The following is a 144,179-nucleotide window of genomic DNA, read 5'->3' as shown; positions in this document are numbered from 1 at the left end:
CGACAAGTTGACTTGATGTAAATGGTCAATTCTGTCCTTCAACTTGTTATCAACAGTGAAAAACTTTCCAGATGTATGAGTAGAAGTGAAGCTGGAGAGTTTACTTCCTGTAAGAATCTTGTATTTTAATTTGAAAATCATTTTATTCGCATAATCGTGTATTTAAACTGCTATATAAAAACATCCACCACACATTAGGGGAGAAGAGCAGAAACTGAATTCTAGGTTAATGCAGCACATTGACATGAATCCAGAAACTCACACAAAGCTGGTGGAGAACTTCATCGAGTGATGCATTTGTATATATACAACCTTAAAAAAAAAAAAAGATCAACTCAGCACTTCATCTAGTCTGGAGACTTGTGTTTAGAAACTGCAGCTTGTTTGTGAATTGCTGTTTTGATTATACAGAGTTCCTGATTCCCAGTGGAAAAGACTTGAGGCACTTGATGTGCATCTCTGCCCTGAGAGCAGGGGAGGCAAGGGTTGTCAACTTGAGGTTTCTCTTCACAGGAAAGAGAGTTGCCACCAGGGCCCCTTCAGAATGTTAGAGTAAATAAGTGAAATCAAGCGTGAATGATCAGGGCCAGTTTGTAAGACTCAAGGCTAAGTTATTCTAAGTTTGAGAATATTCAAAAGAGGAAAGGTAGAACCTTTTGGCTGAGATGTTAGTTGAGCAACTGTTTCTGGAATTTGCTAATCATGACACAGAATGCCAGCCCAAATTTATTGTCCAGACAGGTTCCTCTGCTGACAAAGGCAGGTGACGCCTTTTATTCTATTTTAGGTTGATCGAAGAAGAGAAGGAGAACACAGAGCAGTGGGCCGAGGAGACTGAGAGCAGGGAGGGCAGGGGGAGCTTAGGCAGCCTCCGTCGTTTTAAATCAGTGAGCTCCCTCAACCTGCTTCCCACCTCCTTGCATACTGGCTCCTGCCCGCCCCTGCCCAAGCCCAGAAGGAGGCAGCACAGCCTGGCACAGGAGGGAGACCAGCTGGGCATCATGACTCTGGTATGTGTCTGCCTCCTCCCTGCCGCATCCCTCCCCCAGCATGCTGTTTTTTGTTTGTTTTTTTGTTTTTTTCTCTTTATACCCAGAAGAAAATCAGGTACATTTGCTACGCTCAGAGGTCTAAAAGTTTTTAAACTGCCTCGTCTTTAATCATTCCACAATGGCACAGCGACAAATTAGTCTTGATATTTGGACCACCACTTAGCACGTCATCATGAACTCAGCCAGAGCCTGCCTCTGTAACGTTGGGCCTGGCCTTGTGCTGGGCACAGCAGCTGCAGGGAAGTTTCTGTTCTCAGGGAGCAGACAGCTTCGTGAAAGTAACCATAGGCAGCTCTCATGGCATGGGAAAGCCATGCAGCAGATTTTCCACTGGGGATGCCTGGCTACAGGGTGCAGGGCATGCGGTGGGAACAAAACCAAGAATCTACACTGGTCTGCTTGCTGATGAACCTGGCCACGCACTCCGGCCAGCTCTGCATGTGAAACCAGGTTAAAAGCCCAGGGCCCCAGGGCCCCAGGGCCCCAGGGAAGACGTCGGGCTGCCTCACTTTTCCGAGTCTAAAACTGGGATGACAACCTAGGGCTTTTGGTGACAAAGTGTGCAGCCCTAAAGCACATATTCCAGCTTTCTTGCGTGTTTAGCTTAGGTGTTGTGAGTGCATTGCTGTTTACCCCATGAAATCACGTGTACAACACTCTGCTTTGTAACTGGACTTGTATTGTCTCTTTTTTCTGTTACCACCCATTGCATGTTAGCTGCATTGTTAGTCAGCTTATAATTAAATTAACCGTGAATCATTTTAGAGGCCTGTGAAGTGGTAACTAGTCCATTTTGTGGTCTTTTGACACTGTTTTTATAATTTGCATCATTGGCTAATTAGTTGATATTTAAAATTCTTTGACGATTTCTCTGTGGTTTCATGCTTGATTTCTTTCCGAATATTTATGAAAAGAACAGTTCTGTATGTTTTCCTTGCTGTTGGAGTTCTCTGACAGTGTGTCTGCTTTCATCATTGGTTTTGATTTCCTGTCTCATCCTGTTGTCTGCTTAGTCGTCGTCAATCCAGACCCCCCCCCCAGCCCCCGAGGCTGTAGTTTACCCATCCATCTCCCCTCCCCCGTCCCCCCACTTCCTCTGGTCATAGCAGTGCTCTGGTCCACAGCGTGAGTCCCCTTAGTCGGGTTTGTGCTTTGTCCTCATGTCTCATTAAATGGTGTTTTTCCCCCATAGCAGTAATTTGAATTGGTGTATCACTATGCAGTTACAGGAGAAGGCAATGGCAACCCACTCCAGTACTCTTGCCTGGAAAATCCCATGGACGGAGGAACCTGGTAGGCTGCAGTCCATGGGGTCGCACAGAGTCGGACAGGACTGAAGGGACTTAGCAGCAGCAGCACGCAGGTATAAGCATAATGTATGTAGATGGATCCTAAACTACATATCATGTATAATTCATAAATGAGATTGTGCTTACATAAAGAAATGATCCTCTTAAGTGTAGAATTAATGGACTTTTAGATATGCAAATGACACCACCCTTATGGCAGAAAGTGAAGAGGAACTAGAAAGCCTCTTGATGAAAGTGAAAAAGGAGAATGAAACAGTTGGCTTAAAGCTCACCATTCAGAAAACTAAGATCATGGCATCTGGTCCCATCACTTCATGGGAAATAGATGGGGAAACAGTGTCAGACTTTATTTTTGCGGGCTCCAAAATCACGGCACATGGTGATTGCAGCCATGAAATTAAAAAGACGCTTACTCCTTGGAAGGAAAGTTAATGACCAACCAAGATAGGGTATTAAAAAGCAGAGACATTACTTTGCCAACAAAGGTCCATCTAGTCAAGGCTATGGTTTTTCCAGTGGTCATGTATGGATATGAAAGTTGGGATGTGAAGAAAGCCGAGTGCCGAAGAATTGATGCTTTTGAGCTGTGGTGTTGCAGAAGACTCTTGAGAGTGAGTCCCTTGGACTGCAGGGAGATGCAACCAGTCCATTCTAAAGGAGAACAGTCCTGGGTGTTGATTGGAAGGACTGATGCTAAAGCTGAAACTCCAGCACTTTGGCCACCTCAAGTGAAGAGTTGACTCATTGGAAAAGACTCTGATGCTGGGAGGGATTGGGGGAAGGAGGAGAAGGGGACGACAGAGGATGAGATGGCTGGATGGCATCACCGACTCGATGGACATGAGTTTGGTTGAACTCCGAGAGTTGGTGATGGACAGGGGGGCCTGGTGTGCTGCGATTCATGGGGTCACAAAGAGTTGGACACGACTGAGCGACTCAACTGAACTGAACTGACACAATATCCTTTCTGTGTTGGTGCTTGTATTTAAGACTGTAAATCTCATCAGCTTTTGCACAGTTAATGTCTCTATTAGACTCGTTAAAAAAGTATCTTCTATGGTTAATAAAATGTAAAGACTGCACCTGCTATTATGCTAGCTTTCATTCTTACGTATTTTCACAGGGAACTTGCTTTAATGAATTTATTGTGAGAAGTTTTAAATCAAATTCTATGTCAGGATTTTACATTAATGTCCAAGAGGTGGTTAGATTTGTTCAACGTTAAACTAGGTATTATGGTAACTTCCTCATCAGTTAAATTACTAATTTAAAGTATAACATGTTTTTGATTAAGAGAAACTAACTTATAGAGAGATTTGGCTGAGAATAGACACCTGTTAAGGCCCTTTGTTGTACAGAATGCTGTGCTTTAATAAATCATGATGTTGTAATAGAATGGTATCTTCCTGAGTAATAATTTATAGTGTTTCTCTAGTAAATCTTGAATAGCTTATTTAACTTCTGTGGTCAAAAAAAATGTTCTGCTTCCAGTCATATGTTCTGTAAATCTTCATGTCACTTACATGTTTGCCATCATTTTTGCTTTACTGTATTTGCCTCTATGGATTCTTGAAATTTTAGCTTCCAAGTCGCAATGAATCCGGTTTCTCTTCATTTCTTTGCATGCATCTGTCAGCCTAGTGATTTAAGGAAGCAGCGTCGAAAGGTAAACTATTGAGTAATTTAGCAGGCCTTTGTTTCTCTGTGAAGTATTGAAGAGTCCTTATCGTTTAACGTGAATGAACACTGTGTGGTTATGTCCTGGTGAATAATTGACGGTTTAATGGAAGTGATGAAACTCACCCACCACTTAAAATGTGCTGATGGTTCTGTTGGAAATTGGTCATTCGTTGGGACAATTGTAACAGTGTGCCTTTCTCCCACTTGTTGGCCTTCTGGTCATCTCATGCTTGTTTATAATAGACATAGTATTATTTATTATTTTTAAAATGTTCTTTACTTATGTTTTTGGCCATGCTGCACAGCTTATGGGATCTTAGTTCCCCAACCAGGGATCAGACCAGTGTCCTGGCAGTGAAAGTGCCAAGTCTTAACCTCTGGACCACCATGGAATTTCCGCTTAGTGTTTTCATATAAGAAATGACTGAATCAGAGCCATAGATGTTAGATTTGCGGGAAGCCAATTTAATGATGGTGGGTAGCAGTGTGCAGGAGACTCTGTGTGCCGGGCACGTGCTTTCCGAGTCTGTCATCTCATCCCCAGGTGAGGTCCAGTCTACTGCTATCCCCATTCAGCAGACATAGACACTGAGGCTTAGGGAGGCCGGGCACCCTGCCCAGGCTCTCACACCCAGCAGCGTGGTGCAGACTGGTCTGATCAGAGCCTGGACACTTAACCGTGGTGCTGTCCAGCCCGCTTTCCTCCAGAGGCTCTCGTGTCCATCACGGCATCCCTGATGGAGGGAGCATCAGGAGGGAGCTCTCTGCCTCTCCCCTCGGGTCACTTGGATGAGCCCCTGTTGTTGGAGTCCAGTGCCCCAAGGGCTGGCCTTCCTTGTCCCTCTCCTGCTCCCAGCCTGCTGACCGAGCACTCCTGGGCCTTCCCGCAGGACTAGGGTGGCTGTGCTCCAGTTCAGGCAGCTCAGTGCCGGGGAGCCCTTCTGCTGGGCACATCAGACCAGCACCGTCCCCCTGGGGTTGGTGACCTGGGTGTGCCGCTCGCCTGCTCTGTGGCCTGCTTTGCCCTCCTGTTAAGTGGACACGGTGCTGCCCATCCTGGCCACGTGGGCACCAGTGGTGTGGCTCCCATCCTGGGGGAGGGCAGCCAGGCTGTGGACCCAGAGGCCTTCCTCAGGAGGAGGCCCGGGGGAAGGGGCTGGCCAAAGTCCCTGACTTTGAGGCAGGTGTTTGTCTCCACTGAGTCCATAGTCAACCCAGGTGTGTCACTTCCCTGCTCTGTTCGTTGCTGTTTTCTGATTTTTATAAATGCTTATTTTAACTTGAATTTGAGATTGATCCCTGTTCAGTTCCATGTGGAAAGTTTCTAGCCTTTGTAGCCTTCTGTTGTCTGAGGGTTCTTGTTAGAGCTCAGGGGAGGGAGCCCAGTTTATCCAGCTGCTGTTAAACGAGTTCAGCTGCATTTTGCACTGTCACTTTGTTGTCACCAAGCTCCCGTGGGACTGCACAGGATCAGTATTCTTTACAGAATCCCACTAAAAAGGCACAGGTTAGTTGGTTAAAACAGCACACTCATTGTTTATAAAAATACATGCCATGCATGTCTCCTAAAACCTCCGCTGGCTTAACCACACACCCAGATGTATGAGTGAGACCTGTCTGGACCCTGAGGGGTTAATCTGTCCCCACACTCTTGCCACCACTGTCTTTCCTGTCCTCACACCCAGGACCAGCAGAAAAGCTGGGAGTCCAGGAGAGATCATCTCTCTTTTTGTTTTTTTAATTCGTTTATTTTTTAGCTGAAAGATAATTGCTTTACAGAATTTTCTTTTCTGTCAAACCTCAACATGAATCAGCCATAGGTACCCATATATCTCCTCCCTTTTGAACCTCCCACCCCTCGAGGGTGATACAAGATCATCTCTTAGTGAAGACCAGGGGGTGCTTTATGGAAACCACTGTGAGCGAATGACACTCGAACTGCCTGTAAGTACTTCAGTGGGGAGCCCCGAGTCTGTATGTTACCGAGAAATATGATCCAGGCACATGGTGTTGGCATGGAGGGGTTAGGTACCTTTTCTGTGTTTCTCTTGTTGTCATGGGTTCCAGTAACCTGCATCATCACTACAAATGATCTTGGATGGTGGCACAAGCTGTGTCTTTTTCTCCTTCAAACAGAAAGGTCTGGACGGCTTTGCTGAGGGGTTTCGTACTCTAGCTGTGGTGCTTCTGAGCAGCATCTGGCGATGAGCACAGTCCTGTCATCAGGGCAGTTCATGCCATGCAGGGTCCACGCGCCCAGGATCGCTCTGCTGTCCTGCCCGGCAGGGCCATCTGGTCGCTGGATTCCAGAGAGGGCCAAGCCCGGCTGCAGGGAGGCTCCCATCCAGGGTCTCTGCACTCAGTCGGATGCTCTCACTGCCCCATAGCCCTGCTTCTCTTGAACAAGACAGTCCTTTAAGATGGCATTAAGCTAGAACAAGGGGCTTTTTTGTACTTGGGGGAAAGCATAGCTAATAGATTTTCAAATAAGTTTCTGGTTATAATGTAACACCTGTGTGATTGCCATTTTCAAAACAGTCTATTGTTAGCCAATTTGACACTTACCTCACTCCCTCAGCTGCCAGCTTTACGGGAAGAGGTAGGAGATGACAAGACCGCCATCAAATGTGAAACCTCGACCCCCGCCTCGCCGCAGTCCCTTCGGCTGAGCCGCCTGCACACGGGGGCGCTGCGCACAGCCACCCACGAGGACCTCAGGGACGCCCACAAGTAAGCGGCCTGTGTGCGCGTCGTCAGTTTCAGGAGCCCTGCGCCTCTTGTCTTGAAGGAGTTGCAAGGATGATTTTAAAGGAATACCATTGGGTTCAGTGCCTGTATTTAGTGGTGAATTTCAGGTGCTGGGGAAGAAGAGCTCAGTGACCTCAGTGATTTTAGAAAACGTCCTTCTCTACAGATTGACTCCTGTGGGAGCTTTCTTCCTGATCTTGGTAGAGGTCTGCCCGGCCCGGGGCATGTTCCTGACAGTGACGGCCCTGTGCCTCTCAGGTTCGCTCTTGAGGGTCCCTCCTGTTTCCTCAGGGGTCTCCTCTCAGGAGACTCCGTCCCTTCCTGTGACTGACACTGTCCTCATTGGGACCACCACCTAAGCTCCCATCCTGAGCCAGGCAGCACTCGATGGGCGACACATGTGGTCACTTGGCCAGCTGACCTGCATGGTGACCGTCGCTCTCCTGCCATGGCCAGGGACAGTCACCCTGCAGGAGGTGGGGGGAACTGCCCAGAGCAGGGGAGCTTGCCTTCTGCTGGAGCGTTTACACCTGCTGAGCAGTGACCCTGATGGAGGGTCGGAGTGCCCTCTGCACCAGCTGGCCTGGAGTCAAGCCCTCCTCAGGGGAGAGCTCAAGGCAGAGAATCTCAACTTCCTGGGGTGGTTCTCTGTGTCTCGGAGCCTGCATTGCTCGTGTGGAGTGTGTTTGGTGAAGGAGACTCCACTGTCTGCTGCGAGGTTGAGGCGCGAGTGTTGCTGGGTGCCTGTTTCTATCAGTAGCTCTTGTGGAGGGCTGTGTGTTTGCACGAGGGTGCCAGTTAAAGGTCCTTTTCTCTCCCTAAAGCTCGACAGGCTCTCAGGACAACCCCGGGAACAACCCCAGCAGCAGCACCAGCAGGCAGGACTTGCTGCACAAAGCCCCAAAGAAAAAGGGCATCAATCAAGTCCTCCATCAGCTGCTTGTTTCGCAAGAAGGAAAAGGGCCGGCTGAACACCCCAACAAGGAGGCATTAGGACCAGGTGGGTGCTTCACCGTTCAGAGGGAGGAGGGCCTGCAGGCATCTCCCTTCTGTGTCTCCCCTGTTGTCCCCACGAGGCTCCAGTCACTCACGCTGGGAGTCCTCCTGGGAGCAGGAGCGGAAGAGGGGTCTGTCTTCTCAATGAGTCTGAGATGATCAGATGAGTTAACGAGTGGATGGATGGATTGATTAGTGAGTGGTGGATGGATGAACAGATGGCTGGCTGGCTGGGTGGATGGACGGAGCATGGAATGAATAAAGCAGATGATTGTACTCCAATGCTAAAAACATATTGTACGAAATTGATTGAATAGGAGCTGGGCAATAATTGTTTCCTCCTAACAGTGACACGTGTTTGGAAACTGCCTAAGTGCACATCAGTGAGGGGTGAAGTACAATCTGTGGACACCCCAAAAGGAATAGCCCGCCCTCCTTCCTGCCACCTTCCCCATCCCAGGAGCTCATCAGGGGTTCTGCCCATGCCCCCACCCCACCCCACAGCCACACAGGTCCTCCTGGGGTCCCCTCATCACACAGGGTTATCACTAGGCCCTCATCTCACTTGGCTTCATCTTCTTGAAGACAGGATATGTTCCTGCCTCTTCAGCCACAAATTTGTTGAGTCTTATTTGTGCTGGGTGTGGGATTTACAGGGGTAAGTAAAGCAGATGTGATCTGGAGCACAGTTAAGTGACAAGAGAGAAAAAGGAGCAGGTTATTAAATGCGATCCCTATTATTAATATATACAACGCTGCGATGGATGGTGCATTGATTATATACCAGATGCTGTGTGTGCCCCTTCCCAAGCAGGTGTTGCCCCCTCACAATTTACAGAGGGGGACACGGTGAACGGTCACACGGTCAGGGAGTGGTGAGGGCAGGTTCACACCCACGCAGCGGGACCAGGCATTTTGCCAAACCACAGCCACCTCTCTGGTGGATGCCACCGGAATGAGATGGTTCTATGGCATGATGATTCAATGGACGTAAGTTGGAGCAAATTCCAGGAGATAGTGAAGGACAGGAAAGCCTGGAGTGCTGCAGTCCACAGAGTGGCAAAGAGGGGGACACACCTGAGTGGCTGAACTAAAACCTGAGTGTGTGCTAACTTGCTTCAGTCGTGACTGACTCTGAGACCCCAGGGACTGTAGAACACTAGCTCCTCTGTCCATGGGATTCTCCAGGCGAGAATACTGGAGTGGGTTGCCATTTCCTTCTCCAGGGGATCTTCCCGACCCAGGGATCAAACCCGAGTCTCCTGAGGGCAGATGCCTTGCCATCTGAACCAGCACATTGCGAATTCCCTAGGCAAAATACAAAGAAAAGAGCTCGTGTGCTACTAAGTGGAAAGATGATTGAAGAAACAGAAGGTGTCCTTTGTTGGTATCTTGGAATCTTTCTTTAGTTTTCGTTGATTTTTACTCTTAAGGCTACTTGAACAAGGCAAGAGAGAAACCCCAGAATTGAAAAGCAATTGACTTTTTTGAAAGAAACCTGTGCAGGTTAAGCACTCTTCGTTTTTGAGAGATGGTGAAATGCAAAATCTTGATTCAACACATATGACTTTGGTGAACTTTATTTCAAATCTCCATGATGAACCCCTAAGGCGTCCAGGAAGAAAGGAGTAGAGCGGGAGACAAAAAGAGCAACCTTTCCCCTTGGCGCCATCCCAACCAGCTGCTTAGTTCCTTCATCTCATGGACTACCATCTGGGCTTATCTGGTTTGTCTGATTCTTGTTTCGGGGCCCGTTTCTAGTCACAAGGCTGTCAAGAGTGGGGTGGATGTTTGGGAGGGGGGGAAGCCCTTCTTTCCATTCCACATGAGACCCAGTGGACAATCCAGGACCTGGCCACTGCATAGAGCGTGCAGCAGCAATATCAACGGTGATGCTGGTTAACAACGCATATTCCTGGAATCCACTCCGTTGGCTACTGAGTGTGTGTGGTGGTGGTCTGGAACCTATACCTGGAAGCTTTCTTGATGATTGCAAATGACACCGAAGTCCGAGGACGATGGAAGATCTTCACGTTTCTGCAAGAGCCACACACCTCCAGAAGGAACCACAAGACTTGCCTGACATGGTCAAGGTCTAAGTATTGGACTACACGTTGGAAGGTCTCCACCTTTGCTATGGAAGTCAAACGATCTTTCTTGGAAATGAAAATGGATCATACTGAACGTTCACATTCTTCTAGAGCATTTGAAAAGCCCTAAATTGTAGAAATCTGCTGTACGAGTTCCTTGAAAGCAAGAACCCATACTGATGGATATGTCTTAATGCCTTAGATTGTGCCTTGAATATAGCGTACACATGAACCCAGGAAAGGAAAGAATTGAATCGCCAAATATACAAAGAAATCAAAAGTGCCGAGCCAAGTGACACCTTGAGGCTTCCAAGAACTTTTCTGTCTTTCACACACTAAGTAAATCCTGAGCACCTACGATGAGCTGGGAGGCATGTAATAAGTTTCTGGAACTAGAAGGTGGAGAGAAGAAGACACAGAGTTCCTGCTTTCACTGAGACGAATCTAATGATATATCACAGGCAGATCCTTTGAGAACTTGTCGAGGGGCCTCTACCCTCACCAAAACCTGGGTGTCAGGGAAGGCTTTTCAGAGTAACCATTGCGTTGAGGTCCATAGGTTGAACCTACGTAAACCAGGGTTGAGATGCAGGAAGAATTTCAGGCAGGGAAAACAGCATCCTGGAAGTCTACGTGACCAGGGAAACTTAGGACGTTCAAGAAATGAAAATGCCCTATGGGATGGAAGCCAAAGAGTGCAGAGGGCATTCCAGGGAAAAGACATCCGAGAAGAACGTGAGGAGCAAGCATGAAGGGAATTGGTCGTATCTTCAATATGATGGGAAAATACAAGAGCCGTTGGAGCAGGATGGTGACAGAATTGCATCTGCATTTCCAAACGGTCATCTTGCTCCACATCACTAATGATTGGAGAGACTCAACTCCAAACGCCAAGGAGGGACCACTTCACATGAGTCCGATTGGGCCTCATTGCAATGTCTGTCCATAGCAGATGCTGGAGAAGCTGTGGAGCAAAGGGAACTCTCCTCCACGCTGAGTAGGAATGGGAGTTGGTACAGCCGGGATGGAAAAGAGTATGGAGGTTCGCGAAGGAACTAAAAGTAGAAGTAGCCTATGGTTCAGCAGTCCCACTCCCAGGCATAGATCCACCCCCAGTACAAGCCAACAAACTAGATGCCCCGTTTGGGCACATCGATCTGTGCGCGCGCTCGCATGCGCATGCGCGATCGCCTGCGAGGCTGGGGGTGGGGCGGGGGCTGGGGCTCTGGCTGGAGTCGGTGCAAGCCCCGGGATTGCCTGAGGCAAGCCAAAGGAGCCGCAGATGGAGACGGGACGGCCGGTCGTCTGGTTTCCTGAAAGCCGAATGCGAATGCGGAGGGGCTCACGGGCCGTGGGGAGGCAACCCAGGTCTGCAGCGGGAGTCGGGGCCCGGCCACCCACTCACTCCCCCCTCCGCGGTAGGGGCTGGGGCTGCGGGGGGTGGCGGGGGGGTGTGGGTCCAAGAATTGGGACGCGGGGCGGGGGCTAAAGGACCTCTTCTGGTAGGCAAAAAAGCCTCCAGCACCCGGGATTCCCAGGTGGTCTCCCATCCAAGATACTAAACAGGCCCGACCCTGCTTAGCTTCTGAGATTAGACGAGATCGGGCGCCTTCAGGCGGATACGGCCAGAGACAGACGCGGCTGCCGCGGGGCGCCCTAAGAGCCTTGCGCTTCGCCTCCCTTTCGCTCTGACCTGCAGGTCGGGCCAACGGGCCGCACCTCTCCTCGGGGGCCGTGTTGTACTTGAGCCGCACGACCCGCGACCGCACTCCAGCCTGCTGACGCCGGCCCGGCCCCCGAACACCGCCAACACCAGACCAGCAACCGCCTGGCCGGGCCCGGGGGCCCGATGGGCTTCCAGGACCCCCCAGTGACCGGGAGGGCGTGCGTGCGTGCGTGCGCGCGGGGCCTGGGGGGTGGGCTGAGGGGTGCGGAGGTCTCGGCGCCCTCCCACCCCCGGCCACTCCAGACTCGGCCGCGCTGGCTGAGCGGGGCCTCCCCCCCATCCCGTTCGCTGCTCAGGGCCTCGCGATCCCGGAGGTGTCGGTCTTTGGGGCCCGCCGCCTCCTGACCCCGGCGGCCCGGGGGCCTCTGGACCTCCTGCGGGCCTAGGCGCAGCGAATCTTGAGCGCCCAACTTGCCCGGCACCTGCCCGCTGCCCAAACCCACCGGGAGCCACGGAGGCCCGGTCGACCGGAGCGCCTCAGCCCCGCCCCTTTGCCCTACCGAGGCCCCCCACCCTTGTCCCCACGCGGCCCGCCAAGCACCGGACCTTCCTGAGAGAGCAGACGAACCACAGGCAGGCACACAGACACACACACACACACACACACACACACACACACACTTGAGTGTGGTCTTTGGAAATACTTCTGTTCGTAGTTGCTGGGTTGAGCCCAACTCTTATAGGACCCATGGAGTGCGGCCCATCAGGCTCCTCTGTCCGTGGCATTTCCCAGGCGAGAATACTGGAGTGGGTTGCCATTTCCTTCTCCAGGGGATCTTCCCGACCCAGGGATCAAACCCGAGTCTCCTGAGGGCAGATGCCTTGCCATCTGAACCAGCACATTGCGAATTCCCTAGGCAAAATACAAAGAAAAGAGCTCGTGTGCTACTAAGTGGAAAGATGATTGAAGAAACAGAAGGTGTCCTTTGTTGGTATCTTGGAATCTTTCTTTAGTTTTCGTTGATTTTTACTCTTAAGGCTACTTGAACAAGGCAAGAGAGAAACCCCAGAATTGAAAAGCAATTGACTTTTTTGAAAGAAACCTGTGCAGGTTAAGCACTCTTCGTTTTTGAGAGATGGTGAAATGCAAAATCTTGATTCAACACATATGACTTTGGTGAACTTTATTTCAAATCTCCATGATGAACCCCTAAGGCGTCCAGGAAGAAAGGAGTAGAGCGGGAGACAAAAAGAGCAACCTTTCCCCTTGGCGCCATCCCAACCAGCTGCTTAGTTCCTTCATCTCATGGACTACCATCTGGGCTTATCTGGTTTGTCTGATTCTTGTTTCGGGGCCCGTTTCTAGTCACAAGGCTGTCAAGAGTGGGGTGGATGTTTGGGAGGGGGGGAAGCCCTTCTTTCCATTCCACATGAGACCCAGTGGACAATCCAGGACCTGGCCACTGCATAGAGCGTGCAGCAACAATATCAACGGTGATGCTGGTTAACAACGCATATTCCTGGAATCCACTCCGTTGGCTACTGAGTGTGTGTGGTGGTGGTCTGGAACCTATACCTGGAAGCTTTCTTGATGATTGCAAATGACACCGAAGTCCGAGGACGATGGAAGATCTTCACGTTTCTGCAAGAGCCACACACCTCCAGAAGGAACCACAAGACTTGCCTGACATGGTCAAGGTCTAAGTATTGGACTACACGTTGGAAGGTCTCCACCTTTGCTATGGAAGTCAAACGATCTTTCTTGGAAATGAAAATGGATCATACTGAACGTTCACATTCTTCTAGAGCATTTGAAAAGCCCTAAATTGTAGAAATCTGCTGTACGAGTTCCTTGAAAGCAAGAACCCATACTGATGGATATGTCTTAATGCCTTAGATTGTGCCTTGAATATAGCGTACACATGAACCCAGGAAAGGAAAGAATTGAATCGCCAAATATACAAAGAAATCAAAAGTGCCGAGCCAAGTGACACCTTGAGGCTTCCAAGAACTTTTCTGTCTTTCACACACTAAGTAAATCCTGAGCACCTACGATGAGCTGGGAGGCATGTAATAAGTTTCTGGAACTAGAAGGTGGAGAGAAGAAGACACAGAGTTCCTGCTTTCACTGAGACGAATCTAATGATATATCACAGGCAGATCCTTTGAGAACTTGTCGAGGGGCCTCTACCCTCACCAAAACCTGGGTGTCAGGGAAGGCTTTTCAGAGTAACCATTGCGTTGAGGTCCATAGGTTGAACCTACGTAAACCAGGGTTGAGATGCAGGAAGAATTTCAGGCAGGGAAAACAGCATCCTGGAAGTCTACGTGACCAGGGAAACTTAGGACGTTCAAGAAATGAAAATGCCCTATGGGATGGAAGCCAAAGAGTGCAGAGGGCATTCCAGGGAAAAGACATCCGAGAAGAACGTGAGGAGCAAGCATGAAGGGAATTGGTCGTATCTTCAATATGATGGGAAAATACAAGAGCCGTTGGAGCAGGATGGTGACAGAATTGCATCTGCATTTCCAAACGGTCATCTTGCTCCACATCACTAATGATTGGAGAGACTCAACTCCAAACGCCAAGGAGGGACCACTTCACATGAGTCCGATTGGGCCTCATTGCAATGTCTGTCCATAGCAGATGCTGGAGAAGCTGTGGAGCAAAGGGAACTCTCCTCCACGCTGAGTAGGAATGGGAGTTGGTACAGCCGGGATGGAAAAGAGTATGGAGGTTCGCGAAGGAACTAAAAGTAGAAGTAGCCTATGGTTCAGCAGTCCCACTCCCAGGCATAGATCCACCCCCAGTACAAGCCAACAAACTAGATGCCCCGTTTGGGCACATCGATCTGTGCGCGCGCTCGCATGCGCATGCGCGATCGCCTGCGAGGCTGGGGGTGGGGCGGGGGCTGGGGCTCTGGCTGGAGTCGGTGCAAGCCCCGGGATTGCCTGAGGCAAGCCAAAGGAGCCGCAGATGGAGACGGGACGGCCGGTCGTCTGGTTTCCTGAAAGCCGAATGCGAATGCGGAGGGGCTCACGGGCCGTGGGGAGGCAACCCAGGTCTGCAGCGGGAGTCGGGGCCCGGCCACCCACTCACTCCCCCCTCCGCGGTAGGGGCTGGGGCTGCGGGGGGTGGCGGGGGGGTGTGGGTCCAAGAATTGGGACGCGGGGCGGGGGCTAAAGGACCTCTTCTGGTAGGCAAAAAAGCCTCCAGCACCCGGGATTCCCAGGTGGTCTCCCATCCAAGATACTAAACAGGCCCGACCCTGCTTAGCTTCTGAGATTAGACGAGATCGGGCGCCTTCAGGCGGATACGGCCAGAGACAGACGCGGCTGCCGCGGGGCGCCCTAAGAGCCTTGCGCTTCGCCTCCCTTTCGCTCTGACCTGCAGGTCGGGCCAACGGGCCGCACCTCTCCTCGGGGGCCGTGTTGTACTTGAGCCGCACGACCCGCGACCGCACTCCAGCCTGCTGACGCCGGCCCGGCCCCCGAACACCGCCAACACCAGACCAGCAACCGCCTGGCCGGGCCCGGGGGCCCGATGGGCTTCCAGGACCCCCCAGTGACCGGGAGGGCGTGCGTGCGTGCGTGCGCGCGGGGCCTGGGGGGTGGGCTGAGGGGTGCGGAGGTCTCGGCGCCCTCCCACCCCCGGCCACTCCAGACTCGGCCGCGCTGGCTGAGCGGGGCCTCCCCCCCATCCCGTTCGCTGCTCAGGGCCTCGCGATCCCGGAGGTGTCGGTCTTTGGGGCCCGCCGCCTCCTGACCCCGGCGGCCCGGGGGCCTCTGGACCTCCTGCGGGCCTAGGCGCAGCGAATCTTGAGCGCCCAACTTGCCCGGCACCTGCCCGCTGCCCAAACCCACCGGGAGCCACGGAGGCCCGGTCGACCGGAGCGCCTCAGCCCCGCCCCTTTGCCCTACCGAGGCCCCCCACCCTTGTCCCCACGCGGCCCGCCAAGCACCGGACCTTCCTGAGAGAGCAGACGAACCACAGGCAGGCACACAGACACACACACACACACACACACACACACACACACACTTGAGTGTGGTCTTTGGAAATACTTCTGTTCGTAGTTGCTGGGTTGAGCCCAACTCTTATAGGACCCATGGAGTGCGGCCCATCAGGCTCCTCTGTCCGTGGCATTTCCCAGGCGAGAATACTGGAGTGGGTTGCCATTTCCTTCTCCAGGGGATCTTCCCGACCCAGGGATCAAACCCGAGTCTCCTGAGGGCAGATGCCTTGCCATCTGAACCAGCACATTGCGAATTCCCTAGGCAAAATACAAAGAAAAGAGCTCGTGTGCTACTAAGTGGAAAGATGATTGAAGAAACAGAAGGTGTCCTTTGTTGGTATCTTGGAATCTTTCTTTAGTTTTCGTTGATTTTTACTCTTAAGGCTACTTGAACAAGGCAAGAGAGAAACCCCAGAATTGAAAAGCAATTGACTTTTTTGAAAGAAACCTGTGCAGGTTAAGCACTCTTCGTTTTTGAGAGATGGTGAAATGCAAAATCTTGATTCAACACATATGACTTTGGTGAACTTTATTTCAAATCTCCATGATGAACCCCTAAGGCGTCCAGGAAGAAAGGAGTAGAGCGGGAGACAAAAAGAGCAACCTTTCCCCTTGGCGCCATCCCAACCAGCTGCTTAGTTCCTTCATCTCATGGACTACCATCTGGGCTTATCTGGTTTGTCTGATTCTTGTTTCGGGGCCCGTTTCTAGTCACAAGGCTGTCAAGAGTGGGGTGGATGTTTGGGAGGGGGGGAAGCCCTTCTTTCCATTCCACATGAGACCCAGTGGACAATCCAGGACCTGGCCACTGCATAGAGCGTGCAGCAACAATATCAACGGTGATGCTGGTTAACAACGCATATTCCTGGAATCCACTCCGTTGGCTACTGAGTGTGTGTGGTGGTGGTCTGGAACCTATACCTGGAAGCTTTCTTGATGATTGCAAATGACACCGAAGTCCGAGGACGATGGAAGATCTTCACGTTTCTGCAAGAGCCACACACCTCCAGAAGGAACCACAAGACTTGCCTGACATGGTCAAGGTCTAAGTATTGGACTACACGTTGGAAGGTCTCCACCTTTGCTATGGAAGTCAAACGATCTTTCTTGGAAATGAAAATGGATCATACTGAACGTTCACATTCTTCTAGAGCATTTGAAAAGCCCTAAATTGTAGAAATCTGCTGTACGAGTTCCTTGAAAGCAAGAACCCATACTGATGGATATGTCTTAATGCCTTAGATTGTGCCTTGAATATAGCGTACACATGAACCCAGGAAAGGAAAGAATTGAATCGCCAAATATACAAAGAAATCAAAAGTGCCGAGCCAAGTGACACCTTGAGGCTTCCAAGAACTTTTCTGTCTTTCACACACTAAGTAAATCCTGAGCACCTACGATGAGCTGGGAGGCATGTAATAAGTTTCTGGAACTAGAAGGTGGAGAGAAGAAGACACAGAGTTCCTGCTTTCACTGAGACGAATCTAATGATATATCACAGGCAGATCCTTTGAGAACTTGTCGAGGGGCCTCTACCCTCACCAAAACCTGGGTGTCAGGGAAGGCTTTTCAGAGTAACCATTGCGTTGAGGTCCATAGGTTGAACCTACGTAAACCAGGGTTGAGATGCAGGAAGAATTTCAGGCAGGGAAAACAGCATCCTGGAAGTCTACGTGACCAGGGAAACTTAGGACGTTCAAGAAATGAAAATGCCCTATGGGATGGAAGCCAAAGAGTGCAGAGGGCATTCCAGGGAAAAGACATCCGAGAAGAACGTGAGGAGCAAGCATGAAGGGAATTGGTCGTATCTTCAATATGATGGGAAAATACAAGAGCCGTTGGAGCAGGATGGTGACAGAATTGCATCTGCATTTCCAAACGGTCATCTTGCTCCACATCACTAATGATTGGAGAGACTCAACTCCAAACGCCAAGGAGGGACCACTTCACATGAGTCCGATTGGGCCTCATTGCAATGTCTGTCCATAGCAGATGCTGGAGAAGCTGTGGAGCAAAGGGAACTCTCCTCCACGCTGAGTAGGAATGGGAGTTGGTACAGCCGGGATGGAAAAGAGTATGGAGGTTCGCGAAGGAACTAAAAGTAGAAGTAGCCTATGGTTCAGCAGTCCCACTCCCAGGCATAGATCCACCCCCAGTACAAGCCAACAAACTAGATGCCCCGTTTGGGCACATCGATCTGTGCGCGCGCTCGCATGCGCATGCGCGATCGCCTGCGAGGCTGGGGGTGGGGCGGGGGCTGGGGCTCTGGCTGGAGTCGGTGCAAGCCCCGGGATTGCCTGAGGCAAGCCAAAGGAGCCGCAGATGGAGACGGGACGGCCGGTCGTCTGGTTTCCTGAAAGCCGAATGCGAATGCGGAGGGGCTCACGGGCCGTGGGGAGGCAACCCAGGTCTGCAGCGGGAGTCGGGGCCCGGCCACCCACTCACTCCCCCCTCCGCGGTAGGGGCTGGGGCTGCGGGGGGTGGCGGGGGGGTGTGGGTCCAAGAATTGGGACGCGGGGCGGGGGCTAAAGGACCTCTTCTGGTAGGCAAAAAAGCCTCCAGCACCCGGGATTCCCAGGTGGTCTCCCATCCAAGATACTAAACAGGCCCGACCCTGCTTAGCTTCTGAGATTAGACGAGATCGGGCGCCTTCAGGCGGATACGGCCAGAGACAGACGCGGCTGCCGCGGGGCGCCCTAAGAGCCTTGCGCTTCGCCTCCCTTTCGCTCTGACCTGCAGGTCGGGCCAACGGGCCGCACCTCTCCTCGGGGGCCGTGTTGTACTTGAGCCGCACGACCCGCGACCGCACTCCAGCCTGCTGACGCCGGCCCGGCCCCCGAACACCGCCAACACCAGACCAGCAACCGCCTGGCCGGGCCCGGGGGCCCGATGGGCTTCCAGGACCCCCCAGTGACCGGGAGGGCGTGCGTGCGTGCGTGCGCGCGGGGCCTGGGGGGTGGGCTGAGGGGTGCGGAGGTCTCGGCGCCCTCCCACCCCCGGCCACTCCAGACTCGGCCGCGCTGGCTGAGCGGGGCCTCCCCCCCATCCCGTTCGCTGCTCAGGGCCTCGCGATCCCGGAGGTGTCGGTCTTTGGGGCCCGCCGCCTCCTGACCCCGGCGGCCCGGGGGCCTCTGGACCTCCTGCGGGCCTAGGCGCAGCGAATCTTGAGCGCCCAACTTGCCCGGCACCTGCCCGCTGCCCAAACCCACCGGGAGCCACGGAGGCCCGGTCGACCGGAGCGCCTCAGCCCCGCCCCTTTGCCCTACCGAGGCCCCCCACCCTTGTCCCCACGCGGCCCGCCAAGCACCGGACCTTCCTGAGAGAGCAGACGAACCACAGGCAGGCACACAGACACACACACACACACACACACACACACACACACACACTTGAGTGTGGTCTTTGGAAATACTTCTGTTCGTAGTTGCTGGGTTGAGCCCAACTCTTATAGGACCCATGGAGTGCGGCCCATCAGGCTCCTCTGTCCGTGGCATTTCCCAGGCGAGAATACTGGAGTGGGTTGCCATTTCCTTCTCCAGGGGATCTTCCCGACCCAGGGATCAAACCCGAGTCTCCTGAGGGCAGATGCCTTGCCATCTGAACCAGCACATTGCGAATTCCCTAGGCAAAATACAAAGAAAAGAGCTCGTGTGCTACTAAGTGGAAAGATGATTGAAGAAACAGAAGGTGTCCTTTGTTGGTATCTTGGAATCTTTCTTTAGTTTTCGTTGATTTTTACTCTTAAGGCTACTTGAACAAGGCAAGAGAGAAACCCCAGAATTGAAAAGCAATTGACTTTTTTGAAAGAAACCTGTGCAGGTTAAGCACTCTTCGTTTTTGAGAGATGGTGAAATGCAAAATCTTGATTCAACACATATGACTTTGGTGAACTTTATTTCAAATCTCCATGATGAACCCCTAAGGCGTCCAGGAAGAAAGGAGTAGAGCGGGAGACAAAAAGAGCAACCTTTCCCCTTGGCGCCATCCCAACCAGCTGCTTAGTTCCTTCATCTCATGGACTACCATCTGGGCTTATCTGGTTTGTCTGATTCTTGTTTCGGGGCCCGTTTCTAGTCACAAGGCTGTCAAGAGTGGGGTGGATGTTTGGGAGGGGGGGAAGCCCTTCTTTCCATTCCACATGAGACCCAGTGGACAATCCAGGACCTGGCCACTGCATAGAGCGTGCAGCAACAATATCAACGGTGATGCTGGTTAACAACGCATATTCCTGGAATCCACTCCGTTGGCTACTGAGTGTGTGTGGTGGTGGTCTGGAACCTATACCTGGAAGCTTTCTTGATGATTGCAAATGACACCGAAGTCCGAGGACGATGGAAGATCTTCACGTTTCTGCAAGAGCCACACACCTCCAGAAGGAACCACAAGACTTGCCTGACATGGTCAAGGTCTAAGTATTGGACTACACGTTGGAAGGTCTCCACCTTTGCTATGGAAGTCAAACGATCTTTCTTGGAAATGAAAATGGATCATACTGAACGTTCACATTCTTCTAGAGCATTTGAAAAGCCCTAAATTGTAGAAATCTGCTGTACGAGTTCCTTGAAAGCAAGAACCCATACTGATGGATATGTCTTAATGCCTTAGATTGTGCCTTGAATATAGCGTACACATGAACCCAGGAAAGGAAAGAATTGAATCGCCAAATATACAAAGAAATCAAAAGTGCCGAGCCAAGTGACACCTTGAGGCTTCCAAGAACTTTTCTGTCTTTCACACACTAAGTAAATCCTGAGCACCTACGATGAGCTGGGAGGCATGTAATAAGTTTCTGGAACTAGAAGGTGGAGAGAAGAAGACACAGAGTTCCTGCTTTCACTGAGACGAATCTAATGATATATCACAGGCAGATCCTTTGAGAACTTGTCGAGGGGCCTCTACCCTCACCAAAACCTGGGTGTCAGGGAAGGCTTTTCAGAGTAACCATTGCGTTGAGGTCCATAGGTTGAACCTACGTAAACCAGGGTTGAGATGCAGGAAGAATTTCAGGCAGGGAAAACAGCATCCTGGAAGTCTACGTGACCAGGGAAACTTAGGACGTTCAAGAAATGAAAATGCCCTATGGGATGGAAGCCAAAGAGTGCAGAGGGCATTCCAGGGAAAAGACATCCGAGAAGAACGTGAGGAGCAAGCATGAAGGGAATTGGTCGTATCTTCAATATGATGGGAAAATACAAGAGCCGTTGGAGCAGGATGGTGACAGAATTGCATCTGCATTTCCAAACGGTCATCTTGCTCCACATCACTAATGATTGGAGAGACTCAACTCCAAACGCCAAGGAGGGACCACTTCACATGAGTCCGATTGGGCCTCATTGCAATGTCTGTCCATAGCAGATGCTGGAGAAGCTGTGGAGCAAAGGGAACTCTCCTCCACGCTGAGTAGGAATGGGAGTTGGTACAGCCGGGATGGAAAAGAGTATGGAGGTTCGCGAAGGAACTAAAAGTAGAAGTAGCCTATGGTTCAGCAGTCCCACTCCCAGGCATAGATCCACCCCCAGTACAAGCCAACAAACTAGATGCCCCGTTTGGGCACATCGATCTGTGCGCGCGCTCGCATGCGCATGCGCGATCGCCTGCGAGGCTGGGGGTGGGGCGGGGGCTGAGGCTCTGGCTGGAGTCGGTGCAAGCCCCGGGATTGCCTGAGGCAAGCCAAAGGAGCCCCAGATGGAGACGGGACGGCCGGTCGTCTGGTTTCCTGAAAGCCGAATGCGAATGCGGAGGGGCTCACGGGCCGTGGGGAGGCAACCCAGGTCTGCAGCGGGAGTCGGGGCCCGGCCACCCACTCACTCCCCCCTCCGCGGTAGGGGCTGGGGCTGCGGGGGGTGGCGGGGGGGTGTGGGTCCAAGAATTGGGACGCGGGGCGGGGGCTAAAGGACCTCTTCTGGTAGGCAAAAAAGCCTCCAGCACCCGGGATTCCCAGGTGGTCTCCCATCCAAGATACTAAACAGGCCCGACCCTGCTTAGCTTCTGAGATTAGACGAGATCGGGCGCCTTCAGGCGGATACGGCCAGAGACAGACGCGGCTGCCGCGGGGCGCCCTAAGAGCCTTGCGCTTCGCCTCCCTTTCGCTCTGACCTGCAGGTCGGGCCAACGGGCCGCACCTCTCCTCGGGGGCCGTGTTGTACTTGAGCCGCACGACCCGCGACCGCACTCCAGCCTGCTGACGCCGGCCCGGCCCCCGAACACCGCCAACACCAGACCAGCAACCGCCTGGCCGGGCCCGGGGGCCCGATGGGCTTCCAGGACCCCCCAGTGACCGGGAGGGCGTGCGTGCGTGCGTGCGCGCGGGGCCTGGGGGGTGGGCTGAGGGGTGCGGAGGTCTCGGCGCCCTCCCACCCCCGGCCACTCCAGACTCGGCCGCGCTGGCTGAGCGGGGCCTCCCCCCCATCCCGTTCGCTGCTCAGGGCCTCGCGATCCCGGAGGTGTCGGTCTTTGGGGCCCGCCGCCTCCTGACCCCGGCGGCCCGGGGGCCTCTGGACCTCCTGCGGGCCTAGGCGCAGCGAATCTTGAGCGCCCAACTTGCCCGGCACCTGCCCGCTGCCCAAACCCACCGGGAGCCACGGAGGCCCGGTCGACCGGAGCGCCTCAGCCCCGCCCCTTTGCCCTACCGAGGCCCCCCACCCTTGTCCCCACGCGGCCCGCCAAGCACCGGACCTTCCTGAGAGAGCAGACGAACCACAGGCAGGCACACAGACACACAGACACACACACACACACACACACACACTTGAGTGTGGTCTTTGGAAATACTTCTGTTCGTAGTTGCTGGGTTGAGCCCAACTCTTATAGGACCCATGGAGTGCGGCCCATCAGGCTCCTCTGTCCGTGGCATTTCCCAGGCGAGAATACTGGAGTGGGTTGCCATTTCCTTCTCCAGGGGATCTTCCCGACCCAGGGATCAAACCCGAGTCTCCTGAGGGCAGATGCCTTGCCATCTGAACCAGCACATTGCGAATTCCCTAGGCAAAATACAAAGAAAAGAGCTCGTGTGCTACTAAGTGGAAAGATGATTGAAGAAACAGAAGGTGTCCTTTGTTGGTATCTTGGAATCTTTCTTTAGTTTTCGTTGATTTTTACTCTTAAGGCTACTTGAACAAGGCAAGAGAGAAACCCCAGAATTGAAAAGCAATTGACTTTTTTGAAAGAAACCTGTGCAGGTTAAGCACTCTTCGTTTTTGAGAGATGGTGAAATGCAAAATCTTGATTCAACACATATGACTTTGGTGAACTTTATTTCAAATCTCCATGATGAACCCCTAAGGCGTCCAGGAAGAAAGGAGTAGAGCGGGAGACAAAAAGAGCAACCTTTCCCCTTGGCGCCATCCCAACCAGCTGCTTAGTTCCTTCATCTCATGGACTACCATCTGGGCTTATCTGGTTTGTCTGATTCTTGTTTCGGGGCCCGTTTCTAGTCACAAGGCTGTCAAGAGTGGGGTGGATGTTTGGGAGGGGGGGAAGCCCTTCTTTCCATTCCACATGAGACCCAGTGGACAATCCAGGACCTGGCCACTGCATAGAGCGTGCAGCAGCAATATCAACGGTGATGCTGGTTAACAACGCATATTCCTGGAATCCACTCCGTTGGCTACTGAGTGTGTGTGGTGGTGGTCTGGAACCTATACCTGGAAGCTTTCTTGATGATTGCAAATGACACCGAAGTCCGAGGACGATGGAAGATCTTCACGTTTCTGCAAGAGCCACACACCTCCAGAAGGAACCACAAGACTTGCCTGACATGGTCAAGGTCTAAGTATTGGACTACACGTTGGAAGGTCTCCACCTTTGCTATGGAAGTCAAACGATCTTTCTTGGAAATGAAAATGGATCATACTGAACGTTCACATTCTTCTAGAGCATTTGAAAAGCCCTAAATTGTAGAAATCTGCTGTACGAGTTCCTTGAAAGCAAGAACCCATACTGATGGATATGTCTTAATGCCTTAGATTGTGCCTTGAATATAGCGTACACATGAACCCAGGAAAGGAAAGAATTGAATCGCCAAATATACAAAGAAATCAAAAGTGCCGAGCCAAGTGACACCTTGAGGCTTCCAAGAACTTTTCTGTCTTTCACACACTAAGTAAATCCTGAGCACCTACGATGAGCTGGGAGGCATGTAATAAGTTTCTGGAACTAGAAGGTGGAGAGAAGAAGACACAGAGTTCCTGCTTTCACTGAGACGAATCTAATGATATATCACAGGCAGATCCTTTGAGAACTTGTCGAGGGGCCTCTACCCTCACCAAAACCTGGGTGTCAGGGAAGGCTTTTCAGAGTAACCATTGCGTTGAGGTCCATAGGTTGAACCTACGTAAACCAGGGTTGAGATGCAGGAAGAATTTCAGGCAGGGAAAACAGCATCCTGGAAGTCTACGTGACCAGGGAAACTTAGGACGTTCAAGAAATGAAAATGCCCTATGGGATGGAAGCCAAAGAGTGCAGAGGGCATTCCAGGGAAAAGACATCCGAGAAGAACGTGAGGAGCAAGCATGAAGGGAATTGGTCGTATCTTCAATATGATGGGAAAATACAAGAGCCGTTGGAGCAGGATGGTGACAGAATTGCATCTGCATTTCCAAACGGTCATCTTGCTCCACATCACTAATGATTGGAGAGACTCAACTCCAAACGCCAAGGAGGGACCACTTCACATGAGTCCGATTGGGCCTCATTGCAATGTCTGTCCATAGCAGATGCTGGAGAAGCTGTGGAGCAAAGGGAACTCTCCTCCACGCTGAGTAGGAATGGGAGTTGGTACAGCCGGGATGGAAAAGAGTATGGAGGTTCGCGAAGGAACTAAAAGTAGAAGTAGCCTATGGTTCAGCAGTCCCACTCCCAGGCATAGATCCACCCCCAGTACAAGCCAACAAACTAGATGCCCCGTTTGGGCACATCGATCTGTGCGCGCGCTCGCATGCGCATGCGCGATCGCCTGCGAGGCTGGGGGTGGGGCGGGGGCTGAGGCTCTGGCTGGAGTCGGTGCAAGCCCCGGGATTGCCTGAGGCAAGCCAAAGGAGCCCCAGATGGAGACGGGACGGCCGGTCGTCTGGTTTCCTGAAAGCCGAATGCGAATGCGGAGGGGCTCACGGGCCGTGGGGAGGCAACCCAGGTCTGCAGCGGGAGTCGGGGCCCGGCCACCCACTCACTCCCCCCTCCACGGTAGGGGCTGGGGCTGCGGGGGGTGGCGGGGGGGTGTGGGTCCAAGAATTGGGACGCGGGGCGGGGGCTAAAGGACCTCTTCTGGTAGGCAAAAAAGCCTCCAGCACCCGGGATTCCCAGGTGGTCTCCCATCCAAGATACTAAACAGGCCCGACCCTGCTTAGCTTCTGAGATTAGACGAGATCGGGCGCCTTCAGGCGGATACGGCCAGAGACAGACGCGGCTGCCGCGGGGCGCCCTAAGAGCCTTGCGCTTCGCCTCCCTTTCGCTCTGACCTGCAGGTCGGGCCAACGGGCCGCACCTCTCCTCGGGGGCCGTGTTGTACTTGAGCCGCACGACCCGCGACCGCACTCCAGCCTGCTGACGCCGGCCCGGCCCCCGAACACCGCCAACACCAGACCAGCAACCGCCTGGCCGGGCCCGGGGGCCCGATGGGCTTCCAGGACCCCCCAGTGACCGGGAGGGCGTGCGTGCGTGCGTGCCCGCGGGGCCTGGGGGGTGGGCTGAGGGGTGCGGAGGTCTCGGCGCCCTCCCACCCCCGGCCACTCCAGACTCGGCCGCGCTGGCTGAGCGGGGCCTCCCCCCCATCCCGTTCGCTGCTCAGGGCCTCGCGATCCCGGAGGTGTCGGTCTTTGGGGCCCGCCGCCTCCTGACCCCGGCGGCCCGGGGGCCTCTGGACCTCCTGCGGGCCTAGGCGCAGCGAATCTTGAGCGCCCAACTTGCCCGGCACCTGCCCGCTGCCCAAACCCACCGGGAGCCACGGAGGCCCGGTCGACCGGAGCGCCTCAGCCCCGCCCCTTTGCCCTACCGAGGCCCCCCACCCTTGTCCCCACGCGGCCCGCCAAGCACCGGACCTTCCTGAGAGAGCAGACGAACCACAGGCAGGCACACAGACACACACACACACACACACACACACACACACACTTGAGTGTGGTCTTTGGAAATACTTCTGTTCGTAGTTGCTGGGTTGAGCCCAACTCTTATAGGACCCATGGAGTGCGGCCCATCAGGCTCCTCTGTCCGTGGCATTTCCCAGGCGAGAATACTGGAGTGGGTTGCCATTTCCTTCTCCAGGGGATCTTCCCGACCCAGGGATCAAACCCGAGTCTCCTGAGGGCAGATGCCTTGCCATCTGAACCAGCACATTGCGAATTCCCTAGGCAAAATACAAAGAAAAGAGCTCGTGTGCTACTAAGTGGAAAGATGATTGAAGAAACAGAAGGTGTCCTTTGTTGGTATCTTGGAATCTTTCTTTAGTTTTCGTTGATTTTTACTCTTAAGGCTACTTGAACAAGGCAAGAGAGAAACCCCAGAATTGAAAAGCAATTGACTTTTTTGAAAGAAACCTGTGCAGGTTAAGCACTCTTCGTTTTTGAGAGATGGTGAAATGCAAAATCTTGATTCAACACATATGACTTTGGTGAACTTTATTTCAAATCTCCATGATGAACCCCTAAGGCGTCCAGGAAGAAAGGAGTAGAGCGGGAGACAAAAAGAGCAACCTTTCCCCTTGGCGCCATCCCAACCAGCTGCTTAGTTCCTTCATCTCATGGACTACCATCTGGGCTTATCTGGTTTGTCTGATTCTTGTTTCGGGGCCCGTTTCTAGTCACAAGGCTGTCAAGAGTGGGGTGGATGTTTGGGAGGGGGGGAAGCCCTTCTTTCCATTCCACATGAGACCCAGTGGACAATCCAGGCCCTGGCTACTGCATTGAGTGTGCAGCAGCAATATCAACGGTGATGCTGTTTAACAACGCATATTCCTGGAATCCACTCCTTTGGCTACTGAGTGTGTGTGGTGGTGGTCTGGAACCTATATCTGGAAGCTTTCCTTATGATTGCAAATGACACCAAAGTCTGAGGACGATGGAAGATCTTCACATTTCTGCAAGAGCCACACACCTCCAGAAGGAACCACAAGACTTGCTTGAAATGGTCATGGTATAAGTATTGGACTAAACGTTGGAAGGTCTCCACCTTTGCTATGGAAATCAAAATATCTTTCTTTGAAGTGAAAATGGATCATACTCAACGTTCACGGTCTTGTAGAGCTTTTGAGAAGCCCTAAATTGTAGAAATCTGCTGTACGAGTTCCTTGAAAGCAAGAACCTATATTTATGGATATGTCTTAGTGCCTTAGATTGTGCCTTGATTATAGTGTACACATCAACCCAGGAAATAAAGAATTGAATCGCCAAATATACAAAGAGATCAAAAGTGCCAAGCCAAGTGACACCTTGAGGCTTCCAAGAACTTTTCTATCTTTCACACACTAAGTAAATCCTGAGCACCTACGATGAGCTGGGAGGCATGTCATAAGTTTCTGGAACTAGAAGGCGGAGAGAAGAAGACACAGAGTTCCTGCTTTCACTGAGACGAATCTAATGATACATCACAGGCAGATCCTTTGAGAACTTATCGAGGGGCCTCTTGTCTCACCAAAACCTGGGTGTCAGGGAAGGCTTTTCAGAGTAACAATTGAGTTGAGGTCCATAGGTTGAACCTACGTAAACCAGGGTTAAGATGCAGGACGAATTTCAGGCAGGGAAAATAGCATCTTGGAAGGCTATGTGACCAGGGAAACTTAGAACGTTAAAGAAATGAAAAATGCCTTATGGGATGGAAGCCAAAGAGTACAGAGGGCATTCCAGTTAAAAGACATCAGAGTCTAACGTGGGGAACAAGCATGAAGGGATGTGATCATATATTCAATATGATGGGAAAATACAAGAGCAGTTGGGGCAGGGAGATGATAGAATTTCTCTGCATTTCCAAAATGTCATCTTGCTCCATAACACTAATGTTTGGAGCGACTCAACTCCAAGTTACAAGGAGGGACTGCTTCCACGAGTTCGAATAGTCCTCATTGCAAAGTCTGTCAATAACGAATGCTAGAGAAGATGTGGACCAAAGGGAACTCGACTCCACATGCAGATTGTGTGGGTGAATTCTCTAAGAAATTAAGGGAAGGAGTGCTACATCTTGTTTATTGTATTGTGTTTGGGGGTACTATTTTGGAATTAGAGGAGCCCATTTCTCAGTATATGATTTCCAAACTAGGCAAGTATAATTACAGTCTGATAAGATGTAACTCAAATAACTTCTGAATGTTAATTGATTTTGAAAGAGGAAATAATCTTGCAAGAGAAATATAGACAAACAGGAAAAGCATAGTTGTCAATATATTAACCTAGAGATGGTACAAATATTGTTTAAGAAATATGAAAGTTTCATGGAGTATTTCACATGAAGGAATTATTTCCTCTTAAAAGTCAAAAGGGCTTCCCTGGTGGCTCAGAGGTTAAAGCATCTGCCTGCAATGCAGAAGACCTGGGTTTGATCCCTGAGTCAGAAAGATCCCCTGGAGAAGGAAATGGCAACCCACTCCAGTATTCTTGCCTGGAGAATCCCATGGATGGAGGAGCCTGGTGGGCTACAGTCCACTGGGTCGCGAAGAGTCAGATACTACTGAGCAACTTAACTAACTTAACAGTCAAAAAGGATCATGAGTCCACTCATAAAAATGATTTGTTCTTCAGTTTTATCATGAATTACCTGACTAAAGGATGATTATGTATTGTATTATTCCTTCAAAATTATAGCACATTGTTCACTTTCCAGATTTTTATTTAATTGATATTTATTTAACATTGACTCTGTGCCAGCACTGCAAAGCCCACCCACACACCCTACACCAATTTTGTGACTTCATTAGAAACCACTTAATCAAGCAAATTCTATAGTTACCTCTATTTTACATCCTAAATTGGCACATTATATGTCGCCCTACTTAACACTATTAAGATTATCTCTTTTTTAAAAATTCCTGATAAATATAATTCCTGGCTTCCTCACAAAATAATTTAAATTATATAAAAACTGGAACTTTGTCTAATTTATCACTGTATTCTTAGCTCTTCGAGGAATATTAGTACTAGATATTCAAAAGACTCGTATTAAATGAAAATGATTTCAGTGGGTCTCAAAATAACTTGTCTTTAAAAGGCATTGGTGCGGGGAGCTGCCCGTCAGAACGGGGTCCTTTGTCCGAAGGACACAGCTCTGGGAGCTGCCTCAGTCCTTGAGGGTTTGCTTGCAAACATAGCTCTCTGTCCCGCCACCCCAGAGATTAGGCGCTTATTTACTGCAGGCACCTGGAGTTCTGTGCAAACTTCTCACGCACAGAGAAATATTATCTGGTGTAAGAAATAATAACAGGGTGCCATTCCCATGCTCTCAAGATTTCTTGTGACTGTTTGTAAGATGTGTAGGTCAAACAAAGAAAATGTTAACTGTCTTGTCTTTCTCACTCTCTTCTGTATAAATACGAGATGCTGAATAAAGTTGGTGTCAGACTGCGTCCCTTCGTGGAGACGTGTCTGAACCTCTCGACCCCATCTTTGTTGGAGATTTCTCTTGCTTTAGTTTCTTTTCTCAGCCCCGCCGTGCACATTCTCGGGACCTGATCGACTTTGCCGTCTAGCACCGGCACATTGGTGCCATTTAAAGTAGATATTAGGTTTCCATTTTCTCATCAATGATTCGTTTCATTGGTTTTGTCATTTCAGATAACTTTCTTGAACATCAGATCATGGAAGATAGAAATAATGTTACTGAATTTATCCTCTTAGAACTTTCTATGGACAAGAAAGTCCAGATCCTCTGCTTTTTATTTTTCTTATTCTGTTACCTGGCTATTTGGTTGGGGAATTTGATCATTGTGATTTCCATTACATGCAGTCAGCTAATCACCCAGCCCATGTACTTCTTCCTTAACTGCCTTGCACTCTCAGATCTCTTCTACACCTCCACTGTGACACCCAAACTCATGACTGACTTACTGATGGAGAAAAAGGCCATTTCCTATAAAAACTGCATGACACAGCTTTTCACCACCCACTTCTTTGGGGAGGGGGGAATGAGGTCTTCACCCTCACAGGGATGGCCTGTGACTGCTATGTGGTCATCAGCAAACCTCTCCACGACGCCATCACCACGAACAGGCAAAAACGTCACTCAATTCTCATATCGTCGTGTGCAGGGGGACGTCTTCATTCTCTTGGTCTCTTTCTTCTTGCGATTGTTTTACCTTTCTGTGGCCCCAGTGAAATAGACCACTATTTCTGTGATGCATATCTTTTGTTGAAACTAGCCTGCACTGATACACACAAAATTGGCTTTTTTGTCATTGCCAATTCTGGCTTGATGGGACTGGTGCTCTTTGTGGTTTTGATGGCCTCCTACATTTTGATTCTGTATAATGTGTGCACATATTCTGCAGAAAGCCGCCATAAAGCACTTTCCACCTGTAGTTCCCACATCACAGTCCGTGATCCTCTTTTTCACACCTGTCATCTTTGTTTACATTAGACCTGCCACAATATTACCAGAGGATAAAGTGTTTATGCTCTTCTACACAATTATTGTCCCCATGCTCAACCCACTTATCTACACACTTAGAAACATGGAGATGAAAAATTCCATAAGAAGAGTTTGGTGCAATAAAAGGTTCTGGGAAGGGAGCTTAATGATCTGAAGGTCATTCATCTCTGACGCCAGTGACTGTCTTCTCATCACTCCCTCTGTTGCTGAGTCTCTCCTGCTAATGGGAAAATCAGGCAGAATGTGTAAAAGCCAAGCCTCCAACAACAGCTTGCCTTCAGTGGTTCCTTCTTTATTTTCCTCTCAATGCGTTTTCCTTGATTTCACTTTTCACTAATAATCCCCTTTGTTTAAAAAAAAAGAAAAGGAAACTTTTTACAGAGTAAAAACACACTGAAAAATCTGGAGGGAGAGTGATCCTGCCTGTATTGAAGGCTAAACCTGGGGGAGACTTCGCTCTCAAAATACTTGGCCTCAAGGTATAAAAGGTAATAATATGTTACAAGGTAAAAGACAGTTAAAGAATCCACCTGCTAATGCAGGAGACACATGTTCAATCCTTGGGCCAGGAAGATCCTCTGGAGAAGGAAATGGCTACCCACTCCAGTGTTTTTGCCCGGGAAATCCCATGGAGAGAGGAATCTGGTGGGCTACAGCCCATGGGGATGCAAAACAGCTGGACATGATTCAGCGACTAAACAAAAACAAAAAGGCAGTTATAGGAAAATAAGAACAATCACATACTGCAAACTCCTTTCAGAACTATATACCTAGCCTCGTATCCTACAACTCTAGATTTCTTTTAATCAAGTACCTAGAGATTTTTTTGTGTGTATTTGTCAACTGCTATTATTTTACTTACGTGAAAAGAATATATAGATCTAAATACAACATAGTGTAAAGTCCAGCCTTATAGTCGACATGGCAAGTCTTACAGTCTGAAAAGCAAGTCACTGTGTGATCTGTTTGTGAAGTAACATTGTACGTATTGAGGGAAATATATGTGTATGTGTGTATGTATATATATATATACACAAACTCATGCTATTTGAACTGGGTTTGACATTAAGTATACATGATCAAGGAATAAATAAACTACAACTGACTTTGCTACAAAAAAGAAGAAAATATAAATCCTTTAGTTCCTCAAAACAGATGATTTATCTCAAAGTAAAAGACTTTCACTTACTATCTAAATTCAAGTGTAGAATAATCCTAAAATAATATTTGACAAAATATAGATCAGACTCAGTGATGGGAATATATATATATATATATTCTGCTGCTGTGCTTAGGTGTTTCTGACTCTGTGGCCACATGGACTGTAGCCCACCAGGCTTCTCTGTCCATGGGGATTCTCCAGGCACAAATATCGGAGTGGGTTGCCATGTTCTCCTCCAGGGGATCTTCCCAAGCCAGGGACTGAACCCAGGTCTCCCACATTGCAGGCAGACTCTTTACCAACTGAGCCATCAGGGAAGCCCAAGTATACTGGAGTGGGTAGCCTATCTCTTCCCCAGGGGATTTTCCCGACCCAGGAATCAACCAGGGGTCTCCTGCATTGCAGGTGGATTCTTTACCAGTTGAGCTACCAGGGAAGTCTAATGTGTATACATCCATACCTATAGGATTTTCATGATTTTCTAGGGCAAAGTATACATTTTGTTTGAAATACATTTTTAAGATTGCTGCATTTTCTTATGAAAATGTGCATAGTTTTGGATATAAAATGTAACTATTAATAGTATAGATTTGTATTCTATATAATGAGTTAAACTATATTTAATACTATAGATTTATTTTAGGTAATAGGATATTTTCTAATGTTTCTCTCTCAAATAATGTAATATTTTGTAGAATTAATAGGACAGATGATGGATTTTAAAGAATCATATTATTACTATGTCATAAAAATGTTGTTAACTGTTCTCCACACAAAGATAGGCCATATTAATATTTGGCTATATTATGTGTGTGTCTCCTTCAGAATTTTCCACAGTTTATTGTGACCCACACAGTCAAAGGCTATGGCATAGTCAATAAAGCAGAAATAGACGTTTTTCTGGAACTCTCTTGCTTTTTCGATGATCCAGCAGGTGTTGGCAATTTGATCTCTGGTTCCTCTGCCTTTTCTAAAACCAGCTTGAACATCTGGAAGTTCATGGTGCACGTATTGCTGAAGCCTGGCTTGGAGAATTTTGAGCATTACTTTACGAGCAACAAAGATCTGTCTAGTCAAAGCTATAGTTTTTCCAGCAGTCATGTATGGATGTGAGAGTTGGACTATAAAGAAAGCTGAGGGCCGAAGGATTGATGCTTTTGAACTGTGGTGTTGGAGAAGACTCTTGAGAGTCCCTTGGACTGCAAGGAGATCCAACCAGTCCATCCTAAAGGAGATCAGTCCTGGGTGTCCATTGGAAGGACTGATGTTGAAGCTAAAACTCCAACACTTTGGCCACCTGATGAGAAGAGCTGACGCATTTGAAAAGACCCTGATGCTTGGAAAGTTTGAGGGGAGGAGGAGAAGGGGACAACAGAGGATGAGATGGCTGGATGGCATCACTGACTCAATGGACATGGGTTTGGGTGGACTCCGGGAGTTGGTGACGGCACGGGGAGGCCTGGTGTGCTGCAGTACATGGGGTCTCAAAGAGTCAGACACGACTGAGGGCCTGAACTGAACTGAATATGTATGTGTCTTATTTTTGTACTTGCAAGATACTTTGCAAATATTATTTTGCATATTTTGCTGAATATTTAAATGTCAAAAAAGAATGGTGTTTCAGAATTGTAAATAATAATCTTAAGGAGGCAGAAGTTATCAAAGTAACTGAATGAATATGTTGTAAATAATGTAAATCAACCAAATCTTACTTAATTTCCCAATTGAATTATCTCCTCAAGTGGATCAGTTGTTTGGAGTTACATTTTCATAAAGATCATCCATTCGTCTTCCCAGATAGTTGCGAATATCTGGTAATAACTGATATTTTTCAATATCCTCATCTCTGTGTTTGCTTATAGTGTTTAACAGCCTTCCATAGAGACCTCAGCTCTGCCTTCATGTGTAAATTAAGCAGAAACCATAATCCATGACCTTCAGCCATGAACTACAGAGTTTAATACCAGATATTTTGGGTGAGGAATTTTTTAAAAAGATGCTTACAATATATGCCATTCTTATCTCTCCTGTTAATAAATACAAGTACTAGGAAATAAAGAGGCCGGAATATATTGCTTCATTTCACAGAGACATCATTCATACAAATCTCTCTCGGAATGAGGCTTAAAATGAGACATTATTCTGCCTGCCTCATTCAGTCTGGATTCATGAGCAGTTCAGGTTGTGGGGTGGTGGTTGCTTTTCGCTACTAAATCACACTGTATGAGAAAACTCATATATTGAGTTTAATTCCTATTATGTGGGGATTTCTTATGTTATGTCAGTTCAGTTCAGTTCAGTCGCTCAGTCGTGTCCGACTCTTCGTGACCCCATAAATCGCAGCACGCCAGGCCTCCCTCTCCATCACCAACTCCTGGACTTCACTCAGACTCACGTCCATCGAGTCAGTGATGCCATCCAGCCATCTCATCCTCTGTCATCCCCTTCTCCTCTTGCCCCCAATCCCTCCCAGCATCAGGGTCTTTTCCAAAGAGTCAACTCTTTGCATGAGGTGGCCAAAGTACTGGAGTTTCAGCTTCAGCATCATTCCTTCCAAAGAAATCCCAGGGCTGATCTCCTTCAGAATGGACTGGTTGCATCTCCTTGCCGTCCAAGGGACTCTCAGGAGTCTTCTCCAACACCACAGTTCAAAAGCATCAGTTCTTCGGTGCTCAGCCTTCTTCATGGTCCAACTCTCACATCCATACATGACTACAGGAAAAACCATAGCCTAGACGGACCTTTGTTGGCAAAGTAATGTCTCTGCTTTTGAATATGCTATCTAGGTTGTTCATAACTTTTCTTCCAAGGAGTAAGCGTCTTTTAATTTCATGGCTGCAGTCACCATCTGCAGTGATTTTGGAGCCCCCCAAAATAAAGTCTGATACTGTTTCCACTATTTCCCCATCTAGTTCCCATGAAGCGATGGGACCAGATGCCGTGATCTTCGTTTTCTGCGTGTCGAGCTTTAAGCCAAGTTTTTCACTCTCCACTTTCACTTTCATCAAGAGGCTTTTGAGTTCCTCTTCACTTTCTGCCATAAGGGTGGTGTCATCTGCATATCTGAGGTTATTGATATTATCCCGGCAATCTTGATTCCAGCTTGTGTTTCTTCCAGTCCAGCGTTTCTCATGATGTATTCTGCATAGAAATTAAATAAGCAGGGTGACAATATACAGCCTTGACGAACTCCTTTTCCTATTTGGACCCAGTCTGTTTTCCCATGTCCAGTTCTAACTGTTGCTTCCTGACCTGCATACAGATTTCTCAAGAGGCAGGTCAGGTGTTCTGGTATTCCCATCTCTTTCAGAATTTTATACAGTTTATTGTGATCCATGCAGTCAAAGGCTTTGGCATCGTCAATAAAGCAGAAATAGATGTTTTTCTGGAACTCTCTTGCTTTTTCCATGATCCAGCAGATGCTGGCAATTTGATCTCTGGTTCCTCTGCCTTTTCTAAAACCAGCTTGAGCATCTGGAAGTTCACAGTTCGTGTATCGCTGAAGCCTGGCTTGGAGAATTTTGAGCATTACTTTACTAGCATGTGAGATGAGTGCAATTGTGCGGTAGTCTGAGCATTCTTTGGCATTGCTTTCTTTGGGATTGGAATGAAAACTGACCTTTTCCAGTCCTGTGGCCACTGCTGAGTTTTCCAAATTTGCTGGCATATTGAGTGCAGCACTTTCACAGCATCATCTTTCAGGATTTGAAACAGCTCCTCTGGAATTCCATCACCTCCACTAGCTTTGTTCGTAGTGATACTTTCTAAGGCCCACTTGACTTCACATTCCAGCATGTCTGGCTCTAGGTCAGTGATCACACCGTCGTGATTATCTGGGTCGTGAAGATCTTTTCTGCACAGTTCTTCTGTGTATTCTTGCCCCTCTTCTTAATATCTGCTGCTTCTGTTAGGTCCATACCATTTCTGTCCTTTATCGAGCCCATCTTTGCATGAAATGTCCCCTTGGTATCTCTAATTTTCTTGAAGAGATCTCTAGTCTTTCCCATTCTGTTGTTTTCCTCTATTTCTTTGCATTGATCGCTGAGGAAGGCTTGCTTATCTCCTTGCTGTTCTTTGGAACTCTGCATTCAGAGGCTTATATCTTTCCTTATCTCCTTTGCTTTTCACTTCTCTTCTTTTTCCAGCTAAGTCATACAGTGACTCACTTAGTGGCTCAGTCACACACTTGATAATGTAAGGAACAACACTTCTTGAAACAGGCAATATAGAAAATGATAGCAGTAATAGTAGAATCATAAGTAAGAAGTTAAGTCAAGAACTTCTAGTAGGTGTAGCCCAGTGACATCTCCATGTCATCTGACTTAGTTTGCTAAATGACTATAGCTTGCTGTTGATATCCTGGTTGTAGATCCTGAGCATCTGATCTTGATTCAAAGACTGGTTATTGAGATAAGCTTTAGAAACAAACTCAGAATGTCCTTTTTAACAACTTAATTAAACCTCTTAGCAATGTAACATAACCACAAGGAACTATCTCAGGAGTGCATCTTAGTAAATACAGACCTTAACTTAAAAAACTGGAACTTAATATTCAGTGAAACATAATAGATGCCATAGGCCTGACATCAGTTAGGTGGATTTTTCTTTTAGAGCTCCCCAGTATACGTTGAGATTTCTGTATATGTCGGGAGACAGTCTTTTTATTTACCTGATAAGGCTGTTCAGAACCCAAGTGTCTCCAGCTTCTGGAGGGATGAGGCAGAGAGAAAAAAGGTATAATTTTACCCGTAGGAGTAAATCACTAGATTGTTTTAAATGACCAGTAACTCGAGGAGAAGTGCTTCTTTATATCTGAAAACACAGAGTAAAAATCAACAATATGTCAGACAAAAAGTCGTGAAAATTGTGGTCATATTTAGCAGTCTACTCCATCCCATGCAATTGATCCCTTTGTTCTGCTGTCCTTGCCCAATGGCCAAGGACATCAGTGAAAGCAGTAGTCTCGAAGAAACTCATGAAGCTTTTGTGAATGTCTGTATGACCTGTCCAGCAAAGTGGGTGCCCTGATCACTGGAGATTGTGGAAAGCACCTTTTAACCATTTTTTCTATTCTGAGATATTAATTCTGAAGCCAGGAAAGGCATTATCAAATAAAAATGAGGTTTGTCAGGGAGCCAGGAAAAGCCAAGTGGCCACGTTGGACCTCTCATAGCCCCAACTCTTTGGTTTATGGCCATTTTTAATCCATTTTAAATTCCCTGAAGAGGCGTTAACTTTTGTAGAAGCAGAATGAGCTTTGTTCATATGTGCTGTAGTCTGTTATCAAAAGCCACATTCCAAGAAAACTTTGTTCTTTTAATCAGTGAGAGAAAACCAAATTCCAGTTTGGTAACAGCTTATATTCACTGTGAAACAATAGTTATTCACTTAGTCATAGTCACAATAAGACTTCAAAGGCAGTTTAATGTCTTAACAAACTTGTAGCATGCACAAAACTCTTCTTTCACTTGCAACACACCTTTTTGCACTTTCTGTATTCGTCACTTCATTTGTCCACTTAGAGGACAGCCACCTGTACGTTTAGACTTACTTTGCTTTTCCTTAATAGAATGTAATTCCATTCCTTATTACTTTTTATTAAAAACATACATCTTACTTTTCTTCAGAAACCATGACTTGTACTTTACATCATCATTCTGTCGATTGGTAAGGATAAATCACCCAAAGTTATATCATTTATAAAAGTATCTGCACAATGTCTCTGTTAATTAGATCAATAAACAAACATCAGTATCATGTATCAATACAATAATGATTATTTCCCAGTTCACACAAGCCTCAAATTCATTTACTTTAATTTCCTTGAATTTAGAATTGTTTGATTTGTAAGCACTTACTTCTCTTTAGGCCAATTAATTAGAGCTCATTGAACCACATAGCCTTTAGCAATTTTTTCCAAGGATGGAGACATACACCGAGACACACACAAATCTGGACAGACAGAAACCTCACAGTTTTCCACCTGAAATTTAAATTGTCTCTTTGTCCCTTTTATTTTCTTGGCTTGAGTTCCAGCTCATGGCTGGAGTCCCGGATCGAGTGGGCTGTGTATCTCAAGGACATGATAAGAGTTAACTCAGGTTTTTCCCCAGGCATGTTTCTGTTTCTCAGGCAGGATCAGAGCTCCCCAAAAGAGTATTTTCACAAGTCAAACTTTTAGTAATTACATGTGCAAAAGGAACCAGTTTTGCAATTTCAAAAAGATTCCATTTTACCTAGTTTTCTCCGGAGTCTAAAGAATACATATGGCCATTCAGGGTTCAAAATGTCATTTCTCCTTCATGTAGTCATAGCTTCATAGCTAAAATTTAAACCAGAGAGTGCTCAAATTGGCTCTGATGACAGGGGTAGACCGATCGAGAAGATGTCCCAGCAGGGATTATCTCTCTGGGCAGGTGAGGTCGTCTCTTAAAGCAAAGAAACCCCATATATAAGGGATTTTTAGGCCTTGAGGATCAAAATTATCCCAGTTTTTCAAGATATTATTCAAGGGGGGGGGTGGTTCTGGACTGTTAGGCCCCATCTGTAAGAGAGAAAAAAGCAGTGCCCAGTGCCATGGCTTTTTTCTACCAGAGGTGTCTGCCCCTGCTCTAGACGGGGTTGGAGACTGATTTTCCACCTAAGCTTCCTTCCCTGGCCAGAGCTAACCTGTCTCTTACAGGTGAAGGTGTCCTACTCCCACCCCCCCTCGTTCTACCACCCAGGCATGGTGGAGATGCACCAGGGTTAGACCTGATGGCATCCCAGATTGATGTCCAGGTCCTCACCATTAAAACCTTGGTTTGATTTCCCTTTTATTCCGGCACCACCTGGGGTGGAACAGAGTAGTTTTCCGGATGCTCGCCGAGCCAAGACCACTAGGGGAAGCACCCAACTTCTGTGTACCTGCGCACATTCCTCATAACAGTATAAGTGGCAAGTCATAAAGGGATGAACAGAAAACCCAAGACATCCTCCTGAGAGTGGCCACACGAGTCTATTTAATAACAAAGGAGGCGATGGAGGGCCCGCCTGCGAGGAAAAACTAATCCTTCATATGCATGGAGTGCCAACATCATCCTTTTGATTCCTGTCCCTCAGACTGTACAAAAAGAATACCTAAGGAGTTGAGACAAGAGCCACTGGAGGGCTTCGTCTGCTCTGCTAAGAGCTAGCGCTACTAAGGGAAGAAGCCCAATGCACTTTCAATCTGCCCAAATCTGGGGTGTCCCAATCTGTGTCCTCAGGAATCTCATGCTCACCAGCAATGCCTCAATCCATATAGTCCAGAGGCATAGCCACGACAAGAACTTGCCTGTGTGTCTGTGGGGTCAGGATGGTGCTTTCCAGTCTGAGAGATGTCCCTGGAGCTAGAGCTCCAGCTCGCTCCCTAAAGTGCTCCTGTCTGCAGTGTCCTGTAAAACTTGGAATGGGGGCCTTGCTAGAAAAGCACAATAACAGCATGGATTGCAAGTCCCTTGAAAGTCTACAATCCGGCACACGAGGTTAATAACTTTAATTCCCCAAGCAGATATGAAATGGTCAGAGGGACCAGGAAAAGCTGACTGGGGAAAAGAAGTTCAGTCCACATGCTTCTGATTTAGTAAAGTAGCTGCTGCTGCTGCTGCTGCTGCTAAGTTGCTTCAGTCATGTCCGACTCTGTGAGACCCCAGAGTTGGCAGCCCACCAGGCTCCCCCGCCCCTGGGATTCTCCAGGCAAGAGTACTGTAGTGGATTGCCCTTTCCTTCTCCAATGCAGGAAAGTGAAAAGGGAAAGTGAAGTCACTCAGTCGTGTCCAACTCTTAGCGACCCCATGGACTGCAGCCTACCAGGCTCCTCCGCCCATGGGATTTTCCAGGCAAGAGTACTGGAGTGGGGTGCCATTGCCTTCTCTGTAGTAAAGTAGAGACCACAGTAAACGAGCAAAAGAATCTCAACTCCGAGTGTTCTTACCTTGTCTTGAAGATCTTGGACAAGCCCCCAAGATGATAACCTAGCAGTCAACGGTGACCGATGCCACTGGATTCATGGTGTCTGAAGAAGAAGATATTACTCTGGGGCCAAAGACAGTCTCAGTCACTCAGAGCTTTGTGTATATTTTATTTAAAGTGAAGGTGACAGAAAAAGCTTCTGACACAGACATCAGAAGGGGCTCACTAATTTAAGTGGGGCCATATATATGTCTCAAGTAGCCTCTGAGAATAGACAAAAAACATCTCAAGGATGTGAGCGTTTTGCCCAGACCCTTTCCTATAGCATACATCCAAAGCTCAAAAAGAGGAATGTCCTTGAACCTGAGATACTGCTCCCTACAATGCCTACTTGTCTTAGGCCAAAGAATGTGAAAAAGCAAGCAAGCTTGCCTCCTCCTTAAAGGGGCTTTAGGCTTGGACTCTTTATCAACCTGCTGGGACAGGTAAGTATACAGTTAAAATCAGAAAACTCTAATGTTGTAATGGTGGTGAGTAAAGCATTTGTATAACATACCACTGATAACTCATATAAGTATATCACTTATAAATTCAGTATGAAGGTCAAAAGATAAAATATCAAAGTAATGATAACTACAAAATGAAATAATGGAACCATGTTTGAAGAATTAGATGACAGTATGATACTAAGTCAACAAACAGAGAGACCCAATGAAGAGCTACAAATTATTTTTTTTTTAAGGAAACTAACATAAATTCTGGATTTGAAAACGAAAATAATTGAAATGAAAAATTGATAGGTTCAATAGCACATATGAGATGCTGGCAGAAATAATCCATAAACTTGAAGATGAATTCATAGAAATCAATGTAAAAATAAAGAGAAAAAAATGTTGAGGGAAAATGATCTAAGTCATCCATTCATTACACCATCGAGTATGGAAGGAGAGAGACTCTCAGAAAGCAGGGAGAGAAAGGGGAGGGAGTAAAATTACTTGTAGACGGAATGGCTGACCGGCAGGTCAGAGCGAAAGGGAGGCACAGCGCAGGGCTCTTAGGGCGCCCCGCGGCAGCCGTATCGGCCTGAAGGGGCCAGATCTTGTCTGATCTCGGAAGCTAAGCAGGGTCGGGCCTGGTTCTTACTTGGATGGGAGACCGCCTGGGAATACCGGGTGCTGTAGGCTCTTTGCCTTCCCTCTCCTTTAGCCCCCGCCCCCACGTCCCAACTCTTGGGCTCCCGCACCCCAACCCCTCCTGGGGGTGGGTGGCCAGGGCACCGACTCCCGCTGCAGACCTGGGGTGCCTCCGCGCGGCCCGCGAGCCCCTCCGCATTTGGCTTCCAGGAAACCAGACGACCGTCCTGCGGGTCTCCGTCTGGGGCTCCCTTGGCATGCCTCAGGCAATCCCCGGGGGGCTGCACCAGCTCCAGCCCCAGCCCCAGACCCAGCCCTACCCCCAGCCCCACCCCCACCCCCCATCCTCGCAGGCGAACGCCCGAGCTAGCGCGCATCTGCGTGCACACACAGATATATGTGCACAGACGGTGCATGTATCTTGTTCAGTTATACTTTTGGTGGATATGTGCCTGGGAGTGGGACTGCTGAATCATATGGTACTTCTAGGTTTAAATCCTTCAGGAACCTCCATACTCTTTTCCATAGTGGCTCTACCAACTCACATTCCTACTAACGGTGGAGGCGAGTTCCCTTTTCTCCACATCCTCTCCAGCATTTGTTATCTACAGACTTTTCCATGAGGACCATTCTGACTAATGTGACGTGGTACCTCGTTGCAGTTTGGAGTTGAGTCTGTCCAATCATGAGTGATGTGGAGCAAGATGACCTTTTTAAAATGCAGATGCAATTCTATCACCTCCCTGCTCCAACTGCTCTTGTATTTTCCCATCATAGTGAAGATATGACCAAATCCCTTCATTGCTTGGTCCCCGCTTTCTTCTCTGATTTCTTTTCACTGGAATGCCCTCTGCACTCTTTTGGTTCCATCCCATAGGGCATTTTTTCATTTCTTTCCCTTGTCACGTAGCCTTCCAAGATGCTATTTTACCTGCCTGAAATTCTTCCTGCATCTCAACCCTGGTTTATGTTGGTTCAACCTATGGATCTCAACTCAATTATTAGTCTGAAAAGCCTTCTCTGACACCCAGTTTTTGGTGAGGGAAGAGGCCCCTATAGAAGTTCTCAAAGGATCTGCCTGTTATTTATCATTAGATTAGTCGCAGGGAAAGAAGGAACTGTGTGTCTTCTTCTCTCAGGATTCTATTTCCAGAAACATATTGCATGCCTACTAGCTCATAGTAGGTGCTCAATATTTATTTAGTGTGTGAAAGACAGAAAAGTTCTGTGAGGCCTCAACTTTTCACTTGGCTCAGCACTTTTGATCTCTTTGTATCTTTGTCCATCCAGTTCTTTTCTTTCTTCTGTTGATGTGCACACTATATTCAAGGCACGATCTAAGGCATGAAGACATATCAATAAATACAGGTTCTTGCTTTCCAGGAACTCGTATATCATATTTCTATACTTCAGGGTTTTTTTCTTTAATGCTCTAGAACAATGTGAACTTTTAGTATTATCCATTTTCATTTTAAAGAAAGATCATTTTACTTACATAGCAAAGGTGGAGACCTTCCAACTTTCAGTCCAATACTTATACTTTTACCATTTCAGGCAAGTCTTGTGGTTCCTTCTGGAGGTGTGTGGCTCTTCCAGAAATGTGAAGATCTTCCATAGTCCTCAGACTTTGGTGTGATTTGAAATCATCAAGAAAGTTTCCAGGTATAGGTTCCAGACCACCACCTCAAAGAGTCAGTAGCGAATGGAGTGGATTCCAGGAATATGCATTGTTAACCAGCATCACTGGTGATTCTGTTGCTACAGACTCAATGCAGTGGGCAGGGCCTGGACTGCCCACTGGGTCTGATGTGGAATGGAAAGAAGGGCTTACCCCCTCCATTGTTTCTAGCCTTGTGACTAGAAACGGTCCCCAAACAAAAATCAGACAAACAAGATAATCCCAGATGGTAGTCCATGAGATGAAGGAACTAAGCAGCTGGTTGAGATGGAGCCAAGGGGAAAGGTTGCTCTTTTTTTCTCCACCTCTACTCCTTTCTTCCTTGATGCCTTAGTGATTCATCGTGGAGATTTGAAATAAAGTTCACAAGAGTCATATTTGTCGAATAAAGATTTTGCATTGAACCAACTCTAAAAAATGAAGAAAGTTTCACCTGCCACATGTTTCTTTTAAAAAGTCAATTGCTTTTCAACTCTGGGGTTTCTCCATTGCCTTGTTCAAGTAGCCTTAATCGGAAAAATAAAATATAACTAAATAAAGATTTAAATATACCAACAAAGAAAGCTTCCGTTTCTTAAATCATCTTTCCACTTAGTAGAACACTAGCTCTTTTCTTTGTGTTTTGACTAGGCAATTAGTTGTATCGTGGCTCAGATGGGAAGGCATCCACCTGCAGGAGACTCAGGTTTGATCCCTGGGTCGGGAAGATGCCCTGGAGAAAGAAATGGCAACCCACTCCAGTATTCTTGACTGGGAAATGCCACGGACAGAGGAGCCTGACGGGCCACAGTCCATGGGTAGCATAAAAGTTGGGCACAACTGAGCAACTAAGAGCAGAAGTATTTCCAAGGGCCACATTCAAGAGATTTGGAACTCTTGCTTGACTCCCTCATGTTGACCATGTTGACTAGGCAGCAGATAGCAGCTGATTCATCTGTACAATTAAAAAAGAATGTGTCATTCTGTTCTATACTTTTCTGTACTTTAGGAAGAGACTGTACAGAGCAGATGTCTGGACTTGTACAGGACTTTTGGTCCTTTAGAGGATTACAGTGGCACCATCAATGCTTGCCAGAGGTGGCAGGAAGGCGGCCCTGGAAGTTTGAGTCCAGACATGTCCAGTGTTTTAGACTCATATATCAGATGAGTCAGAGTGCATTTACCCTTCACTATGTCTCCATAGAAAGTTGCTTTGGGTTTGGAGGTACACACACACACACACACACACCCTGCCGCCGAGACAGGTCAAGAGCTAGAAACCACAGGTAAGGGAGACGGAGAAAGAGGGAGAGAGAGACAGCAAGAGGACACGCAAGCTTCCCAACCCCCGGCCTGCACACCCTCCCCCTCCACTCTGGGTATCCACCCGGCCCCAAGTCGACCCGACCCCACCCTCACCCACCGACACACTCACACACACTCTCACACACTCACCCTCTGGCCTGGGGGTGGGGGCTGGGTCTCGCCTTAGGTAGCCAGGCCGAAGGGGACCTTTGAGACCTCGGCTTCGAGGAAGTCTTGGGGTCCCCACGGGTGACCGCCAGCCCCAGGGCACCGCGTCCAGCCGGGGCCCGGCCCAAGGCTGACGCCCCCTCCCTTGGGGAAGCTGCTTCTTCCGCGTGGCCTTCCTCTGAGGTGCGTCACGGGCTGTGCCAGTGTGTCTGTCTCAGATCCGATGCCATCCTCTCTCCCCTGTCTGTCTCCTGTTTGCTGTCTCTCTGTCACTCGCTCTGTGTCTCCATCTGTCTCTGCCTCCCTGTGTGTGTCTGTGTGTGTGTGCACGCGCACACGCGCGTGCGCATGCGTCTGTCTGTCTGTCTGTCTGTATCTCCCTCTCGCAGTCTTGGAGTCTGTCTCTGAACTTTCATCTCTTTCTGCCTCTGTCTCTCCTGACACCCGGCGGCCCGTCCGTTCCTCTGGCCCCAGCCTCTCACAGGTGCTATGGCTCTGGCTGACGAGCTTGCGACGGCGGGCTGTCGACTGTCTGTGTGTCTGTCCGTGTGACTGCCTGTCGCTAGTTTGCTCTCTCAGGAAGGTTGTGTGCTTGTCCGGCGGCGTGGGGGAAAGGGCGGGGGGCCTCGGTAGGGCGAAGGGGCGGGACCGAGGCGCTCGGGAGGACTGCGCCTCCGTGGCTCCCGGTGGGTTTGGGCACCGGGCAGGTGTCCGGCAGGATGGGCGCTCAGGGCCCTGGCTGGGCTGCGCCTAGGCCCACAGGAGGCTCAGAGGCCCGCGGGCCGCGGGGGAGCGGGTGGCGGCGGGTCCGAAAGCCAGACACCTCTGGGCCGCACGGCCCTGAGCAGCGAACGGGATCCGGGGAGGCCCGGTTCGCCGAGCGCAGCCGGGCCTGGAGAGGCCCGGGGTGGGAGGGCACCGAGACCTCCGCGCCCCTCAGCCCACCCCCCAGGCCCCGCACGCACGCACGCACGCCCGGCATGCCGCTGGGGGTCCTGGAAGCCCTCCGGGCTGCCGAACCTGGCCAGGCGTTTGCTGGCCACGGGGCGGCGGTGTTCGGGGGCGTGGCGGCATTGGCCGGCCGGAGTCTGGTCGCGGGTCCTTCGGCTCAAGTACAGCGCGCGCCCCCGTGGAGAGGTGCGGCCGGCTGGCCCGACCGGCAGGTCAGAGCGAAAGGGAGGCGCAGCGCAGGGCTCTTAGGGCGCCCGGCGGCAGCCGCCTCCGTCTACGGCCATACCACCCTGAACGCGCCTGATCTCGTCTGATCTCGAGGGCTCACATTTGATGGTGGTCTTGTCATCTCGTACCTCTTTCTCGTAAAGCTGGCAGCTGAGGGAATGAGGGAAGTGTAAAATTGAATAACAATAGACTATGTGGAATCTGTGAATCTGGAGCTCTGTGAATCCGTAGGTCTAAGGAGAGACTGGCAGCTGCCGATGTGGAGTATCTGTCCCCATGACCACGTTTACGTTATCAAATGTGCCATTGACCGCCCTCCCCCCACCCCGGGGGGCAGGGACCCCCACGTGGCAGCCTCCAGGCTCGCTCTCTCGAGCTCATCCACCCTCTACAAGTTTCCCCAGACCCTCAGTAGGAGTGGGCACTGCTGCGGGTGTGCGTTGTGTGTCCTCGTGCCCCATGTGACGTTGCACGACTAACCGCACTCTGTGTTTGCACCCTTCCTCCCGCGCTCATGGGACCAGGCAGCGTGGCGGGAACGCAGGGGCTGGATTCTGCTACAGTCAGGACTTGCTCCTGATGTGCTTCGGGGTGAGTACAGGCCGGCCTGGTCCTGCGGGGGCACGGAGCCCACGCCCCAGGGAGTGGAGGGTCAGCGGGTCTCCGGAGGTTAGCCTGGGAGAACCCTCACAGCAGAGAACGTGACCTTGGCGCCCCACTGCCGCCGGAGTGGTCAGAGCATGGCCAAGGCCCCTCGCATAGGGACGCGTGGGTACCCCTCCCACAGCGGCAGTGCTGCCGGCCACGCCCTGCGTGCACGTTTTCGGAGGGAACAGGGCCCAGACCGTCAGGGTTCACGAGGCTGCCCTGCCCTGGACCTCTCCGTGCAGAGGCCAGCATTTCACACGGAGGTGCACCGGCATCTGGGGCTCGGCGGCCACTAAGGGGCCACCCTCCCTTGCAGGTGCTGCTCTGGGTGGTCCTCTGGTGGGTCCGGCCCTGGGGCCCAGCCCTGCTCGAGCAACTCTGAGGGCAGGAGGCTGTCTGCTCTGTCCTGTTCACATCTCAGCTAGAAAGCTGGATTGGGCTTTTGAGGGTTTTTTTTTTACCAGCAGCTTTTAGCTATATGTCAGAATCAAGTCAGCCACCGAGTTCTCTCCTTGATCTGCTTGGTCCTCCATGTTTCTCTGAATTCTCAAAGCAGCTGAAGCCCCCAATGGGGTAGGGGGTGGGGGTGTCAGGAGGGGCAGGGGCTGGGGCACCAGCTGCCAACCCAGGACTGACTTTTCTGTGTGTTTGTTTCCAGTTTACCTGCACGAATTCTCCAGATGTTTATACAGCATCCAGTATACAACAAAGACTACATTTTGAACTCGATGTCATCTTTACTCTGTTAATACTTGTTACATGGATCCGAAGATATTACAGGGTTTTTAATTAGTGAAAAATTCATGAAGACCATAGAGAAAAAATATTTTAGAATTTAATGTTTCTGATATTTATGTAAACTTATGACTTCATTTATAGAATTACTTCCTTTTTCTTGTATATTCAGGCTATGAATATCCTTTCAGATCCATTCATGTTCTGATACCTGATTTCAGTCTTTCAAATGAATGTACTGTAGTGCTTGTCTGTATAAATCCTATGAACAAACACAGGGCTTTTGTAAATGATGCATTTATTGTCATTATTCTTGTTTAATTTTTCAATGTTAAACCATGAGAGAAGGGGTTTTCCTGCGATGGTAAAATCATCATGACACGGTGTGCATTATTATCCTTCCAGAATGTAACCAAGCTCTCCAACAATCACTCTGAAATAAGCAAACTTAATTTCAACCAATTGTTGTTGGATGTTAACGACTGGCCTAAACTGTACTTTTTCTAGCAAGAAATGCTTTTTGGCCGCAGCGTGAAGTGATTTAAAAGTACTGGGTGTTAAATGTGAGCTTCTAATGAAATTTGGGCTGAAAGGATGCCTAGAAGACGACTATGAAGATCTCTCCTGTAACCTAGTCTCTGTGGACCCGGATCCCTCCTCTCCCGTGAGACTCTTTGGGGACCAATTGCGATGCCCTGCACCTGCTGCAGAGCCATCGAGCTGGACAGTGAAGGTGCCACTTCCCAGACAGACAGGGTAGTGCAGCTCTGACAAAGGCCTTATTTTTATGTAAATCATCTTTTTACATGTTTGTAAACGTGTAAAGAATGGACCTAGGCGTACATTTTTAGATTGTGATGACACAGCCATTCTGGATTGTATAAATAGCAAATGTAATCTTTACTTTTTCACAGCAGCACATTAAAAAAGCCAGCAAGAGATGCGTTCAGGTCACAGTGTGATATTTATTATGCAGCTGGTATCTTGGTAGACAGAGACAGCATGTCTCTTTACATGTGGGTTCCGCCTTTAATTTACTTGTACAATTCATTGTTATCATTCTATTTTCCTATTAATCTTTTGTGAACTTCCCGAATATGTGACAAAGTATGTACAGTCTACTTTTGAACTATTTTTATCACAGTATTATTTATTGCTTTCTTTCAATCAAGTACTGAAGCAAAATTTCCCAGGGCCAATAAAGAGTGCCGAGGGTAAGCTGTACTCTCACTGAGAACAGACCAGAGCTGGTAACGGGAGCCCGTGTCATCCCACGGACATTCTCTTAAGAGAAACGGACGGATGTAATGGAAAGGCCAGAAGGCGGAAGCATAGGTGTCCCTAGAGGGCGCCCGACGGTGTGTTCATTCCCTTGGCTCCGGAGACAAGAGGCTCCATCACTTCAGCATCTGCGGGGACAGGGCCCCTCTGCTGCTGAGGCGTGGGCAGCGGGCCGAGGGTGGGAACAAAGTGCAGGTGTCGAGGCTCGCCATCGGTCACAGGGCGGGGTGTCCGAGGGCAACCTTGACGGGGACCCGAATGATGCACCCTAGTCCAGCATCAGGTCCTCCCTCAGCATCAGACCCTAGTCCAGCATCAGACCCCAGTCCAGCATCAGATCCCAGTCCAGCGTCACGGCCCTAGTCCAGCATCAGGCCCTCCCCCACCCTCAGACCCTCCCCCCACCTCCGACCCTTCCCCAGTATCAGGCCCCCCACCTCCAGTATGAGGTGTGGCAGCCCTAACTTGTCTGGTACTCCTGAGCACACTCAGGCAGCCCCAGAGCAGCAGGACAATAGCTCTGGCAGGAGGTGCATCTTTAGGAATCACCTGCAGAGCAGCAGCAGCTGGCGTTTGTTTCAGGTCAAGGAGAGACAAAGAAAAGGCACTTGTGCAGGAGGCAGTGGACGTTGTGTGCACGTTCCCCAGCTCTGCTTCCTCCCCGTAGGGGCTTTGCTCTCCTGCTCTCTCACAGGCCCCAGGGTGGTGTCCTTCCAGATTCACGGTCTCCTTGATATCTCAAGCCCAAGTCCTGAGTTGCGTCCCAGTCTGGTGTGGCAGAGGGCTGGGAATACCCAAGCTCAAGGGCTGAAAGGATCCCAGGGGGACAGCCGGGCCCCAGCAAGTGGCAGGGCAGGGCATGAGGGTGGCCGCCCACAGAGGGCCCCGGAGCAGCACTGGAAGGAGAGCGGTGATGCCTGAGCTCACTCGGGGACGCTGCCCGGCCTGGCACTCAGAGATGTTACTGCCAGCAGCTCTGGGGATGCAGGAAGCCCGGTGAGTGACACCACGCCACCCAGGCCGTGTGGTGGGCACTGCTGACCATGGCCTCGGTTTTCATTCTGGTTCCAGCTGTCCCTCCAAGGGCTGACGGGCTCCTCTTCCGAATGGCACAGATATTTCCTCTATGTGGGTGAACACATCCCTTGTTTCTGTTGGCGCTGTTGTCGCTCATCGTGTGTTTTCCTCTTTACAACCTGTGCTTGCTGCTCTTCCAGTTTAACTTAGGAGCGGCCCTTATGTTCTGCGTTTCTAGTTGTCAGCATTCACTGGGGCTTTCCAGGTGGCGCTAGGGGTAAAGATCCTGCCTGCCAATGCAATAGATAACGAGAGATGTGGGTTCGATCCCTGGGTTGAGAAGATGCCCTGGAAGAGAGCATGGCAACCCACTCCAGTCTTCTTGCCTGGAGAATCCCATGGACAGAGGAGCTGGCGGGCTACAGTCCCTGGGGTCGCAGAGTCAGACACGACTGAAGCAGGTTAGCACACACTCAGGTTTTAGTTCAGTCGCTCAGTTGTGTCCGACTCTTGCCACTCCTTGGATTGCAGCACTCCAGGCTTTCCTGTCCTTCACTATCTCCTGGAGTTTGCTCCAACTCATGTCCATTGAACCATCATGCCATAGAGCCATCTCATTCCTGTTTCATCCACGAGAGAGGTGGCTGGGGCTCGGCAAAGTGCCTGGTCCCACTGGGTGGGTGTGAACCTGCCCTCACCGCTCCCTAACCACGTGACTGTCACTGTGTCCTCCTCTGTGAATCGGGAGGGGGCAGCACCTGCTTGCTAAGGCGCACACAGCATCTGGTACATAATCAATGCACCATCCATCTCAGCATTGTATTTACTAATAATAGGGATAGCATTTAATAATCTGCTCCTTTTTCTCTTTTGTCACTTAGCTGTGCTCCAGACCACATCTGCTTTACTTACCCCTGTACATCCCACACCCAGCACAAACAAGACTCAACAAATTTGTGGCTGAAGAGGCAGGAACATACGCTGTCTGTCCTCAAGGAGAGGAAGCTGAGTGATATGGGGGCCTGATGATAACCCTGTGTGATGAGGGGACCCCAGGAGGACCTGTGTGGCTGTGGGGTGGGGTGGGGGCATGGGCGGAACCCCTGATGAGCTCCTGGGGATGGGGAAGGTGGCAGGAAGGAGGGCGGGCTGTTCCTTGTGGGGTGTCCACAGATTGTACCTCACCCCTCACTGAGGACCACTTAGGCCGTTTCCAAACACATGTCACTGTTAGGATGAAACAATCATTGCCCAGCTCCTACTCAATCAATTGCGTAGAATATGTTTCTAGCACTGGAGTACAATCATCTGCTTTATTCATTCCATGCTCCATTCATCCACCCATCCAGCCAGCCATCTGTTCATCCATCCACCACTCACTAATCCATCCATCCATCCACCCAACCATCCACTCATTAACTCAGCCGATCATCTCAGACCCATTGAGAAGACAGACGCCTCCTCCACTCCTGCTCCCAGGAGGACCCCCAGCGTGATTGACAGGAGCCTCGTGGGGACGACGGGGGAGACACAGAAGGGAGATGCCTGCAGGCCCTCCTCCCTCTGAACGGTGAAGCACCCACCTGGTCCTAACGCCTCCTTGCTGGGGTGTTCAGGCCGGCCCTTTTCCTTCTTGCGAAACAAGCGGCTGATGGAGGACTTGATGCCCTTCTTCTTTGGGGCTTTGTGCAGCGAGCCCTGGCTGCTGGTGCTGCTGCTGGGGTTGTTCCCGGGGCTGTCCTGAGAGCCTGTGGAGCTTCGGGGAGAGAAAACGACCTTTAACTGGCACCCTTGTGCAAACACACACCCCTCCACAAGAGCTACTGATAGAAACGGGCACCCAGCAACACCCGCGCCTCAACCTCGCAGCTGACAGTTGGAGTCTCCTTCACCAACCACACTCCACACAAGCAATGCAGGCTCCCGGTGTCAGACAACCGCACTGGGAAGCTGAGATTCTCTGCCTCGAGCTCTCCCGCGAGGAGGGCTTGACTCCAGGCCAGCTGGTGCAGAGGGCGCTCTGACCCTCCCTTAGGGTCGCTGCTCAGCAGGTGACGACGCTCCAGGAGAAGACGAGCTCCCCTGCTCTGGGTAGATCCCCCCGCCTCCCACAGGGTAACCATCCCTGGCCGTGGCAGGAGAGCGACGGTTACCGTGCAGGGCCGCTGGTCAGGTGACCACATGTGCCCTCCATCGAGTGCTGCCTGGCTCAGGACGGGAGCTCAGCAAGTGGTGGTCTGAATGAGGACAGTGTCAGTCACAGGAGGGGACAGGGTCTCCTGAGAGGAGACCCCTGCAGGAAAGGGAGGGACCCTCAAGAGCGAACCCGAGAGGCACGGGGCCGTCACCGTCAGGAACGTGCCCCAGGCCGGGCAGACCTCTACCAAGAGCAGGAAGAAAGCTCCCACAGGAGTCAATCTGTAGAGATGGACGTTTTCTAAAATCACTGAGGTCACTGAGCTCTTCTTCCCCAGCACCTGAAGTTCACCACTAAACACAGGCACCGAACTCAGTGGTATTCGTTTAAAATCATCCTTGCAACTCTTTCAAGACAAGAGGCGCAGGGCTCCTGAAACTGACGACGCACACACAGGCCGCTTACTTGTGGGCGTCCCTGAGGTCCTCGTGGGTGGCTGTGCACAGCGCCCCCGTGTGCAGGCGGCCCAGCCGAAGGGACCGCGGCCAGGCGAGGGTCGAGGGTTCACATCTGATGGCGGTCTTGTCATCTTCTACCTCTTCCCGTAAAGCTGGCAGCTGAGGGAGTGAGCTAAGTGTCAAATTGGCTAACAATAGACTGTTCTGAAAAAGGCAATCACACAGGCTTTACATTATAACCAGAAACTTATTTGAAAATCTATTAGCTATGCTTTCCCCCAAGTACAAAAAAACCCTTGTTATAGCTTAATGCCATCTTAAAGGACTGTCTTGTTCAAAAAAAAGTGGGCCTATGGGGCAGCGAGAGCATCTGACTGAGTGCAGAGACCCCGGACGGGAGCCTCCCTGCAGCCGGCCTCGGCCCTCCCTGGAATCCAGCGACCAGATGGCCCTACAGGGCAGGACAGCAGAGCGATGCTGGCACCGTGGATCCTGCACGGCATGAACTGCCCTGATGACAGGACTGTGCTCATCGCCAGATGCTGCTCAGAAGCACCACAGCTAGAGTACAAAACCTCTCAGCAAAGCCGTCCAGACCTTTCTGTTTGAAGGAGAAAAAGACACAGCTTGTGCCACCATCCAAGATCATTTGTAGTGATGATGCAGGTTACTGGAACCCATGACAACAAGAGAAAACACAGAAAAGGTACCTAACCCCTCCACGCGAACACCATGTGCCTGGATCGTATTTCTCGGTAACATACAGACTGGGGACTACCCACTGAAGTACTTACACGCCGTTCGAGTGTCATTTGCTCACAGTGGTTTCCATAAGGCACCCCCAGGTCTTCACTAACAGATGATCTTGTATCACCCTAGAGCGGTGGGAGGTTCAAAAGGGAGGAGATATATGGATACCTATGGCTGATTCATGTTGAGGTTTGACAGAAAAGAAAATTCTGTAAAGCAATTATCTTTGAATTAAAAAATAAACTAATTAAAAAAAAAAAAAGAAGATGATCTCTCTTGGACTCCCAGCGTTTCCGCTGGTCGTGGGTGTGAGGAAAGGAAGACAGTGTGGGAACAGATTAACCCTGCAGGGTCCAAACAGGTCTCACTGATACATTTTGGTGTGTGGCTAAACCTGGGGAGGTTTTAGGAAACATGCATGGCATGTATTGTTATAAACAATGAGTGCGTTGTTTTAACCAACTAACCTGTGCCTTTTTGGTGGGATTCTGTAAAGAATACTGATCCCGTGCAGCCCCAGAGGAGCTTGGTGACAACAAAGTAACTTAGTGCAAAATACAGCTGAACTCATTTAACAGCAGCTGGATAAACTGGGCTCCCTCCCCTGAGCTCTGACAAGAACCCTCAGACAACAGAAGGCGACAAAGGCTAGAAATTTTCCACATGGAACTGAACAGGGATCAATCTCAAATTCAAGTTAAAATAAGCATTTATAAAAATCAGAAAACAACAACCAACAGAGCAGGGAAGTGACACACCTGGGTTGACTATGGACTCAGTGGAGACAAACACCTGCCTCGGAGTCAGGGCCCAGGCCAGCCCCTTCCCCCGGGCCTCCTCCTGAGGAAGGCCTCTGGGTCTGCAGCCTGGCTGCCCTCCCCCAGGATGGGAGCTGCCCCACTGGTGCCACATGTGGCTAGGAAGGGCAGTGCCGTGTCCTCGCTGAACAGGAGGGCAAAGCAGGCCACAGAGCGGGCGAGTGGCACGCCCAGGTCACCAACCCCAGGGGGACGGCGCTGCTCTGCTGTGCCCAGCAGAAGGGCTCCCGGGCACTGAGCCGCCTGAACTGGAGCACGGCCACCCCAGTCCTGCGGGAAGGCCCAGGAGTGCTCGGCCAGCGGGCTGGGAGCAAGAGAGGGACAAGGAAGGCCAGCCCTTGGGGCACTGGACTCCAACAACAGGGGCTCATCCAAGTGACCCGAGGGGAGAGGCAGAGAGCTCCCTCCTGATGCTCCCTCCATCAGGGATGCCGTGATGGACACGAGAGCCTCTGGAGGAAAGCGGGCTGGACAGCACCACGGTTAAGTGTCCAGGCTCTGATCAGACCAGTCCACACCACGCTGCTGGGTGTGAGAGCCTGGGCAGGGTGCCCGGCCTCCCTAAGCCTCAGTGTCTATGTCTGCTGAACGGGGATAGCAGTAGACTGGACCTCACCTGGGGATGAGATGACAGACTCGGAAAGCACGTGCCCGGCACACAGAATCTTCTGCACACTGCTACCCACCATCATTAAATTGGCTTCCCGCAAATCTAACATCTATGGCTCTGATTCAGTCATTTCTTATATGAAAACACTAAGCGGAAATTCCATGGTGGTCCAGAGGTTAAGACTTGGCACTTTCACTGCCGGGACACTGGTCTGATCCCTGGTTGGGGAACTAAGATCCCATAAGCTGTGCAGCACGGCCAAAAACATAAGTACAGAAATTTTTAAAAATAATAAATAATACTATGTCTATTATAAACAAGCGTGAGATGACCAGAAGGCCAACAAGTGGGAGAAAGGCACACTGTTACAATTGTCCCAATGAATGACCAATTTCCAACAGAACCATCAGCACATTTTAAGTGGTGGGTGAGTTTCATCACTTCCATTAAACCGTCAATTATTCACCAGGACATAACCACACAGTGTTCATTCACGTTAAACGATAAGGACTCTTCAATACTTCACAGAGAAACAAAGGCCTGCTAAATTACTCAATAGTTTACCTTTCGACGCTGCTTCCTTAAATCACTAGGCTGATAGATGCATGCAAAGAAATGAAGAGAAACCAGATTTATTGCGACTTGGAAGCTAAAATTTCAAGAATCCGTAGAGGCAAATACAGTAAAGCAAAAATGATGGCAAACATGTAAATGACATGAAGATTTAGAGAAATGTGACTGGAAACAGAACATTTTTTTGACCACAGAAGTTAAATAAGCTATTCGAGATTTACTAGAGAAACACTATAAATTATTACACAGGAAGATACCATTCTATTACAACATCATGATTTATTAAAGCACAGCATTCTGTACAACAAAGGGCCTTAACAGGTGTCTATTCTCAGCCAAATCTCTCTATAAGTTAGCTTCTCTTAATCAAAAACATGTTACACTTTAAATTAGTCATTTAACTGATGAGGAAGTTACCATAATACCTAGTTTAACATTGAACAAATCTAACCACCTCTTGGACATTCATGTAAAATCCTGACATAGAATTTGATTTAAAACTTCTCAAAATAAATTCATTAAAGCAAGTTCCCTGTGAAAATATGTAAGAATGAAAGCTAGCACAATAGCAGGTGCAGTCTTTACATTTTATTAACCATAGAAGATACTTTTTTAACGAGTCTAATAGAGACATTAACTGTGCAAAAGCTGATGAGATTTACAGTCTTAAATACAAGCACCAACACAGAAAGGATATTGTGTCAGTTCAGTTCAGTTCAGTCGCTCAGTCGTGTCCGACTCTTTGTGAGCCCATGAATCGCAGCATGCCAGGACCCCTGTCCATCACCAACTCTTGGCGTTCACCCAAACTCATGTCCATTGAGTTGGTGATGCCATCCAGCCATCTCATCCTCTGTCGTCCCCTTCTCCTCCTGCCCCCAATTCCTCCCAGCATCAGAGTCTTTTCCAATAAGTCAACTCTTCACTTGAGGTGGCCAAAGTGCTGGAGTTTCAGCTTTAGCATCGGTCCTTCCAATCAACACCCAGGACTGATCTCCTTTAGAATGGACTGGTTGCATCTCCTTGCAGTCCAAGGGACTCACTCTCAAGAGTCTTCTCCAACACCACAGCTCAAAAGCATCAATCCTTTGATGCTCAGCTTTCTTCACAGTCCAACTTTCATATCCATACATGACAACTGGAAGAACCATAGCCTTGACTAGATGGACCTTTGTTGGCAAAGTAATGTCTCTGCTTTTGAATACGCTATCTACATTGGTCATAACTTTGCTTCCAAGGAGTAAGCGCCTTTTAATTTCATGGCTGCAGTCACCATCTGCAGTGATTTTGGAGCCCCCCAAAATAAAGTCTGACACTGTTTCCCCATCTACTTCCTATGAAGTGATGGGACCAGATACCATGATCTTAGTTTTCTGAATGGTGAGCTTTCAGCCAACTTTTTCACTCTCCTCTTTCACTTTCATCAAGAGGCTTTCTAGTTCCTCTCCCTTTCTGCCTTAAGGGTGATGTTATCTGCATATCTAAAACTCTACTAAGTCTACACTTAAGAGGATCATTTCTTTATGTAAGCACAATCTCATTTATGAATTATACATGATATGTAGTTTAGGATCCATCTACATACATTATGCTTATAACTGCGTGCTGCTGCTGCTAAGTTGCTTCAGTCGTGTCCGACTCTGTGCGACCCCATGGACTGCAGCCTACCAGGTTCCTCCGTCCATGGGATTTCCCAGGCAAGAGTACTGGAGTGGGTTGCCATTGCCTTCTCCTGTAACTGCATAGTGATACACCAATTCAACTTACTGCTATGGGGGAAAAACACCATTTAATGAGACATGAAGACAAAGCACAAACCTGACTAAGGGGACACACGCTGTGGACCACAGCACGGCTATGACCAGAGCAAGTGAGGGGACGGGGGAGGGGAGATGGTTGGGTAAACTACAGCCTCGGGGGCTGGGGGGGGATCTGGATTCATGACGACTAAGCAGACAACAGGATGAGAGAGGGAATCAAAACCAATGATGAAAGCAGACACACTGTCAGAGAACTCCAACAGCAAGGAAAACATGCAGAACTGTTCTTTTCCAAATATTCGGAAAGAAATCAAGCATGAAACCACAGAGAAATCGTCAAAGAATTTTAAATATCAACTAATTAGCCAATGATGCAAATTATAAAAACAGTGTGTCAAAAGACCACAAAATGGACTAGTTACCACTTCACAGGCCTCTAAAATGATTCACGGTTAATTTAATTATAAGCTGACTAACAATGCAGCTAACATGCAATGGGTGGTAACAGAAAAAAGAGACAATACAAGTCCAGTTACAAAGCAGAATGTTGTACACGTGATTTCATGGGGTGAACAGCAATGCACTCACAACACCTAAGCTAAACACGCAAGAAAGCTGGAACATGTGCTTTAGAGCCACACACTCTGTCACCAAAAGCCTTAGGTCGTCATCCCAGTTTTAGACTCGGAAAAGTGAGGCAGCCCGACGTCTTCCCTGGGGCCCTGGGCCCTGGGCTTTTAACCTGGTTTCACACGCAGAGCTGGCCTGAGCGCGTGGCCAGGTCCATCAGTAAGCAGACCAATGTAGATTCTTGGTTTTGTTCCCACCGCATGCCCTGCACCCTGTAGCCAGGCATCCCCAGTGGAAAATGTGCTGTACGGCTTTCCCATGCCATGAGAGCTGCCTATGGTTACTTTCACGAAGCTGTCTGCTCCCTGAGAACAGAAACTTCCCTGCAGCTGCTGTGCCCTGCACAAGGCCAGGCCCAACGTTACAGAGGCAGGCTCTGGCTGAGTTCATGATGACGTGCTAAGTGGTGGTCCAAATATCAAGACTAATTTGTCGCTGTGCCATTGTGGAATGATTAAAGACGAGGCAGTTTAAAAACTTTTAGACCTCTGAGCGTAGCAAATGTACCTGATTTTCTTCTGGGTATAAAGAGAAAAAACAAAAAACAAACAAAAAACAGCATGCTGGGGGAGGGATGCGGCAGGGAGGAGGCAGTCACATACCAGAGTCATGATGCCCAGCTGGTCTCCCTCCTGCGCCAGGCTCTGCTGCCTCCTTCTGGGCTTGGGCAGGGGCGGGCAGGAGCCAGCATGCGAGGAGGTGGGAAGCAGGTTGAGGGAGCTCACTGATTTAAAACGACGGAGGCTGCCTAAGCTCCTCCTGCCCTCCCTGCTCTCAGTCTCCTCGGCCCGCTGCTCCGTGTTCTCCTTCTCTTCTTCGATCAACCTAAAATAGAATAAAAGGCGTCACCTGCCTTTGTCAGCAGAGGAACCTGTCTGGACAATAAATTTGTGTCATGATTAGCAAATTCCAGAAACAGTTGCTCAATTAACATCTCAGCCAAAAGGTTCTACCTTTCCTCTTTTGAATATTCTCAAACTTAGAATAACTTAGCCTTGAGTCTTACAAACTGGCCCTGACCATCCACGCTTGATTTCACTTATTTACTCTAACATTCTGAAGGGGCCCTGGTGGCAACTCTCTTTCCTGTGAAGAGATACCTCAAGTTGACAACCCTTGCCTCCCCTGCTCTCAGGGCAGAGATGCACGTCAAGTGCCTCAAGTCTTTTCCGCTGGGAATCAGGAACTCTGTATAATCAAAACAGCAATTCACAAACAAGCTGCAGTTTCTAAACACAAGTCTCCAGACTAGATGAAGTGCTGAGTTGATCATTTTTTTTTTTTTTTAAGGTTGTATACATACAAACGCATCACTTGATGAAGTTCTCCACCAGCTTTGTGTGAGTTTCTGGATTCATGTCAATGTGCTGCATTAACCTAGAATTCACAGTTTCTGCTCTTCTCCCCTAATGTGTGGTGGATGTTTTTATATAGCAGTTTAAATATATGATTATGCAAATACAATGATTTTCAAATTAAAATACAAGATTCTTACAGGAAGTAAACTCCAGCTTCACTTCAACTCATACATCTGGAAAGTTTTTCACTGTTGATAACAAGTTGATGGACAGAATTGACCGTTTACATCAAGTCAACTTGTCGCATAAGGAAAAATCACTTTTACCTGAAAACTTGCTGTAAAAATAAAAATATTAATCTATAACTGTTCCATATTTCCTGCAGGGACACAGAAAGACCATCTTTCTGAGCTCGTCTGTGCTCAAACACGGCCCACAAAGCTGTCTGTCTTGGCGTGAAATGGGCAGGTGACACCACCTGCGTTTGCTGGTTGTCCCGTTCACCCCCTGCCTCTCCCCCGGAGCCCCGCGCTCGGCCGACAGGAACGGGCACCTCGGCCTGGGCTGACGTGATGAGACCAGTCTGAGCAGCAGCTCTGCCTGGTCCTGTGCAGGGTCACCGGCCTGCGGCCACTCTGAACGTGGACTCGGGACACGGGCATAGCTGGGCAGGTGTGGCACCAGGCAGGCCTCGGGGCCCCCAGCCACCTGGCTGCACCCAGACCCAAGGCCCCCTGCTCACCACGAGGCAGGCCTTTGGATTCTATCCTGTTTTGAAAATTGTTATACCTGCCAAGATGGTGTCTAAAGAAAACATCTTAAATATACTGAGGAGATGAGAAAAACTCAAACACATGTCCTTGGACCACTGTCTTACAACAAGCCAATCTTCATACTACATTAAGTTAAAAAGGAAAAGGCAGATCTGAGTGGGAATTTGCCAACCCCAAAACCCCAGCTTTCACCAGGTGGCTTTTCACCAGAACGTGGGGGGCTCTGAGGGACACAGGAGGGTCCACGGGCCGCAGGGGACACCGCCTCGGCACCTCACCCACCTTGGGGCTCAGAGCTGAGGGGGGACACCCCACAACGCCGCCCCCCCCACCCCCACAGAGCGCTGACACCACACCGTGGACAGAACGCCCCGGCTGCCCGAGCTCTGTAATCAAGGGCCATCTCAAAACTGAAAATTCTTGAAGCAGACCTGAGGTCAGGTTTCTTACTATGGAACACTCAGACGTCCCTAGGAGAAGACAGCTCCTCAGAGAAACCGAGTTTCTGGGGACCTGAGTTCAGGATCACCCACCGGATCTCTTCATTGATGGCGTCCAGCTGCTCCTGCATCATCACGGTCAGAGTCTTGGCGTTGGCCTGCCTGCTGGGCGACAGCTGAGTGGCCGAGCTGAAGAGGGTGACCCTGTCGCCCTCGTCGTCAGACATGCCCTCGTCACTCTCAAACGCCTGGGCCACATCGGCCAGCATGCTGGCTTGCTGCGTGCGCTCCCAGTCCTGCTCCTTCAGGGTCTGCACCTGGGCACGAGAGGACCACGTCTCGTCAGCGACATTCAGGGCAGCTCAAGTCTATCAGGAACTGAACCCAATTTTACATGGAAGCCCTGACTGTGGATAAATGGGCCATGCTCATGAGACACTGCCATCTCTTAAGCGAACAGGACTCAAGAAACAGGCAGGGGGAGAATCCAGTTCCTAGATGGCCTGGTGACACCCAGGTCTCAGCGTGGACGGCAGGCAATCCTATGAGGTTATTCACAGGGTGGGCTGATGGAGTCAGAGACAGAAACCGAAAATTACAAAAATACATCCATGCCTCCATCAGCCAGGCTGGAAGAAAATAAGAAAAAAGAACCCTTCAGCTCGGCAGCCGCTGGGTCCCTATCAGCGGTCATCACTGGTACCAGTTCACCAGAGTGTGCCGTCCTCGCAGGCTCCCAGTCCTCTGTTTCCCAGGCTGGTCTGAACACCCACAGAGAGGCGCGAGCAGGGGCAGCCAGGAGACGGGAGGGCCAGCCCCTCCGCGGCTCTCCTCTCGGGACACAGGCCCTCGGGCTGTTCTGGGGGATGGCTCCTCGCACCGCAAGGCTGGCTCTGTCATCAGAGACACATGGGATTGTGCCTGTGGTGCCCCGTGCCACCCTCCCGCTCTCACACCTCACACCCTTGTCTCTGCAAACGTCCCCCCTGCCACACTGTCACCCAGGTCCTGCCTTCTTTCCCAGACATGACCTCAAAGGAACTGAGGGGCAGCCTCGAGGTGCTGGCTTGCTGGCTCCCTGTCCCCTGTGGCCAGTGCCCTCGCCTCCTGTCTTCGTCACGACCCCGCCCCAGGGCTGGGCTACCCCATTCGCTGGCTCCAGGACCACCTGCCATCATTCCTGCTCTGCTCCAGCGAACCAGCTGCCTATGGGTTCACCCCCATCAGCCCGGTCGGCATGTCCTCTCCCTTCTCTCGCCTTCCAATCGCACAAGGGGAACCAGCAGATTCCTCCTCCAGGGCTCCCTGCAGCGCCCACTGCGGGTCTCTGAAAGCTCCTTGGGAGTGGCCTCTACGGTCCCCCTCCCCGCCCGGTCTCCACTTCTCTGCCAGCAGGCGGTGAGCCCCGCCCTGCAGGGCAACTCCCCGGGGGCTCGAGGAACCCATGTTACCAAGCCCCCTCCCTTCCTTGCCCTCCCCCACGCCACCCCCCCCCCAGCATGTCTCTCCCTGGGCTCCAGGCCCTGCCCTCCCTGTGGTTATTCCTCAGTCCCTTGCGCCCCTTCTCAACCTTGGAATGCAGGATGCCCCACAGCTCTACCCTTGCACCCCATCTCTCTCCACCGGCACCTGCCTGGTGACTTTACCATGCTCGTGCCTTTAAATGCCATCTGTATGCCCATGACCCCAAGTCCACCCTGAGCTGAATGAGTCCTCTCCCGGATGCAGGCCGGAACACTCAGCTGTTCTCCTGACACGTCCCCGGGACACCCCATGGGCTCGTCCACCTCAACAGGGCTGAGGCCCGGCTCTTAGCTCCCCGCCCCGGCAGCCCTCCTCACCTCAGGAAACAGGCTCTGGCCTCGAGCTGCTCAGGCCTGAGCCCAGGCTCCTCCCTGATGCGGCCCGCTCTCTCCCTTGTCCCTGCTGGTTGACATGACCCTTTTTCTATCTCCGAGTGGCTACTTCTCTTCCTGCCTCCGGGTCTCTGGTTCAAGGTCACCCTCCTGGTGTCACCTCACTGGCCACCCTGTTTACACACGATCGTCCCCTCCTCCTTGGACAACTCAGGCACTCTGGTCTCCTTTCCCTGCTCATTACTGTTCAACAGGCTGCGCGGGTTTAAAAAGGGGCCCACAAATTCTTCCATCCTCCTCCCTTCAAGAGACAGAAGGGGCAACTCCTGCTCAGCCCCTGAGCGAGGCAGGACTTAGCAGCTCACTCTCGCAAACATAAGTGAAGGTGTGCGGCCTCCAGACCAGGGCGTGAAGGGCCCCGGGCTAAACCCCGCACTCTCGCTCTCAGAGGGTGTTCCGAGGAAAGCCAGGCCATGGGAAAGCCACACGGCAGGGACCTCGGCCTGTCCCCAGCAGCCAGGTGAGTCTGAAAGCCTGCCATCCAGCCCTGGGGTGCCTTCCCGCGTCTGTGCCCTCAGGAGGCCCTGAACCAGGCCCGCTTGCTACAATGCACAGGCACTGAGGACTGTGAGCTGCTCCCTGGGAAGTCACTAAGCTTTGCAATGATTCGTTACGTAGCAGTGGATAAAGAACACACACGGTTTTTAATTCACTGCTGGAGTCCTACTTCTGACCATGTCTGGCCCAAACTAACTGCTCACTGAATGTGGAAGCTCAAAACAGAGACATGTATGAACAAATACATGGCATGAATGAGGTGAAAACATAAAGGCACTTAAACTTCCAATGAGAATTCCTCTCACTATAAGCTGATGGATATGTGTATCCATTTACTCGTAGGACGATTTCAAAACTGTGCTAATTAGTACCATGCTGGGCCTCACAATAGGCCACAAATTATTAAAATTGGTTAAGGAAAAAAAGCATGCCTTAAAAGTAAACTCTTAGCCAGAAAAAGGAAAACGGGAAGACGTAAAGCGACCTATCAGCGCTTTGTTCCAAACCCACCTCAGGACCACAGTGTGAGGGGGCAGGTGCCTCACAAGGTGCCCACCAGGGATGGGAAGGGGGCGGCGGGGTCCTTGCCTCGGATGGCTCATCGTGCAACGCTGCCAGCCGGCCTTTCTGGGGGCACCACAGCACCGCCCCGTTGCCCAAGGAGTCTGCCGGCCGGTCCGCCACAGGGAACCTGAGGTCCGGGGCGCTGCCCAAGTGGGGTCGGCTGAAACACACGGCAAAGAGCAGCACTGTTAGAAGAAAAGAGAGCTCACTCTGTCAGACGGGCCAAAGCCTGTCCATTTGGAAGATCGGCAATTTCACAGCAAAAGGGCCCCCGGGAGGGCACTGCCCTCCTGGCTCCAATAGCAACAGGCCGCCCGCTGCTCCGCAGACACTCAGGGCTCATCCCCAGCAGCTGGAAAACTCCTGTATGTGGGGAAGGCAGTGCTGACGCGAGGGTGTGGAGCTGACTAGGACAGGATCGGCTGTCTGGGGTTGGGGCGTCCAGGGTCCCCCTGGAGCCCGCTCTCAGGTCCCAGGGCAGGGCCTGCACCTGCTCTGCTTTCCCCTTGGCACCCCACCTCCCCTTCGGCCCACGCCTGCTCTGACCTCCCTCTCCCACGGGAAGTCCGTGGATCACAATCACCGGTCTGCCTGGAACACTGTCTGCACGGCTCTCAGTGTTTTTAAAGGCGCCTCAGACAACCCGCAGCAGAAAAGCCTCAGACCCACAGCTCGGAGCTGAGCACCATTGGTGTCTCCCATTAAAGCAGAGGTGAGCGTGTCACCGGACTCTGGGCTGAACAAGGCCCAGCACAGATGCTCAGGCCCTGAGCACTAAGGCCTGGGCCTGCAGGTGCCAGGAGCTCACTCAGCAGGGGCCTGTTGGGAGGCAGGGCGGCCCCGCCTTGACTGTGAGCCGCCTGCACTGCAGGACCGCCCGGGCTCTGCTCAGTCTTCTCTCTGGGAAGAGGGGGGTGCCTTCACGTGCAGGAGTCCCTAAACCCAGGAGACAGGGCCTTCCTCCGAGGACAGGACACCCCATACGCTGCAGAGTGGCTAGGGCCGACCACCAGCTCAGCCTGCTCGGGGTCACACGCTGCTCTGCTCGACGGTTTTGCAAGGAACACTGTGCTGCACAGGAGATGGAAGTCTGGAATCTCCCGGAGCCACACCTGTCTTCCCTCCCGTCTCCCCTCCCTCCTGACAGAACTGTTCCCTTCTCTGCTCCACTTCCACCCAAGGGCCTGGGGCTAGAGCACACTTGGGAACTGGGTGGGGGGTACGACACAGTCCCGCTGTGGACTGCGGGCCCTCGAGGGTCCTCTGAGGGCCACAGAGGTCTCCGGGTTGGGTCGCCCCCCAACCATCGCCTCCCAGTCCCCTCGCGGGGTGCAGCCTTCATCTCTCTCCCCCTCCTCACCCGAAGCTCTTTCCTCAGGGAGAAGGTCTCAGAGACAAGGTGACCAATTCCTCTGGGAGGTCCCACCAAATACGCCGTGCCTGCCCTGCCTGGGAGCCAGTTTTCAGTCCCCACTCCCTCCCTCCTGAGGCAGCACAGTGCCCCCCACCCAGCCCACACTGCCCACAAGCCCCACTCCGAGGCCCCACCTGTGCTGCTAAGTCACTGCTGTGACCCCTCCAGAGCTGCCTCCTGGAGACACCCCTCCCTCGCACCAGCCGCTGTGGCCCACTGTCTTCAGAGCACAGCGGCTCCTCCTGCCCCGCGGCTGCTTCCTCTTCTCGTCTCTCACTCTCACTGACACACACGGGACTGGTGACCAGGACCCAGGCTTCTCCATCTGAAGCCCCCAATTGTGTCAGGCCTCGGGTCTTGGCACCAGGTCCCTCCTCGTTACCCAAAAACCCCCAAGAGGAGGAGGCCGTGTCCACCTCCTCTTCCTCCACTGTCTACGCAGTCCTCCTCACACTCACCTCGTCCACCCCGGGAGCAGGGGTTCCCCACCTCTGACAGCCCCAGCCCCTCACCCTGGAGGAGCTCTGCCACCAAGTCCGGCCACGTCCCCTCCTGTTCTACAGGGCACGTGCTCTCCTTGAACTCCACCCGCCGTGGTTTCAGACACAGGACCAGTTTCTGGCTCTGCCTTTGTCTCAAATGACATCTCCTTTTCTCTAGAAGAAGGCTGGGTGGGGGCTCTGGACTGCGAGGATCCCCTAAGCACACAAACACAGAAATATGCGTATGGGCTCCCAACTGTCTCCTAAGTCAGGCTGCAAGCAGTAGTCGATTTCCTACAGATGAATGAATGTCACCAGTAAGCACTTAATCACCTTTGCTAGAGTTTCTCTCTCACTTGTGACCGTTTTCCGTGAAGAAGCCAAAGAAACATTTAAATACTCAATAAGAATTACCGCCCCTCTAACAACGAGGAAGAAAAAAGCAGGATGCTCAGTAATCTGCTCGCCTCATTCACAAGCCAGGTGATTCCTCCCACCGCAGTCAAAAGACTACAGGTCATTAACCTTCTGCGACTCTTCAGAAACATCGGTGTCACAGTCTGTCAGGCCCCTCAAATGAATACGCCCAAATATCAACTGGTCGGCCCCCTACTTCCAAACCTCTGCCTGTGGTTTTGAGTGTTGTCAATCCTGTGACTACCACTCCGTGGTACCAAGTTTGACACTAAGGAACGATGCTTGTCTCTTCCCTCTCGCTGGCCACGAAGCTACAGGCTCCTTGAGGTGCGACCATGAGCAACACCCAGTCATACTGTCCACACACCAGACAGGCCCTTGTCACACTCGACAGCGCTGAGGGGAGCTGCCCGGGGGAGCAGCCTACCTGTGGTGGAAGGGAGCCCCTCGCAGTCTCGTCTGGTCCACTTCGGCTCTCAGGGTTTCCAGGTTTAGAATCAGCTGGTCCTACGAAACAGCCAATGACACAGCCTGCACCGCTTGCTTTCTGGATGTCAAGTGACTTGCACCAAAATGTGCAGAACAGGTTACGTGAGTAGGTATCAACTCCCAACATTTTAATTCTGAGAAAATGTTCTCTAAGAGTCCCTAGCAAATGGAAACACTCAGAACAATATTAACCCTTATAAACCATAATGAGGAGGAAGTTCCATCTCAGGTGTAGAAAAGGTTTCTCTGGAGGAAACATGGCAAGCCATTAACAACGATGAAGTCTGTAGAGAGAAGCTGGACTTCAGGCGGGGGGTTCGGGTCAGGGGGACACGACTCACTCTATTGCCCTCCCTCCTCTCACTGCTTTCAATTGTCTCCATGGAGCTCACCTGCATTCCTCACATTCATTCCTCTACAGCCCACTTCACTTGCTCATGGGGTAAAACAAGTCAAACGGGCCAAGTCTGTGAGTCACTCAACTCAACCTGGAAGCTCTGTGCTGTCGGCCACGGCAGTCACTCGCCTCGTGCAGCCCCTGAGCACGTGAGACAGGCTGCTGCAAAGCCCGATGTGGAAATCACACAGAGGATTTCAAGACTCGTGGTGAAAGAAGGACGTCGAGTAGCCCGTTGGTTTTTAGGAAATTTTAGATTGTGTAGGTGGCTCGTATTATCTTTCTGACGCACAGCACAGCCCACGTGAATGGCTCACGCTTTGTCTCAGCTCTTGGGTGAATCCAGAAAGGACTACTCAGAATTCTGAACCACACACAACAGCCACACACTCTAAATCCATCTATAATGCAAATACATTCAGTGTTCAAAACCAGAAGTGCTATACGTGTTACAGCAGTGGATTCGCCATAAGGAGAACGTAACTCGACTTCTGCTAAGCATCTGCTCAAACTCATGTCCATTGAGTTGGTGATGCCATCCAACCGTCTCATCCTCTGTCATCCACTCTCTTCCTGACTTCAATCTTTCCCAGCATCAGGGTCTTTTCCAATATGAAAATTCATATTAAAAAACTGGAAATAATTACCTCAAACAATTTTTAAATGCAATGACAAAGTTGCCAAGTCTGTGTTTTATAAAATGAGCATCAATTTCAAGGTTTATAAAGCTGTTTCAGAACATACTGTATTAAAAAAAAATGGAGAGAAGACAAAAGAATGATCTATTTGAGATTGGCTCTGTATGAGAAATTGCTGAGATGAACTGACGGGACGGGTCATGGGTATTTATTATACTACTCCATCCACTTTTGTGCATGTTTGCAATTTTCCATCGTAATACATTTTAAAAGTTTATTTTCTGTTAAAGCAGAGTCTTCTCCAGCAACACAATTCGAAAGCATCAATTCTTCAGTGCTCAGCCTTCTTTATGGTCCAACTCTCACACCCATACGTTACTACCGGAAAAATCATAGTTTTGAGTATATGGTTTGAGTATATGGTTTGTCGGCAAAGTGATGTCCCTACTTTTCAATATGCTGTCTATGTTTGTCATAGCTTTCCAAGGAGCAAGCATTTTTTAATCTCATGGCTGCAGTCACCGTCTGCAGTGATTTTTGAGCCCAAGGAAACAAAACCTGTCACAGCTTCCACAATAAGGCATCGGCATTCAAAGATTTTTAAAGCAAAACAAAAGTTGACTTTGAATTGGCTTAGTCTAGTCATAAACAGCATCCCGATCTCAACAGCCTCTGAGCAGCAGTTATGAAAGTAAGAAGTGCACCCCTGATTGGGAGATATTGAGCTCTCCGCCTAAGCGGGGAGGGCGCCTCACTGCGGGTCGCATGATTGGAGTCAGAACCACTGCCCCCTGGAAGCCCACCTGTGAGGCTCTGCAGTCCAAGCCCAAGAACACAGGTATGGTGGGGACAGTACTGACACGTGAGGCTGGACCCGGGATCCCCACTCCATTTCCTGGATGGTCTGTATTGCCGTGTGGCCAACCTTTCCGGGAAACCTCTCTCAGGACTCGGTGACGCGAGCCTCCACCATCACCCTTTCCTGTCGTGATGCGCCTTCTGTCGCAGCGCAACTGCGCTTCTCCTGTCTAGAGGCAGCCATCCTACACACACACCGTGTCTGGACCAGCGGTTTGGCATGTGGGACTCCAGCGCCACGATCGAGGCAAGCAGGCTCCACACCTGGGCGCCATGCCTTCAGTTTCATGGGCCCCGGGCTGGCACCCCAGGTTTGTCTGAGGGGCAGTCGTGAGGTCCACCTGTATCCCAAGCAGCTCCCCGGACTGGCTGGTCAGAGCAACAAGCAGCCTCTTTGAATGTGGGGAGGCCCTGGCTCCTGCCCACTGCCTATGGGCGACCACTTCTGGCCCTGCTCCCGAGGAGGTGGGTGCCCGGATCAGCAGATGGGGCCACACAGGCACACACTCGATGCCAGAGACGGGAGTGGTGGAGAAAGGCAGTGCTGGCCCCCGCCCAAGCCACGTCTCCTGCCCAGACGCCGCCTCCCCGTCAGCACAGGCACCCGCTGCAGCTCCTTGTTCTTTTCCTCCAGTTGGGCCTCCATCTGGCGCAGCCTATCCTCCATGCTGCTGTGTCTCTCTCTCCTGCCTGTCGGCCAAGAACAGCGTCAGCTCCGCTCACAACAACCCTGTCCTGACGGCACGCGGGCTGTGATCACAGGGGCGGCAAGCGGGCCATGCTCTGTGCGAACCACGGGCCCTGGGTTCGCGGGGGGCACGCCCGCATGCCTGCTCACACAGCCTGTGCGGCTTCGTGTGTGACACATGGCTCACGGAGGGTGCTGGTGACCAGCTCGTGAGAGGACACGTGCTCCCCGTGCCCCGGGCCCCACACCCACGGCCGCTGCGCTCCCTCCTCGGACTGCCTGTGGCGAGCCCGCGCGGGCAGCAGACAGCGGCAAACGCGAGGCACACGTTCTACCTTCCTAAGCTGGGAAGGAAGTTCGAACCGTTTAGCCTCCTGAGTGGTAGAGCTTCCGGAAGACAAAAGGTCGGACTACAAGGCCGACTGGGGATGGACAGCAGAGATGCCAGGGGAGAGGAGAAACCAAGCCTGGAGAGGAAGATCACAGCAGAAGGGTGCCCCCTGGCGGCTGTTAGTGACCCTGCTCTGGGAGGGTCAGCGAGCACGGGACACCGGCTGCCTCCCGCGATGTGATGGCCCCTCGGGCGCTCACTGAGCTCCTGGCAAGGCTTCCGACAGCCGCGTCAGCACAGACCCGGCCCGACTCTCTATGTTCAGCCAGTGCCCACTGGCAGCGCAGGGCAACACCTTTCCCGCCACAAGGACAGGGTGGCTGGCTGGCTGGCAATGGGGTCGATGCCCCCAGCAGCGCCACATCCCACGGACATGGCCTCTCACCCGCGGGCTCCTGGGGACGGCGAGTGGGGAGTGGGGCCTCGGGTCTGCACGTGCCCTGCTGGGACTTCTTTAACAAGTGTATGGATAATGACTTAAAACTGTGTTCATTACAGAGCTATTTTGGCCATCTCTTAAACGAGAATGGGATTTTTCTAGGTCTCTATCCTGCTAGGCTTTGAGTGGCTGACTGAACTCTGAGCAGCAGTGACTCGGAGCTGAAGCGTCCTAGGGACACACACAACTCGGGACAAAACTGGAGGGAAATTAACGTAGGGATGACGCAGAAGTGGGGCCTGCCTGACACTCAGGGAGCGCTCCCATCTCAGACGGGCAGCACGACCCCCGCGTCTGCGCTCCTGTGTGGACTGAGCAGCACGGGCAGGGGCGCGGTGGGAGAGCAGGGGAACAGGCCCTCCCTGCGCCCACCTGCCAGGGACCCAGAGCAGCACCTTGGAGAGCGAGGCCACCCTCTGCGCCTGCTCCGCCTCCACCTCGGGCAGCGTCTCTGCCCTCCGCAGTCTCTGCTGCAGCTTCTCTACCAGCTCCAGGCGCTCCTGCAACTGGCGGTTCTTATCCTCTGTCTACAAAGGGAGAGCAGAGGATCAAAACAGGCCGAGAGGTGTAGCCACTGTCGCTTTAAGCAAGCTGAGACAAAACCTAAATGCACGTGTCTAGTGGATTCATTCTGTTTCGGAAGCTCCGTCAGGGTAAATTTTCTCTCAGTGTTCCTGGGCTTGGTCTCAGTGAGCAGAACACCTCCTGCCAGAGTATTTGCTTTTCCTAAACGTTCCCCAAGGACGTCTTAAAAAAAAAAAAAAACAAATTCTTATATATTAAAGAAGATCTGTAGAAGCTTATTCATTCTTATTGACAAGTTAAGGGAAGAAGGGTTCACTACGGACCCTTCTTAAAACATCACCAGAATCATCACTTAGAGGGAACCCTACCGACCGCAGATGGCTACGGGCGTGTAAGCCAAAATATGGCTTTCATCTCCTCTGAAATACAGACCTGATAAGAGCGTGCCTGGTGAAATGCCAGTCAACTAGTATTTGTAAATGCACGATTATTCTTTTAACAGATCTTCTTACTCTGAAAAACTTTCAATGTAGAACAGACAGATTCTTTTTTAAAAAAGAAAAAAATTAAAGTATCTATAAGCTCAGGTTCCTGAGAGGTTAGCATTTGTTTCTAAGCAGCTTTCTTACTTTTTCTGTGTGCGTATTCCTCTATGTACGTACACAAACAATATGCTGTGCTTTAAAACCCTCAGAAAACAATAGCATATGGTACACAGTATTTTCTGATCTGCCTTTTACAGCCATTATTTTGTATATCGTAATGCTTTTAGTTAGCATTCCCCATCATACATTTCAATGGCTTTCTAGTATTTAATTTTTGTGGTGGGGACAATGATACACTTTGGCACACACCAGACTGACTCACTTTGTTTTGGAGAAGCCAGATTTGGTTTTCCTGGTTAAATCCTGATTATCTGAGACCACTCGGGAACAGGAGCGAGTAAGGCTCACCAAACCACAGGAAGTAGAAACCCTAATCAGACCGGAGCTCTAACCCTGCCTTTTGTCACAGTGACCCCAGTTCCCAACAGGCAGCCAGCTGCCGTGAAGTTCCCTGCTGCTCTCTACTCTTTCGGTAAAAACTCTAACAAGCCAACAGATTCACGTTCAAGTAAAACAAACGAGTCAGGAATGGAATTCCACAAAATGGTTAAACCAAGTCCCAAATAATGCAAACCTGTAAGTTGCAGTCACCCGCAATTTTTTAAAAATGTATTTCCTTCCAGTACAGCTGATTTACCATGATGTACATCCACACTTTTGAACACAGTATTTTAGGGTCATAAGAACTTTACACTGGGACTTGATTTCCAATGTGGGAGTCACATGAAAAGATCTTTACCTTCCTTCCTCAGGAATTCACTACTATAAAAGTCAGACACAGTTCAGAAAGGCCATTACCTGTCGATGCCTAGAATCCTTATTTGCAATTTCATTTTCAAGTTTATCATTGATGTCGTCCTAAGTTTCAAATCAAACATAAAGTTAACGTCCTCAAAATAAAAGTCCTAGACACGGCAGTTTTCTCGGACGTGAGCAAAAATGCGCCTATCCCAAAGGTCACATTTGCCACGATTGGCACCCATCTGTCTTAACGTTCTGTCCAGCCACTTGGTTGACCAAGCTTCTTTTCTACATAACAAACCCAAACAGCAAACGAAAAGTATAGTAAACTACCCTGTTATTGCAACAATTCCAGGAGGGAAGGTATCTGGCATGAAGTCAGGACCTCTGTCTGCTACACCATACAGGCGGGCTTGACCCAGAACAGGGAGGGACCTTCAACAGATCCAACGGGGAGCTCTGAGGCTCGTTTCCTCGAGTAAAAGTTGGAAAAGTCTCATGCAATTTCCTCAGAATTAAAGTAGCATATTAACGAGTGGAAACAGAAGTCAAATTGTACACAACTGGGAGCAGCCTTCTCAAGCCTAGTTCTTCAAAAGCAGACTTACACCACATGGATGAAACGCTCAAACCAGGACCAGAACTTGCTGCTGGTGCAACTCCTGTCCGCCACCTCAAAATCCACTTCAGGTCCCTCCCTGGTCACTAAGTAACCAATGTGGGCAAAGTCCTAACTTTAAAAGTGTAAGGTCTTGTAAACGCTTTTTCTAGAGATCTATACGTATTAAACTCTGACACCTAATCTCCTGTTGTCAAAGAGTAGTGTGAATAGCTTATACAAACCTGTGCAAATATTTCTGTTTTGAGTTCTCACACAGAATTACTCACACCAAGCTACTAAACAAGTACACCTGCTATACCACATGTTGGAGGGGTTCTCTCTGAGACAGTCTCACAGGGGAGGGTGTAGGCAGGGTGGGTGCTGTCTGTCTGTGCACAGAGGAGAGGCGAGGCTCACAGGAAGAGAGGCCTGAGTCCCCAGCACTCTTCTGTTTTCACAGTGACCGCTAGGGAGCTTCTCATAAATCATGACACCCGCAGACACGACCGCCAGAGACATCACGATTCCACATGGTTACACAGCTCGGGCCTGAGGATCTGAGCGTGAGCAAACACCACTCGACTTGTCTGACCGCCGGTATCACTGTCACACATCCCTTCACGGAGCGGAACCTCAGAAAACTCGAGAAGATGGCCAGGCAAGCTCCTTCAGCAGAGCCCACACAGCATGCTCCCATCTCTCCGAGAGAACGGGCTCCACAGGTGTCACCAGACTCGCCTGAGTGAATCAGAAGCAAATTTCAGCATCATCAGGAACATATTCGACAGGCAGTTGCGGGAGAGGGCGGGGGGGAGATGAACCGGGAGACTCGGGTTGACATATATACAGCACTGATACTACACAGGAAGTCAACGAGTGAGGACCTAGTGTACAGCACAGGGAAGTCTACTCAGTGCTCTGTGGTGAAGTAAATGGGCAGGAAATCTAAAAGAGAGACAGATACGTAAATAGATAGGTAGATGGATAGATGACTGATTCACTTTGCTGTACAGCAGAAATTGACACAGCAGTGTAAAGCAACTATACGCCAATAAATGAATGAATGGATGAATGAATTTTTAGAAAAGGAGCACAGTGGGCCCCCTAGAACTTGTGGAAAGGAGGAGTCCACACCCAGGGTGCAGCACAGCGTCAGGGCTGCCCTCATGTTGGTCCACTGCCAACGGACTGCCTGGACCAGGCCTCTTCTACTCCAGAGACCTCGACGCAGAGGCAGGGAGGCAGCCAGTTGCGGTCTCTCCAGTGCTCTGCTCTTACTCACGCAGCCATCCCAAGGCTGAGATCCCCGGGAGAACAAGAAACCCACATTCCACCTCAGGACAACAGACACAGCTGCAGTCACTCACTTCGCGGACGTCCCGCTCAAGTTTTCTCTTCCTGTCCTTGGACTGGAGGAGGTCCTTCCTGGCCGTGTCCAGGTCCTCCTCCAGATGTTTCATGTGGGCAGAGAGGGCTGCCAGGCGCTCCTCCATCTGCCTCTGCTCCCGCAACTGCCTCTCTATGATTTCCTGGAGCTCTGTCTCCCTCGCCACGTCTTCCTCCTTGCTTAGATGGCTGTCGGAGGGTCTCTAAGGGGGAAAGGAAGCCTTATACAGCCTGGTTTTGGGAGGGAGGGAACACAGTACTTCCGGGCAATCTGTGAGGTCAAAACTGCCTTCTGCGCTCTGGGAGCTCACAGGACCCTCACGGCCGCTCAGACCTACATGGTGCATTGGTGAGAGGTCCCAACAGCCCCGCACAGACTGGATGGTAAGACGAAAACCAGACAGACAGCGAGACCAAGGACTTGCCTTTCCATTGGCGCTTGGCATGTTTTCTTGCTCATGATGTACATAAAGCACCCTGTCCGTTAGTATCTTTTCCTGGTTATTCTCCTCTGAAAGAATCATCTGCTAAAAACCAAACATTGAATCAGAGTAAAGAAATAAGTAAAGACAACAAAACTCCACCTGGAAAACTCAACTCTAAACTGAAAACACAACATAAAAAGAAAATACATGGTGATGCTCTCCATCCCGAACACCACCAGGTGATTCGAGTCAGAATTTGTCTTCTACTGGACAAAGGGGTACTTAAGAGATCCTGCAACTCTGAGCCACAAGTCTAGTTTACTAGTCATTCAAGTAACCCTGGTGGGCGGGTCCTCAATCAGAAAGATAAATAACATCTGATGCCCACCACTACAGCCTTCATTCTTTTTTAAAATGAAAGGATTCAAATGACAAACCCTTCACGGAAATTACACAAAGACTGATCAAACTTACCTCTTTATGTGTGGCACCTAATTCTTCTTCTAACAAACTACACCTTTCGAGTGCTACTCGTAATCACGCTCTCAACTCAAATAAAAGGGGCCGAGTCACCGTGTGTTGATGTGTGTATATATGTTAGTACATTTCTTAGTGTATACTCACCCTAATACATAGATACTGTCACAGAATACCTTTAATGTCTCTCATTGATCTTAACGTCAAGAGAATCTGCTTGTTAACAGCTTTAAATTCTAAGTTTAACAGCTTTAAATTCTAAGTTTGAGAGAACAAAATGTTATCCTAAATTAATTATTACCCAGTTTTTAACTGCAAGTTGATATACAGAATATAATAAATCTTGAGACATTCATGCCAATGAATACTTTTTAACTGGGGGCTTCCCAGGTGGTTCAGTGGTAAAGAATCCGCCTGCCAATGCAAGAGGGCAGGTTCGATCCCTGGGTCAGGAAGATTCCCTGGAGTAGAAGATGGCCACCCACTCCAGTATTCATGACTGGGAAGCCCCATGAAGAGAGGAGCGTGGTGGGCTACAGCCCACAGGGTTGCAAAGATTCGGACATGACTGAGCATGTACGCAGGCAACGCTTTTTAACCATGACTCTGACTTCTTACAGAAAAAAAATGTATATACAAGAATTCAAGACGCTCAAAACTCAACTAGTTACATAAATATGTGCATCATCCACCTAACAAGGCAGCAAGTGTACAAATCCAGGACGGCCGGATGGCTGGTACCTTCTCGTCCAGGGCCTTGTGGTGTTCAAAGAGCAATTTCAGCGCCCTGAGCACCTCCACCTCACTCGTCATGCCGGCTGGGGACTGCGCCTGCCGCTTGCGTGCTGTCATCCCGACGGGTGGCCTACATCGGGAAACCAGGCGCTCCAGGAGCTCCAGCAGCAGCTGCAGGGCAAGGCCAAAGGAACACCTTCAACCTCATGCTCGAATTCCGGGCCGATAACTCCTCTCAGCCTCACGCTATACCCGGAAACATGCTAAGGCACGTCGGAATCCCGCCAGTGCAGTCGAAAGTTAGAGTGGACTTCCCCAGGGGTCCAGTAGTTAAGACTCCACACTTCTTCAAGGATCATGGGTTTTAACCCCTGGTCGGGGAACTAAGATCCCACACAAAGTGTAGCGTGGACAAAAATGTAAGTTAAGAGAACTCCCCCCTCATATGTACTAAAATTACATTAGCTCTCATCAGAAATTTGAAGCAAGGTTATGAGAACCCCGAACTGATCCACCCTGGTCTGCTCAGTGGGAAGATGTGAAAAATGACTTGAAAATCAGACAAAGTTTAAAGACAGCACACGGAGGCCAGCGGTGACCCCCACGGGGCAAATGTCAACACGTGAGAATCCCCCTACTGACCCTGGTGTTGTTTCTTTCAGCTTTTAGCTGAGCGATCTCCTCTTGTCTTTCACGCAGCTGCTGCCTCCATGTGTGTGGTTCTTCAGGAGTTGGAAACTCCTAGAAAACAGTTCAATGAGAAACTAAATGCAAACATAAATTAAAAAGAGAGCGAGACTGTGAAGACTGACCCTGTCGAGTCTCTCCAGGCTCCACACAAAGGATCTCCATGCCCCTCCAGAGAAGAGGGGTCCACTGACCCCAAGACAACACAGGCCACCACAACTCAGACCGGCCTTCGGCCTCCACCTCGACCTGGCAGGCACGTGGCAGGAGAGAACCTGGAATCCAAGCCTGCCTTCTCAAGACCCAGGGACATTTGAGAAACTTTCCAAAACGTAAACCTAACAACAAAGTGGATAAAGAGATTCTTAAATGACACACAGACCAGTGACCTAGAGCCACTGGGGAGAGTGAAGAAAAAAAGGAAGGTCTACAAGGCCACGAGGCTTTGGAGTGTTCCTCTGGGAAAAAGGCGGATGGCACCTCAAAGCCATCTGTTAGCCTGACTCCACGGAAGCCACCCAGTCATTCACTCAACCGGTTAACGTTAAATTTATGTTAGATGTACTTTACCACAATTTGCGTGCATGCGGGGCCGTCCACGTGGTGAACTTGCTCAAACTGAACCACACGGAGTCTTTCATTCTTCTCTTTTTCTTTGCAGAAATTAAAAAATCCTGGGCTACTATCCCCTACTACATACTGAGTGTTCAGCACCCAGAACAGTGCCCAGCACTTGTAAGAGGCATGTAGTAGACATGTGTAGCTATGAGGGTGTATGTCATACACGTAAGCAGCAGGTACCTGTCATTAAAATACTGGACACACTGGTCTGTGCTTTGTAAGATGGGAGACATTAACGGGCTTAGCCTTTCTGCTTCATGGACTGACTCTCTAGCTCGATCCTCATGCCCCCGAGATTCCTCCAGCCCGTATATCCTTTCTTTGCAAGAAGGGAGACATTAAGGGGCTTAGCCTTTCTGCTTCAAGGACTGACTCTATAGCTCAGTCCACGTGCCCCAGTGACTTCTCCAGCCAGTGTTTCCCTTCTTGTGGGGCCCCCGCCCATCCTCCACGCAGCAACTGCACAACCTCTTACAAGGTAAACCTGCTGGGGTCGATCCTGCCCGCTACGGCCAGAACGCCCTGGCCGGCAGGGCCCACAACCATGCTAACAAAATGAAACACAACCCCAATGCTTCGCCGGGTGAGGGCCAATCTGATGGGCCCAGCCCCTGGCTGCTCTCACCTCAGGCCGCTCTGCTTCCAGGACGTGGGCTGAGGCCAAGTCCTTCCTAGTCTTCGCCTTTGCCTTGGGGTTGCAGCGCTGGAATAACGCCCACAGGCGGGCCCTTCTGCGACCCATCCTCGCGGATGGGGGAAGCCCCCCACTCGGGGGCAACCGCTGTTTCACGGTAGGATACCTCGGCTACCACCACCAATCTCACACTACAACCACCGCTCTCACACACACACTGCTCTCACACACCACTCTCACACACACCGTTCTCACACTATGACCACTGCTCTCACACTATGACCACCAAATGGCATGAAGGCTCTGCCTCCGGCAAGTCTCCCAGGAGCCCAGAACTGGAACCCACTCAGTCACAAGGGGCTCCGTGGCAACAGGGGGGCTGGGCTCAGGCCCACTGTCAAGGGTGCAGAGAGGGGGGAGGGGCTGCCAAAAAGACAACACTTGAGCGTGGAGTGCAGGAGAAGGCAGGCTGTGCCCACGGCTCAGGCCCCCTGTCAAACATGACCCTGCAAGGTACTGGGTCACAGTCGAACCGACCAGTATAAACTCCTTCAGAAACCACCACCCCTGGGAATGAGCATGTCTTCTAAGTGGGCTTCTGCCCCCCTTTAAGCCCCAAACAAGCCTCCAGTGGGGCTACTGAAAGGGCAGCCCTGAACTCAAGGGCGTCCCCAGAACCCACCCGGCTGAGGAGGACTCACCATGCTAGCTGCCCCTCACTCCCACCCTGAGCTCGGTCCTCCCTGACTGACTCCCTCACTCGAGCTCAGCAAGGGCTTGACCCACCTCGCTCCAGGCACTTAAAATGAACCCACAGTGGGTACAGGGGTTCATTCAACCTGCTGCGAACTTGCCCTCTTAACTTCGACCCTTGGCTGCCAGACGACTCTGCCCTGTGGGGGCTGCATAGTGGAGGTTCAGGGGTGTCCCTGCCTTGAGCGGCGACAGCCAGCGCCTCCCAGACCCCGCCTGAGTCTCCCACCCCTCTCCTGGCTCCACTCCCACCCTCGCGGCTCTCCACTCGCCAGGGCACAGGCCACTTGCTCCTGGCTCAGCCCGGACCTCTGCTGTCATTTGAGGACCTCGGTCCCCAGGGTGCTTGGGGTCCTACATCCACCCATCTCAGCAATTACACACTCTGGGAGAGACAGAGTACAGTTTGGGGTCCCGCCCGCAGTTCACCCTGAACACGTTCTCTTTTTTTTAGCTTTATCTACTGGAGTTCTCTGAGATGTGTTCTTAAAGCATCAACTGTTGCTTTCAAAAAGACTGTAAGGTCACTGTGCTCAACTTTATGAATAAAGTCTTCATTTTCCACCTTAAAGTGAAACTGGAGGGAAGACTAAAAGCAGTCATTTTTTCAAACTGAAAAAGAAAACCCACATGTGACCATGTCACAGAATACAGGTCACGTAATCCCTCCCTCCTCAGCCTTGGCCTCCACCACCAGCAGCCCGTCATCGCAAGGCCTGCCCTGGGCCGCCAGGGGCAAGGGCAGAGGGGAGACCGGCTCCTCTGTCTCCAGGCCGCGTGGGCCGCCTGCTCCACCTCCTTCCCAAGTTCACGTGGCACTGAAACAGCCCGGGCAAGCTGGGTATTCTGACCAGAAACACAACCGTGGGTACCAAGCAAGGACCCCTGGTTCTTGTTTTCCCTGGTATCAAATAAACTTGATCAAGACAATTACTGTGACTGTTACATGTGGCTTCAGATGACAGAAGACCCCCCAGGGTGTCTCCACTTCCAGTGACAGACGCAAGCATCTTGTAGGTCAGCCTACCAAGAGCAAGAAAAGCTAAATAAGGTTTAAAAGAGGTCCTTAGGCAGCCACAATCCAAGATTTCAAACAAAAGCGAAGCCCAGTGAGGGAGCTGGAGACTGAGAGGGCCGCTCCTTCCCTCGGGGCATCTGAGCAAAGCCGACTCTGTGAAGAAAAGGAAGGGAAAAAGTCAAGCAGAGGGGGCTGGCTAACACAGCTCTGGAGGGTTCCTTGGGCTGTGGAGACAAAAAGTCGAGCGCAGGCCTGACGAGTCAGTCCGGATGTCAGAAAACGTACCCAACACTCTGCCCAAACCGGCTGAGGGCTGACTATCAGTCACCTCGTGGTGCTCAGGAGAGACGGTGGGCTTCAGGACCTGCCGAGAAGGGGGGGCCCTGGGAGCCACCCCAGGCTTCCAGACACTGGAGACGCTGGAAAGCTCCTCCCTGGGGTCGGGGTGGGGGGGGGAGGTGGGTGAAGGCTGCTGAGACTGAGCTTACAAGGACCCCCAAGCCTCAAGTCCCTCAGGCCCTGAGTGAACAGACAGCTCTGTCCCCACTGGAGGTCTGCGTCAGAGGAAACTCTGGAGAAGGCGGCATCACTCAGAACCTCTAGGGTTTTCCAAACATAATGTCCAACATGCAACCAAAAAAGCAAAAGAGGGTGTAACAACAAACAGGACCAAGAGGAAAAGAACTGAACCAGATCCAGAGGTATGAGATATGTATCAGCATATCAGAGGTATGCTAGAGGTATCAGATGCAAATGTCACCTGTTCAAAAATATACTTGACAAAAGGGGAAATTTCTGAGAATCAAAACCAATCTAGAACTTTACAAGAACAGTGACTGAATTTAAGAACTCAGTCTCTGGGCTTAACATCAGATTGGACGTAGCTGAAGAGAGGATCAGTGAACTGAAGGACGGATCGGTTACAATATATATATATACGAGGGAAAAAGGATAGAATGTATTGAAGGAGTCTGTTGTTAAACTATGTTGTTAAAAACTATAAATGGGGACCCTCATGGTGGACAAAAGACAGAAAGGGGAATAAGACATGCCTCCAGGGGTTGAAACTAAAGAGCCTCTTAATGAAAGTGAAAGGGGAGAGTGAAAAAGCTGGCATAAAACTCAACATTCAAAAACTGAAGATCATAGCATCCGGCCCCATCACTTCATGGCAAATAAATGGGGAAACAGTGGAAACAGTGACACACACTTTATCTTCTTGGGCTCCGAAATTACTGCAGATGGTGAAATTAAAAGATGCTTGCTCCTCGGAAGGAAACCTATGGCAAACCTAGACAGCATATTAAAAAGCAGAGACATTACTCTGCCAACAAAGGTTCATTTAGTCAAAGCTATGGTTTTTCCAGTAGTCATGTATGGATGTGAGAGTTGGCCCATGAAGAAGGCTGAACGCCAAAGAATCAATGCTTCTGAACTGGGGAGTTGGAGAAGACTCTTGAGAGCCCCATGGGCTACTAGGAGATCCAATCAGTCAGTCAATCCTAATGCAAATCAATCCTGAATATTCATTGGAAAGACTGATGCTGAAGCTCCAATACTTTGGCCACCTGATGCAAAGAACTGACTCATTGGAAAAGAACCTGATGATGGGGAAGACTGAAGGCAGGAGGAGAAGGGGACGACAGAGGGTGAGCTGGTTGGATGGCATCACCGACTCGATGGACATGAGCTTGAGCAAGCTCCAGGAGTTGGTGATGGACAGGGAAGCCTGGCGTGCTGCAGTCCGTGGGGTTGCAACAGGTCAGACACGGAGCGACTGAACTGACTGACAGGGACAGTGGCAAGAGTTGGTTCAAGAATCAGACCATTGAGTCAAAAATGAAAACCACACATTGGTTTCAGCAGCTCTGCAGGTGCCTAAGGCAAGAAGAAAATGTTCAAGCGCTCAGAGGAAAAAGGGTGTGGCTTTTAACGGCACAACAACACTGAGAGCTGACTTTCCAAGAGCAAGGGAGTCAGAAGATAATGGACTGGCATCTGTAAAATGCTGAAAAACAAATAACCACCAACCTGGAATTCTATATCCAACAAAAACTCTCTTCGAAAGTGAAAGCAAAATAGAGACTTTTAGGGCAAATGGAAATGAGACAACTCATCACCCACACACAGGAACTAAAAAAAAATATTCAGGCAGTGCTTTGGGAAAAAGAAAAGTAGTCTCTGACGGAAATATAAAAAACAAGTAAAGACCAACAATGAGGTAACTGTGAGGGTAAATACTAACTCTACAAAACAATGATGTTAACGCCAAAAATATATCTAACAGTTTAAAGTGTGACAGTGACAAGGAGGAAACAGTCGTGTCAGGGAGGCAGTAAGAGTACTAAGCTAGACTTGAATGTAAAACACACGCTGTGTCTGCGAATGTACACCCAACAACCTGGCAGAGGAGCACAGAACTACAGAAAACACTTCATACTTCTAAAAGAAGGCAAGAGCAAAGAACACAGACTAGGTGGGACAAACAGAAAACACACAGCAACATGGTGTCTACACACTGAATATCAACATTATAAACAGAGCCAATACTCAAACTGATTCCAGTGAAAACTATACACTATTCAGAGGTACATGTTAAGATGGAGGGTCTTTTAGACAGGTGAAAGTAAAAGATACCCAGGCTAACACGGATAGAAAACTGACGTGGCAATATCACTGTCAAATAGTGTCTAAAGAAAGAAGCATTACTAGCGATAAAAAAGAACATCTCATACTGATACAAGTTCAGTCTAGCAAGAAGATGAGGATTCTAAACTTGAATGTACCTAATAACATAACCTCAAAATATCAATACATAAAAACTGACAGAAATAGAAAAGGAGTAACAGTCGAGTTCATAATCCCAGTGGGAGATGTTAAAGACACATCTCTCGTGGAACTGGGCTCCCTGGTACGTAGTCACCTGCAGCCATGAAGTACCTGAAATGTGGCTGCTCTACAGTGAGATGCGCTGCAAGCCTGAAACACACACTGGATTTTAAAGACTTAGCATGAAAAAAAGAACGTGAACTATTTCATTAGGTTTTATCATGTTGATTACACACTGAAATGATAATATTTGGGGTGTGTTAAAATAAAATATATTACAGGTAATTTCACCTACTTCTGCTTTTATTCAAGGTGGCTACTGGAATCTGAATTACATGAGTGACAAACCTGATGTAACTGATACACACGGAACACTGCATTCCCACTGATACATATTATTTTCAAGAGCCCAACGAACATAACACAAAAAGAACATGTATTGGGCTATTAGGAAAGCTCGAATTATTTCAAAAGACGGAAGTAATGCAGAGTATACTTAGGGACTGCAATGGGCTGACAGTTTATGGGCCCTCAAACTTCACCCCGCACGTGGTGATGATCCTAGGAGGCAGGCACTCTGGGAGGGGTCAGGCCAGGAAGGAATGGGCTCCCGTGCTGCGAGGACAGGGAGAAGCAGCAGGCAGTCTAGGAACCAGGAAACATGACTCACCAGACGTGGCACCTGCTGGTGATCTTGGGACTCCCCAGCCTCCAGGACTACAAGAAACAACTTTCTGTTGTTTATCAGCTAGTCTACGGGATTTACAACAGTAGCCCAAAAAGACGAAGACAGGGCTCTTTGATGGTGAAGGACAGGGAAGCCTGGCGTGCTGTAGTTCATGGGTCACAAAGAGTCGGACACGACTTAACGAATGACCACCACCACCACCACCACCACCACCGGTTGATCTGAATTAAGACTAAAACGGAACTCATGGCTTAGGCTATTTAGTCTGTTTCACACAGGCCAAAATGACTCGTATATTTTAAAGTATTTATCCAAAAGTGCCCCTTGATAGCATTTTACAGCCTGTACATAAGAGGATGAATACTTTTAAAATACATTTAATAGTCTATACTTCTAAAATATAATATTTCAAAATATTTTCCTATAAGAGACTTTGAATATTTTTTCAGTAACTCTCCCTCTTTCCCTCTATTACAGGCACTGAACAATTTCGAGGAAAAATCAGTTTGGTGCTAGGAAGTCACAGGCAGGATACTTCCCAACTTTAAAGATTAGTAGCAGGAAAAAAAAAGATTAGTAGTATATACTATCTATTTATAGAGAATTACTTGCTGTCATTAATGTTGCAAGAGCAAAACATACCCATTTCCTTATGGTCCTTTCATAAACAATGCTTCTCTAGTTTGTCTTTTAAACACATAAACAGTGTTTCTCTAGTTCTGTGCTCCTCTGTCAGGTCCTTCTGTTATTGTCTGGTGAAGGGGAAACACTGTTATCAGAAGATGAAACTAAAATTATGAGTTAGATATGATGTTATTGTTCTATTTTTGTATGTTTCTGAATCAAGATTAGATAAACAACAGATGGGCTGCATTCTGTGGCTGAAAATAGAAATAATGGGTTGGCTGTTTTCTACACAAATAATTTTTTTTTTAAATTCTACAAATGGCTCTAAGGTGAACTTGACAGTCTTGGCTAAGCTGCTTCTATTACGGTAACACATTTCTATTATTGAAACACAGGTTCTAGTATCAAAATTCCTTGGGACATAGATAACTGGATTAGATGGATGAAAGAGAAAAAAATGAAGGGGGAAACTTTAGGAAAGGAAACATGTTCTTTTGAAATTCAATGTTTAAAAGACAAAATGATGATTCTAATACAGAATATAAGAACAATTCTTTTTTAAACCTCAGGAATTATGTACTTGCCACAACAGAATAATGAAATGTTTCTTTGTGTATGGCATTCAAGTAAGAGGCTTAACTTGATTTTCTCATTTAATCTTCACAGCCACCTATGAGGTAGATATTACTGTATTTAACATATTATTCCCTATATTTACATGAGGAAACTGAGACTCAAAGTGTTACAGATGGGACTGTAAACCCCATGTTTTTAATGAATATGTTACATGTGAATGGCTTTCTAGAAATATCAACAAACTTTGAAATGTGTAACTCTTTCATAAAATGCTTTGAGCCTCTTAGAAGCCCCTAAATAAACAGGAAGATGTGGGAAAACAGAAATGAATATTCTCTGTAAAAACAAAAAAGAATGCCTTAAGAGACATATAAAATACAAAATAATTGCGTGTAATAATAAAATGATAAAGACAGGGGTCAGAGGAACACTAATGGGGGAGTGATCATAGTTATTATTTGTATTAGAATACTGTAAGTCAAGAGTACATATCATAATTTCTGGGGTAAGCAATAAAAGAATGCACAACTAACTAGGTAATCAGAGAGAGAAATACAATAATACAAAAGAAGTCAAGACAGGAGAGAGAAAAAGAAAAACAGTTTGGAAAAACTGAAATCGAAGAATAAGATGGCAGATATTAACCCAAGTACATCACCAATCGCATTATATATAAATGAACTATCGACGACATAAGAGAGTAAGATTGCTGGACTAGGTACAAAAAAAAATTTGCTGATAGGAATGTAAAATGAGGCAACCACTATGGTGACTATTCAAGCAGTTAAACATAAAACTGCCACATGATCCAGAATTCCACTCCTAGGAATATACCCCAAATAATTTTAAATCATGTCTAAGCAAAAATAATCCTGCTTATTTAACTTCTATGCAGCGTACATCATGTGAAATGCCAGACTGGACAAAACACAAGCCGGAATCAAGATTGCTGGGAGAAATATCAATAACCTCAGACGTGCAGATGACACGACCCTTATGGCAGAAAGCAAAGAAGGACCGAAGAGCCTCTGGATGAAAAGTCAAAGAGGAGAGTGAAAAAGTTGGCTTACAACTCAACATTCAGAAAACTAAGATCACTGCATCCAGTCCCACCACTTCATGGCAAATAGACAGGAAAACAATGGAAACAGTGACAGACTATTTTGGGGGCCTCCAAAATCACTGCAGATGCTGACTGCAACCATGATATTAAAAGACACTTGCTCCTTGGAAGAAAAGTTATGATCATCTTAGACGGCTTATTAAAAAGCAGAGACATTACTTACCAACAAAGGTCCGTCTCATCAAAGCTGTAGTTTTTCCAGTAGTCATGTATGGATGTGAGAATTGAACTATAAAGAAAGCTGAGTGCCAAAGAATTGAGGCTTTTGAACTGTGGTGTTGAAGAAGACTCTGGAGAGTCCCTTGGACAGCAATGAGATCAAACCACTCTATCATAAAGGAAATCAGTCCTGAATATTCATTGGAAGGACTGATGCTGAAGCTGAAACTCCAATACTGTGGCCACCTGATGGGAAGAACTGACTCACTGGGAAAGACCTTGATGCTGGGAAAGAATGAAGACGGGAGGAGAAGGGGACGCCAGAGGATGAGATGGTTGGATGGCATCACCGACTAAATGGACAGAAGTTTCAGCAAGCTCTGGCAGTTGGTGACGGACAGGGAGGCCTGGCATGCTACAGTCCATGGGGTCGCAGAGAGTTGGACACGGCTGAGCGACTGACCTGAACTGAAGCAAAAATGTGCATATGACTGTTCATAACAGAGCAGTGTTATTCATAATAACCATAAAGAGCAAAATAAAGCAAAAGCAAGCAAAGGAAAGGAAATAATAAAGAAGAGAACTCAATGACACTGAAATCAGAAAATCAATTTTTTTAAAAAATCACACAACCCCAGAGCGGGTTCTTTGAAAACTTTAGTACAATTGATAAGGTTCTAGTACAAATCATTTAAAACGACAGAGAAACACAACTTAACCAATATCAAGAATGAAAAAGAGGGTATCACTAGAGACTGTACTGACATTAAAAATATAATAAGGAAGGACTTCCCTAGTGGCCCTGTGGTTAAGAATCTGCCTGCCAATGCAGGGGACATGGGTTCGATCCCTGGTCCAGGAAATTCCCTCATGCTTCAGAGTGACATGCCCATGTGCCACAACTACTGAAGCCCACACACTCTGCAGCCCAGGCTCTGCAACAAGAGAAGCCACCACAATGAAAAGCCTAAAACCAAGAGTAGCCCCCACACTCTGCAACTAGGGAAAGACTGCACGCAGCAATGGAAACCCAGCACAACCAAAACTAACTTTCACTTTCCAATAAAAATGTTAAAAATACCTAAGTACTATTACAAACAACTCTATGCATATAAACCAGACAATTTAGATGAAGTAGACCAATTCCTCAGAAGTCAGACTGCCCAAACTCACCCAAGATGAAACTGATAATATGAACAGTCCTGTAACTATTCAACAAATTGAATTTGTAGTTTAAAATCTCCTGAACAAAGATGTTCAGGCCCGATGCTTTCATTGGTAAAATCTAACAATTTTAAAGGAATACCAATTCTACACAATCTCTTCCAGAAAACAGCAGAGAACTAATCCGAACAAATTCTACGAAGTCCAGATTACTTAATATTCAGTTCAGTTTAGCTGCTCAGTCATGTCCAACTCTTTGAGACCCCGTGGACTGCAGCAAGCCAGGTATCCCTTCCATCAGCAACTCCCAGAGTTTACTCAAACTCATGTCCATTGAGTTGCTGATGCCATCCAACCGTCTCATCCTCTGTGGTCCCCATCTCCTCCTGCCCCCCAATCCCTCCCAGCCTCAGAGTCTTTTCCAATGAGTCAACTCTTCGCATGAGGTGGCCAAAGTATTGGAGTTACAGCTTTAGCATCATTCCTTCCAAAGAACACCCAGGACTGATCTCCTTTAGAATGGACTGGTTGCATCTCCTTGCAGTCCAAGGGACTCTCAAGAGTCTTCTCCAACAGCACAGTTCAAAAGCATCAATTCTTTGGCGCTCCAAAAATCAAGACACTGTGGTATTGGTGGTGAAAGAGGCACAAAGATCAACAAGAGAGAATAGAGAACCCAAATATAAATCTATACAAGGACAGATAACTGATTTCTGAGGAAGAAGCAAAAGCAGTTCAATGGTGGAAGGATAGATAGCCTTTCCAACAAATGGTGCTTAAGCTAGTGGATATTCACAGGCAAAAAAACGAAACTCACTTTTACAAATTAACTCAAAATTGATCATAGATTTAAATGTGAGACATAAAGCTATAAAACTTCAGAGAATTTGCAGACCCACTGAAGAATTCTTAGAAACGACACCAAAAATGCAGTCCCTAAAAGGAAAAACACTTGGTAAACTGGACAGTGTTAAAATTTAAGACTTCTAGTCTCCTAGACTTTCTTAAAAGGCTGAAAAAGCAAGCTATAGACTAGAATAAACTATTTACAAACTATATTTCCAACAAAGGATTTGTATCTAGAATCTATAAAGAACTCTCAAAGCTCAAAAGTAAAAAGCAATTCAACTGAAAGTGAACAATAGACATGAACAGACATTTTATCAAAGAAGATACGTGAATGGCACATGAAGATGTTCAATACTATTAGTCGTAAGGGAAATCCAAATTGAAATCATGTAAGGTATCAATCACATCATCTGAGAAAAGCTGAATAAAACATAGTGAAAATACCAAACGGCGGTAAGAATGCTGAGAACATACGTCTCTCATACACTGCTGGTAGAATGTAAAATGGTAGAACTTCTATGGAAAATAGCTGAGTAGTTTCTTAAAAATTCAAATACATGCTTATCCTGCAACCCAGCAATCACACTCCTGGGCATTTATTTACATGAAAGGAAAATTTATGTCTGCACAGAAACCTGTACATGAATGTTCAGAGCAGCTTTATTTGCAATAGCAAAAAGCTGGAAACAACTCAGTATCCTTCAGTGGATGATTAAACAAACTGCAAAACATCTCTGTAACGGAATACTACTCAGCAATTAAAAACAGTCACTACTGGTACATGAAGCAACTTGGATGGGTCTCAAGGTATTATGCTAAACGAAAAAAGTCAATCTCAAAAGATTATACACTGTATGAATCTATTTATACAACATTCTTGACAAAATTAGAGGGACAGAGAACAAATTAGTGGTTGCCTGGGAACAGGAAAGAGTGGTAGGGAGAAAGGAAGCACAAGAAAGATGTGGTGATAAAAACAGTTCTGTATCGTTTTGGTGTTTTGTTTTCTTTTTGCCACGCTGGGCGTCTTGTGGGATCTCAGTTCCCCAACCAGGGATCTGAACTCGTGCCCCCTGCAGTGGAAGCACAGAATCCTAACCACTGGACTGCCAGGGAACTTCCACAGTATCTTAACCAAAGTGATGGCTACATGAACTTATACATGTGATACAAATGCAAAGACAATAAAAATACATGGACATGTGCATATACAGACACAAAAATGAGTACATGTAAAAACGGGTGAAATATGATAAAGGGCTAAAGCGTATACCTACGATAACTTTCCTTTTTTTTTTTTTTTTAAGATCACCTGTGCCTTTAAAACTTTTTATTTATTTATTTGGCTGTGCTGGGTCTTCACTGCTGAGTGCAGGCTTTCTCTAGCTGCAGTGAGTGGGGGCTACTCTCTAGTTGCGGTGTGCGGGCTTCTCATTGCAGCGGCTTCTCTTGTGGCAGAACACAGACTCTAGGGAATAGAGGCTTCAGTAGTTATGGTACCTGGGCTTAGCTGTCCCGAAGCATGTGGGATCTTCCTGGATCAGGGATCAAACTGGTGCCCCCAGTATCAAACTGGCAGGAGGATTCTTAACCACTTGACCACTAGGGAAGTCCAAGGTCCCAGTTTTGATACTAATGGCTACATAAGAGAGCAAGACACAGTTCCCCAGCCCCCCGCCCCCAGTGAAACTAGCTACAGTATATAGAATTTCTACCCGCCTTTCATTTCCTGAGCTGCTGCTGTTGCTAAGTTGCTTCAGTCGTGTCCGACCCTGTGCGACCCCCATAGATGGCAGCTCACCAGACTCCCCTGTCCCTGGGATTCTCCAGGCAAGAACACTGGAGTGGGTTGCCATTTCCTTCTCCAATGCATGAAAGTGAAAAGTGAAAGTGAAGTCGCTCAGTCGTGTCTGACTCTTAGCCAGCCCATGGCCTGCAGCCTACCAGGCTCCTCCATCCATGGGATTTTCCAGGCAAGAGTACTGGAGTGGGTTGCCATTGCCTTCTCCCTGGGAGTCTATAACTATTTTAAAGTTTAGGGAGTCCCTGGTGGTCCAGTGGTTAAGAATCCACCTTGTAATGCAAGGGACACCAGTTCAATCCCTGGTCTGGGAAGATCCCACATGCCACAGGGCAACTGAGCCAGTGGGCCACAACTAGTGAGCCCGAGCTCTGGAGCCTGCAAGTTGCAACTATTAAGCCCACGCTCCATGACTACTGAAGCCTATGCACTTTCGAGCCTGTGCCCTGGAACAAGAGCAGCCCCTGCAACGGAGAAGCTCTTAAACCACAACTAGAGAAAGACTGTGCACAGCAACAAAGACCCAGTGCCACCAAAAAAAAAAAAAAAAATCAAAGCTTAAAAATGCATTATATTCACATGCTGATGTATGTATAGACATCACACATACAAGCATATGTATGCCCTAAGTAAGTCTCAAACTTGCTTAGTCCTCAACTACACAATACCAACTAATCTGATATTGATATGTTACCATGTTAGTAAAACCTGCATTTGTGAGCCCCATCATGAATTATAAAACTGACTTGAATCACCATTTTGTGCTGTTTGCACTGAGTATAAGGCTTTAAGTGTACTTCAGTGAGCTTCTGTCACTCACTAGCTGTAAGTCTCTTGTGCTGTGGCTCAGCTAGCATTGATGGACACTCACTACAGGCTGGGCAGCGCTGTAAGTGCTTCACACACCTAACTTAATCTTCTCAACAATCCCATAAGGCAGGTACTATCATTAGTCATACCATTTGAAAATAAATGTGAAGAAAAGAAGACACAGAAAGCTAAGTAGCTTGCCGAAGATCACATAGCTACAAAGACAGTCCCAAGAGTTAAACCTTGGCATTCTTGTCCAGAGCCCTTGAGCTTATTATTAGCCAGTTTGTTCTCTGTAACCTCTCTAAATTTCAGCTTTTCCTCTATAAAATGGTGTTAATATATATAGAAGTATTAAGGAGATCAAACCAGTCCAGTCAATCCTAAAGGGAATCAACCCTGAATATTCACTGCAAGGACTGATGCTGAAGCTCCAATACTTTGGCCACCTGATGTGAAGAGCTGACTCACTAGAAAAGACCCTGATGCTGGGAAAGACTGAGGGCAGGAGGAGAAGGAGATGACAGAGGATGAGATGACTGGATGGCATCACAGACTCAATGGAGATGAGTTTGAGCAAATTCCGGGAGATGGTGAAGGACAGGGGAGCCTGGCATGCTGCAGTCCATGGGGTTGCAAAGAGTCGGACACAACTTAGCGACCGAACAACAACATATACAAAGAAGAATATATAAAATAGGATACAGCTCCTAGTAAATGACAGCTTAAAAACAGATTAGGAACGAGTTACAAATTAATAAAGCTGCAGAAGGCCTATTTGATGGGCACCAGGAACCCTGCTCAATTCCCTGTGCTCAACTACCAAGTGAAAAAGTCAATTGTCAACTGGAATGGTGTTTTTAAAAAGCAAAATAAAACATGCATTAAAATCTAAATCACAATTCTGGGTGAAAGCAACCAGACATAAAAAAGTAGATGCTATATGTACATTCATATAAAACTCTAGAAAATGAACACACTCATCCACAGTGACAGAAAGCAGATCAGCGGTTGCTTCCGCGGGGAGTCAACTCAGAGGGGTGGACTACAACGGGCACAGGGAAGCTTTTGCAGCGTAGTAGTGTTAGTTGCCTGGAGAATCCCAGGGACGGGGAAGCCTGGTGGGCTGCCGCCCATGGGGTCGCACAGAGTCGGACATGACTGAAGCGACCTAGCAGCAGCAGCAGTGTTAGTCGCTCAGCTGTGTTGGACTCTGTGTGACCCCACGGACTGTGGCCCACCAGGCTCCTCTGTCCGTGGGATTCTCCACGCAACAATACTGGAGTGGATTGCCATTCCCTTCTCCAGAGGATCTTCCCAATCCAGGAATCGAACCTGGGTCTCCTGCATTGCAGGCAGATTCTTTAGTGTCTGAGCCACAGGGAAGATCCCTAGGAAGCTTTTGAGGTGATGGAAATGTATGATATCTTGATAGTGATGATGGTTTCACAGATACATACTTCTGTCAAAACTCAAGCTGAACGCTGTTCAATGGGTACAGTTAACTGTATACAAATCATACCTCAACAGAATTATGTCAAAACAAAAAACATTAATATTTTTCAAATAAGCAAACTGCCCTCATTATAACTCTTAACAAATTTTAACTTCATCAAAGTAAAAGTTAAATGTTAGCCAGCATACTGCCAAGTTGAGAATATATATAAGGAACACAGACTATCAAAGCTCTATAAAGGAGGAAAAAAGAATCTTCAGCTGATAAAGTTTTTAGAAGAGTCTTACTGAGTACTCCCCTAAGCAGCAGCACTTTTATTCACTAAATTGAGACCAGGGTATATGAAGTTTACAAACTGAAAAATAACTTTCTAATATTAAATTTCTGGTTTCTTCAACAAAGGTGCAAGACAGGGAACCTTCTATTTTTTGTTCAAGTTCAAATCAACCAAGCCTTTGTGCTCCTATTCTCTTTCTTCTTTGAAATTTCCATTCCAAGCTTAGCAAGGAGTGTGAAAGGGGAACAGAGTCAAAGGCCAAAATTTGACTCGTGAGATTCAGAATTCCAATCTCTGTCACTCTACAAAGGGTCTGAGAACCACAGAAACTGTATCCTACTGGGTTTGGGAATATTATGACTAAATTTACTAAATGCGAAACCAAATGTGGAATGGCCTTGAAAATTCAAAAATGGTATTCATTCTATTTTAGATCCAAATTAGAGTAAGGAATTATTTTAAACAATTTTTTAGAATAATTTTAAGTGACGTAAAATAAGACCGTTGAAAACGTTTTTGTAAGAATAAAATTCTAAAGAGAAAAGGTCTAAAACTTTAAGAATTACTTTATATAGAATATATAAAAAATTCTACGTTTGTAAAATACCTCGTCCCATAGATTTGCTTTTCTTTTACAAATTTATTTTGTTAATGTCTTATGACAGCATATTAAATACTTTCCAATATTAGTTCAGTGAGCTAGTTTGCAGAAACATGACTTTATCACAGGAGTATATTTATCTTAAGTCAAAGGGGAGCTCCTGCAGCAGCCCATAAAATCTGACTTTGCTTCAGGAAGTACTTTTAACATTTCAAGTATCATGAATGGTTGTGAATTATAGTCTGACTCAAAAGATAAAACTTTACAAACCAAATTCATCACAATTAATACTTTAAAATAAACATTTAAGGCATTCTTTTAAAGTGATCTAAAATGCAAGATAATCAATTAAAATTTTAAAAGCTTATTTCTTCTTAAAGTCAGAAATCACTAAATGCAATTAATTCTCCACTACTTGTGTATTTTCCACACTTTTCGATTTAGAAGTTTCCTAATTCCTGGCTGGTTCCCCTATCACACAATAGGCTCTTCAATCCACTTCACCAGGCTGTTGTTTGCTTAGGGAAAACCACCGTAATAATACTAACCCAAATAGAAGATAATAAGTCAGTCTGCTGGGTCATGCACGTATCCTAAAAATATAAGCCATGAGCTTAAAGAATAAATACAATCAAACAAATTTCATTTCCTCAAATGCCTATCCACAAAATGTTAATCATGGGTACAAAGGGGTATTAAATTACAGTATCCTCTTAAAAACAAAACAGCAGAAAACTCTGTCTTTCAAGGTCAATTCAAACATCATCTGCAACTGATCCTTTCCACACACGATCCTTTTCTCTTTGAATCCTCGCAGCACTATATGCCTATTTATGGCATTTACCAAGTTCTTCCTTAAGTTTCAGTCATTCAGATAAAAACATATTTAATAAAAGTTACTAAGTCTTAGACACTGCAACTGGGAGCTAGACAAAAAAGGACAGCTGGGATTTTTAAAAATAAAGTTTCTGTACTAATTTTACTATTTTAAAAATACAATGTGTTTCTTACAAAAAAACCAGAAAACACAAACAGTAAATGAAAACCACAGAAAACACAATAAACTGTGCTAATTCAAGAACAATCACTGTTGGTCTTGACAAAAATCTTTCCAGATCACTTACACTACATGAACATGAATACACTTCTTTTCTTCAACAAAAACAGGATGATACCATATATAGTATTTTATGATCTCTTCCTATTTATTTCCTATTAATTAATGTATCAGATTTGGCTTCCCTGGTGGCTCAGTAGTAAAGAATCCACCTGCCAAGCAGGAGACTCTGGTTCAATCCCTGGGTCACAGAGAGTCCCTGGAGGAGGAAATGGCAAAGCCACTCCCGTGTTCTTGCCTGGGAAATCCCACTGACAGAGAAGCCTGGAGGGATCCATCAAGTATAACCATTAGAATTTGACAGGCAAAGATGGAGATGAGATGATTGTTTAGGCAGAAAGAGAATGAGAGGTCTAGAGATAACAAAGAGGGTATGTTTTAGTCCTTTACTTTACTATACTACTTACAAGTGTAAACACATACTGTCGAAAGCTTCAAGTCACTTTGACCTCTCCCCACTCCAAAAAAAAAAAAAGGGGGGGGGGCCAAGTAAAACACTGGTGTTCACAGAAAAGTGGTATCTCTGGTACTCCTGTCAGGACTACCATTACTAACCCCAACAAACCCACAGCTACTTACAATTCCAGGAGATCATGTGCTTGGGTACAGCTCTACAACCTCTACACGACTACCACCACCTCTTCTGGAATTCACAGTTTATGAAGTTCATTAACTCACTCAAACATTTACTTAGCAGTTACCTATGACTGGTTCCAAATACGAAAAGGAGTACGTCAAGGCTGTATATTGTCACCCCGTTTAGTTAAGTTATATGCAGAGTACATCATGAGAAACGCTGGACTGGAAACACAAGCTGGAATCAAGATTGCCGGGAGAAATATCAATAACCTCAGATATGCAGATGACACCACCCTTATGGCAGAAAGTGAAGAGGAACTCAAAAGCCTCTTGATGAGAGTGAAAGAGGAGAGTGAAAAAGTTGGCTTAAAGCTCAACATTCAGAAAACGAAGATCATGGCATCCGGTCCCAACACTTCATGGGAAATAGATGGGGAAACAGTGTCAGACTTTATTTTTCTGGGCTCCAAAATCACTGCAGATGATGACTGCAGCCATGAAATTAAAAGACACTTACTCCTTAGAAGGAAAGTTATGACCAACCTAGATAGCATATTCAAAAGCAGAGACATTACTTTACCAACAAAGGTTCATCCAGTCAAGGCTATGGTTTTTCCTGTGGTCATGTATGGATGTGAGAGCTGGACTGTGAAGAAAGCTGAGTGCTGAAGAATTGATGCTTTTGAACTGTGGTGTTGGAGAAGATTCTTCAGAGTCCCTTGGACTACAAGGAGATCCAACCAGTCCATTCTAAAGGAGATCAGCCCTGGGATTTCATTTTTTTTTTTTTTTTTTTAGCACAGAAAGAGTTTTTTGTTTTTTTTTAATTCCAAAAATCATTTACTTTGTTGCAAGTATAGGAGTCAATGCACATTTTGCCATTTAAGAGGAAAGAATGTGTGGATATCTGAGGGAACATATTTGTGGCTTGTTTCCATGATAGTTCAGAGCTCCCTATCCTGCCTGCCTAAAAGAGATCAGCCCTGGGATTTCTTTGGAAGGAATGATGCTAAAGCTGAAACTCCAGTACTTTGGCCACCTCATGCGAAGAGCTGACTCATTGGAAAAGACTCTGATGCTGGGAGGGATTGGGGGCAGGAGGAGAAGGGGATGACAGAGGATGAGATGGCTGGATGGCATCACTGATTCGATGGACATGAGTCTGAGTGAACTCCGGGAGTTGGTGATGGACAGGGAGGCCTGGTGTGCTGCGATTCATGGGGTCGCAAAAAGTCGCACACGACTGAGCGACTGATCTGATCTGATCTGATCTGATGTGTTAGGTACTATGTTACCTGCTGGCCCTACAAAGATGAATAAGGACCTCAATAGCAAGTTCTGCTTTCAAAAGCAAATGTCCTGCAGTAGGACCTGAACTAAAAAATGAGGACGAGTTCGTACCCAATACAATGGCTATTATTCCAAAACAAAAACCCAGAAAATAACTAGTGTTGGTGAGGATACAGAGATACTGGAACCCTTGTGCATCGCTAGCAAAAATGTAGAATGGAGCAGCTGCTATACAAAACAGTTCGGAGGGTCCTCACAAAATTAAACAGAATTATCATGCTATCCTAAAATTTCACTTCTGAGAATAACCAAAAAAAATTTAAAGCAATGTCTGGAACAAACATTTATACATCTGTATTCACAGCAGCTATATTCGTAATAGCCAAAAAGTGGAAGGAACTCAAGTGTCTGATGCATGAATGATTAAACTAAACGTTGGGCATAAATATGCAATGAAATATTATTCAGTCTTAAAAAGGAAGGAAATCCTGACACTTGTTACGACGTGCATGAATCTTGAAGACATTGGACAAAGTGAAATAAGCCAATCACAAAAGGACAAATATTTTATGATTTCACTTAGATGAGGTACTGGAGTAGTCAAATTCAGAGAGAAAGAAAAAAAGTAGAATGGTGGTTGCCAAAGGTTGAGGGGAGGGGAGAACAGGCAATTAGTGTTTAATAGGTACAGTGTTTCAGTTTCAGAAGCTGAAAAAGTAAAGGATAGTGGTAATGACATACCAAGGTGACTGTACTTAATGCCACTGAACTGCACGCTTAAAAATGACTGGAATGGGGGAATTCCTTGGTGGTTTCACGGTTAGGACTCTGAACTTTCACTGCCGGGGACTGAGTTGAATCCCTGGCTGAGGAATTAAGATCCCACAAACTGTATGGCATGCCAAAAAACAAACAAGAAAAGATTCAAATGGTAAATTTTATGTTATATATATTTTGTGTACATGCATGCTAAGTCACTTCAGTCATGTCCAACTCTTTGCAACACTATGGATTGTAGCCTGTCACACTCCACTGTCCATTGGATTCTCCAGGCAAGAATACTGGATTGGGAAGCCATGCCCTCCCTCGAGGGGATCTCCCCGACCCTAGGCTCGAACCCACATCTCCTGCATTGGCAGGCAGTTGCTTTACCACTAGTGCAACATGTATATTTTGCCACAATTAAAAAAAAATTCTGAGGAATATTATCTATAAGTGCTACTATGAAATAGCCAGGATATATTGTTAAGTAAAAAAAAAACAACGTAGAGAAAACAAACAGTATGACACTATACCAAAAGAGCGTGGAAGAATATATAGCTATACACAGATATTATATAGACATTTTCTACAATTACTATAACTTTTAATGGAAGGATAAACAAAAAGCTTTAAAAAAAACCAACTACCCCCAAGGGAAGGAAAGAATAAGGTTAGGATTCAGCTGGTAAAGAATCCAGCTGCAGACTCGGGTTCAATTCCTGGGTCGGGAAGATCCCTTGGAGAAAGGATAGGCTATCCACTCCAGTATTCATGGCCTTCCCTGGTGGCTCAGATGGTAAATAATTTGCCTGAAATTCAGGAGACCTGAGTTCAATCCCTGGGTTGGGAAGATCCCCTGAAGGAGGGCATGACTACCCACTCCAGTATTCTTGCCTGCAGAATCCCCACGGACACAGGAGCCTAACAGGCTCCAGTCCAGTGGGTCTCAAAGAGTCAGACACAAATGAGTGACTAGGCACAAACACAGTCCAGAAACTAGACTCCTCTCAATGTACCTTGTCATAGATCTCAAGTTTTTAAACATGATTATAAAATAAATTTAAACAAAAAAAATTTTTAAGTCGTTCCTCAAAATCAAAATGAAAAACAAACCTACACTGTATATTGAGTTAAACCAAACAGAGGAGTGCTTAACTCTGAAACACAGCAATCTGACTGCACATCCTTGGTGAAATGCATCCTAAGGACATAAGAAATACAAAGAAACCTTACAGTGCTTTCAGTAATGATACTGATATTATGCTGAAATTATGTCATGTCTGTATATCATAAGGTTTCGGTATGAGAAGAAACAAAAATTCTAAAATTTTAAATAAAAACTCTCCAATAATATTTCATTACAAGTTATCAGTATAAACTCATGCTGAACTTTCTTTTTTTAAAAAAGTATTTCCTAGCTCCATCTTTGAAGAGACCTATAAATTCCTAACCTAGGATCAATAAGCATAGCACCCAGAGAGCAGTCTGTAAACGTCCGTGACAATTCCTTCCAACTCAAAGGAACCAGCGCTCACAAAAGAAACTGATAATTCAAGTTCTGAGGCAGAATTTTATGAAATGAGGTTGGATCATACCAGAAAGCAAGGAAGCAATCAGAAACCACTAGGGTAGTATCAAAAACACTTAGGAGCTATCTTGAAGAGGTGCTCACTGCCAAAAGCAGAACAGACTGAGCCACAACAAAATAATAACGGCAATGGACTAAAACCCATAAAATATGACAAAAATCCATGACTTCATAATGATACTTGAAAGGAGAATGATGATATTTGAAAGGAGAAAGATCTCATTAGTCACTTTTGAAAGATTCTTATGAATCAATTTATTATCCTAAAAACTAACAAAGGACAACAGCTGCATATTTACTGTCTTTTTTTATATAAACTGAACACAAGAGTAACTCAACAGTCCAATAATCAAAATGAGGAAGTTTCTGTTTATAAAGTATTCTAGCTGAGAAACGAAGAATGACAGAGTATCACCATTTTACAAACCCCTAATAAAATTCTACACCTAGGGAAAGATCGACGGCTGCTAAAATTATACAGAGTAACAAGCAGCTATTACAGGGCCTTGGAACTATTCTTTCAAAACAAAAACAGACAGAGGAACATGGTCAAAAGCATCACAGGGATGCAAACAGCAAAATGAAGTCTGAGACAATCTGCAGGGCAAGTGTGTTACGAGAAAAAAGGAAGATGGGAAACGGAAGGAGAAACTATAAATTAAGAGGCATATCAGTTCAGTTCAGTAGCTCAGTCATGTCCAACTCTTCGTGATCCCATGCACTGCAGCACGCCAGGCCTCGCTGCCCATCACCAACTCCCAGAGTCTACCCAAATCCATGTCGATCGAGTCAATGATGTCATCCAACCATCTCATCCTTTGCCGTCCCCTTCTCCTCCTGCCCTCAATCTGTCCCAGCACCAACCAGGGTCTTTTCCAATGAGTCAGCTCTTCGCATCAGGTGGCCAAAGTATTGGAGTTTCAACTTCAACATCAGTCCGTCCAATCAACACCTAGGACTGATCTCCGTTAGAATGGACTGGTTGCATCTCCTTGCAGTCCAAGGGACTCTCAAGAGTCTTCTCCAACACCACATTCAAAAGCATCAATTCTTCAGCGCTCAGCTTTCTTTATAGGCCAACTCTCACATCTATACATGACCACTGGAAAAACCACAGCCTTCACTAGACGGACCTTTGTTAGCAAAGTAATGTCTCTGCTTTTTAATATGCTGTCTAGGTTGGTCATAACTTTCCTTCCAAGGAGTAAGCATCTTTTAATTTCATGGCAGCAATCACTATCTGTAGTGATTCTGGAGCCCCCAAAAATAAAGTCAGCCACTGTTTCCACTCTGTCCCCATCTCTCTGCCATGAAGTGATGGGACCGGATGCCATGATCTTCGTTTTCTACATGTTGACCTTTAAGCCAACTTTTGCACTCTCCTCTTTCACGTTCATCAAGAGGCTCTTTAATTCTTCTTCACGTTATGCCATAAGGGTGGTGTCATCTGCATATCTGAGGTTATTGATATTTCTCCCGGCAATCTTGATTGCAGCTTGTGCTTCTTCCAGCCCAGCGTTTCTCATGATGTACTCGGCATACAAGTTAAATAAGCAGGGTGACAATATACAGCCTTGACATACTCCTTTTCCTATTTGGAACCAGTCTGTTGTTCCATGTCCAGTTCTTCCTGACCTGCATACAGGTTTCTCAAGTGGAAGGTGAGGTGGTCTGGTATTCCCATCCCTTTCAGAATTTTCCACAGTTTATTGTGATCCACACAGCCAAAGGCTTTAGCATAGTCAATAAAGCAGAAATAGATGTTTTGCTGGAACTCTCTTGCATTTTCCATGATCCAGCGGATGTTGGCAATTTGATCTCTGGTTCTTCTGCCTTGTCTAAAACCAGCTTGAACATCTGGAAGTTCTCTTTCCACGTGTTGCTGAAGCCTGGCTTGGAGAATTTTAAGCATTACTTAATTGCCAACATCCGCTGGATCATGGAAAAAGCAAGACAGTTCCAGAAAAACATCTATTTCTGCTTTATTGACGATGCCAAAGCCTTTGACTGTGTCGACCACAATAAACTGTGGAAAATTCTCAAAGAGATGGGAATACCAGACCACCTGACCTGCCTCTTGAGAAATCTGTATGCAGGTCAGGAAGCAACAGTTAGAACTGGACATGGAACAACAGACTGGTTCCAAATAGGAAAAGGAGTACGTCAAGGCTGTATATTGTCACCCTGCTTATTTAACTTCTATGCAGAGTACATCATGAGAATCGTTGGGCTGGAAGAAGTACAAGCTGCAATCAAGATTGCCGAGAGAAATAGCAATAACCTCAGATATGCAGATGACACCACCCTTATGGCAGAAAAGTGAAGAAGAACTAAAAAGCCTCTTGATGAAAGTAAAAGAGGAGAGTGAAAAAGTTGGCTTAAAGCTCAACATTCGAAAAACGAAGATCATGGCATCCGGTCCCATCACTTCATGGCAGAGAGATGGGGACATGGTGGAAACCGTGTCAGACTTTATTTTTCTGGGCTCCAAAATCACTGCAGATGGTGACTGCAGCCATGAAATTAAAAAACGCTTACTCCGTGGAAGGAAAGTTATGACTAACCTAGATAGCATATTCAAAAGCAGAAATATTACTTTGCCAACAAAGGTCCGTCTATTCAAGGCTATGGTTTTCCCAGTGGTCATGTATGGATGTGAGAGTTGGACTGTGAAGAAAGCTGAGCACTGAAGAATTGAAGCTTTTGAACTGTGGTGTTGGATAAGACTCTTGCAAGTCCCTTGGACTGCAAGGAGATGCAACCAGCCCATCCTAAAGGAGATCAGTCCCGGGTGTTCAATGGAGGGACTGATGCTGAAGCTGAAACTCCAATGTTTTGGCCACCTCATGCGAAGAGTTGACTCATTGGAAAAGACTCTGATGCTGGGAGGGATTGGGGGCTGGAGGGGAAGGGGACGACAGAGGATGAGATGGCTGGATGGCATCACCGACTCGATGAACATGAGTTTGAGTGAACTCCGGGAGTTGGTGATGGACAGAGAGGCCTGGCGTGCTGCGATTCATGGGGTTGCAGAGTCGGATGCGACTGAGTGACTGAACTGAACTGAACTGAACTGGAGTGTGAGATGAGTGCAATTGTGCGGTAGTTTGAGCATTCTTTGCCTTTGTCTTTCTTTGGGATTGGAATGAAAACTGACCTTTTCTGGTCCTGTGGCCACTGCTGAGTGTTCCATATTTGCTGGCATATCGAGTGCTGCACTTTCACAGCGTCATCTTTTAGGATTTGAAATAGCTCAACTGGAATTCCATCACCTCCACTAGCTTTGTTCGTAGTGATGCTTCCGAAGGCCCACTTGACTTGACATTCCAGGATGCCTGGCTCGAGGTGAGTGATCACACCATCGTGATTACCTGGGTCGTGAAGATCTTTTTTGGACAGTTCTGTGTATTCTTGCCACCTCTTAGTATCCTCTGCTTCTGTTAGGTCCCTACTATTTCTGTCCTTTATTGAGCCCATCTTTGCATGAAATGTTCCCTTGGTATCTCCAATTTTCTTGAAGAGATCGCTCGTCTTTCCCATTCTATTGTTTTCCTCTATCTCTTTGCACTGATCGCTGAGGAAGGCTTTCTGATCTCTCTTTGCTATTGTTTGGAACTCTGCATTCAAATGAGGATATCTGTCCTTTACTCCTTTGCTTTTCCTTCCCATCTTTTCACAGCTATTTGTAAGGCCTCCTCAGACAGCCATTTTGCTTTTTTGCATTTCTTTTTCTTGGGGATGGTCTTGATTCCTGTCTCCTGTACAACGTCAATTGTACATTGGAGACAACTGTACTGTACCGTGTACTTGGCAATTGAGACAGTTCAAAATGGTGTGCCAAACTCAGGAATGAGCAATCTTGTTTCTATCAAAAGCCACAATACTCGGGGAAAAGACAGACATCAAGTTAAGAACTTCAGAAAAATTTAATGTGTGTGTTTGTGTATAAATGCACGTTTTGTAAAGAGAAATAAACATACTAACATACTAACAAGGATCTTTTCTCCAATTTAATAAATGGACATTCACCCCATTTATTTGAACATGTTCCAATTTCAATCGAAGTACTGAGGAGGAATTCTCTATACCCAATGAAAGAACACCCAACTTGTTGATTGTGAACAATAATAAGCAAATTTGAAATAACCCAAATTCTGCAATTTCTCTCCTGGCATCCTTAGCTCAATACCATGTATTATTTCATTCGAAGCACTCATTTTGATTTCACCAAACATCAGTACAGGAATGAACCCAAGGCAGGCTTGAAGCCTGGGTCTGCTGAAAGATGCTTTACCTAGGAAATGTCTTTCGACTCATCCAGTCCCACAAAGAACACTCAAGAATGTGCTGGGGTTACCTGCTCCAATTATTTGCTCCCACTAAAAGCTGGCAAGCTGATCCAAAGTTCCTGGATCAGAGACAGGACGGTGTCATCAGCAGACAAGTCCTTGTAAGGATCTAAGAATCCTTACTTCTATTTGCAAGTGTGCTGTGTTGATTGCTGAATTTCCATATCCTTTGCTATTACGGAAACTTTACACTCTCAGACTGTCAGGAGACTCTGTCAGTGGCATCACTGGCCTGATATGACAACCAAGCCAACTATCCCTGACATCACTTCATATCACCAGAGCTTTCTCTTACACATCTAGGTGCTCTCCCTAGAATGAGTGAAATTCAAAAAGATGCAGTCTCACTGCCAGCAAAATGTCTAGCCTATATGGGCATGTTTGAAGAGAGGACAGAGACAGCTCACCATGCCACCACCATTATGAAAGCCCCAGGAGCCCACAATGAGAGATGCAAATTCATATGAAACAAATACATCGTCTTTCTAGTACTTTCTCTCTAGGGTCACTTAGAAATGAAATCTGGAATAGAATGAACACTTCTGGACCATCTATTCTGCATCATGCATTGTGCTAGCTACTTAAATCTCTCACTTAATCCTAATAGCCATTCAAAGTGTTTTTATTATTAGTGCCTTTTCACAAATGATTTTCACAAAGATGTTGAAGTGAAGTGAAGTGACTCAGTCATGTCTGACTCTTTGCGACCCCATGGACTGTAGCCTACCAGGCTCCCCCGTCCGTGGGCTTTTCCAGGCAAGAGGACTGGAGTGGGTTTCCTTCTCCAGATCACAGAGATGTTAGGTGACTTAATTTCAAAGCCAGAGGGATGGTATGGGGAGGGAGGAGGGTTCAGGATGGGGAACACATGTATACCTGTGGCGGATTCATTTTGATATTTGGCAAAACTAATACAATTATGTACAGTTTAAAAATAAAATAAAATTAAAAAAAATAAAAAATAAACTAAAAAAAAAAAAGTTCAAAGTCTGAAAGCTACTACGTGAAAGAGGCAAAAGTTAAACCCAAATCAGTATATAAATCTTTATGACTTCTTTCTTACAACTCTATTTGCTTTCCAAAGGGATTATACTGACTTAAAATGATACCAGAACCAAAGATAGTCCTCCTTCATTTTTTTGGTGAGAGAACTGGGTAGTTTTAACACCCAACAGGGACTACCATGCAAGGAACCAAATTCCTATATTAAACCGATACCCACAGTCTATACCAAATCTCTCCTTACCAGTTAGACTGTGTGTAGTCAGTGGAAGAGCAGAAATATTTTATTCAACCTCTACAATATTTTCAAGTATTTGGACTATACAAGTTGCCCTCTACGTTTCAAAATCTATCAATAATCATCTTTCTACAAAATTTCCCAGATTTATGCTAGTTTACTTGGAAGTATTAAATCTTTGAATTTTACAATAAAATGAAGATTCCAAAACAAGTAGTATTCGATTTGCTGAAAGCACTGTAACAAAGGATTAAAGACTAAAATTAAGACAACAACAACAACAACTTTAAATTCTAGGTACTATGTAGCTACATTAATATTAGAATATGAGAAAACGGTAAAAGCTATCACTTTCACAGAACTTACTCCAAAAGTACTGTGCCAAATACTTTATAAATGCTTCATTTTGTATAAACGCTTCATTTTGTATCTTCCAAAGTGTTAACTCTATTTTACAAGCAAAGTGACAATGGTAAGAAAGCCCAAGTAACTTGACCAAAGTATTACAGATAGAAAGTGGTAGCTGCTGCTGCAGTTTATACACTTCCAAAGCTTTTACCTCTTGTCGTCACAGTTTACTGCCCCCTAATTCCTATCTGGTAAACATACCTTTGTCCACAATTCTAAAACAACTGTTGAAACACATACAAAATTATTTAAACCTATTATTAACTGTATCCACTAATTTGTCATAGCTTCTAAAGTAAGATAATTAAAAAGTGCCTAAAGATGGTAACAACAACCCTGTATGCGACACAGCAAAAGAGACACAGATGTATAGAACAGTTTTTTGGACTCTGTGGGAGAGGGAGGGGGGGATGATTTGGGAAAATGGCATGAAAAAATGCATAATATCATATAAGAAACGAATCGCCAGTCCGGGTTCGATGCGGGATACAGGAAGCTTGGGGCTGGTGCACTGGGATGACCCAGAGGGATGGTATGGGAAGGGAGGTGGGAGGGGGGTTCAGGATGGGGAACACGTGTATACCCGTGATGGATGCATGTTGATGTATGGCAAAACCAATACAATATTGTAAAGTAACAAAAAATAATAATAATAAAAATAAATAAATAAATAAAAGTGCCTAAAGAATTATCATTAGAAAAATTCAAGTAAGGCAACCGATTTTCAGGACGTATTCAGAGGTCAAGAACAGATAATTCACACAACAAAACCTCTATCACTGCTTGGGAGTTACTGTTCTTAAATTGATGTAAAGATAGTAAGACCAGGATACCATCTTAAGTATTTAAGTCAATGTAAATACTGTAAACCCACCAGCCTAAAGGCTGAACCAAAGCACCCATTTTCAAAATCATGTTACCTTCAATATTTACTAAGTGAATTATGAATAGTATTATTATAGTCTGCTCTTTAAAGTCTTATTATCAAATAACAGAAAAGATGTAACCATAACTTGGACAATTTAAACTTCTGAAAAGCTATTACTTCCCCAGTTCCAATGTTTCAAAGTTCTTCATCAAAGAATAATATCTGAAAACTAAGATAAGTAACATCCCCCAAACATGAAATCTTCAATCTATCAGAGTCTGAGCGTAAATACATAACTTTTTAATGTACAAGATGCAGTTAAAAATAACATGTTAGTTGTTCCTGTTGTTTATCAAACACATTCATTAGACTGATTAAAAGGGCAATACAAGAATAATTTTCTACAATATGCCAAATAATAGATGAAGTCTTACCTCCATTGCTAAAACTACCATCTGTTGGTCATAGTGATTCAGAAGATTGGGCATGAAGGCAGTGTTATAAGGCAAATCCTGGCACACCCTCAAGGTAATAGGCTCAAAGAAAATAAACTGTGCCTACCTGTATGGCCCACAAACATAGTCAAGGGCCACAGTTAAAAGATGATCCAACTCATAGCCACGCTTTCTCGATTGAATGGGATTCAGATGATCAGGCCTACTCAAGATGTATTTTAGATCTTTGTACACCTACAGGTCTCAGCTTGAAAGTACTTCTTCTATCTTACTGTTAAGTTCTTCAAACAGAATTACTCTGCACCGTCAGAGGTTTGTTAGCTTGGTCTCACAAAAGGCATTTGTTTTTGGTTTCACAATATGGGAAAATGACATCATCTTGCCTCTTCTTTTCATTTTCTTACATCGGGTACCATGTGGCCAACGTGTCAAGTTGATCAACCACATTCCCAAACAACAGATTCCATCTTAGGAGAAGAGCTATTTCTTCCTTTGACTGAAATATCTGAAAAATAATTGAAAAAAAAATGGGTGAAATTAGCAATTTCCTCTTAAAATATTACAAGCTTGATATTAAAACTTTGATTAGCTCAGTAAAGTTGCAGGATACAAAATCAGTATACAAAAATCAGTTGCGTTTCTACACACTAACAATCAGCTACTAGAAAGAGAAATTTTAAAATACTGCCTTTGGGACTTTCTGGTGGTCCAGTGATTAAAACTGCACACATCCACTGATGAGCTCCAGTGCACTCCCTGGTGGAGAACTAAAATTCCAAGTGCCAGGCGTGTGGCTAACAACAACAACAACGATCACAAACTTTGACTGCCTTACAGATAAAATACATGGATATTTCAGAAAAGATACGACAGTTTCTCTACCTTCTCATTCTTGCTATAGATATACAAGAGAATCCATAAACAGCATTTAAAGGAAAGCACTATTTCCTCCCTCAGTTGTTTATATAACATATAGTTTAATTTCCCATCTACAGTGGTAGTTTTTCATTTGTCACAAGACATAATTGATCCATTTTGAAAACCTTGCATGCTGCTGTCCTAAATTTTATTTAAATATCTGCCACACTTAATAACAAGTTATTTAAATGTTATTATATACGTTTTAATCATTACATGATTCAGCAGATGGTATCTGTGAAAGGTGTAAACTCTAAAGAAATCAAAAGATATGGATTGAAGCCTCTTTCCAACTATGTGAATCACTTAACTTCTCTGAGCTCAGAATTTTCCTTTCTAAAAACTGCACCTCCCTGTCAAAGATGTATGAGTGAATTATAAAATAATGCCCTCTATAAAAGGTAAAGCAACATCAAACTTTAGGTCGTTTTATTACTGAATGACAGCAGATACAAAGACTTACTTCTATCAACCAATACTGAACTGGCAAACAGAAGATTCTAAAAGTAGCATCAGGACATTTTCCCAACAATGCTTCATCCTTTTAGATAGTACAAAAATTCAGTACATAGATGGAGAAAACGTTTGACCAACAAATGCTTCATTATACACAGTCAGGCTGCAGAGAAGAGTCAACTCTAGAAAGTTACAGCATGGAATAGGAATGATTTCCAGTTAAGAGTTTCTACCAAGTTTCAGAGTTGGATTTGACACTGCCTTTCCTGGGGGCTTCCCTGGTGGCTCAGACGGTAAAGAATCCGCCTGCAATGCTAGAGACATGGGTTCGATCCCTGGGTTGGGAAGATTCCCTGGAGGAGGAAATGGCAACCCACTCCAGTATTCTTGCCTGGAGAATGCCATGGACAGAGGAGCCTGGCAGGCTACAGTCCGTGGGGTCGCGGAGAGTTGGATGCAACTTTCACATTCACTTTTTTTCTAGGGACAAAAATGTGCATCTCTTTTGGGGCTGGAAGGGTAAGTAGAGTGGAAGGCAGGATTGGTAGGAAAAAAGCATATTCTAAAACTATCATACTTCCATTTGGTTTTGTAATGATGTTAAGTCTGCTTTTACTTTATTTTTGCTTCACAGATGTCAAATATTTCTGTTTGAAGTACACAACCTCAGCTGGGAAAACATGAGAAAGTCAGGTTCAGAAATTCTCAGAGACCCAGGTTAACAGGACAACTCAAATAGATATTAGGGCCTGTGACAGAGAACTTGAACCGTCTTGGCTAAAGCAGAGAAAGAAACTGTCCTTTGCGCACTACCAATGACAGGGACCTCTGCCTCCCAGGCTTTCATTACTGGGCAGAAAAAACTATTTGGAGAAAGTAAAGCCATGGCTGAATCTTGCCAATTTCTCCCCCAAGCATATGGTCTTGAGTAGAAGAAGAGAAAAGTAAAGTCTACAACCTTAGGAATTAGAGACACCGAAGTCACAAGCAACCTCTGCCCCAGATGTTTCATCTCTCTAATACGGAAATCTCTAAATCAGAAATATTTGTTAAAGCTTCTTGGCCTGCCATTTTCTTTCCTCCTTCAAGCTGGGCCCAGAAATGTGATGTCTGGCTATGGAAAAGAGATATTAAACACAGTCATGTATATTTAAGCTTAATTATCATGCAGCACGGTAACAATTATGCATATCATCACATGTGTCAAATAAGCCCTGAAAGCTTTATTTGGCTACAGTATCAAACATCCATAGAAGTTCCATTTTTGTAGTTTGCTCCTTATGCAGCATGTTCATCTGCTTGCAACTTAAAAAAAATTAAAGGGGACATTGCTCCCTACTGAATATGTGTATAACAATGAGAATTTCAAATTTTTCATTTAGACTATTATTCAAGCTGTATGGGTTCTAAATTTACGGTTCAAAGAAGATGACCACACAAAACTTGAGGCAGAAACAAGGTAATATTGAGTTTTTTAAACTAGATGAGAAACCCCCTTATACTTCTGTCTACTCTATTTTACTTGTTTTTCCCTCAGTTATTCCTTTTGCCTCATTTACAAACAATGCTTCTCACAGACTTACAAAAGTGCTTTCCTTTATGCACTTTAACATTCAAATTTCCATATATCCAAACATTTTTGTAAAATTATTGTTAGCCTGGGATAGGATAAAACCTTAATACATTAAGACTGTAGTTTACGATTATTAAGATAAATAAGAAAAAACAGTAGAATGCCATGAGACAAGAAGAAAAACAGGAACAGGAAAAATATTAAGGAATTCATATTTCTTCCAAATTAGAGGTTCCCTAATTTTAATGTGCAGTAAATTCATAGAAACCCCACGGGTCTAAGAAATCCAAACCTCTGGAAAATGAATGATATACATGCATTCTAATGACTATCTCTGTACTGTTACAAGTGATCTATAAGTTATATTTTGAGAAATGCTATCCTAAAATAGAATAACTTAAAACAGTACAGAATATTTGCACATAATTATGTGCTTAGCAAAAGTAATATATAAAATGAATTTTTTTTAAAGCAGATAAAGAATACTACCTTAATAGAAAAATCGAAAAAGGACATAAATTTACAAATGGCCAACAAACATATGAAAAGATACTCAATTTTACTAATAAAAACATACAAACATGATATTTAACATTTTTGCCAATCAGATGAGCAAAGTAAGAATAACAGAACACAGTATAGGAGAGGGTGCAGAAAAAGGAATATATTCAACATTCCAACACATGGAAGTGCTTTTTTTTTTTTTTTTGGCTGTCCCACACGGCTTGCAGAATCTTAGTTCCCCAAACAAGGACTGAACCCGGGCTAGAGTAGTGGAGTGTCTAACCACTAGACGGCCAGGAAATTCTCCATTTTCAAATACTACTGGAGGAAAAGCAAAGTAGTTGGTATTTCAAAAAAATAGCTATGGACATCAAAAGCCCTTAAAATGTATATAATTTGATTCAGCATACCCATTCTACAATTTATGCTAAGAAAGTAAACACAAGTACACATGATGTATAACTGAAATGTTAGTACAAAAACCCAGAGACAATCTGAAAGTCTGCCAATATGGAATTGGTTAAACTAAGGTACAACCAACCCATAACACACTCACTAAAAATGATGAGCAGGATCTGTATATACTGACTTCAAACGACAGTAACACTACAAAAACTGAAAAATAAAATTTTAAATGGTTTACAAAACAGCATATAGTCTCCCACTTCTGTCAAAAATATACATACACGGGACAGAATAAAACTACCTGAACTGTTTAAAAATACAATATTATAGGGACTTCCCTGGCAATCCAGTGATTAGGACTCCACACTTCTATGTCAGGGAGCTCGAATTTCATCACTGGTCAGGGAATTAAGGTCCCACAAGCTGCACAGCATGGTCAAAAAACAAAAACAAAACAAAAAAGTAGTAAAGTATTATAAATGCTGCAATGTTATTTTAAAGTCTGTCGCATGTTATTTATGTATGGGAACATTAAGTGCTAAATCTATGAATGTGTGCTGACAATACTACTACTTGAATCAACGATTTACTGGCTGTTGATTAAATAACAAGCCAAGGGACACAAAAATACCCTCCTACAGGTAGCAAGAAAAGCGCCTTCTCAAGAGGGTCTTAGAAGCCCTGGCAGAAAAGTGAATTCAGAGGGCCTCTGTGCTCCAAAGAAATAGCCTGATAGAGAGAGAAAAAGAAAGACATGGGGATCAGAGCTCTGATGGAGCAAAGGTGTTTTAATTAACATGGTGTGGGCATATAGACTGTCTTACAAGGTAGTTTTTCTCAGCAAAGATAAAGATTAAAATTCCAGACTTACAAAACATAGGTGATCCATATTAAAGAGAGAGAGAGTTGTAAACAATCACTTTTACCGTATGGTTCACAAGGAGGAAGAGGGTACTTACCTCCGTATAGAAAATCTAGTGAAGGAAATGCCTGGATTTCTCAGCCCCCGGGAGACATTTGAGTATTTAGGAATTAGTAAGGAACAGAGAATTTCTGACAGATCCAAAACAGCACACAGGAAGCCTCCTGTTAAATGCTTCCTGAAAACTAATTACCTTATTTTCCTGACATTTCAAAGCATTTGGGGAGAGGGGGGTAGAGGAGGAACCTCTTATTTCACTAAATAAAAGGCAACACTGTAAGAAGAACTGCATCTTAATTATCTTTTATTTTCAGCGACATCCTTGCAAGCCTGCCCACTTAAACTTTTACATCACTTTCCTATCTTATTACCTCTATGTTGTGGTTTGGTACTTCAAACAAACACTTTTTTCCCCCCTTCTTCTTATGGAGTAAAAAGATGGTATTGATTTGCTTAAAAGTACCGATGAGGGGGAAAAAAAGGATGGAGGGAAATCATTATCTTGAGGAGTAAATGGTTCTTAATAACAGAACTACAGATTTATCCATCCCTTTGACTGTTAGCATGCCACTAAAGGCTAAAAGAAGGCTCAAGAGGGAGGTTAACATCCCCCTCGTCAAGTGTTTGTTTCCTTGCTCCTGCGGTATTGGCTTTGCCAAGTAACCCAATTCCCGTACATAAACGTTACAGGTCTCTCCAAACTACTTCTATAAAATAAGATATTGTTTGACCAATCTTATCGAGCAGTCATTTATTTCTATAGCTGCTGGTCTGCTCTGCTGCTCTGTCTGCCTACATTCAGAAGGGAACAAAAATTCAAAATTTCATTTATTCTGGGCCCAGAACCAGACCTTTTGTCCTTCCTAGATATTTTGCAACTTCGAGTTGACTCCTCTGCCTAAATTACTGGCATATGCTTTTGTTCTTTTAAGAAAGAAAGAAAGAAAAAACCACCCCTTATTCTCTTATTGAGGAAGGCAACTAATTCTGAAAAAGGCCTCTAGGAAGATGTTAAAATGTCTTGAAATGTTTAACAGAACCTTATTTCAGAGGCTATCGATGAACCTCCCCGAGGTACCCCAGGGCAAACACACGGAGCGTCCAAGGGGGCAGAGGGGAAAGCCTCGAGGAGGAATATGCAGACTTTGCAAAACTGATGGGAGGGAGGAGAGGGGACAACTTTCAGGACTAGAAACAGGAAGCAGTCCAGATGCTGCGATGCCGCCCGCACCCCCGCACCCAGCCCTCCGTGCATCGTCCCCCCGGCAAGCAGCTGCGTGCTCCACCCACAGCCCCCAGTGGCCTGGGAGCGCCACACGCCCCTGCGGCGCAGACCGAGCCCCAGGGCTGGGCCGAGGGCAGCGTGCAGGGAGCGCGGGCCACACTCGAACAGGTTGCTCGGTGCAGATTCGGGACCGAGAGGGTTAATCCAGTCCGTGCACACAGTCCGCCCAGCCCCAAACTCGGGCTCCCCCGCCGGCCCGCCACCCGCCCCGAGAAAGCCCGGAGACACCCCTCCACAGCACAGCGCCCAAGGCTTTTGTTTTGTCGGAGACGAGAATAACGATCCTTGAGGAGGAGGTGCCACAGCTGCTCGTGGCTCTTCGGCACAGGCTTAGACCGAGGAGCGGGCAGCCGCCGCGGCACCTCCTCAGTCCCCACTCCCAAGTCCTTTTCCCGCTGAGCAGGACGGGAAGGGGCCTGCACGACCCGGGGCTCACCTCACACATCGGGGCCGGGCTCCCGTGGGGCTGCGGCGCTGGCCGGGGGTGGCCGCAGGTCCCTCAGGTAAACAGAGCCAGCGAAGACCACCAGCGTGCGCCTCCGAGCAACCGAGAGCTTTCGCGATGGCCGCGGCACATGCGCACGTTCGTACAGCGCAGGCGCGCTGCGCACGCTCGTACGGCGCAGGCGCGCTGCGCACGCTCGTACGGCGCAGGCGCGCTGCGCACGCTCGGCCGAGCGCTCCTATTTTGAGCCCAGCTTCTGGATACCGTCTGCAGGTTTCGTTGCTCTTGACCTCGCGCCGAGGCTGATGCCCGGCCCTGTCCTGCTCCAGCGGAGTCGTTCCGCGCTCTGGAAGCTTTTCTTAAATGCCCTCAGTCCCCTTTGCAAAGCTCTCCCTCCCTTCCCTGCTGAGACAGTGCAGCGACTCTCATCACTCAAGCCTGGAACGCTATTATTGAGAGACCACCAAAACCTGTTTGAGAACCAGCGTGCCCCCTGGGAACCCGGGGATTGGAATTGATTAAGAGGCGGGTGCTGAGAGTGGTACTGGGTGCAGATAGAGGTAGTCAGCTTTCATATTGCAGAGCTCCAGGCTGAAGCAGCAGAGCAGATACCCTCTTTACCAACACCCACTTTAGTGAGCAGGTGGGGCTTGAGGTTATTGGTGACATGCCCCATCTTCTGTTCTTTGAGAAATGTTTCTTCTCTCTTTTTCTTCGTAAGTGATTTTATTTTTTTCTACCTAAGCTATTTCAGAACTTAAAGATTCCTTAGAAATCATCTAAACCTAACCTCTCATTATTCAGACGTGGAAAAGAATGGTCCAGAAAGGTTAAAAAGACTTAGCCAAAGCCAGGCAGCGTTTTAAGGGCTGAGTCTGGATTCACTCATTCCAAGCCAAAGCTGTTACCTTGGCCTCTATCATTTTACCTACCTTCCTTTCTCTTCCTTTCCCTCCCTTTTCAACCTAGACTTCACAGGCATCATTTTGTTCTATGGTAGCACACAGGACTTAAAGAAATACTTTGATCTTGTAGCATAGTATGACTGTACTTAAGGTTCTTCAACTGTACACTTGCTTAAAATGGTGTATTTTAGTATGATCTTCTGTCTGAATCTTTGCCACCCCATGTTAGGAGACTGACCAAAAACAGCTCTATAATCTGTGGTTTGTCCAAACCCTTGGGACACATCTCTGTGGCCTCTTTAATTATAGGCAACTATTTTATACAAAGAAAAGTGGAAGTGTTAGTCCCTCAGTCGTGTCCGACTCTTTGTGAGTGATCCAATGGACTGTAGCCCACCAGGTTCCTCTATCCATGGACTTCTCCAGGCAAGAATACTGAAGTGGGTTGCCATTCCCTTCTCCAGGGGATCTTCCCGACCCAGGGATGGAACCCAGGTCTCCTGCATTGCAGCCAGATTCTTTACTGTTTGAGCCACCAGTGAAACAATCTGTTTTGAAGATGCTCCCTAAATGACAATAAATACTGAGCTTAGACAGTCATAAATATCGTTTAATGTCAGAAGATGAGCTATGCGAATTGCACCATAAAGGGGATCTGAAATGACATTTTCAATTTCGTTAATAAATACTAATGCAGTAATACTTTCTAAAAAAAAAATAACATTGATCCATAGGCTGATTCTTATCAAGTCATTGTGTCTTGTGGAGCCAACACTGCCTCTACTGAAGGTGAGTGAAGCAGCTAAGAGCATTTATGAAAAGCAGTATAGACCTGCTTCGGGTACTTCTAGATCCCTTGTACCTTCAGATCCTCTAGAGATGTGCTGCTCTCGCATTTTTATGCAATTTACACATGGTCTTGGAAAACTGTTAGGCATAGAACATATCTTGGCTCCTAGTGGGAGGTGGGAATGATGTAGAAATTATCGTTGAATGTATCAACATGATCACATCTCAGAAATAGACCACTGAGTGAAAGAAGCGAACTACAAAGTATGTAAATTATGATAGCTCTTTAAAACAGTCACACTGTTTACAAGGCCAAACATGTATATATAATAAGCAAAAAAAGTGGACAAGTAGGCAGCACACTAAATTTTATGACAGTGGATGCCTCTAGGCAGGCAGGGTGGGAAATGAGATCTGGGCAGCATGTAAAACAGGCTTCAACTCTTAATCACACACATGAAGCAAAATGTTAACATTTTAAAAAAATCTCTGCAGGGAGAAAAGGGTGTTTCTTAGGCAAGTCTGTAAACTTTTCTTTATGGTTGAAATGTTTCCTTTAAAAATAATGTTGAGGGGCTTCCCTGGTGGTCCAGTAACTAAGATTCCACCCTCCCAATGCAGAGGACCTAGGTTTAATCCCTGGTCTGGGAACTAGTGAAAGACAGGGAAGCCTGGAGTGCTGCAGTTGATGGGGTTTCAGAGTCACACACGACTTAGCGACTGAAGAACAACTGGGAACTAGATTCCACAAACTGCAACTAAAGATCCAAGATCTTGTGTGCTGCAACTAAGATCCAGTGCAGCCAAATAAATATTTTTAAAAGGAATTAAAAAAAAAATTAAATGAAAGTAATGTTAAATTTTCAAGCACATTGAGCCAATGTGCTCACCGTGAACACAATGTGAATGGTGGTGTTCACTGGGGGATCAGCAGTCACACTGATGAAGGGCTGAACAAGGAGAGGTCCAGAGGATGCTAGTTAAGAGGATCAATGAAAGGGACCTTATTTTCAGGGATAAAAATATTCAGATCTAACAGGGATAAAGTGTTGGGCTCTCTTTAATCCCATCTTTCTTTCATTCAATGTTATAACCACCAATAGAAAGTCTTTAGGGCTTCCCTGGTAGCTCAGGAACTTCACCGAGACCCAACACTCTCCCAGGGAGTTGTTAAAACTGGTCTCTTTCTGGATGAACCCATTTTGAAACCATCCATGTTAACCGGTAATACATGGTAATTCAGTATTGCATCTACTTACCTCCCCCAGGCCTCCACTCCTGCAAAAGTCTTTGTTTATTCATTTTACGTACAACCTGATCATAAAACATACAACCATACTTAAAACCACTGGGATGGAATTCAGACACCATAAGTTTCAATTTGGCCACTTACTGATCCTTTGTCAACTCTAAAGAAAGCCGCAACCTCTATGAGCTTTACTTTTCATTTTCTTTTTAAACGGGAGATATACGAATGCTGCCTATTTCAAAACAATGAAACAATATAAACATAGGGTTTACATTTATTTACCTTGGAAGAGAGTACATTTTTATGTATTTTAGAGAACGTGAGATAATGAGAAAAGTCTTCTTTTTTGAATTTGGTTAGCTGCTGCCCATAAGAACTGTTTTACACTTCCCAGATGTCCCTTCTGAAATGTTGTTTTTCTCCAGCATTAGTTTATAGTTCTATACCAGTAGTTATTTCTACATTGTACTTTCAAATCCTCCTCATTAGATTTCTTTTTTTTTATTCTTGCATTCTCACTCTGCCTCTCATTACATGGTAGATGCTTCATAAATTTCATTAATGAAATTAGACCAGATTGAAAAATTCCCCAAATTTGGAGTTATCCTTATTCAGGCATGCCATCTGCTGGTTCCCTGGTGTATCTGTTAGTCGGCCTGAATTCCTTAATCCAATCAAGTACAATTCATGTGGAAGCATTGCTGAGTTTGTGTGTTGGGCAATTTTCCCACGTTCTTTCACTTCCTGTGTGCAGGTGCTATTCTTTCATTGAACCTCTCCAGAATTGTTTTTCCTGCAACCTTCTTTTACCTGTTGGCCACTCTAAAAACCCGGAGAAACGGAGTTTACGTTTCAGAACCCCGGAGTGACCAGAACGATATAACTGGGCATGCTCAGTAGGTTGGCCTGATTTGGAACATACTTACAGCTTGAAAGGGGGCATTTAATGCTGTTTGTTTCAGGATTGGCTGCATATTCGTCCTGGCACTCTATTGAGAGATGGCAGCCTTTCCCACCCTCTGGGCCCTCCCACTTTTCCATTTTGTCCCCGTGCCCAAATTTGGAGCCAGCCCTCCAGGATCTCCCAGCCAATCAAGAGACCACACATTGTTGCCTAAGAGACCCCGGATGCCAGCGAAAAGATTTATAGGTAGTGATTGGCCTACTGGAAGGGGTGGGGGCTAGACGGAGTCACAGAAACAGGAGCTATGGCAACACCAGCACTAGACGCTTGAGGAGAAAGACTTGAAGAGAAAGCCTTAAAGAGGTGAGAGCAGTGATCGCTGCATGAAAAAGATGGAGACTCTTTTGAGAGCTCTTCTCTCAGGTCCTCCTGGGCTTCTCACGAGGCTTGGCAGTGACCCCGGGAATTACATTTTGCTGTGTATTAGCAGTTAAATGACCAGGTGCATCGTATATATGAAATTAACAACCAACAAATAATTACTTCTGTGCTTATCAAAGCACTAGGTCTTTGCATTGTCTTATAGTTTCTCTTTGTTTCCACCTAGTTGAATATAAGATGAATTCATATTTAAATCTAGATCAGATCAGATCAGATCAGTCGCTCAGTCGTGTGCGACACTTTGCTACCCCATGAATCGCAGCAGGCCAGGACTCCCTGTCCATCACCAACTCCCGGAGTTCACTGAGACTCACGTCCATCGAGTCAGTGATGCCATCCAGCCATCTCATCCTCTGTCGTCCCCTTCTCCTCTTGCCCCCAATCCCTCCCAGCATCCGAGTCTTTTCCAATGAGTCAACTCTTCGCATGAGGTGGCCAAAGTACCGGAGTTTCAACTTTAGCATCATTCCTTCCAAAGAAATCCCAGGGCTGATCTCCTTCAGAATGGACTGGTTGGATCTCCTTGCAGTCCAAGGGACTCTCAAGAGTCTTCTCCAACACCACAGTTCAAAAGCATCCATTCTTCGGTGCTCAGCCTCTTCACAGTCCAACTTTCACATCCGTACCCTATTTCCTGATCATTTCCTGGGAATCTCTATTTCCTTCTCTGATGATACTGCAGCGTACAATGGGTGAGCTGTGTGTTAGTGGGGAAACTCAACCGTGTTCTGCTCTGTAAACGCCAAATAAAAACCCGATTATCCTGAGTCTAACCCCAATGTTCGGTTCCTAATGTTGAGTTGTACCTTCTTTGCCACTAGCTTTAATCCTTAAACCACCTCACCTCCACTATTGTGTTCATTCATTCCGCTGATTGAGACAAGGTTTTATTGAGCACCTACTGTGTACTACTGAGTTTAGGATTCAGGTGAGCACATTCAGAAAACCACATTAGCAGAGAAGCACCAGTTTTGTACCACATTCTCTGATCTGAAGTTCAGTGTGTCTGTACAGATAGTGCATGAAGGGAGAGGAAGGAGGATGAACCAAAAAGGTAAATTCATGGTGCACCTAGATCAGCATGCTAAGGATTCTGTAGCCATTACTGAGTCTCTGAAGGTTTTTGAGCTGACAAATGACGAACAGACCTTTAAAAAAATACTTCCCTGAATAGAGTAGTGGTTAGCCAAAGTTGGGGAGGAGGGAAGTGTGGAGATATTGATCAAAGGGTACAAACCTTCAGTTATAAAAGGAATAAGTTCTAGAGACCTTATGTACAGCATGGTGACTATGTGGTGATGGTGGTGGTAGTTTAGTCGCTAAGTTGTGTCCCACTCTTGCAACCCCATGGACTGTAGCCCACCAGGTTCCTCTGTCCATGGGATTCTCCAGGCAAGAACACTGGAGTGGGTTGCCATTAACTTCTTCAGGGGATCTTCCTGCCCAGGGATCATGGTGACTATAGTTAATAATAATATATTATATACTTGAAATTTACTAGAAGAGTAGATCTCAAGGGTAATCACACACACAGAAGCACACACATGCACACACACGCACACGTGCACACACACACAGTAACTATGGGAGGTGATGGATATGTTACATAGTTTGATTGTGGTAAGCATCCCACAATGTGTACATATACTAAAACATCACCTTAAATATATACATTTTTTTTGTTAAAAAAACCCTCTTGTAGTAGACTGTAATCTCCATTATAGGCAAGACTTGTCTTTATACCTGTAATACAGACCTAATAAGTCTTTAGTGAAGTTGTGCAATGGTGACAGTGTGAAGAATGGCTTTGAAGATGGGATTGGAGGTGTGTTACCACTGGAACTTGACCAGAGGACCTAGCCTTGCCTTTAAGCATGACACTAGAAGCACACACTGGGGGTAAGGGCCAGAAGCCCTTTTTCTTCCCCTTTATCCAAAGAAAAATTAAAGGGGAACATGCAAGGACAGCCATTAAGGGGGAAAGAGGTCATGAAAAAACAACAGCCAGGTTTGTATGTAGAAGGAGGGAAGGCAACTTGCTTTGTCTTGTAATTTTTTGGTATGTTGTATGAAAGCGTCTGAGTGGTCTATGCTGTGAACCAGTGTGGACATGCAGATATGCACACTGCCCATCTTCTAGAGTGGACAGAGGAAAAAAACTGTAAAAGGATAATGACAAAAACCAGGGCAGGATACCTCCATATGCCTGCTTCAGGAAGACTATTACCAAGAGGGCTCTTTTGCTCAGCCAGGCCCATCTCCTGAAAACCAAACTTTACTCAAATTGATTTGAAAAAAAAGCCTAATTCAAATGATTTCTAGCTCTGAAGAACCAGGAAGGAAAAAAAAAAAAAAAAAACCAGCAAAACCTTAGGGAGGACCTGGAAAAACTACTTTGTCTTAATCAGAAATCGTGCTTAGAATCAGTCAGATTGTTTTCTACTCAAACTGGGAAAAGAGAGTTTCTGAGCTTACAACAGAAGGTTTTAACCTGGTATAAGCAAAATGTAATGTTAATATGCGGAGAAGGCAATGGCACCCCACTCCAGTACTTTGCCTGGAAAATCCCATGGATGGAGGAGCTTGGTAGGCTTCAGTCCATGGGGTCACTAAGAGTCGGACATGACTGAGTGACTTCCCTTTCACTTTTCACTTTCATGCATTGGAGAAGGAAATGGCAGCCCACTCCAGTGTTCTTGCCTGGAGAATCCCAGGGACGGGGGAGCCTGGTGGCTGCCGTCTGTAGGATCACACAGAGTTGGACACGACTGAAGTGACTTAGCAGCAGCAGCAGCAATGTTAATATGAATTTTTCTAGGGAGAAGATTCATAGTTTTCATCATATCCTCAAAGAGTTTTATAGGCCTGAAAAAAATAAAATAAAAGATGGAAAACAATTGGTTTAAGGAATTCCCTGGCAGTCCAGAGGTTAGGACTCTGTATGTTCATTGCCGAGGACCAGGGTCAATCCCTGGTTGGGGACTAAGATTTTGCAAGCCGAGTGGCTTAGCCTAAACAGATAAATAAAAATTGTTGTGTACACACAACTTCAATCAATTTAAATAGAAGAAACATCAACCATGAATAAATAGCAATAAAAAAGGAAATATGTGATTTTTAACTGAGCAGATCTAGACTCAGTGACCATGCTTTATATATTTGCCTGCTCATGTGTATTTTTATAGCAGCCAATTAATAATACTGTAATGAAATCATTTCTTACATCTTTGCAACTTAGCTGTTAGGAGCTAAGAATGTGAGGGCTCATCTGAACCTCCTTTATTTCCCCTTATTCCAGTGGAGTGGTATCAGCAGGCAACTGCAGGAAGACATTATCTATGGTTTAAAACCCTGAGGTTTTAAAACTATTGGCTTTCTCTTCAGCTCTAATTTAAACCTGAGAAGGAATATTACATGTCAAGTGAGAGTCACAAAATTTCAGATCTAGCATTTGGGGGAATCCTCTGTAAGTCCAAAACTAACGGTTAATTTAAAAAATATATATTTGTTTTTATTTATTTGGCTGTGCCAGGTCTTCGTTGTGGCATGTGGATCAAAATATTGTCTGGGTGAATTCCCTGGTGGTCCAGGGGACCTGGGTTCTATCCCTGGTCAGGGAACTACATCCCACATGCCCTAACAAAGACCTGGCTCAGCCAGATAAATAAATAAAAAGAAATCTTTTTTTAAATTGTCTTATATTTGTTGCTATACTTTTTGGAGCCCTGGGTCAGGCAGGCAAATCCTGTGCAGGCTCCAACTCAGCACCACTGCTTTGGATCTGAAACATACCTTCAGAGAGGAAGAAGGCACAAACAAACAGAAACACTGAAGCTATATACTGAAAAATGCCATCCATCTGCTTTAAATATTTTTTACCTTAAAATATTTTGTTGTGCCCCCTTCAAGGAGAGGCTTTGAAGAACTCTGGAAATAACAGGAAGTTCTAAGAAAGTCTGTGGTGATGCTATTTTTTTTTTTTTTAAACTTTTTATTTTGTGTTGGAGTATAACCAATTAACAGTGTTGTGGTAGTTTCACATGAACCATGAAGGGTCTCACCCATACATATACATGTATCCATTCTCCCCCAGCCAGGCTGCCATTGAGCACAGTTCCTTGTGCTATATCATGGGTCCCTGTTGGTTATCCATTTTAAGTATAGCAGCGTGTACCTGCCCAAGTCAATCCTAAAGGAGATCAGTTCTGAATATTCATTGGAAGGACTGATGCTGAAGCTGAAGGTCCAATTCTTTGGCCACTTGATGCGAAGAGCCCACGCATTAGAAAAGACCCTGATGCTGGGAAAGATTGAAGGCAGGAGGAGAAGGGGATGCCAGAGGACGAGATGGTTGGATGGCATAACTGACTCAATGGACATGAGTTTGAGTAACCTCCGGGAGATGGGAAAGGACAGGGAAGCCTGGCATGCTGCAGTCCATGGAGTTAGTCGGACATGACTGAGTGACTACTTGCAAAACGTTTCAAAGCTAGTAAGTTTTAGAGCCAGGATCCAAACTGTGTAATGTAAAAAGTTTTGGTTGCAAACAACAGAAATAGATTCTAGCTAATGTGTGTGTGCTGTGTGCTTAGTCGCTCAGTTGTTTCCAACTCTTTGTCGCCCGCCAGGCTCCTCAGTCCATGGGGATTCTCCAGCCAAGAATGCTGGAGTGGGTTGCCATGCCCTCCTCCAAGGACTCTTCCCAACCCAGGGATCGAATTCAGGTCTCCCGCACTGCAGGCAGATTCCTTACCATCTGAGCCACCAGGGATGCCCCTACAAGAAGGGTCTTCTAGCTAATGTAGGTGAAATTTATTGAAGGCTATCAGGTGGCCCACAAAATGGATAAGAAAGGACATGCATGCATGCTAAGTTGCTTCAGTCGTGTCTGATTCTTTGTGACCCTGTGGACCATAGCCCACCAGGGTCCTCTGTCCCAGGGATTCTCCAGGCAAGAATACTGGAGTGGGCTGCCATGGCCTCCTCCAGGGGATCTTCCTGGCCCAGGGATCAAACCTGCATCTCTTCTGTCTCCAGAATTGGCAGGCAGATTCTTTACCACTAGCACCACCAAGGAAGCCCCTCCAAGAAGAGTCTAAGAACAGCTTAACAGTCTACTCAGAGCATCTATGGTACTTTGAATGATCACCTTGGCTGTAAAGCAAGGATAAGCCAGCATCAGTTACCTGGCCTAGCTTAGTCTTATGACTGGGCAAGGGGAGGCCGCCTCGATTAACCAACCCAGCAGACCCTAAACACTGAGGGAAAAGTAATCCCTCGTGGAAATTAGAGTGCTTTAATCCAATGAAGACATACATAGGGACTTCCCTGGCTGTCCAATGGTTAGAATTGGATCATAAAGAAGGTTGAGCATTGAAGAATCGATGCCTTTTAATTGTGGTACTGGAGAAGACCTTTGAGACTCCCTTGGACAGCAAGGAGATCAAATGAGCCCATCCTAAAGGAAATCAACCCTGAATATTCATTGGGAGGACTGATGCTGCAGCTGAAGCTCCAAAACTTTGGCCACCTGATGCAAAGAGCCGACTCCTTGGAAAAGATCCCGATGCTGGCAAAGATTGAAGGCAGGAGGAGAAGGGAGGCAAAAGAGGATGAGATGGTTGGATGGCATCACGAACTCAATGGACATGAGTCTGAACAAACTTGGAGATAGTGAAGGACAGGGAAGCCTGGTGTACTTCAGTCCATGGAGTTGCAAAGAGCTGGGCACAACTTAGTGACTGAACAACAGCAGTCATGGTTAAGACTCAACATTTCCAATACAAGGGATGTGAGTTCATCTCCGGTGGGAGAACTGAGGTCCCACATGCCGTGAGGCCACAAAAATGAAGGCAGACATATACAGTACTGGGTGTACTGTATATTTTCCCCAGTGTATTTTTCTCAATAAACCCAAATCTGTCCATATATAAATTCTTGGCCTTGTCCATTGTACTATTCTACTTCTTAAACATGGTAGCAAGCTAGAGCCCTTGTTAGCTAGATGTCAGAAAGTTAACAGAGGAAGAAGGAGGTCACAAGGGACAAAATGGAGTAGATCAGATTGCACAGTGATTTTATAAATACTTCTTTCTGACCAATATGGTATGTTCTTAGCTAAGAGTGATTCTGATTTTTCCCGCTTGGTCCAATGAAAATCAAACAGAGTTAAACAGACCTGGGTCTGATTCTCTGTTTCACCACCTACTGTCTGTATAACTCTGGGCAAAGCAAAGTGAGCCTCATTTTCTTCATCTGTAAAATAAGCTAAAACCCACCACCTTACCATGTTGTTATGGGTTTAATTGAGCAAACCTGTTAAGTGCCTGACATATAAAATACTCCCAGTAAATGTCACTCTCCCCCTAGTCCCTGTCCCAGTGTACTGAAAAAGATTATATGGTATTAGTTTTTTTAGTATTCTGAAGATTGTATGATTCATTTCTTCTGAAGACATAGTTTTTCTTACAGAAGAATATCCAGTTATTTCATGATGGCATTTGCACCTCCAAAAAACACAAATGGTCCCAAAATGCAGACAAAGATGAGTACCTGGACACCCCTAAACCATCAGCTTTTGAATGACCGGGTGAGTAATAAGAACTATTGTATTAGTTGAAATCATACTTTGAAGGGAAAAAAAGCATTAAAATTTTGGTAATCAAAACATGAACAGGAATTGCTTAGGATTGTATAGTGGATAAAAAAAAAACAAAAAAAAAACAAAAAAAAAACCAAAAAACAAAATGAAGGATTTCTTCAAAAATTTTAATTGAACAAAACTGAAATACATTTAGAACAAAAATAAAGAAAACTTTAATTGAGCCCCAGTTACCTGGCCAGAGTTGGCAAGAGATACAAAGTTCCTGCTTAGAAAGAAAGATCTTAGGGACTTCCCTGGTGGTCCAGTGGCTAAGACTCTTTGCTCCCAGGGCTGGGGCCCAGGTTCTATCACTGGCCAGGAAATTCAATCCCACATACTGCAACTAAAGACCTTGTGTGCTGCAACAAAGACCCAGCACAGTCAAATAAATTAATAAACATTTTTTAAAGATTTAGGAGATGAGAAGGAAGAGTGTCTACCAGCTCCCCCTCACCTCCATATCCAACTGGTTTTCAGGTTCTGTGAGTCTTCCTCCGAGGTCTCTTCATCCACACCCCTTTTCTCCTTTGACTTGTGCACATCCAGCTCCACGTTCTCAGTTCACACACTCACCCCCCTTTGCCTGGCACATTGCAGTAACCCCTCAGCTGGTTTCACTGTCTCTAATCCATCCTCTATTCTGGTCCCAGAATGATCTTTCTAAAATACCAAACTAATCCTATGAAGCAAGAGATAACAGACTGTTCCAAAGAATAAATTCCACCCTACCCACCATGCATAGCACTGAGGACCCCTTCATGTGTGTTAGTCACCGAGTCATGTGCGACTCTTGGAGACCCCATGGACTATAGCTGGCCAGGCTCCTCTGTCTGTGGGATTCTCCAGGCAAGAATACTGGAGTAGGTTGCCATGACCTCCTCCAAGGGATCTTCATGACCCACGGATCGAACCCAGTGTCCTTTATATCACCTGCATTAGCAAGTGAGTTTTCTTTTTTTAATTTATTTGGTTGCAATTTTGTTGAAGCATGTGAACCCTTAGTTGAAGCATGTGGGATCTAGTTCCCTGACCAGAAATCAAACCCAGGCCCCCTGCATTGGGAGCATGGAGTCTTAGCCCCTGGACCACCAGGGAAGTCCCAGCAGGTGAGTTCTTTAACACTGGCTCCACCTGGGAAGCCTGAAGAGCTTTTGTCAAATTTTATGAGAATTTCTAGGGAATTCCCTGGTGGCCCAGTGGCTCAGTCTGTGTTCCCAATGCAGGGGGCTGGGTTCCATCTGCGTTCAGGAAACTACATCCCACATGCTGCAAGAGTTTACATGCTGCATCTAAAGAACCCACATGGCACAACTAAGACCCAGTGCAGTCAAATAAATAAAAATGTTTAAAAATTTCATGATTATTTCTAGATGAGCAATGATAAGAGAAATAACAATTTCTATTAGAAATGATATTTATTTTGTTGTTCAGAACTCCCATTTTATCACTCTCCCCCGCCATTTTTAGTTTGGTTTAGTTAGGTTCTAGTTTGGAGTAAAACTATTTTCAAAAATCTTAGCCTGCCATATGTAAAATAGATAGGCAATGGGAATTTGCTGCATGGCTCAGGAAACTCACACAGGGGCACTGTATCAACCTAGAAGGGTGGGGTGGGGAGAGAGAGGGGCTGCCAAGTCACTTCAGTCGTGTCCGACTCTGTGCGACCCCATAGACGGCAGCCCAACAGGCTCCCCGGTCCCTGGGATTCTCCAGGCAAGAACACTGGAGTGGGTTGCCATTTCCTTCTCCAATGCATGCAAGTGAAAAGTGAAAGTGAAGTCGCTCAGTCGTGTTCGACTCTTCGCGACCCCATGGACTGCAGCCTACCAGGCTCCTCCGTCCATGGGATTCTCCAGGCAAGAGTACTGGAGTGGGGTGCCATCGCCTTCTCCAAGAGAGAGGGGAGGGAGGTTCCAAAGGGAGGGGATATATGCCTACCTATGGCTGATTCATGTTGAGGTTTGATAGAAAACAACAAAATTCTGTCAAGCAAAATCCTTCAATAAAAAAATAATTAAAATTAAAAAACTGTCAAATCACTATGTTGTACACCTGAAACTAACATTATATTGTATGTCAATTATAATTCAATAAAAATTAAATATAATACAAATTTAAAAAATCTTGGACCGTGTATATACCCATATGTACGTGAATGAATGTATCAGTACTTAGACACACACATGGAATTTGCATATGTATACAGCAAACTGATAATAGTGAGTGCACAAGTGCTCAGTCTTGTCTGACTCTTTGCAACTCCACAGACTGTAGGCCTCCAGGCTCCTCTGTCCGTGGAATTTTCCAGGCAAGAATATTAGAGTGGGTCGCCATGCCCTCCTCCAGGGAATCTTCCCATCCCAGGGATTAAACCCACGTCTCTTTATGTCTCCTGCATCAGCAGGTGGGTTCTTTACCGGTTGAGCCACCAGAGAAGCCCAACTATCAATAGAGGTTTCCCCTAAAAAGTTGGACAACATGGAAGAGTGGGAGGGAAGTCTGTTGGAAGAGAGAGTTTTTTTTTTTTTTTTTTTACCCTATACACTGCAATATTTAACCATTTAAAAAACAAATATAAGTAAAAGCGAGCAAAGAACAGTAATGCTGAGAATTAAAAAACAAGGGTTCCAGATCAGCTATACTAAATAATCTCCAGGGAACAGACATCCGAGAAGAACGTGAGGAGCAAGCATGAAGGGAATTGGTCATATTTTCAATATGGTGGGAAAATACAAGAGCCGTTGGAGCAGGATGGTGAGAGAATTGCATCTGCATTTCCAAACGGTCATCTTGCTCCACATCACTAATGATTGGAGAGACTCAACTCCAAACGCCAAGGAGGGACCACTTCGCCCGAGTCCGATTGGGCCTCATTGCAATGTCTGTCCATAGCAGATGCTGGAGAAGCTGTGGAGCAAAGGGAACTCTCCTCCACGCTGAGTAGGAATGGGAGTTGGTACAGCCGGGATGGAAAAGAGTATGGAGGTTCGCGAAGGAACTAAAAGTAGAAGTAGCCTATGGTTCAGCAGTCCCACTCCCAGGCATAGATCCACCCCCAGTACAAGCCAACAAGCTAGATGCCCCGTTTGGGCACATCGATCTGTGCGCGCGCTCGCATGCGCATGCGCGATCGCCTGCGAGGCTGGGGGTGGGGCGGGGGCTGGGGCTATGGCTGGAGTCGGTGCAAGCCCCGGGATTGCCTGAGGCAAGCCAAAGGAGCCCCAGATGGAGACGGGACGGCCGGTCGTCTGGTTTCCTGAAAGCCGAATGCGAATGCGGAGGGGCTCGCGGGCCGCGGGGAGGCAACCCAGGTCTACAGCGGGAGTCGGGGCCCCGGCCACCCACTCACTCCCCCCGCCCCGGGAGGGGCTGGGGCTGCGGGGGCGGGGGGGCGAGGGGGATGTGGGTCCAAGAATTGGGACGCGGGGCGGGGGCTAAAGGACCTCTTCTGGTAGGCAAAAAAGCTTCCAGCACCTTGAATTCCCAGGTGGTCTCCCATCCAAGATACTAAACAGGCCCGACCCTGCTTAGCTTCCAAGATCAGACGAGATCTGGCGCCTTCAGGCCGGTAGGGCCGGAGACGGATGCGGCCGCCGCGGGGCGCCCTAAGAGCCTTGCGCTTCGCCTCCCTTTCGCTCGGACCCGCAGGTCGGGCCAACGGGCCGCCCCTCTCCTCCGGGGCCGTGCTGTACTTGAGCCGCACGACCCGCGACCGCACTCCAGCCTGCTGACGCCGGCCTGGCCCCGAACACCGCCAACACCAGACCAGCAACCGCCTGGCCGGGCCCGGGGGCCCGATGGGCTTCCAGGACCCCCCAGTGACCGGGAGGGCGTGCATGCGTGTGCGCAGGGCCTGGGGGGTGGGCTGAGGGGTGCGGAGGTCTCGGCGCCCTCCCACCCCCGGCCACTCCAGACCCGGCCGCGCTGGCTGAGCAGGGCCTCCCCTCCCCCATCCCGTTCGCTGCTCAGGGCCGCGCGACCCCGGATTTGTCAGTCTTCGGGGCCCGCCGCCTCCCGACCCCCGCGGCCCGGGGGCCTCTGAACCTCCTGCGGGCCTAGGCGCAGCGAATCTTGAGCGCCCAACTTGCCCGGCACCTGCCCGCTGCCCAAACCCACCGGGAGCCACGGAGGCGCGGTCGACCGGAGCGCCTCAGCCCCGCCCCTTTGCCCTACCGAGGCCCCCCCACCCTTTTCCCCATGCCGCCCGCCAAGCACCCGACCTTCCTGAGAGAGCAGACGAACCACAGGCAGGCACACAGACAGACACACACACTCGCACGCACCCACGCCATGGGAGACAGCTGGCCTGCGCGAGCTCCTCAGCCAGAGCCATAGCACCTGGGAGAGGCCGGGGCCAGACCAAAGGCCCGGCGGACGGCTGTCGGGAGAGACAGAGGCAGAAATCCATGAAGCTTCCGGACAGACTCCAAGACGGCGAGAGGGAGATACAGACACACACACACACACACACACACACTTGAGTGTGGTCTTTGGAAATTCTTCTGTTCATAGTTGCTGGATTGAGCCCAACTTTTATAGACCCCATGGAGTGCGGCCCATCAGGCTCTTCTGTCCGTGGCATTTCCCAGGCGAGAATACTGGAGTGGGTTGCCATTTCCTTCTCCAGGGGATCTTCCCGACCCAGGGATCAAACCCGAGTCTCTTGAGGGCGGATGCCTTGCCATCTGAACCAGCACATTGCGAATTCCCTAGGCAAAGCAAAATACAAAGAAAAGAGCTCGTGTGCTACTAAGTGGAAAGATGATTGAAGAAACAGAAGGTGTCCTTTGTTGGTATCTTGGAATCTTTCTTTAGTTTTCGTTGATTTTTACTCTTAAGGCTACTTGAACAAGGCAAGAGAGAAACCCCAGAATTGAAAAGCAATTGACTTTTTTGAAAGAAACCTGTGCAGGTTAAGCACTCTTCGTTTTTGAGAGATGGTGAAATGCAAAATCTTGATTCAACACATATGACTTTGGTGAACTTTATTTCAAATCTCCATGATGAACCCCTAAGGCGTCCAGGAAGAAAGGAGTAGAGGGGGAGACAAAAAGAGCAACCTTTCCCCTTGGCGCCATCCCAACCAGCTGCTTAGTTCCTTCATCTCATGGACTACCATCTGGGCTTATCTGGTTTGTCTGATTCTTGTTCCGGGGCCCGTTTCTAGTCACAAGGCTGTCAACAGTGGGGGGTGGGGTGGGGGGTGGGGGAAGCCCTTCTTTCCATTCCACATGAGACCCAGTGGACAATCCAGGCCCTGGCCACTGCATAGAGCGTGCAGCAACAATATCAACGGTGATGCTGGTTAACAACGCATATTCCTGGAATCCACTCCGTTGGCTACTGAGTGTGTGCGGTGGTGGTCTGGAACCTATACCTGGAAGCTTTCTTGATGATTGCAAATGACACCAAAGTCCGAGGGCGATGGAAGATCTTCACGTTTCTGCAAGAGCCACACACCTCCAGAAGGAACCACAAGACTTGCCTGACATGGTCAACGTCTAAGTATTGGACTACACGTCGGAAGGTCTCCACCTTTGCTATGGAAGTCAAACGATCTTTCTTGGAAATGAAAATGGATCACACTGAACGTTCACATTCTTCTAGAGCATTTAAAAAGCCCTAAATTGTAGAAATCTCCTGTACGAGTTCCTTGAAAGCAAGAACCCATACTGATGGATATGTCTTAATGCCTTAGATTGTGCCTTGAATATAGCGTACACATGAACCCAGGAAAGGAAAGAATAGAATCGCCAAATATACAAAGAGATCAAAAGTGCCGAGCCAAGTGACACCTTGAGGCTTCCAAGAGCTTTTCTGTCTTTCACACACTAAGTAAATCCTGAGCACCTAGAATGAGCTGGGAGGCATGTAATAAGTTTCTGGAACTAGAAGGCGGAGAGGAGCAGACACAGAGTTCCTGCTTTCACTGAGACGAATCTAATGATATATCACAGGCAGATCCTTTGAGAACTTGTCGAGGGGCCTCTTGTCTCACCAAAACCTGGGTGTCAGGGAAGGCTTTTCAGAGTAACCATTGCGTTGAGGTCCATAGGTTGAACCTACGTAAACCAGGGTTGAGATGCAGGAAGAATTTCAGGCAGGGAAAACAGCATCCTGGAAGTCTACGTGACCAGGGAAACTTAGGACGTTCAATAAATGAAAATGCCCTATGGGATGGAAGCCAAAGAGTGCAGAGGGCATTCCAGGGAAAAGACATCCAAGAAGCACGTGAGGAGCAGGCATGAAGGGAATTGGTCGTATCTTCAATATGATGGGAAAATACAAGAGCCGTTGGAGCAGGATGGTGACAGAATTGCATCTGCATTTCCAAACGGTCATCTTACTCCACATCACTAATGATTGGAGAGACTCAACTCCAAACGCCAAGGAGGGACCACTTCGCCCGAGTCCGATTGGGCCTCATGGCAATGTCTGTCCATAGCAGATGCTGGAGAAGCTGTGGAGCAAAGGGAACTCTCCTCCACGCTGAGTAGGAATGGGAGTTGGTACAGCCGGGATGGAAAAGAGTATGGAGGTTCGTGAAGGAACTAAAAGTAGAAGTAGCCTATGGTTCAGCAGTCCCACTCCCAGGCATAGATCCACCCCCAGTACAAGCCAACAAGCTAGATGCCCCGTTTGGGCACATCGATCTGTGCGCGCGCTCGCATGCGCATGCGCGATCGCCTGCGAGGCTGGGGGTGGGGCGGGGGCTGGGGCTATGGCTGGAGTCAGTGCAAGCCCCGGGATTGCCTGAGGCAAGCCAAAGGAGCCCCAGATGGAGACGGGACGGCCGGTCGTCTGGTTTCCTGAAAGCCGAATGCGAATGCGGAGGGGCTCGCGGGCCGCGGGGAGGCAACCCAGGTCTACAGCGGGAGTCGGGGCCCCGGCCACCCACTCACTCCCCCCGCCCCGGGAGGGGCTGGGGCTGCGGGGGTGGCGGGGGGGCGAGGGGGCTGTGGGTCCAAGAATTGGGACGCGGGGCGGGGGCTAAAGGACCTCTTCTGGTAGGCATAAAAGCCTCCAGCACCCGGAATTCCCAGGTGGTCTCCCATCCAAGATACTAAACAGGCCCGACCCTGCTTAGCTTCCGAGATCAGACGAGATCGGGCGCCTTCAGGCCGATATGGCCGGAGACGGACCGGCCGCCGCGGGGCGCCCTAAGAGCCTTGCGCTTCGCCTCCCTTTCGCTCTAACCTGCAGGTCGGGCCAACGAGCCGCCCCTCTCCTCGGGGGGCCGTGCTGTACTTGAGCAGCACGACCCGCGACCGCACTCCAGCCTGCTGACGCCGGCCCGGCCCCCGAACACCGCCAACACCAGACCAGCAACCGCCTGGCCGGGCCCGGGGGCCCGATGGGCTTCCAGGACCCCCCAGTGACCGGGAGGGCGTGCGTGCGTGCGCGCGGGGCCTGGGGGGTGGGCTGAGGGGTGCGGAGGTCTCGGCGCCCTCCCACCCCCGGCCACTCCAGACCCGGCCGCGCTGGCTGAGCGGGGCCTCCCCTCCCCCATCCCGTTCGCTGCTCAGGGCCGCGCGACCCCGGAGGTGTCGGTCTTCGGGGCCCGCCGCCTCCCGATCCCCGCGGCCCAGGGGCCTCTGGACCTCCTGCGGGCCTAGGCGCAGCGAATGTTGAGCGCCCAACTTGCCCGGCACCTGCCCGCTGCCCAAACCCACCGGGAGCCAGGGAGGCGGGGTCGACCGGAGCGCCTCAGCCCCGCCCCTTTGCCCTACCGAGGCGCCCCCCTTGTCCCCACGCCGCCAGCCAAGCACCCGACCTTCCTGAGAGAGCAGACGAACCACAGGCAGGCACAAAGACAGACAGACAGACACACACACACACACACACACACACACGAGTGTGGTCTTTGGAAATACTTCTGTTCGTAGTTGCTGGGTTGAGCCCAACTCTTATAGGACCCATGGAGTGTGGCCCATCAGGCTCCTCTGTCCGTGGCATTTCCCAGGCGAGAATACTGGAGTGGGTTGCCATTACCTTCTCCAGGGGATCTTCCCGACCCAGGGATCAAACCCGAGTCTCTTGAGGGCGGATGCCTTGCCATCTGAACCAGCACATTGCGAATTCCCTAGGCAAAATACAAAGAAAAGAGCTTGTGTGCTACTAAGTGGAAAGATGATTGAAGAAACAGAAGGTGTCCTTTGTTGGTATCTTGGAATCTTTCTTTAGTTTTCGTTGATTTTTACTCTTAAGGCTACTTGAACAAGGCAAGAGAGAAACCCCAGAATTGAAAAGCAATTGACTTTTTTGAAAGAAACCTGTGCAGGTTAAGCACTCTTCGTTTTTGAGAGATGGTGAAATGCAAAATCTTGATTCAACACATATGACTTTGGTGAACTTTATTTCAAATCTCCATGATGAACCCCTAAGGCGTCCAGGAAGAAAGGAGTAGAGGGGGAGACAAAAAGAGCAACCTTTCCCCTTGGCGCCATCCCAACCAGCTGCTTAGTTCCTTCATCTCATGGACTACCATCTGGGCTTATCTGGTTTGTCTGATTCTTGTTTCGGGGCCCGTTTCTAGTCACAAGGCTGTCAAGAGTGGGGTGGATGTTTGGGAGGGGGGGGAAGCCCTTCTTTCCATTCCACATGAGACCCAGTGGACAATCCAGGCCCTTGCTACTGCATTGAGTTTGCAGCAGAAATATCAACGGTGATGCTGGTTAACAACGCATATTCCTGGAATCCACTCCTTTGGCTACTGACTGTGTGTGGTGGTGGTCTGGAACCTATATCTGGAAGCTTTCTTTATGATTGCAAATGACACCAAAGTCTGAGGACGAGGGAAGATCTTCACATTTCTGCAAGAGCCACACACCTCCAGAAGGAACCACAAGACTTGCTTGAAATGGTCAAGGTATAAGTATTGGACTAAAGGTTGGAAGGTCTCCACCTTTTCTATGGAAATCAAAATATCTTTCTTTGAAATGAAAATGGATCATACTCAACATTCACGTTCTTGTAGAGCTTTTGAGAAGCCCTAAATTGTAGAAATCTGCTGTACGAGTTCCTTGAAAGCAAGAACCTATATTTATGGATATGTCTTAGTGCCTTAGATTGTGCCTTGATTATAGTGTACACGTCAACCCAGGAAATAAAGAATTGAATCGCCAAATATACAAAGAGATCAAAAGTGCCGAGCCAAGTGACACCTTGAGGCTTCCAAGAACTTTTCTGTCTTGCACACACTAAGTAAATCCTGAGCACCTATGATGAGCTGGGAGGCATGTAATAAGTTTCTGGAACTAGAAGGCGGAGAGAAGAAGACACAGAGTTCCTGCTTTCACTGAGACGAATCTAATGATATATCACAGGCAGATCCTTTGAGAACTTATCGAGGGGCCTCTTGTCTCACCAAAACCTGGGTGTCAGGGAAGGCTTTTCAGAGTAACAATTGAGTTGAGGTCCATAGGTTGAACCTACGTAAACCAGGGTTAAGATGCAGGAAGAATTTCAGGCAGGGAAAATAGCATCTTGGAAGGCTATGCGACCAGGGAAACTTAGAACATTCAAGAAGTGATAAATGCCCTATGGGATGGAAGCCAAAGAGTACAGAGGGCATTCCAGTTAAAAGACATCAGAGACTAACGTGGGGAACAAGCATGAAGGGATGTGATCATATATTCAATATGATGGGAAAATACAAGAGCAGTTGGGGCAGGGAGATGATAGAATTTCTCTGTATTTCCAAAATGTCATCTTGCTCCATAACACTAATGTTTGGAGCGACTCAACTCCAAGTTACAAGGAGGGACCACTTCCACGAGTTCGAATAGTCCTCATTGCAAAGTCTGTCAATAACGAATGCTAGAGAAGATGTGGACCAAAGGGAACTCGACTCCACATGCAGATTGTGTGGGTGAATTCTCTAAGAAATTAAGGGAAGGAGTGCTACATCTTGTTTATTGTATTGTGTTTGGGGGGAACTATTTTGGGATTAGAGGAGCCCATTTCTCAGTATATGATTTCCAAACTAGGCAAGTATAATTACAGTCTGATAAGATGTAACTCAAATAACTTCTGAATGTTAATTGATTTTGAAAGAGGAAATAATCTTGCAAGAGAAATGTAGACAAACAGGAAAAGCATAGTTGTCAATATATTAACCTAGAGATGGTACAAATATTGTTTAAGAAATATGAAAGTTTCATGGAGTATTTCACATGAAGGAATTATTTCCTCTTAAAAGTCAAAAGGGCTTCCCTGGTGGCTCAGAGGTTAAAGCATCTGCCTGCAATGCAGAAGACCTGGGTTTGATCCCTGAGTCAGAAAGATCCCCTGGAGAAGGAAATGGCAACCCACTCCAGTATTCTTGCCTGGAGAATCCCATGGATGGAGGAGCCTGGTGGGCTACAGTCCACTGGGTCGCGAAGAGTCAGATACTACTGAGCAACTTAACTAACTTAAAAGTGAAAAAGGATCATGAGTCCACTCATAAAAATGATTTGTTCTTCAGTTTTATCATGAATTACCTGACTAAAGGATGATTATGTATTGTATTATTCCTTCAAAATTATAGCACATTGTTCACTTTCCAGATTTTTATTTAATTGATATTTATTTAACATTGACTCTGTGCCAGCACTGCAAAGCCCACCCACACACCCTACACCAATTTTGTGACTTCATTAGAAACCACTTAATCAAGCAAATTCTATAGTTGCCTCTATTTTACATCCTAAATCGGCACATTATATGTCGCCCTACTTAACACTATTAAGATTATCTCTTTTTTAAAAATTCTTGATAAATATAATTCCTGGCTTCCTCACAAAATAATTTAAATTATATAAAAACTGGAACTTTGTCTAATTTATCACTGTATTCTTAGCTCTTCGAGGAATATTAGTACTAGATATTCAAAAGACTCGTATTAAATGAAAATGATTTCAGTGGGTCTCAAAATAACTTGTCTTTAAAAGGCATTGGTGCGGGGAGCTGCCCGTCAGAACGGGGTCCTTTGTCCGAAGGACACAGCTCTGGGAGCTGCCTCAGTCCTTGAGGGTTTGCTTGCAAACATAGCTCTCTGTCCCGCCACCCCAGAGATTAGGCGCTTATTTACTGCAGGCACCTGGAGTTCTGTGCAAACTTCTCACGCACAGAGAAATATTATCTGGTGTAAGAAATAATAACAGGGTGCCATTCCCATGCTCTCAAGATTTCTTGTGACTGTTTGTAAGATGTGTAGGTCAAACAAAGAAAATGTTAACTGTCTTGTCTTTCTCACGTTCTTCTGTATAAATGTGAGATGCTGAATAAAGTTGGTGTCAGACTGCGTCCCTTCGTGGAGACGTGTCTGAACCTCTCGACCCCATCTTTGTTGGAGATTTCTCTTGCTTTCGTTTCTTTTCTCAGCCCCGCCGTGCACGTTCTCGGGACCTGATCGACTTTGCCGTCTAGCACCGGCACATTGGTGCCATTTAAAGTAGATATTAGGTTTCCATTTTCTCATCAATGATTCGTTTCATTGGTTTTGTCATTTCAGATAACTTTCTTGAACATCAGATCATGGAAGGTAGAAATAATGTTACTGAATTTATCCTCTTAGAACTTTCTATGGACAAGAAAGTCCAGATCCTCTGCTTTTTATTTTTCTTATTCTGTTACCTGGCTATTTGGTTGGGGAATTTGATCATTGTGATTTCCATTACATGCAGTCAGCTAATCACCCAGCCCATGTACTTCTTCCTTAACTGCCTTGCACTCTCAGATCTCTTCTACACCTCCACTGTGACACCCAAACTCATGACTGACTTACTGATGGAGAAAAAGGCCATTTCCTATAAAAACTGCATGACACAGCTTTTCACCACCCACTTCTTTGGGGAGGGGGGAATGAGGTCTTCACCCTCACAGGGATGGCCTGTGACTGCTATGTGGTCATCAGCAAACCTCTCCACGACGCCATCACCATGAACAGGCAAAAACGTCACTCAATTCTCATAGCGTCGTGTGCAGGGGTGCCGGGAGCCGGCATATTGCATATTGAGTGCATATTGTATATTGAGTGAGGATCTGTAATAGCTCAACTGGAATTCTATCACTGTCGGGAGCCAGCGTGAGGCACTCCGCCCATGACAAAGGTCATGAGGAAGGAGGCTCGGCATACGCAAAGGCGGGATCGAGCCTCAGGAGTCCCCCTGGAAATTCTCGAGCATCTACCCCCAAAACCAGAGTCTGCCTACTTTCTGCTTTGTGCTTTCACCTACACCTCTGACTTTACGGGGGGCTGTCCCCCACTACCTCTCTCTGAAAAAAGAGTTAGCTTACAGCTCCAGTTAATAATTCCTGGGTGTGACAGTGTTTAACCTACAAACTCCTTTGGAAATCCTCTAGCCTGCCTGAATAGGTTTTTCCGGCCACATGTGATTGTTCAGAGCCTCCCAACTGTGAGAGGCAGGAGATGTTCTAAACTGTCTAAACACAGATTGCTTTGAGTAGTTAAAAGATTGATTAGAAATTGTATTGGTGAAGGGTTTTTCACTTGTTGGGCCAATGTTTGCTGCTAAGTCTCCATACTCCTTACCTACTGTGTCCTTGGCAGTGTATTGATTGATATAATGGGTGTATAGAAATGTAAAATGCAGCTTTGTCCAATGCTTTTTGGAAGGCTGGCGCCTGACTTTGGAATAATCACCTTTAGAGAAAGATAAGTTTCTTAAAATGTTAACAGGCCTCCGGGCCAGAAGATGATGTCTATCACCTGAACTTTTGCATATGATAAGTTTACAGGAAAAAAGCCTGGCTTGCTGCATGACTCTACCCCTTCCCCCATTATCCTCTATGCATAACTTAAGGTATAAAAACTACTTTGGAAAATAAAGTGCGGGCCTTGTTCACTGAAACTTGGTCTCCCCATGTCACTCTCTCTCCCAAATTCCAGCTGAGTGTCCATCTGGAGCGCGGATGTCCTCTGCGACCATTTATTTGCCTGGGCTTCTAAGACCCACTCGAGAAGGTGTCTAAGGTGGGGCACCTTCCGCTATTCGAGAGGGCGCCTGCGGCCTCCGTGGTCAGAGCTAACCTGGTGTCACGGGTTATATTGATTTTCCGCGTAAACCAAGCCACTCAGCTTCTTTTCTCTACTGAATTTTCCTACTGAGCTATCCTTATTTCAGCCGCTTTTCTCCACTGAATTTCCTCACTGAGCTATCCTTATTCTATTACTCTTTATATCTTTGATGAATAAATAATTAAATAAGTCGCCGATGCCGTCCCCGCTTCGAATACCCTGGATCAGCCGGGGCTGGACCCCGGCACAGGGGGACTTCTTCATTCTCTTGGTCTCTTTCTTCTTGCGATTGTTTTACCTTAATGTGGCCCCAGTGAAATAGACCACTATTTCTGTGATGCATATCTTTTGTTGAAACTAGCCTGCACTGATACACACAAAATTGGCTTTTTTGTCATTGCCAATTCTGGCTTGATGGGACTGGTGCTCTTTGTGGTTTTGATGGCCTCCTACATTTTGATTCTGTATAATGTGTGCACATATTCTGCAGAAAGCCACCATAAAGCACTTTCCACCTGTAGTTCCCACATCACAGTCCATGATCCTCTTTTTCACACCTGTCATCTTTGTTTACATTAGACCTGCCACAACATTACCAGAGGATAAAGTGTTTATGCTCTTCTACACAATTATTGTCCCCATGCTCAACCCGCTTATCTACACACTTAGAAACATGGAGATGAAAAATTCCATAAGAAGAGTTTGGTGCAATAAAAGGTTCTGGGAAGGGAGCTTAATGATCTGAAGGTCATTCATCTCTGACGCCAGTGACTGTCTTCTCATCACTCCCTCTGTTGCTGAGTCTCTCCTGCTAATGGGAAAATCAGGCAGAATGTGTAAAAGCCAAGCCTCCAACAACAGCTTGCCTTCAGTGGTTCCTTCTTTATTTTCCTCTCAATGCGTTTTCCTTGATTTCACTTTTCACTAATAATCCCCTTTGTTTAAAAAAAAAGAAAAGGAAACTTTTTACAGAGTAAAAACACACTGAAAAATCTGGAGGGAGAGTGATCCTGCCTGTATTGAAGGCTAAACCTGGGGGAGACTTCGCTCTCAAAATACTTGGCCTCAAGGTATAAAAGGTAATAATATGTTACAAGGTAAAAGACAGTTAAAGAATCCACCTGCTAATGCAGGAGACATATGTTCAATCCTTGGGCCAGGAAGATCCTCTGGAGAAGGAAATGGCTACCCACTCCAGTGTTTTTGCCTGGGAAATCCCATAGAGAGAGGAATCTGGTGGGCTACAGCCCATGGGGATGCAAAACAGCTGGACATGATTCAGCGACTAAACAAAAACAGAAAGGCAGTTATAGGAAAATAAGAACAATCACATACTGCAAACTCCTTTCAGAACTATATACCTAGCCTCGTATCCTACAACTCTAGATTTCTTTTAATCAAGTACCTAGAGATTTTTTTGTGTGTATTTGTGAACTGCTATTATTTTACTTAAGTGAAAAGAATATATAGATCTAAATACAACATAGTGTAAAGTCCAGCCTTATAGTCGACATGGCAAGTCTTACAGTCTGAAGAGCAAGTCACTGTGTGATCTGTTTGTGAAGTAACATTGTAAGTATTGGGGGAAATATATGTGTATATATATATATATACACAAACTCATGCTATTTGAACTGGGTTTGACATTAAGTATACATGATCAAGGAATAAATAAACTACAACTGACTTTGCTACAAAAAAGAAGAAAATATAAATCCTTTAGTTCCTCAAAACAGATGATTTATCTCAAAGTAAAAGACTTTCACTTACTATCTAAATTCAAGTGTAGAATAATCCTAAAATAATATTTGACAAAATATAGATCAGACTCAGTGATGGGAATATATATATATATATATATTCTGCTGCTGTGCTTAGGTGTTTCTGACTCTGTGGCCACATGGACTATAGCCCACCAGGCTTCTCTGTCCATGGGGATTCTCCAGGCACAAATATCGGAGTGGGTTGCCATGTTCTCCTCCAGGGGATCTTCCCAAGCCAGGGACTGAACCCAGGTCTCCCACATTGCAGGCAGACTCTTTACCAACTGAGCCATCAGGGAAGCCCAAGTATACTGGAGTGGGTAGCCTATCTCTTCCCCAGGGGATTTTCCCGACCCAGGAATCAACCAGGGGTCTCCTGCATTGCAGGTGGATTCTTTACCAGTTGAGCTACCAGGGAAGTCTAATGTGTATACATCCATACCTATAGGATTTTCATGATTTTCTAGGGCAAAGTATACATTTTGTTTGAAATACATTTTTAAGATTGCTGCATTTTCTTATGAATATGTGCATAGTTTTGGATATAAAATGTAACTATTAATAGTATAGATTTGTATTCTATATAATGAGTTAAACTATATTTAATACTATAGATTTATTTTAGGTAATAGGATATTTTCTAATGTTTCTCTCTCAAATAATGTAATATTTTTTAGAATTAATAGGACAGATGATGGATTTTAAAGAATCATATTATTACTATGTCATAAAAATGTTGTTAACTGTTCTCCACACAAAGATAGGCCATATTAATATTTGGCTATATTACGTGTGTGTCTCCTTCAGAATTTTCCACAGTTTATTGTGACCCACATAGTCAAAGGCTATGGCATAGTCAATAAAGCAGAAATAGATGTTTTTCTGGAACTCTCTTGCTTTTTCGATGATCCAGCAGGTGTTGGCAATTTGATCTCTGGTTCCTCTGCCTTTTCTAAAACCAGCTTGAACATCTGGAAGTTCATGGCACACGTATTGCTGAAGCCTGGCTTGGAGAATTTTGAGCATTACTTTACGAGCAACAAAGATCTGTCTAGTCAAAGCTATAGTTTTTCCAGCAGTCATGTATGGATGTGAGAGTTGGACTATAAAGAAAGCTGAGGGCCGAAGGATTGATGCTTTTGAACTGTGGTGTTGGAGAAGACTCTTGAGAGTCCCTTGGACTGCAAGGAGATCCAACCAGTCCATCCTAAAGGAGATCAGTCCTGGGTGTTCATTGGAAGGACTGATGTTGAAGCTAAAACTCCAACACTTTGGCCACCTGATGAGAAGAGCTGACGCATTTGAAAAGACCCTGATGCTTGGAAAGTTTGAGGGGAGGAGGAGAAGGGGACAACAGAGGATGAGATGGCTGGATGGCATCACTGACTCAATGGACATGGGTTTGGGTGGACTCCGGGAGTTGGTGATGGACGGGGAGGCCTGGTGTGCTGCAGTACATGGGGTCTCAAAGAGTCAGACACGACTGAGGGCCTGAACTGAACTGAATATGTATGTGTCTTATTTTTGTACTTGCAAGATACTTTGCAAATATTATTTTGCATATTTTGCTGAATATTTAATAATTTAATAATTAAATGTCGAAAAAGAATGGTGTTTCAGAATTGTAAATAATAATCTTAAGGAGGCAGAAGTTATCAAAGTAACTGAATGAATATGTTGTAAATAATGTAAATCAACCAAATCTTACTTAATTTCCCAATTGAATTATCTCCTCAAGTGGATCAGTTGTTTGGAGTTACATTTTCATAAAGATCATCCATTCGTCTTCCCAGATAGTTGCGAATATCTGGTAATAACTGATATTTTTCAATATCCCCATCTCTGTGTTTGCTTATAGTGTTTAACAGCCTTCCATAGAGACCTCAGCTCTGCCTTCATGTGTAAATTAAGCAGAAACCATAATCCATGACCTTCAGCCATGAACTACAGAGTTTAATACCAGATATTTTGGGTGAGGAATTTTTAAAAAAGATGCTTACAATATATGCCATTCTTATCTCTCCTGTTAATAAATACAAGTACTAGGAAATAAAGAGGCCAGAATATATTGCTTCATTTCACAGAGACATCATTCATACAAATCTCTCTCTCTCGGAATGAGGCTTAAAATAAGACATTATTCTGCCTGCCTCATTCAGTCTGGATTCATGAGCAGTTCAGGTTGTGGGGTGGTGGTTGCTTTTCGCTACTAAATCACACTGTATGAGAAAACTCATATATTGAGTTTAATTCCTATTATGTGGGGATTTCTTATGTTATGTCAGTTCAGTTCAGTTCAGTTGCTCAGTCGTGTCCGACTCTTCATGACCCCATGAATCGCAGCACGCCAGGCCTCCCTCTCCATCACCAACTCCTGGACTTCACTCAGACTCACGTCCATCGAGTCAGTGATGCCATCCAGCCATCTCATCCTCTGTCGTCCCCTTCTCCTCTTGCCCCCAATCCCTCCCAGCATCAGGGTCTTTTCCAAAGAGTCAACTCTTTGCATGAGGTGGCCAAAGTACTGGAGTTTCAGCTTCAGCATCATTCCTTCCAAAGAAATCCCAGGGCTGATCTCCTTCAGAATGGACTGGTTGCATCTCCTTGCCGTCCAAGGGACTCTCAGGAGTCTTCTCCAACACCACAGTTCAAAAGCATCAGTTCTTCGGTGCTCAGCCTTCTTCATGGTCCAACTCTCACATCCATACATGACTACAGGAAAAACCATAGCCTTGACTAGACGGACCTTTGTTGGCAAAGTAATGTCTCTGCTTTTGAATATGCTATCTAGGTTGTTCATAACTTTTCTTCCAAGGAGTAAGCGTCTTTTAATTTCATGGCTGCAGTCACCATCTGCAGTGATTTTGGAGCCCCCCAAAATAAAGTCTGATACTGTTTCCACTATTTCCCCATCTAGTTCCCATGAAGCGATGGGACCAGATGCCGTGATCTTCGTTTTCTGCGTGTCGAGCTTTAAGCCAAGTTTTTCACTCTCCACTTTCACTTTCATCAAGAGGCTTTTGAGTTCCTCTTCACTTTCTGCCATAAGGGTGGTGTCATCTGCATATCTGAGGTTATTGATACTATCCCGGCAATCTTGATTCCAGCTTGTGTTTCTTCCAGTCCAGCGTTTCTCATGATGTATTCTGCATAGAAATTAAATAAGCAGGGTGACAATATACAGCCTTGACGTACTCCTTTTCCTATTTGGACCCAGTCTGTTTTCCCATGTCCAGTCCTAACTGTTGCTTCCTGACCGGCATACAGATTTCTCAAGAGGCAGGTCAGGTGTTCTGGTATTCCCATCTCTTTCAGAATTTTATACAGTTTATTGTGATCCATGCAGTCAAAGGCTTTGGCATCGTCAATAAAGCAGAAATAGATGTTTTTCTGGAACTCTCTTGCTTTTTCCATGATCCAGCAGATGTTGGCAATTTGATCTCTGGTTCCTCTGCCTTTTCTAAAACCAGCTTGAACATCTGGAAGTTCACGGTTCGTGTATCGCTGAAGCCTGGCTTGGAGAATTTTGAGCATTACTTTACTAGCATGTGAGATGAGTGCAATTGTGCGGTAGTCTGAGCATTCTTTGGCATTGCTTTCTTTGGGATTGGAATGAAAACTGACCTTTTCCAGTCCTGTGGCCACTGCTGAGTTTTCCAAATTTGCTGGCATATTGAGTGCAGCACTTTCACAGCATCATCTTTCAGGATTTGAAACAGCTCCTCTGGAATTCCATCACCTCCACTAGCTTTGTTCGTAGTGATGCTTTCTAAGGCCCACTTGACTTCACATTCCAGCATGTCTGGCTCTAGGTCAGTGATCACACCGTCGTGATTATCTGGGTCGTGAAGATCTTTTCTGCACAGTTCTTCTGTGTATTCTTGCCACCTCTTCTTAATATCTGCTGCTTCTGTTAGGTCCATACCATTTCTGTCCTTTATCGAGCCCATCTTTGCATGAAATGTCCCCTTGGTATCTCTAATTTTCTTGAAGAGATCTCTAGTCTTTCCCATTCTGTTGTTTTCCTCTATTTCTTTGCATTGATCGCTGAGGAAGGCTTGCTTATCTCCTTGCTGTTCTTTGGAACTCTGCATTCAGAGGCTTATATCTTTCCTTATCTCCTTTGCTTTTCACTTCTCTTCTTTTTCCAGCTAAGTCATACAGTGACTCACTTAGTGGCTCAGTCACACACTTGATAATGTAAGGAACAACACTTCTTGAAACAGGCAATATAGAAAACAATAGCAGTAATAGTAGAATCATAAGTAAGAAGTTAAGTCAAGAACTTCTAGTAGGTGTAGCCCAGTGACATCTCCATGTCATCTGACTTAGTTTGCTAAATGACTATAGCTTGCTGTTGATATCCTGGTTGTAGATCCTGAGCATCTGATCTTGATTCAAAGACTGGTTATTGAGATAAGCTTTAGAAACAAACTCAGAATGTCCTTTTTAACAACTTAATTAAACCTCTTAGCAATGTAAGATAACCACAAGGAACTATCTCAGGAGTGCGTCTTAGTAAATACAGACCTTAACTTAAAAAACTGGAACTTAATATTCAGTGAAACATAATAGATGCCATAGGCCTGACATCAGTTAGGTGGATTTTTCTTTTAGAGCTCCCCAGTATACGTTGAGATTTCTGTATATGTCGGGAGACAGTCTTTTTATTTACCTGAGAAGGCTGTTCAGAACCCAAGTGTTTCCAGCTTCTGGAGGGATGAGGCAGAGAGAAAAAAGGTATAATTTTACCCGTAGGAGTAAATCACTAGATTGTTTTAAATGATCAGTAACTCGAGGAGAAGTGCTTCTTTATATCTGAAAACACAGAGTAAAAATCAATAATATGTCAGACAAAAAGTCGTGAAAATTGTGGTCATATTTAGCAGTCTACTCCATCCCATGCAATTGATCCCTTTGTTCTGCTGTTCTTGCCCAATGGCCAAGAACATCAGTGAAAGCAGTAGTCTCGAAGAAACTCATGAAGCTTTTGTGAATGTCTGTATGACCTGTCCAGCAAAGTGGGTGCCCTGATCACTGGAGATTGTGGAAAGCACCTTTTAACCATTTTTTCTATTCTGAGATATTAATTCTGAAGCCAGGAAAGGCATTATCAAATAAAAATGAGGTTTGTCAGGGAGCCAGGAAAAGCCAAGTGGCCACGTTGGACCTCTCATAGCCCCAACCCTTTGGTTTATGGCCATTTTTAATCCATTTTAAATTCCCTGAAGAGGCGTTAACTTTTGTAGAAGCAGAATGAGCTTTGTTCATATGTGCTGTAGTCTGTTATCAAAAGCCACATTCCAAGAAAACTTTGTTCTTTTAATCAGTGAGAGAAAACCAAATTCCAGTTTGGTAACAGCTTATATTCACTGTGAAACAATAGTTATTCACTTAGTCATAGTCACAGTAAGACTTCAAAGGCAGTTTAATGTCTTAACAAACTTGTAGCATGCACAAAACTCTTCTTTCACTTGCAACACACCTTTTTGCACTTTCTGTATTCGTCACTTCATTTGTCCACTTAGAGGACAGCCACCTGTACGTTTAGACTTACTTTGCTTTTCCTTAATAGAATGTAATTCCATTCCTTATTACTTTTTATTAAAAACACACATCTTACTTTTCTTCAGAAACCATGACTTGTACTTTACATCATCATTCTGTCGATTGGTAAGGATAAATCACCCAAAGTTATATCATTTATAAAAGTATCTGCACAATGTCTCTGTTAATTAGATCAATAAACAAACATCAGTATCATGTATCAATACAATAATGATTATTTCCCAGTTCACACAAGCCTCAAATTCATTTACTTTAATTTCCTTGAATTTAGAATTGTTTGATTTGTAAGCTCTTACTTCTCTTTAGGCCAATTAATTAGAGCTCATTGAACCACATAGCCTTTAGCAATTTTTTCCAAGGATGGAGACATACACCGAGACACACACAAATCTGGACAGACAGAAACCTCACAGTTTTCCACCTGAAATTTAAATTGTCTCTTTGTCCCTTTTATTTTCTTGGCTTGAGTTCCAGCTCATGGCTGGAGTCCCGGATCGAGTGGGCTGTGTATCTCAAGGACATGATAAGAGTTAACTCAGGTTTTTCCCCAGGCATGTTTCTGTTTCTCAGGCAGGATCAGAGCTCCCCAAAAGAGTATTTTCACAAGTCAAACTTTTAGTAATTACATGTGCAAAAGGAACCAGTTTTGCAATTTCAAAAAGATTCCATTTTACCTAGTTTTCTCCGGAGTCTAAAGAATACACATGGCCATTCAGGGTTCAAAATGTCATTTCTCCTTCATGTAGTCATAGCTTCATAGCTAAAATTTAAACCAGAGAGTGCTCAAATTGGCTCTGATGACAGGGGTAGACCGATCGAGAAGATGTCCCAGCAGGGATTATCTCTCTGGGCAGGTGAGGTCGTCTCTTAAAGCAAAGAAACCCCATATATAAGGGATTTTTAGGCCTTGAGGATCAAAATTATCCGTTTTTCAAGATATTATTCAAGGGGTGGGGGTGGTTCTGGACTGTTAGGCCCCATCTGTAAGAGAGAAAAAAGCAGTGCCCAGTGCCATGGCTTTTTTCTACCAGAGGTGTCTGCCCCTGCTCTAGACGGGGTTGGAGACTGATTTTCCACCTAAGCTTCCTTCCCTGGCCAGAGCTAACCTGTCTCTTACAGGTGAAGGTGTCCTACTCCCACCCCCCCTCATTCTACCACCCAGGCATGGTGGAGATGCACCAGGGTTAGACCTGATGGCATCCCAGATTGATGTCCAGGTCCTCACCATTAAAACCTTGGTTTGATTTCCCTTTTATTCCGGCACCACCTGGGGTGGAACAGAGTAGTTTTCCGGATGTTCGCCGAGCCAAGACCACTAGGGGAAGCACCCAACTTCTGTGTACCTGTGCACATTCCTCATAACAGTATAAGTGGCAAGTCATAAAGGGATGAACAGAAAACCCAAGACATCCTCCTGAGAGTGGCCACACGAGTCTATTTAATAACAAAGGAGGTGATGGAGGGCCCGCCTGAGAGGAAAAACTAATCCTTCATATGCATGGAGTGCCAACATCATCCTTTTTATTCCTGTCCCTCAGACTGTACAAAAAGAATACCTAAGGAGTTGAGACAAGAGCCACTGGAGGGCTTCGTCTGCTCTGCTAAGAGCTAGCGCTACTAAGGGAAGAAGCCCAATGCGCTTTCAATCTGCCCAAATCTGGGGTGTCCCAATCTGTGTCCTCAGGAATCTCATGCTCACCAGCAATGCCTCAATCCATATAGTCCAGAGGCATAGCCACGACAAGAACTTGCCTGTGTGTCTGTGGGGTCAGGATGGTGATTTCCAGTCTGAGAGATGTCCCTGGAGCTAGAGCTCCAGCTCGCTCCCTAAAGTGCTCCTGTCTGCAGTGTCCTGTAAAACTTGGAATGGGGGCCTTGCTAGAAAAGCACAATAACAGCATGGATTGCAAGTCCCTTGAAAGTCTACAATCCGGCACATGAGGTTAATAACTTTAATTTCCCAAGCAGATATGAAATGGTCAGAGGGACCAGGAAAAGCTGACTGGGGAAAAGTTCAGTCCACATGCTTCTGATTTAGTAAAGTAGCTGCTGCTGCTGCTGCTGCTGCTAAGTTGCTTCAGTCGTGTCCGACTCTGTGAGACCCCAGAGTTGGCAGCCCACCAGGCTCCCCCGCCCCTGGGATCCTCCAGGCAAGAGTACTGTAGTGGATTGCCCTTTCCTTCTCCAATGCAGGAAAGTGAAAAGGGAAAGTGAAGTCACTCAGTCGTGTCCAACTCTTAGCGACCCCATGGACTGCAGCCTACCAGGCTCCTCCGCCCATGGGATTTTTCCAGGCAAGAGTACTGGAGTGGGGTGCCATTGCCTTCTCCGTAGTAAAGTAGAGACCACAGTAAACGAGCAAAAGAATCTCAACTCTGAGTGTTCTTACCTTGTCTTGAAGATCTTGGACAAGCCCCCAAGATGATAACCTAGCAGTCAACGGTGACCGATGCCACTGGATTCATGGTGTCTGAAGAAGAAGATATTACTCTGGGGCCAAAGACAGTCTCAGTCACTCAGAGCTTTGTGTATATTTTATTTAAAGTGAAGGTGACAGAAAAAGCTTCTGACACAGACATCAGAAGGGGCTCACTAATTTAAGTGGGGCCATATATACGTCTCAACTAGCCTCTGAGAATAGACAAAAAACATCTCAAGGATGTGAGCGTTTTGCCCAGACCCTTTCCTATAGCATACATCCAAAGCTCAAAAAGAGGAATGTCCTTGAACCTGAGATACTGCTCCCTACAATGCCTACTTGTCTTAGGCCAAAGAATGTGAAAAAGCAAGCAAGCTTGCCTCCTCCTTAAAGGGGCTTTAGGCTTGGACTCTTTATCAACCTGCTGGGACAGGTAAGTATACAGTTAAAATCAGAAAACTCTAATGTTGTAATGGTGGTGAGTAAAGCATTTGTATAACATACCACTGATAACTCATATAAGTATATCACTTATAAATTCAGTATGAAGGTCAAAAGATAAAATATCAAAATAATGATAACTACAAAATGAAATAATGGAACCATGTTTGAAGAATTAGATGACAGTATGATACTAAGTCAACAAACAGAGAGACCCAATGAAGAGCTACAAATTATTTTTTTTAAAGGAAACTAACATAAATTCTGGATTTGAAAACGAAAATAATTGAAATGAAAAATTGATAGGTTCAATAGCACATATGAGATGCTGGCAGAAATAATCCATAAACTTGAAGATGAATTCATAGAAATCAATGTAAAAATAAAGAGAAAAAAATGTTGAGGGAAAATGATCTAAGGCATCCATTCATTACACCATCGAGTATGGAAGGAGAGAGACTCTCAGAAAGCAGGGAGAGAAAGGGGAAGGAGTAAAATTACTTGTAGTCGGAATGGCTGACCGGCAGGTCAGAGCGAAAGGGAGGCGCAGCGCAGGGCTCTTAGGGCGCCGGGCGGCAGCGGCCTCCGTCTAAGGCCATAGCACCCTGAACGCGCCCTGTCTCGTCTGATCTCGGAAGCTAAGCAGGGTCGGGCCTGGTTCTTACTTGGATGGGAGACCGCCTGGGAATACCGGGTGCTGTAGGCTCTTTGCCTTCCCTCTCCTTTAGCCCCCGCCCCCACGTCCCAACTCTTGGGCTCCCGGACCCCAACCCCTCCTGGGGGTGGGTGGCCAGGGCACCGACTCCCGCTGCAGACCTGGGGTGCCTCCGCGCGGCCCGCGAGCCCCTCCGCATTTGGCTTCCAAGAAACCAGACGACCGTCCCTCGGGTCTCCGTCTGGGGCTCCCTTGGCGTTCCTCAGGC

The 144,179-nt window shown here is 46.9% G+C and overlaps 1 protein-coding gene and 8 pseudogenes across 1 annotated transcript; 1 reads left to right on the top strand and 8 right to left on the bottom strand.

The window, feature by feature from the left end:
* Positions 1-11,389: 11,389 nt before the first annotated feature.
* On the bottom strand, positions 11,390-11,509 carry LOC129640836 (uncharacterized; annotated as a pseudogene).
* A 3,241-nt stretch (positions 11,510-14,750) lies between these two features.
* LOC129640834 (uncharacterized) lies at positions 14,751-14,870 on the bottom strand (annotated as a pseudogene).
* A 3,241-nt stretch (positions 14,871-18,111) lies between these two features.
* Positions 18,112-18,231, bottom strand: LOC129640833 (uncharacterized; annotated as a pseudogene).
* Positions 18,232-21,474: 3,243 nt separating this feature from the next.
* Positions 21,475-21,594, bottom strand: LOC129640832 (uncharacterized; annotated as a pseudogene).
* Positions 21,595-24,833: 3,239 nt separating this feature from the next.
* Positions 24,834-24,953, bottom strand: LOC129640831 (uncharacterized; annotated as a pseudogene).
* Positions 24,954-49,960: 25,007 nt separating this feature from the next.
* LOC129640744 (liprin-alpha-1-like) lies at positions 49,961-76,123 on the bottom strand (the record flags this gene model as incomplete). The annotated part of the gene is given in 16 exon segments (XM_055565813.1): positions 49,961-50,096; positions 50,943-51,094; positions 53,678-53,707; positions 56,679-56,901; positions 58,681-58,904; positions 61,590-61,725; positions 64,306-64,379; positions 66,871-66,946; positions 68,172-68,305; positions 69,707-69,757; positions 71,624-71,839; positions 72,062-72,163; positions 72,536-72,610; positions 73,280-73,444; positions 73,916-73,975; positions 76,070-76,123. Coding segments are annotated over 16 exon segments (1,908 nt in total), but the record flags the coding sequence as incomplete, so codon positions are not given.
* A 47,380-nt stretch (positions 76,124-123,503) lies between these two features.
* On the bottom strand, positions 123,504-123,623 carry LOC129640830 (uncharacterized; annotated as a pseudogene).
* Positions 123,624-127,059: 3,436 nt separating this feature from the next.
* LOC129640778 (uncharacterized) lies at positions 127,060-127,179 on the bottom strand (annotated as a pseudogene).
* A 16,664-nt stretch (positions 127,180-143,843) lies between these two features.
* LOC129640817 (uncharacterized) lies at positions 143,844-143,962 on the top strand (annotated as a pseudogene).
* Positions 143,963-144,179: the final 217 nt, after the last annotated feature.

This window comes from Bubalus kerabau, unplaced genomic scaffold (assembly GCF_029407905.1).
Source record: "Bubalus kerabau isolate K-KA32 ecotype Philippines breed swamp buffalo unplaced genomic scaffold, PCC_UOA_SB_1v2 scaffold_40, whole genome shotgun sequence".
NCBI classification, from domain to species: Eukaryota; Metazoa; Chordata; class Mammalia; order Artiodactyla; family Bovidae; genus Bubalus; species Bubalus kerabau.
This window is presented reverse-complemented; position numbering and strand designations above follow the sequence as displayed.